The sequence below is a fragment of the Leptodactylus fuscus genome, chromosome 1 (assembly GCF_031893055.1).
Source record: "Leptodactylus fuscus isolate aLepFus1 chromosome 1, aLepFus1.hap2, whole genome shotgun sequence".
Taxonomy (NCBI): Eukaryota; Metazoa; Chordata; class Amphibia; order Anura; family Leptodactylidae; genus Leptodactylus; species Leptodactylus fuscus.
Window position 1 is genome coordinate 152,146,739 of NC_134265.1, and position 144,179 is coordinate 152,290,917.

Here is a 144,179-nt window from a genome sequence, read left to right on the forward strand (position 1 = left end):
TTCAAAGCATTCTTATTTTGCAATATTTTTTCTACAACTGTCTAAAACTTTTCACAATACTTTATATGCTAGGAAAGTTTGTGAGTTTGGATGTTTGTGTGTTTGGATGTTTGGATGTTTGTTCCTCAATCACGCAAAACCCGCTCCACCAATTTGGCTGAAATTTTCCACAAACATAGTTACTACACTGGATTGCGCAATAGGCTACTTTTCATCACAATAGCGCACATACGTTTTTCCCAGGACCCCCACAAAACCCAAACTCACATCACTATCTCTGCAATCTCACACTTTGGACCATAGCAAGCCACAAAATTCATATTACCCTCTACAGCAGAGGTCAGCAACCCCTGGCACACGTGCCAAGAGTGGCACTCCTGCCATATTTCACTGGCATGCCAGCAGCACAGGACCTGCAAGAGTTAAATGAAGTCCAAGTCTCTTCAGTGCTCTGCTAGAGCTGAGGCATAAGGACACTCCCCTTTGAGAGAGGTGCAGGAAACCCAGGGGGTGGAGCTTAATCGCTCAGGTCTGTGCCTGCTATAGTGGTCTGCATCCTGCAAAGATTCCCCGAGGAGGAAAGGAAGCTGCTAGCAAAGTGAAAGTAACAAGCACACAGGTACATAGGATTACTATTATCATTAATGTAAGGCATTTGGGGTTATTAGTTTAGTGTTAGTAACTCCATGTGCCTCACATTAATAGGAATAAACCCCATCATGTCCCTCATATTAAACCCTGTGTGCCTCACATTAATAGGAATAAACCCCATCATGTCCCTCATATTAACCCCTGTGTGCCTCATATAAAGGTTACTAATATGTGAGACATATGGAGCTACTAATAAAAGACCTCAATAATGAAGATACTTAATTATTACCTCCAAGTCTCTCACATATCAGTAACTCTTACACAAGGGTTAATGTGAGGGACATGATGGGGTTAATTGCTATTAATAAGAGGCACATGGAGTTACTAAACTGTCATGCACAGGGCCAGACTTTATGTTGCTTGCTCAAGAGTATCCTGTGCCCAAAACTTACATGTACTGGCGGAAAATATCAAATCATACCATGTCGTATATCGAAGTATATTCACTTGAAATACATCTGTCCCAAAGACACTATGTACAGTTTCTCAGGACACCGTATAGCAGCTGAAATACAAATTAACTTCAACACAAAAGTCTCATGTATTCTCAGAATTACAGCAAAAATAAGATACAAAGTTACATTTCATATCCCATACCTCATACACAGTACGAAAACCTTAACAGCTAGTTTATTCATAAAAAACAGAATAATAACTAGAGCAATTTAGTCATATTGACTATACAGATGACTAAATTAATTATTTAGCCTGCAAGAATGACAGTTATAAGCTGGGATCACACAAGCGCTCTATTCAATGTTTCTGTCCCCGAAACCGCTTAAAAAATGCTGAAAAAATGCTTTTCTCTTTCATTTTTTGCCCTATCCGGGCAGAAACCCAGTGAATTCCATTATAGTCTATGGTGTCCGTGGGTTCCACAGGTAACCGCTTTTTTTAAACGGATTGTGTTTTGTTTTGGGGGTCCCCAAGCCAACTTCCAGAACAGAAACCCAAAACCAGTTTTTAAAGAGGACCTTTCAACTCCTGGGGCACATGCAGTTTTACATAATGCTAGAAAGCCAACACTATGCTGAATTCGTCTACTGCGCTGTACTGTGAGTGCCTCCCTTCCCTCTCCTCACAGTGCTCGTCCATAGATGAGTACTGGGGGGGGGGGGGAGGCGTTCCTCACCGCTCAGCGTCATTGCTGGGCGGTAAGGAACGCCCCCTCTCACAGTACAGAGCAATAGTCAGAAACGCCCTTCTTACAGCGAGCCGGGCCCCGCTGTTAGGAGTATTTAGGTTCTTTAATTTCTAATTTTCTTACCTGGGGAGATTTTGGCTGCGCAGTGTCTGGGGTGGCATCCTGGTGCTGCGGGGTTGTCCTGTCGTGAGTATTGGTGCACACCTTCTGACTTGCACGTGCGCACTGATGGTAGGCAGCTTTATCTCCTGGTTGATTAGTCTGTCCTCCCATTTGCACCTGGGAGGAGTGGTCTCTACTCTGTATTTAAACCCATGCCTCCCATGGTTCTGTGCTGAGTGTCGCTTTTACAGAGCTAGGCCTTAGCAGGAGGAGTAGGTGGTGTTCTGGGATAGAGGAAGTTCCATGGTTGATTTTTGGGAGGTTTGGGTGAACGAGTTGGTTTGTGTGTTTTCCCTTCTGTGTTCACCAATCCTCCCTCTGTGTATAATTGACTGTGTGAGTGAATTGCCTTATCCTTTGATTTCTACTCAGTTTCCCTGTGTTTGTTTCCTAGTGTACGGTTCCTTCCCATATTGGTTTGGGGGAATCCTTTCCCACATTTTTCCTGTGTGCTGCTTGTGTTGTTAGTCAGTGCACACCCTTGTCAGTCCCTGTCAGTAGCAGCTTCACTTGTTCGTTAGGGGTGACCCCCTTTAGTCTCCAGTCCCTAGAGGTCTTATAGGGCATTCCTTCTCCCACTTCCCTCTAGGCCTACGGAATCAGTGAGAGAGGAGCTGTCGGGGTCAGGCTTAGCCTGAGTACAGCCGACCCACACCCGTGAGGCAGGGACCGGGATAGCTAGTGGGAGTAGTGCAGGGCGAGATTCCCTACTGCTATCCCTTAGCCCCGTTGCAGCTACCTGGACTGACATAACAGTACACTCAGCCGGTAAAAAAAAAAAAAAAAAAAAAAAAGGTTCGTTTGCATTATGACGGACCTGAAACAGTTGTACCAGGCGGTGCAGCAGATCTCCACTGAGATGGAGGGGATCAAGCTACGAATGGATGCCATCCAAGCTTCTGGCGTATCTCAAGTACAGCAGTTGGCTCAACACACAGCCTCTCAGGTGGAGGGCATACAGAGGCAGGTGAGTAGCGCCCCTGTGGGTCGGCCTCTGGAGCCAAAAGTCAGCTTACCTGAACCCTTCCGAGGTAAGAGGTCAGATTTTTTCCGATTTCAAAAGGACTGTCTTTTGTATTTCCGGCTACGGCCGTTTTCCTCCGGTTCTGAGGTACAGAGAGTTGGGATTATTATTACTTTATTGAGAGATGATCCCCTCATCTGGGCACATTCGTTACCAGCCGACTCAGCTTGCTTACTAACTGTAGAGGCGTTTTTCTCCACAATGGGGTTACTGTATGACGACCCAGACAGGGTACGCACGGCTGAGTATAACCTACGACGTGTGGTGCAAGGAGATCACGCTATAGAGAAATATTGCACAGAGTTTCGTAGGTGGGCAGCAGAAGTACATTGGAATGACCCCGCTCTACTTAGTCAGTTTGAGACAGGGCTCTCGGACCAGGTTAAAGACCATCTAGTTTCTCACCCTGTTCTGGGAGATCTAGATGAGGCCATGCAGCTGGCAATTAGAGTTGGACGGCGCCTCCGGGAGCGTGGAGACAAGAGTCCTGGGGGGCTTAGCCCTCCTCAATTCTCTGTTATTAGAGAGGACCCGGGGGACCAACCCATGCAGATTGGGGCCACTGTGCGAAGTGCAAGACCCAAGAGTGAAGGGTCCCGCACAGTACGCTGTTTTGTGTGTGGAGGGATGGGACATGTAGCAAGGGTATGCCCCTCCAGAGAATGGTTCGCCAAGGAGAGTAATAACCCCAGGTCTATTGAGGGTAAAGGGAGAAAACCTACTAAGGAGGGAGGTGTGCATATTTCCTGTACTCAGACTGCCGGGTTGACCCTTGAAGGATGGGTAAATGGGCAGAAGTGCCGGATTTTGGTTGATTGTGGTTCGGCAGTCAACCTTATTGACTCAGAGTTTTGTGAGCAATTAAGGGTGAGTCCTTTGGTCTTGGAGTCTCAGATACCGGTGTGGGCTATTGATAAGACCCCTCTACAGCAAGCTGTCATCTCCAAACAGGTGGAGGGTTTGGAGTTTATTGTGGGTGGCCACAGGGAAGAGATTGACTTGTTCTTGTTGTCTAAGTTACCAGCACAAGTAGTTTTGGGGTGGCCCTGGCTGAAGCAGCATAACCCTATTTTCAACTGGGAGACCGAGTCAGTAGTTTCTTGGGGGCAGGGGTGTAATGGTCGATGTCTGCCCATATCCGTTATGTCTTTGTCTATAGACAATTTGCCTCAAGAAATATGTGAGTTCAGGGAGGTCTTTGAGTAAAGGGCAGCCAAGACATTACCACCACATCGCACCTATGATTGCTCGATTAAATTTATACCTAATGCAGTGTTACCCAAGACAAGGTTGTACAATCTCACTATTCCGGAGAGGGAGGCGCTCAAAGAGTATATTGAGGGGAGTCTAGAGGTGGGGCATATTCGCCCATCTAAGTCCCCAGTAGCAGTGGGGTTTTTTTTTGTAAAGAAGAAAGATGGAGGGTTGCGCCCTTGTTTGGATTTTAGGGAGATTAACAAAATCACGGTGCGGAATCCCTATCCCATTCCGTTGATCTCGGATCTATTCAGCCAGATTACGGGAGCCCGCTGGTTTAGTAAAATAGATTTACGTGGGGCGTATAACTTGCTGAGAATCAAGAAGGGGGATGAGTGGAAAACAGCGTTTAACACACCCCTAGGACACTTTGAGAATCTTGTGATGCCTTTCGGTCTAACCAATGCGCCTGCGTTTTTTCAGAATTTTATTAATGATGTACTAAGTGCCGTCATAGGGAGGGGGGTTGTGGTCTATCTGGACGATATACTCATTTACACCCCGGATTTGGAGGCTCATTGGGAGTGAGAGAGAGAGGTTTTAGATCTCCTGAGGGTTAACCAATTAAGTGCTAAGCTGGAGAAATGTGTGTTCGCGGTCAATAAATTATGTTTCCTTGGCTATATCCTATCGGACAAGGGGTTCGAGATGGACCCTGAGAAGGTCAGGGCAGTCTTGGAGTGGCCGCGACCCGAGAACCTAAAGGCGGTCCAACGGTTCTTGGGGTTCTCCAACTATTATCGCCAGTTTATCAAGGGATTTTCTGAGGTTGTGAAACCTATCTCGGACTTGACTAAGAAGGGGGCTGACTGTGCTAAGTGGTCGCCAGAGGCGCTAGCTGCGTTTGAAGAACTGAAAAAGCGATTCTCGTCCGCTCCCATTTTGAGACAGCCGGATGAGAGGTTGGCCTTCCAAGTGGAGGTGGATGCCTCCTCGGTGGGGGTGGGAGCAGTACTTTCTCAGGAGTTCGAGGAGGGTACGCATCCCTGTGCCTTCTTTTCTAAGAAATTCTCTGCCTCTGAACGGAATTATGACATCGGAGATAGGGAACTACTAGCAATAAAACTAGCGTTCGAACATTGGCGTCATTTCCTGGAGGGGGCCAGAAGGCCAGTCCAGGTATTTACTGACCACAAGAATTTGATTTATCTTGGGTCGGCGAAGAGATTAAATGCACGGCAGGCCAGATGGGCTCTATTTTTTGCGCGGTTCCATTTTAACGTGACTTATGTGCCGGGTTCAAAGAATGTTAAGGCTGATGCTTTATCCCGGTATATGTCGACTGAGGAGGAACGAGAGGCGCCTGCCACTATTCTTGGGGATGGAGTGGTGGTAGCAGTATTGGGCGCGAAATTGGAGAAGGCCTTGATCGAAGCGCAACACGCTGCACCTTCCAAGATACCTAGAAACAAGCTTTTTGTCCCAACTACTCTCCGACAAAGTCTCCTGAGGGAGTGTCATGAGTCGGTTCTTGCTGGTCACCCGGGGGTTTCAGAGACCATGAGATTGGTGTCTAGGAATTTTTGGTGGCCAGGGTGGAGTAAGGAGGTCTTGCAGTTTGTTCAAAATTGTTCGGTCTGTGCAAGAGCCAAGGCGTCGCATACCCGTCCCCACGGTCTTCTACATCCATTGGAACCTCCTAAGGCACCTTGGACTCATCTGTCTATGGATTTCATCACGGGCCTTCCGGTGTCTAAGGGTTTCACGGTCATTTGGGTAGTCGTTGACCGCTTCACGAAAATGTGCCATTTGATCCCGTTTTCCAGGCTGCCATGTGCCAAGACACTATCTGAGGCGTTTATTAAAGAGATTGTAAGGTTGCATGGTCTTCCTGAGGAGATCGTTTCGGACAGGGGACCGCAATTTGTGGCTAAATTCTGGCGGGCTTTTTGCAGCAGGTTGGGAGTTACACTGTCGTTTTCCTCCGGGTTTCACCCAGAGTCTAACGGACAAACAGAGAGGAAGAATCAGGATGTGGAACAGTTTTTGAGGTGTTTTGTTCGAGAGAACCAGAATAATTGGGCTGCCTTTCTCCCCCTGGCAGAATTTTCCCTAAACAACCACGATTCCAACGCCACAGGTACCACACCTTTTTTTTGCTCCGGTGGTAGACATCCTGTTTTCGGAGTATTTTCTTCCATTTCTTCCCCAGTTCCGGAGGAGGAGCTATTTTCTAAAAAGCTGCAAGGGGTATGGTCCTGTATCCGAGAGAATCTGGTGCGGGCGTCGCACCAGGCTAAGGTCCAGGCGGATAGGAAGAGAGGAGAGTTGCAGTTCTTCCCTGGTGAGATGGTTTGGTTGTCCACCAAGAATATCAGGTTGAAGGTTCCTAGCAAGAAGCTGGGTCCCAGATTTGTGGGTCCTTTTAAGATCATCAAGATGGTAAATGAAGTGGCGGCGCAGCTGCAACTACCTAAAAGGTGGAAGATAAACCGGGTCTTCCATGTCTCCTTGTTAAAGAAGGCCAAGAAGGGAACGTCTCCAGTTAAGGTTCCACCAGTTTCTGAGTCCGGGGAGTATGAGATATCCCGAGTTCTGGATAGCAAATATGTTCGGGGGAAGCTATGGTATCTGGTGGCATGGAAGGGATACGGTCCTGAGGATAATTCTTGGGTACTGGAGTCGGATGTGTCAGCTCCCAGACTCGTGGAGAAATTCCACAAGGAGTTCCCGAAGAAGGATGCTCCTAGAGAATCCGGAGTCTTCTCCTTGAGGGGAGGATCCTGTTAGGAGTATTTAGGTTCTTTAATTTCTATTTTTCTTACCTGGGGAGTTTTTGGCTGCGCAGTGTCTGGGGTGGCATCCTGGCGCTGCGGGGTTGTCCTGTCGTGAGTATTGGTGCACACCTTCTGACTTGCACGTGCGCACTGATGGTAGGCAGCTTTATCTCCTGGTTGATTAGTCTGTCCTCCCATTTGCACCTGGGAGGAGTGGTCTCTACTCTGTATTTAAACCCATGCCTCCCATGGTTCTGTGCTGAGTGTCGCTTTTACAGAGCTAGGCCTTAGCAGGAGGAGTAGGTGGTGTTCTGGGATAGAGGAAGTTCCGTGGTTGATTTTTGGGAGGTTTGGGTGAACGAGTTGGTTTGTGTGTTTTCCCTTCTGTGTTCACCAATCCTCCCTCTGTGTATAATTGACTGTGTGAGTGAATTGCCTTATCCTTTGATTTCTACTCAGTTTCCCTGTGTTTGTTTCCTAGTGTATGGTTCCTTCCCATATTGGTTTGGGGGAATCCTTTCCCACATTTTTCCTGTGTGCTGCTTGTGTTGTTAGTCAGTGCACACCCTTGTCAGTCCCTGTCAGTAGCAGCTTCACTTGTTCGTTAGGGGTGACCCCCTTTAGTCTCCAGTCCCTAGAGGTCTTATAGGGCATTCCTTCTCCCACTTCCCTCTAGGCCTACGGAATCAGTGAGAGAGGAGCTGTCGGGGTCAGGCTTAGCCTGAGTACAGCCGACCCACACCCGTGAGGCAGGGACCGGGATAGCTAGTGGGAGTAGTGCAGGGCGAGATTCCCTACTGCTATCCCTTAGCCCCGTTGCAGCTACCTGGACTGACATAACACCCGCGGCCCGGCCCTAACAAAATGGTCCCGGTCAGCCTCGGCATAGACAGAGCCTCTGGGGGCCCCCCGGCACTTGCCTGTCACGATTCCAGCTCATCGGCGTCCGTCCGCCGATGAGCTGGAATACATACGGGATTAAAGCAGGAGCTGTGAGCTCAGCTCCTGCTTTAAAGCTCCGGCCCGGCTTGCGTGTGTAGGCGCGATGACGTCATCACATCACGCTTACACACGCAAGCCGGGCCGCAGCTAAGCAGGAGATGAGGTCACAGCTCCTGCATCGCATATGTGACTGGAGAGAGGAGCGTCGGGGGAACGATGGAAGGTGAGCGATGGAAGGTGAGTGTAAGTGTTTGTTTGTATTAAATATTAAGGTGGAACATAATGAAGGGGGCCCATGAAACTGGGGGGCAAATGAAGGGGAGGGGGGGAACGGCATGACACTGGGGAAGATGAAGGGGGTGGGGAGAGAATGGCATGAAACTGGGGACAAAGATGGAGGGGGCCCAAAGAAACTGGGGGGCAAATGAAGGGGAGGGGGGAACAGCATGACACTGGGACAGATGGAGGGGGGGAGAACAGCATGACACTGGGGCAGATGGAGGGGGGGAGAACAGCATGACACTGGGGCAGATGGAGGGGGGGAGAACAGCATGACACTGGGGCAGATGGAGGGGGGGAGAACAGCATGACACTGGGGCAGATGAAGGGGGGGAGAACGGCATGACACTGGGGCAGATGGAGGGGGGAGAACGGCATGACACTGGGGAAGATGAAGGGGGTGGGGAGAGAATGGCATGAAACTGGGGACAAAGATGGAGGGGGCCCAAAGAAACTGGGGGGCAAATGAAGGGGAGGGGGGAACAGCATGACACTGGGACAGATGGAGAGGGGGAGAACAGCATGACACTGGGGCAGATGGAGGGGGGGAGAACAGCATGACACTGGGGCAGATGGAGGGGGGGAGAACAGCATGACACTGGGGCAGATGGAGGGGGGGAGAACAGCATGACACTGGGGCAGATGGAGGGGGGGAGAACAGCATGACACTGGGGCAGATGGAGGGGGGGAGAACAGCATGACACTGGGGCAGATGAAGGGGGGGAGAACGGCATGACACTGGGGCAGATGGAGGGGGGGAGAACGGCATGACACTGGGGAAGATGAAGGGGGTGGGGAGAGAATGGCATGAAACTGGGGACAAAGATGGAGGGGGCCCAAAGAAACTGGGGGGCAAATGAAGGGGAGGGGGGAACAGCATGACACTGGGACAGATGGAGGGGGGGAGAACAGCATGACACTGGGGCAGATGGAGGGGGGAGAACAGCATGACACTGGGGCAGATGGAGGGGGGGAGAACAGCATGACACTGGGGCAGATGGAGGGGGGGAGAACGGCATGACACTGGGGCAGATGAAGGGGGGGAGAACGGCATGACACTGGGGCAGATGGAGGGGGAGAACGGCATGACACTGGGGCAGATGGAGGGGGGAGAACGGCATGACACTGGGGCACATGGAGGGGGGAGAACGGCATGACACTGGGGCACATGGAGGGGGGAGAACGGCATGACACTGGGGCAGATGGAGGGGGGAGAACGTCATGACACTGGGGCAGATGGGTGGGGGAGAACGGCATGACACTGGGGCAGATGAAGGAGGGAGAACGGCATGACACTGGGGCAGATGGAGGGGGAGAACAGCATGACAGTGGGGCAGATGAAGGGGGGAGAATAGCATGACACTGGGGTGGATGGAGGGGGGAGAACAGCATGACACTGGGGCAGATGAAGGGGCAAGAATGGCATGACACTGAGGCAGATGAAGGGGGGGATGGCATGACACTGGGGCAGAGACGGGTGGGACATGAAACTGTGGGCAGAATAAGGGGGAGAATGGCATGAAACTGAGGACAGAGATAGAGGGGGGGACATGAAACTAGGGGTAGATGAAGGGTGTATATGAAAATGGGGAGAGATGGAGGGGGGACATATAATTTAACTGTAGGAGGATTATACTGTGTGGAATCACATGAAAAATTAATGAGAATGGGCGGAGTCAACATAAAAGTGGGCGGGGCCTAATTTGCTGCGACGCGCTGCGCGTAGGGCCCCGCCAAAGTCAATTGCCCAGGGCCCCGCAAACCCTGGATCCGCCACTGGTGAAGAACTATGGTACCGGCACCTATAGCTCTTCACCGGGGGCATAGAACGAGTGTGTATAGTGCACTGAATTCAGCACCTGTCGGCTTTCTAGTGGTTCATTACTCCGCATGTGCCCAGGAGGTGAAAGGTCCGCTTTAAAAAAAAAAAGCCCTGTGGTCCTAGGACCACATGTAGAGAATTATTTATGAAATGAGTGGAAATTCTGACCAGTCAGATTTCAGCTGTGTTACAAACAGAAGCATGTTGCAGGTACTAATTTAGGGTTAAGATGATTGGGGCTAACAGGATGTATAGGCAACATACTGTGGCTAGCATCTAGCAGAAAGAAAACTGAGGAGAGATGCTCAGAATTGCAAGGACACCAAACAAATCTGGTCATATGACTCAGGTAGTTGATCTCTTGGGAGCTGCTTCACATTTTATATTCAATAATTTGCATACATGGCAGTCTAGACTTGTTTACTCATAGTAGTCTCATAGTAAGCTACAAAGTGCACTCACCTCTAAAAAAAAATAACCCTAGCAATGAAGTATTGGTTACACTAGCATATGCTTTGTCCATGTGGTCTTTTTCTACGAATTACACAGCATTAATGTCAGTTTTTCTGATATGTCAGGAGATGTTAAGAATACGTTGGTTTGATATTTTCCATGAAATTCTTTGCAACTTGTAAAGCAAATAGCTATCAAATGTAGGCTGAAGCAAAAGGGGATGAAAGTCTCATATTCTTCACCTTCTCCAATATATGTTATGCTTGCTTTAAGATGCAGATGTTTCAAACATGCACCCATTAGAATACATAGAGATTCTGCAATTTAATGGGGTGATCCAAGACTTCTGACTTTTCCCTAATCTAAGTCAAATCATCAATATCAGGCAAAAGTGAGAATTTCTTTTTTAAGGGTTGTGGCCTTTAAAGGGGCACTATCAGCAAAATCATGCTGATAGAGCCCCACATATGCGTGCATAGCCTTTAAAAAGGCTATTCAGGCACTGTAAAAGTTATATTAAACTACCCCCCCATTTTAAAATAATAACCTAAAAAAGAATGTGCTCTACTTACGGATCGTGCACGCTGGGCGGGCATTCAGGGTGTGTCTTCATCTTCTTCCCCGCCTCTTCTTCCTCTGAAGTCCTCCGGTCCCGTCCTCCTCCGGCGCTCGCTCGCGGACACTGATATTAAAAAACGGCCTGGGCACATGTGCAGTAGCATGCGGCTTCTACTACAGCTACTGCGCATGCGCCCAGGCTATCACTGTCCGTTCGCGAGCGCTGGAGGAAGACGGGACCGGAGGATATCGGAGGAAGAAGAGGCGGGGAAGAAGATGAAGACACACCCTGAATGCCCGCCCAGCGTGCACGTTCGGTAAGTAGAGCACATTCTTTTTTAGGTTATTATTTTAAAACTGGGGGGTAGTTTAATATAACTTTACCGGTGCCTGAATAGCCTTTTTAAAGGCTGTGCACGCATATGTGGGGCTCTAGCAGCATGATTTTGCTGATAGAGCCCCTTTAAAAAAAAAAAAAAAGGGCACAGTTCCATTTATCCAGATCCCATATAATATTAATCTTTTTAATAATTTAATAAGAAAAAATTGCTAAAGCTTTATCTTAATATGTTTTTTTTTTCCATTAGGTATGGTTTTTGTCACATACAAAGGTCCCTCCACACAGTACAATGTCCCATAGCAGTCCCTCCACACATTATAATTTCATACCCTCCACACAGTATAATGATTCACAGTGGCCCCACCACACAGTGTAATGTCCCATAGTGGCCCCTCCACACAGTATTATATCATATAGTATCCCTTCCACAAAGTATAATGTCCCCTAGTGGCCCTTCCACAGTATAATGTCATATAAAAGGACTCCACATAGTATAATGTCACACAGTGGCACCTCAATATAGTATAGTGTACTATAATGTAATGCCCATACTGGCACATGCACAGGGTACAATGTCCCACAGCGGACAGTATAATGTCCCATAGCGGCCACTGCACACAGTATAACGTCGTATAGTGGCACCTGCACACAGTATAATGTTCAATAGTGGCCCCTGAACACAGTATAATGTCCCATAGAAGCCCTTCCGTAAAGTATAATGTGCCATAGCCAGGGCCGCCATCAGGAATTTTGGGGCCCCATACAGCCTAAGCGAGCGTTGTTAGCAGGCAGAGAGCAGATAGGGAGAAGACCTGCTCTCTGCTAAACGTGAGGGGCGGCCGCTGGAGCAGCGCTGCGTCCACAGGGCCACCCCAATCCACCGCTCGCTTCCCGTGCTGGGCTGCCGAGAGGGTGACGCTAAGACAGTCCAGGACAGCTTGCCCTGGACTGGCTTAGGTCAGCAAAAATGCCGCCCTCCCCCGGGGCCCCGTCATAGCACCGCCCGAAGCGGTCGCTTCAGGTCGTCTCATGGGAGGTGCGGCGCTGCCTAAGGTCCGCTATTTACGCCACTGGAACTGTACAATACTATTGCAGCTTGGTAGAAGAATAAACCTCCTACTGATACTAATAGAGGCTATAGCTCAATCAGTAGGGTAACAGATTTGTATGCTCTGTTCAAATTGCAGTAGATATCTAATGAAAAGAAATGAATATAGTTAAACTTTATCCCCTTCCTGTTGTAATCATTTTTCAATTGTCGTTTTTGACTCCCTGCCTTCCAAATCCCATAACTTTTTTTATTTTTCCATTTACAGGACCCATATGAGGGCTTAATGTTTGTGTGACAAATTGTAATTTGTAACAGTACAATTTAATATTCCATATGATGTACTGCAAGCATTGCATGGCAACTGGCAAGCAAATCCTTTTGCTTGTGCAGGTACCTGTGGCAGGAACACACTAAAAGTTCTGAGGATCTTTTAGATTCCAATTAGCTTTTCACTCATCAGATTATAGATCAGAAGCTGTGCATTTAGAACAGAGAATCTGTTGCTGTAGGGGAGCCCTGACCCAATATCTGCCTCTGCTTGGCAGACACTGTGCATTAGGAACTGAAAATGGTGGGTGATTGATTTGGGCATCACTAACCCCCCCAGTATCATGTACCAATTCCAAAGCAGTTGTTCTCAGCCATGGCACATATCCCCCGAGACTGCTTGGCGTACTTCCTGGGGTACATGTACCACAGGTTGAGAACCACTGGCATAGACCATTTTTCTTGGTGGCAGGTTATTCTTGCAGGTTTTCTTATTCAAGTTACTACATGCTCACCCTATGGGTAATTGGCATAGAGGTAATATTAGCTGTGCTCTATAAAGTTGTTCTGGTTGATGATTTATAAAGATATAGTTACTAAAACTTCACCCCATCAGTCTCTGTAAAGCCAGAGGATTAAGGGAAGCAGGCTTTTTTAAAGGAACTGTAGCAGAGGAAAACAAGGAATCAAGATAACAAGCAATATATACAGAAGATTCTCTACATTATTCAATACTCAGTACTTTGCAGGAGAACATCTTTAGGGCCCCTTTACACGGAGTTACACTCCGTGTATTCTTTACATTTAAGGGCCCCTTCAAACGGAATTACGCTCCGTGTATTCTGTACATTTTACACATGTAAAAATACACGTGTAAAATGTAGTTAGCCATTGAGTTCAATGGCATGTTCAATGGCATATAACACGCGAAAAAAGACACGCGTTATACGAACATGCCATTGAACTCAATGGATAACTACATTTTACACGTGTATTTTTACACGTGTAAGGGTAAGTTCACACGATGTAACATGCCGCGTGATGTGGCACGTATACGGCGTGTGAGACTTTGCGCGCCGTAAAAGCTCCCATACGATCCAGGCTCCCACTGAAATCAATGGGAGCTTTTACGGCGCGCAAAGTCTCACACGCTGTATATGTGCCACATCACACAGCACGTTACTCCATGTGAATGGACCCTTAAAATGTACAGAATACACGGAGCGTAACTCCGTGTGAAGGGGCCCTCAAAGGATTTGCTTTTCCATTCCTGTCCATGACTTGTATCTGATATTGTGATTCAGGCCTATTCACTTGAATAGGGATTAGAGATGAGCGAGTACTATTCAAAACGGCCATTTCGAATACCACGCACACATAGGAATGAATGGAAGCGGACGGCACGCAGACTTTGCCGGCGGCTGGCCGCTTAACCCCCTGCGTGCCGGCTGCATTCATTCATTCCTATGGGTGCCAGCTATTCGAAACGGGAGTTTCAAATAGTACTCGCTCATCTCTGATAGGGATGATCTGCAATGCCAAATGCAGTCCGAGGATCCAAGTGGATCCATTATTGGAATGGCAGCCTCATAGTACACAACTCAAAAATTTCAACTTCCAGCATAAATGGGTTAAGAAAAAACAAAAACAGAGCCTTTGAAACCCCTTAGTGACCAGTCTGTTTTGGATCTTAATAACCAAACCTTTTCTTGAGTTTTTCCATTTTCACAAAAACTACAACTTCTTTATTTTTCTATCAGTGTGCTTGTATGAGAGCTTACTTTATGCAGGACAAGCTGTAGTGTTCAATGGCACCACATGGGCTTACATATATCTCATTCATCTGAGCCTGAAGAATGAGCACCTCGCTTCTTTTTTCCAGGAGCCGGAAGAAATGGCTCCCAGAAAAAAACTCCTGAGCGGCTCCCATTGATTTCAATGGTCAGGATTTTGATTGGTCAGGATTCAATGGTCAGGATTCACAGCCATACACGCGAGCGCAGCGGACGGCTCACGAACACTTCCCATTCGCTTCAATGGGAGCGCTCGTAACGCCGTCCGCTGCGCTCGCGTGTACGGCTGTGAATGAGTATTTTTACAAGCCTGGCGTAACTCCATGTGCATGCAGCCTAAGGCTAAAACCCAAGAAACTGCAGATGTTGTTGTTACAGATTTTGCTGCCATTTTTCGAGGCAAAACCAGGAAACAGGGAATGTATTGCCTACATTATGGAAAGTGTATAAGAAGATTAACATTTGCTTGCTCCCCTTCCCAAATCATTGAACTGTTAGGGTGCTACCACAAGGTGCTCTGGGCTGCGTGCATTTACTGCAAAATACATAAAAATTTTTGCATAAAATTCTGATTCAAAGTAGACCAGCTAAAAGGTGATATAAACTTAGGCTAAACAGACTAACACCAAATGTATCATCCAGCAATGGCCACTGTAATAAATCTAGAACATTTTCAGACTGCTTGTCTAAGTTTAGACTAGTTATTACTAAATCTGGGGCACTGTGGTTGTAAAGGCTGTTGGGAGATCTGAAGGCTTTAATTGTGAAAGAAGCTATGGATCTATGTATTTGTACCATATTAGTAAACCAATGTTTTCACAAATGCAATGCACACAGTCCTACGGCTTGGAAAAATAGGCCTAAGACGGTGGCCAGTCTCTCAGGCCATTCCCCATTTCTAGTCCCAGCTCTGCTCTGGTCACAGTTTCCCCTGGTCATGGTGGCACTCCCTAGTGTCTGACCCCTGTCTGATCATCGGGATGCTCTTGACCTGCTGTCTTCAGCCCTCAGCAATGATGTCACAGATATGGGTTTCGTCGGCTTCTTTATACATCGTGATGCTGCCCTGACCCACGTGACATCTGTGACATCATTAAAGAGGCCCAAAAGACAGCAGGAAGTCACACTGGAGGTCATGAGAGGTGAGTAACACTGTTTTTTTATGTATCATCATTTCCCTCAGGCCGCCGATTGTTATACTCCAGGATCTAAAGAGACCCCAGTATATAATAATAGCAATTTCAATTCAGACGTATTTGGTCCTAATGGAACCACCAGGTGAGCCTTGTGAGATCCATCTTGCAAGGTTCCCCTGGTGGATTTGTTCTCCTTCTGCCCTCTAGGGGGCATCGTGCATTCCATATCATGTCACTGACAGTAAGTAGTGCCTGTTACCTGCTGGGGTTACTCCAGCAGGTAACGGCCTATTTAAAAAAAAAAAAAAAGCAGCAGGGCCCACAGAGCCCCCTCAGGTTCTAGGCCCATCTGTTGCAGTGGTTGTTACACCACTGGCCTGTGCTACTCTTAGTCCCAAAAATAGTAGTCTGGATACTGCTTTATAGAGATTGCTGTCATCACTGAGCAGTGGCCATGTTTTCCAAAAAATATATTCCCTCCTTCCTTTCTTAGGGTTTTTCTCTTCTGCAAGCTCCCACAAGAGGGGCAGCCTGCTGTAGGGATTAACTGCAATGACCTTGTCAGAACTCCAGCTTTATGGTTCTTTCAATTCCAACAAACTCTGCCCAGACTTTGGCCACCACAAGTTTTACCCTTGTTCTCTTTCCTTTTGAAAAGAATGTAGTCAGGTGGATTAGCAGAACTTTACAGTGAATTGAGGACTATGAACCACAGTCACCTTTAGCACTGTTTGCTCTGCAAGCTGAGCACTTTTTTTGTGCATTTTCACATAACTGAGGTAATAAACGAACGGTCATATGCTTGTCTTGTTATCAAGAAAGAAACATCTGCTTAAGATGACTGCTGTCTATTAACTTTTGACTTCAGAGGTTTTTGTTTTTATTGAAGATCTGTGTATAACAGATAGATAGGTCAAAGTATGGTTTACTAAAGCCTGCAGTCAGTAGTAGAGTTACATCCCTGGAGCACAGTAGGGCATGCCTGATTTGTCAAGAGACCCCAGCCTTTTGAGAAATCGGGCACTTGCCTGAGCGCCAGAATAGAGATCAATACAGGCGTATATTTCCTGTGTGACTTGAGTTATAATAAAGATGTTGGGCCGAGGCATCTCCACCTTGGCCCACCCTGCTTTGCCCACATGTAATGAAAGAGGCGAGCAAGGTGCAGAATGGGGAATGCCAGATAAGAGACGAGTATGAAGGCACCGCGCTGACTCCTGAGTTTCGATAATATATGTAGCTTTATTGTAATCAGTAAAAACACACGACGCTATAACAGCATTTCGGGGTTTTTCTCCTTTTTCAAGTGGGATACAAACAAACCAAAGGTCCCTATGTGATAAAAACAAAATAATAACAAAACCAGATTTGTCAATCTGGTGTTACATAAATAAATGATTAAAAGAAAAAGAAAAATACATAACAATGTTTGGCTCCATCAATTACCAGGTATTGCAATACAAAAAAATGACATAGATCATGCGCTATGTTATTGATAATGAGTGAATCGCACACAGCAATAAGATAGTGATACATAACATATATTTGCTAATTTGTTGCAAGAAAGGGGCTTGTGCCAAATGTGCCCCATATTATCACAATGTATGCCTGTAAACCATTGCAGCTATAATGATAATTTAACCCTAATGTCCGGCATCTTTGACTTCACCCATTTAGTGAACAACACACAGTTACATACCTCCCAACTTTCAAAGTACAGAAAGAGGGACAAAATATGCGGCGCCCATAGCGCACCATGGCAAATTTAGCTCCTGCAGCTTCTAAATTGACTCCTCCCATTTCAATCCATTTCTCTTTATGCTCCCCACAAAATAACCCTAATATTATATGCCCCCACATTATAATGTTCTCCTAAAATTGACCCCACAGTATAAAGTCTCTCTCCTGATGCACCCACAGTTTAATGTTCCCATCCAGCTGCCCCCACTATTTAATGTCTCTCTTCAGCTGCCCCAGGTTAAACTGGGGACAACTAGAGGGGGACATTAACCTGTAGAGTTAGCTGGTAAGGGACATTAAATTGGGGCAAACAATGGGGGACAATAAAATGTGAGGGCAGCTGGAGGGGGACATTAAAGTGTGGGGTTAGTTGGTGGGGTACATTAATTTAGGGGCAACCAGAGGTGGACATTAAGCTGGGGGCAACTAGAGGGGGACATTAATGTCCTCTTTCAACTGCCCCAGTTTAATGTCCTCCTCCAGTTACCATTAGTTTAATGTACCCCTCTAGTTACCCCCAGTTTAATGTCCCCTTCCAGCTGCCCCACGGTTTAATGCCCCCTCCAGTTGCCCCAATTTAATGTCCCCCACCAGCTAACTCTACAGTTTAATATCCTCCTCCAGTTACCCCCATTTTAATGTTCTCCCCTAGCTACCCCCTGGCTTTAATGTCCCCCTCTAGTCTCCCCCAGTTTAAGGACCCCTGCCCTCCATCAGATGCCAGTAGAACCCAAAAGCTCCTGTCTCTCGTTACCCATGGCACCCCAGGGACTCCTATCCCACCCTCCCCCAGCCTCCTCCAACATACAGTCCCATGTAGATCCATCACTTCCCCCAGCCTCTCCGGATGCAGATGACTTGAATCCGGGAGGTACCTCCTGCCGACTGGGACTGCGGGGCATGACCCTGAATCCGGGAATGTTCCACAGAATCCGAGACGGTTAGGAAGTATGCAGTTACGTATGATTTAAAAATGTCAGTATTTTCTTAAAAATCAATCAAATTAATGACTTTCACTTTTCAAATTTATCTCTAGTTGATAGCCTTCTTCAGTGCTTCTTATCATTATTATAACTTATTATTATAACTTATTAACAAGGCAGCTGATCTTTCATCATGTGACTGATGGCCCATATTACTCACTAAACAGCACATCCTATCATGTGCATCCTGCTACAGCACATGCTATGATCACCGGACTGCTTTTTAAATAAAATAAAAAAATTATATTCTATTTTTTAAACTTTGAAAGATTTATTTATTGCTTATATATCCCTTGCAATATCCAACAGCCTGTTTCTACTTCTACCTTCCAACGTCTGTACAGGTTCAATTTACAAAACTACATAATGCACTAGAAGATGCTCCATAATTATTATTTAATGGACAATACCAGTATTTACTATGACAGACATGTCAGGTGAGTTGACTGATTCCCTAATACTTATGTATTCTCTGTGTTACGCTGGGTTCACACCTGCGTTTGGGGTCTCCGTTCTATGGTTTCCATCTTCTGCATGCCACTTAGGTACTTAGGTTTCCGTTTCCTGCCTAAAACACAGGCAGGATACGGAAACCTGCAGGAGACTTTCTCACCCATTCATTTGAATGGGTGAGAAAGCTGTCCGGCCGTGCGCGGCGGTGAGCGTTTTGCGCTCTCCGCCGCGAAACCGGATTTTTTTATCCGGACACAGAGTACTGCATGTCCGACTCTGTGTCCGGATTATAAAACCCGGTTTCGCGGCGGAGAGCGCAAAACGCTCACCGCCGTGCACGGCCGGACAGCTTTCTCACCCATTCAAATGAATGGGTGAGAAAGTCTCCTGCAGGTTTCCGTATCCTGCCTGTGTTTTAGGCAGGAAACGGAAACCTAAGTACGGAGACCGGGTCGCAGATGTGAACGAGCCCTGAGTCTGATCAGTGCTATAGTCACCTGTATATTCTGCAGTTTGATGATGAAACTAATACTATGTGGTCACTATGTGACGGTACTTTTGCAACTTACATAGTGATAGTATACACCTATCTTTAAGATCAAGCAAAGTAAAACTTTCCTCAGTGTGCACTGGAGATTGAGGAGGCAATATTGTATGTGAGCTGGTAAGGTTGGTGTGCCATTGCTGCTTTTTATTCTTATTCCAGAGCTAGTTGTCATCCTCTAGGGATAACTTACTTTCATGGGAAAAAAATCTCTTCTACTTACATGCCTAATATATACTCTGGAGACATTATAACCATGGTCAGGATTATACTCATGCACGTACAGTACACGTAATAGTTTCATAGAAAATATTATTATGAATGTGACATTGCTGAATTATCCTGAACATTATAGTGTTACTATAGTAAAACAATTTGATCAGATATAGCTATAGGAGACATAGGTGTTGCAATCTCTACCTGGCCCTGGAGTCTGAAAGTTATAACATACAAGCAAACCAGCAAGAACACACAAATTTTGCCTAGGAATCCAAGAGCTTTGAGTTCCAAATCTAAATACAGTTAGTGAAACTATAGTATTTGATTTGCTGTACATAGTAATAAAAATCTAGTGACTATTCACTTCAGCACAGAGCAGAATGTTCCAACTAGGGTTGCTTTAGCCTTAGGTCAAATACATAGCTCCCAACCGTCCCGCATCCTGCGGGACAGTCCTGATTTTAGACTGCTGTCCCGTGGTCCCACATGGCTTACCGCATGTCCCGCTTTGTCCCTGAAGTGTTTTACTTATTGACAGACTTTCCCCGGATCACCATCCACTCTTATAAAAGGTAAAAGGTTGTAACTGGGATAAGAGCAGGTAGTGATAGGGGGGAAAGTTTGACTCCTGTATTCAGAAGGACCTCTCAGACATCAGATGGTCACATGACTAGGTAGGCGTGTCTTTGTATCCTGTGCAGTCCAGGAAGAGATGGAGAGATGTGTGGTCTAAGGTACTGGTGGAAGGGGGGGGGGATGCGTGATGCAGGGTGGACTTTGTGTGTGGGTAGATGTGGGGTGCAAGGTTGACTGTGGGTGTGGGGAGAGATGTGGGGTGCATGGGTGTACTGTGGGGGGATGTGGGGTGGATGGGTGTACTGTGTGGGGGAGATGTAGGGTGCATGAGTGTACTGTGGAGGGATGTGAGGTGCAAGGATGACTGTGTGTGGGGGAGAGATGTGGGATGCAGGGTGTACTGTAGGGTGCAGGGTGTACTGTGGGGGGATGTGGGGTGCAAGGTTGACTGTGGGTGTGGGGGAGATGTGGGGTGCAGGGTGTACCCAATGAGAAATGGATGTGAATGGGCGGAGTCAAAGTAGAAGTGGGTGGAGCTAAATTTGCTACAGCCTGCCCTCATTTTGTCCCTCTTTTTGTCCTTTAAAAGTTGGGAGGTATGAAAATAGTGCATCTGCACAAGGTCCTGTAATAATGGAGTCCCTCAATTTACCAGTATCAAGCAAGACAGTTCTGCATTTTGGCTGCTGTCCCGCTGTGTTGGGCAGCAAGTACTAATTTCATCTCTGTGTCCTTAGGACACAGATAAAGTTGAATATCAGTCAGGCTTCAGGTGGATGATGTCTGTGGCAGGGACACGCTATGAGAGCTGAGTCGGGGACATCATACAGCCAGAGTCTGCAGGCATCTCTGTCGGAGCAGAGGAGAATAACTTTTTTTTTTATATGTATGCAATTTAGTGCATGGTCACTAAGGGGGCATTATGTGGCTATTTGAAGGTACATTAAATTCTGAGTGGGGTGTCCACTTCCAAAACCTTTGAACATGGCCTACTAATGTACTGAAAAGGCCAGGATTACAACATAAGCACTAGGCTTCAAAACCAAGTGATACATTCATGATCACTACATAAACATAAAACCATTAAAAAAACAATAAACAGCAACAAGGTGAATTACTCCTTTTTACATTCCTCACTTTTACTTTTTGAAAAGTACACTTTGCACGTGAGCCACATTTAATCTTGAACGGGAGTCTATCACCTCACCCAAGTATATTCAACTACCACCACCGTATTAAAGAGCACACTGCAGTCATAAACATCATACCTTTGTTATCTATGTTACTTTTGTCAATATGGAGAAAATCTATTTTGAAGCCTTAATGAGGACCTTTCACCATTTGGGGCACATTTGTTTTTATACACCGCTAGAAAGCCAACAGTGTGCTGAATTTGGCGTACTATCGGCTTTTACATTCTGTGCCACCGGTGAAGAGCTATCAGACCCCTACTACCACCCTGTGCAGTAAGAGTTGATCCTCCCACTGCTGCACCTACTTGAGCAGTAAATGCAGTGTTCCCAGGGAGTTGAAGGGTTACCCCCAGTGCACCATTGGCCTTAACTCCATAGGGGAAGCAGTGCAATACACTGCTGACAAATAGAAACTGTATCGGAAAAAATTTACATGTTCTATCTTTGTCGATTTTTGATGACAGAAAAATAGACATGAGAATAGACCCATAGACGCTCAAGAGTTTTATAGCAGCCATTATTCAGTCATGTAAATAAGCCCCTTAAACAGACCCATACATCTTTTGCCTTAAACAGGTTTTCCAGAACCATGAAATGTAAGACCTATCCTTACAATAGTGTACAGCCCTTTTATACGTCTTAAAACATACATCAAAGTGCTATGACTAAGGAACATGTAGTTGTGAAGCAGGTTATCAAACCAGCTCAAAGCTCAGTGTAAGCTGTTATCAGAATCTTATAAGGCTATAAATGTTTTGTGCTTTCACAATTTTTACCAATATTTTTTAGATTATATGTGATATAATCTAAATAAATAGTCAAGTTACTGTGTGTATATTAGCATATTACCTTGTGTTAATAACACACTTTATATCACACTGCCACCTAGTGTGCAACATGCAAAAATGCAACTAACATTACATTACTGGCATTATGTTCCCTACAATGTACTGTGAATGGTTATATATTGATTTCCTGGTAACAGAATCTCTTTCATAAACACATAATGAAAAATGTTGCAGTTTCATAATATACTTTACATACTTTATACTTTGTATATTTTATAGTAGTTTACCCTACCTTGTTGACACCTGTAATGACAAGTAGTTATATATTATATACCAATGGTACTTGGTGCAATACTCAAGACAGGATTTATGAATTAAACAGAAAGCTGTGTTTATGAGCAATCCTACTGGCTAGTAAATGCTCCATTCTTTAGAAAAAAAAATGTTACTATAAGTCTGCAAATGAGTCTCAAGTACAAAGGGACATGCCAGGTCCTAATCTGAATACAGGCTCCTTGGAGGCTCTAACATGCCCTCATTGTACTTGACCCTCATTCGCATATTTTTTAAAAATTCTAAAGCTGAATGGCTGCAGCAGGCACTGTTTGCGGGTATTAACCCTCCATGATGCCATTTTTGAACGCCATCCCCCGGAACAAGATCCAGGACTGGGAATCCATTCACCTGACAGCCAGGATCCTATTTAAAGGGATTCTACCATTAAACTTCCTTTTTTCTAATGAACACGTCGGAATAGCCTTAAGAAAGGCTATTCGTCTCCTACCTTTAGACGTGGTCTCCGTCGCGCCGTTCCGTAGACATACCGGTTTTAACCGGTACACAAAAGAGCTCTCTGCAGCAATGAGGGCGGGCCCCAGCGCTGAAAGGCCGATGAGCGCATCCCCATTGCTGCCCGAGAGCTCTTTCCTGCGCTGCCTCCTTCTTCTGCAGCAACTCCGCCTCTTCTGGCTTCTCTTGCTCTAGTAGTTCGTTACAGGAGCATAGAGAGGCCACCCCAAAATGGCCGCTGGCCAGCTCCTGTATTGAACTGCAAGAGCGGCCACCCCAAAATGGCCGGCGGCCGGCTCCTGTATTGAACTGTAAGAGTGGCTACCCAAAAATGGCCGCCGGCTGGCGCCCATTTTTGGGTAGCCGCTCTTGCAGTTCAATACAGGAGTCGGACGGCGGCCATTTTGGGGTGGCCTCTCTATGCTCCTGTATAGAACTACAAGAGCAAGAGAAGCCAGAAGAGGCGGAGTTGCTGCAGAAGAAGGAGGTCGGCGCAGGAAAGAGCTCTCGGGCAGCAATGGGGATGCGCTCATCGGCCTTTCAGCGCTGGGGCCCGCCCTCATGGCTGCAGAGAGCTCATTTGCATACCGGTTACAACCGATATTTCTATGGAATGGCGCGGCGGAGACCACGTCTAAAGGTAGGAGACGAATAGCCTTTCTTAAGGCTATTCCGACGTGGTAATTAGAAAAAAAAAGTAGTTTAATGGTAGAATCCCTTTAAAGCTCCCAGGCTTGTCTGGCACTAGCTTCTATTACAGGCTGCATGAAGCTGATAGAAGTGCAATATTTTGCAAAAATGTAAATACATTGTGATGCATAAGCATTGCAATGTATTGTATTAGTTATTAGACCCCATGGGGTCAAGACCCCTATGGGGGTCTAATAATTACACTAAAGTTTAAAAAAAATCTTAAAAAAAAAAAATCAAATCACTCCCCTTTCCCTAAAACAACTAAGATAAACCTGTCTCCGAAAATGCCAGTCTATCAACTTACAATAATATTTTTCCCATACAGTGAACACTGTGCTGTGGCAGGAAAAAAAAAAGTCAAAAGAGAATAAAATTTGGATAAAAAGTGATCACAGTTACAGTCTTTCCCCAAATTAGTATACAGTACATAAAGAGTGCATCTAACCCCACAAAAAAAAAAAAAAAAAAAAAAAAGATACCTTATGTATCACTATGGGTATGTTCACATGGAGTTTATTGCAGGCAGATTTTGACGCGGCCTACCATTCATTTCAATGGGAGACCCTTGCTTTTGTTCCCGCTAGCAATTTTTTTCAGCTAGGGGGAAAAAGAAGTGACATACCCTACCTTTCCGCTGAGTCAGCCGTGTCGTCCGTGGCTTGAGACACATTCCTGATTAGGCCCATTCATTCGGGCTTAATCAAGAGCGAGATGCTGCAACGGAATACCGATGGACTACTTGCGTTTTCGCAACATGGGGTCTAAGCCTAAGGAAGTCTCATACTAAGGAAGTCTTTGACCAGAACCCAGCATATAAATTTAGCCCCACAGCCAGATTGTTAGGTTAATGTCACCAGGTTCAGTGTTTTCTCCTTGTGAATCCGTTCTTCTATTGCTGAGATATTGCCATTTATGCCCATATGCAAATGAGATCTTTGGAGTAATGACATTGCGCTTATTGCTCCAAAGAACTTAAATGTAAAAGGATAAGAGACACAATGAGTATGCACTGTTTAATTAAAGTGACCTAACCTATCTATCTGAGCAGCGGGGTTGATATTCTGGGATCTGGTGATAGACAGACAGGCCTCACTCCATTTACTGTCCATGTCATCTTATAACAAGGCAGTAAGACTCCAAAAGGAGTGAGCCTCTGCAGCCCTAAACATTAAGTACACTTCACATTACTAGCAACAGACTAGTGAGCCAAAGCATACTGCTCGGATAACATGGGTCTATATGGTTTAACAGCAGGATCAACATTGGCTGGAGGTGTTCCTGGGCCCCTTGTCTACTCTACCTATGATTGACAAGAATAAAGTATGTTTACCCAGATCACTATGACATCTGGCTGTGTCAACTTACATTAACAAAAATATCATACACAGCCGTGTGACAGACGTTTTTTTAGCAGCTGTTAAAAAACATAGGGGCACATTACTTTCAATGTCTGTGAATGGGGGCTAGTCACATGACTGATATTTTTATGGTTGGTGACCAGGGGCGCATCTTTCATGAGGCGACCTGAGGCAATGGCAGCATTTCAACTCTGAAGAACTATGTTCAGCGTCTTGGCATTCTTTGACTTCAACTACAGTGCACCCTGGAGGTGACCACAGAGCCGACCTGGTCAGTAGTGCGGATGGATAAGTAGAAATTATCAGCTGCTACCTATTGCAATAATACAATAAGTAGTGGCCGATTAAAAAAAGAAATGCTGTTCCCACAATCATATATGTATCTAGTGTGGCACCATGAAAACCAGGTTCATATACTTTGGGGGAGCCAATAAAAAATATACTGTGGGGGAAGGGGCAAAAAGAGGTGCCATATAATGTGGGGTGAGAAAAAAAGGGGGTCATATTTTGTGTAACATTAATGTGGGAGTCATATACTGTCGGGTGAGCAAAAAGGGGGGGCCATATACTGTGAAAGGCTAAAAAAGGTGATAATTTATTGTGTAGGGCAAAAAAGTGGGGTCATATACTGCAGAACAGACAAAAAAGTGGGTCATATACTGAGTGGGGACCAAAAAAAAAGGTGGCTGTGTACCATGTGAGGGAAAAATTTTAGGACCTTTTGATCTGAAAATGGAGGGCCTACAATTTTAATTAGGGGGCACACAACCAAAAATAGCTGGGTATAGCATCTTTTTTGGGGAGGTAAGGGGTGACTTTCTATAGTTTGTCTCAAGTAGCAGAGAGGCTAGGTTCACTCCTGTCAGTGACAGCAAAATACAGGTCATGCTCTATTTTTGTCTGTTTTCACACATTCCGCCATACAATGTAATGTAAGATCTGTGAAAACCGCCGTTCCTCAGGTACAATTTTTCATGGCCATTTTGCACCATGGTCATGTGAATGTAGGCTAAGTCTACTTGTAAATAAAGGGGTATTCAGTGCTGTGACCACTTTACTGTTTTTTCCTTAGCCAACTTCATTCATGAAACGCTCTCATCCCTTGGCATCTGAGACACGACCCTTTCCTGGATCTCCTCATACCTTACCAACTGCATATTTAGCGTCTCCCACTCACATACCACCTCCTCGCCACGCACTCTTTCTGTAGGTGTTCCCCAAGGCTCTGTCCTAGGACCCCTTCTGTTTTCCATCTACACCCTCGGCCTTGGCCAACTCATAGAATCTCATGGTTTTCACTCAAATTTATCTCTCTGGACCAGACATTACCTCTCTGTTATCCAGAGTTACAAAATGTCTAACGGCCATAGCCTCCTTTCTCTCCTCCCACTTTCTCAAACTCAACATGGAGAAAACAGAGTTCACTATCTTCATCCCACCTTGTACGGCTCCTCTACCTGACCCATCTATCATAGTTAATAAAACCACGCTTACCCCTGTCCCACGGGTCCATTGCCTTGGGATAACCTTGGACACCTATCCTTCTAGTCCCACATCCAAACCCTCAACACCTCGTGTCGCCTCCGCTCCTTCCTCATACCCGAAACTACAAAGATGCTAGTCCATGCCCTCAATCTGCCATTTAGATTATTGTAATGCCCTTCTCCCTGGTCTTCCAGCTAATACTCTTGCCCCCCTCCAGTCCATCTTAAACTGTGCTGCTCGTTTAATACTCCTCCCTCAGCTCTTCATTGGCTGCTCCCCTCTGCCAATCCCTTCACTGGTTACCCATTGCCCAGCAAATAGAGTTAAACTTACTAACACGAACATACAAAGCCATCCACAACCTGTCCCCTCCATATATTTCTGACCTAATCTCCCGCTACCTGCCCACACGTAACCTCCGACCCTCCAAAGACCTCCTACTGTGCCCTGCTCTTATCTGCTCTTCACACAACCGTCTCCAAGATTTCTCCCGTGCATCCCCCATACTCTGAAGTTATTACCAAGACACATAAGACTGATCCCCACAATCACAGGCTTCAAGAAGGCCCTGAAGACTCACCTATTCAGGAAGGCCTACAACCTCCAATATCACTATCACCACACCACCATCTGTACAGTCTCCCCCCTCTCCCTCTGTCTCTATGCCCCCTTCCCTCATAGACTGTAAGCCCTTGCGGGCAGGGCCCTCTATCCCACTGTCCAGTCGGTCATTGTTAGTATTATATTTGTTTGTATACTTTGTGTACTGTATGTAAACCCTCAAATGTAAAGCACCATGGAATTAATGGTGCTATATAAATAAACAATAATAATAATAATACTGTTCATATCCATATCCATATAATACTGTTATCCACTCCCCTCACGGATTGTAGGTGTGTGAGTGATTGATTTATCAGGATTCTGCATATATTACATGGGCCTGCCTGCACCAAACCATGGCTCCACCTGGCCTTTTTTCAGTGATATGTTGTTACTGTATTTAGCAGCATAATCTACAGTAAAATAAAGGTATACTAATTAGAGATGAGCGAGTACTGTTCGGATCAGCCGATCCAAACAGCACGCTCCATAGAAATGAATGGATGCACCTGGTACTTCCGCTTTGACGGCGGCCGGCCGCTTAACCCCCGCGTGCCGGCTACGTCCATTCATTTCTATGCGAGCGTGCTGTTCGGATCGGCTGATCCGAACAGTACTTGCTCATCTCTAATACTAATATCACCTAATGTTCCAGATGTATTCTTTCCTTGTGTAAGACTCTCTACAGTCCTCTCTCCACTATCTAATTGACAATAACTGTGCATTATAAAACGGTTCCTATTTATGTTATTTTTCCATTTTCAATTATTCAGCATCTTTATCACGCAGAGCACAATTTTTTTTTTACTCTTTTCAAGCACATACTCCAAACACAAAGAGCAATTCAGGATATGATTAATAGAAACCCTACTCTCTGGCCAGTCTAGACAGAAAAGCACTCTTAATTTGTTCTTGCACTGAGAATCTTTTGTACGTCAAAATACATACAAGACTTCTAATTATACCGCCAGCTTTCAGCCGTGACGGGAACATGCCAAAATTAGAGCATTTCAAGGATTTAGGGGATTAATTGGTCTCTAATTAACTGCCATTGATTTGAAAGGAATATACATATGCTGCGTGGAAACGTGGAAGACTAATGCAACAGTAAAATGGAAAATGGACCAGCTGTCTTCCTGTTCAGAGAACTACTGTATACAGGTAGATGTGCAGTTCACATGAGGACAATATACCAGCACTGTTCTGCAACTTAAGTCATTTTTGCCTGACGTTACTAGCTGCTATATACATCCTGAAAGCTCATTGTGTGCATTTCCAGGTCTTAGATGACTTTTAAGTTCTTCCTGTAAAAATGGAATATAAGCATATATATTGGAAAGGAAGTATTACAATTCGTCCATTTACATCATCTTTGTGTGACATATTTTCTTGGCGTGGCCCAGTGATTTACTGATAATGAGTGATATGAATCATATGAATACTAGTCACATAATAAAATCCATTTATATTTCTTATATACATTAGCCACACTATGACTAGAATACTGTCAGTACACAAATTAAGGCTCCTCACACTCAGTGCTTTTATTACTTAAAGGGGTTGTCTGGGCAGACATTTTATTATTTAAATAGTCCGGAGGAGGTGAAAAGAAAAATCATACTCACCTGTCCCGGATGCCTCCCAACGCGGTCTGGTCCTGTTGGTCTCCTGTTGTCTCCTGGTGGAAGTCCCTGCCGCATGTTACAACTGAGGTCAATCAGCAGTTACAGCAGAAGGGACCCAGGACTGGTTAGGAATTTCACTTCAAGAGGAGCGGACTATGCTGGGAGGACACCGGAGTATGATTTTTTTCAATTTTTTTTTCACCTCTCCCAGCCTGTTTAAAAAATATTTTTTTTTTCCTCGACAACCACTTTAAGGCAACATTCACATCTGTGTTGGAGTCTCAATAGGAGACTCTGCCACAGATTCAGTCGAAAATCGGCATAGAGAAAAGTCCTGCATGGTTTCAGTACAAAAAGAGCAGAAACCCAACGGACTCCATTATAGTCTAGCCTAGTATAGGTTCATATTTGCGCCGGGATCTCTGTTGTTACATTCACCAACCCACTAGTTAAGATGATATTCTCACATTTCACATTGCAAAAAAAACAATCCAAAGAAATATTATATAATCATATATCAGTAAACATCACCTTAAAGTAACTTCCTAAAAATTATCCCAGTGCACTGATCTCTGGCATCCTCATCCTTCTAATGCCTCATGAGGGTCAATATACATACACAAGGACTTTGTCTTAGGCTAGGTTCACATCTACATACTGTGATTCAGTCCCCCATTTTGCTTGAAAAATACGGAGAGAAAAATCCTTGCAGCATTCCTCGAACGGAAACATGGCAGACCCCATTATAGTGTCCGCTTTTTAAGCGGATTGGATTTCCATTTTTCGGGTCCCCAAGCGGCGCTGAACAGCAGAAACCCCACTGCAGGTGTGAAACTAGCGTCAAGTGAGACTACATCAACTGCAATTTATGATTTAACGTTTCCAAGGTGTGCAATGTCCAAACCTTAATCCATATGTTTGTTAGAACACCAAAAAATTCTCAGACCTATAAGGTGGTGGGCATAGCTATTGGGCTGCAGAAAAATGAACTCCAGAATAGCCAACCAGTTCTGAAGGACCTCTACGTCACCATTGGGAGTGTGCCAGCTGCCATCACAAAGGTATCGGCCTCATTGTTGTGCTGATTGGTGAAAGGGAGCATGCCCGCTATACGAATCTAATAGCTATATGGTTTCTATGGACACTCTTATTTTGTTTACAGGCACAGTAGATGTGTATGCCCACTAGAGCAGTGGCCCCAACCTTTTTTGTACAACTATCTTGTAAGCTAATTTTCCTGCAGCCCAGGAGGACGGAGGCATAGTTTGGGAGGTGTGTGGGGTTGGGGAAGGTGAAAAAAAAACAACCCATACTCACAAAACGGTTTCTCACAGAGTGGTCCGGTCATGTTGCTTCAGTGTGTTTTCTTCCAGTGGAAATACCCTCTGCACTATGACATTCCATGTCTTCTCCTTGGAGTCAGCGGTCACATGCAGTGGGGACTTCCACTAGAAAAAAAAACACCGGAGCAGCAGGACTGAATCACGTTGGGAGACACCAGATCGTGAATATGTTTGTTTGGTTTTTTTCCACCTTCCCCGGCCTCATATTAATAAAGTGGTTAGCCTGGATAACCCCTTTAATAAAATATAGGTAGGGCAGCAGGGGCCATTACTTAGTTAGAGGCCATAACTGCACTTTATTAAGGGAGCTCTCTTCATATCCAATGGATGTGAAAAGAGCTCCCTTTCTGTGTCTGTCTATACATAATGATGTGGGAGGGGGACCCACCTCATACTCTGCATGGGGTCTGTCCTCAGCCCACCCATAACATATTCCCTTCACTGGCTATTTTTATTAAATGTTATTAAAAAAAAAAAAAAAAATTACCTCTCAGCTAAAAATTACTTATACGTGGCCTGTCTGGGTGTCACCATCATGCTTTCCTGCACAGGCCTGGCACACCAGTGTTCACGTTAGTCAAAATCTTTGAGGGGCAGAAACAGAGCAAGAATCATTGCACTGATTGGCTGAGGCTCAGCCAATCAGTGCTCAGTTTTATTCCACCACTTACGCAGGGGAGCAGAGAAGAAATGATATGTACTATGAGTTGCACTAAACTGAAAGACAGGTCCTGGAGCAGTGCGGCAATACACACAGCATGCCAGCATTGGCCCACAGTTGCTAAGTGTTCGCAGAAGCGCAGAACCCATATGCTGGTATAGGTAGGTCACACTGTACTGATCCTCTGTCCTATGCAGCTTGTATGATACCGGGGTTTGTTGGTACAACTCCCAGCATGCCCTTAGGGCCTAAGCCTTAGTCAGAATTGTAGCAGTCAGCCGTTTGCCATTAGTCCCACTTAGGTTTACCTGCAGTACTATGTGTGATGTTGTTCTAAGTATGTTCTGTATGTTATTTGCGGCTTACTTATTTTGTTTTGTCTGCCTAGCAACAGTGAGGTAGTAATGGAGGAGGAGTTGAGCTTAGGGGGAGGAGTTACTATACAAAGAGCCAGGGTGGAAGCATGGAATAAAGTGTTCTGATCTATAAAAGTAACTATAGCATAGTGGACTTATTCCAGAAGATCTGCATCCTCACTACAACACTACACTATGTACAGTGTTGGCCAAAAGTATTGGCACCCCTGCAATTCTGTCAGATAATACTCATTTTCTTCCAGAAAATGATTGCAATCACAAATTCTTTGGTATTATTATCTTCATTTGATTTGTCTTCAATGGAAAACCACAAAAATAATTGTCAAAAAGCCAAATTGGATATAATTCCACACCAAACATAAAAAATGGGGTGGACAAAAGTATTGGCACTGTTTGAAAAATCATGTGATGTTTCTCTTATTTGTGTAATTAACAGCACCTGTTACTTACCTGAGGCACCTAACAGGTGGTGGCAATAACTAAATCACACTTGCAGCCAGTTGAAATGGATTAAAGTTGACTCAACCTCTGTCCTGTGTCCTTGTGTGTACCACATTGAGCATGGAGAAAAGAAAGAAGACCAAAGAACTGTCTGAGGACTTGAGAAGCAAAATTGTGAGGAAGCATGAGCAATCTGAAGACTACAAGTCCATCTCCAAAAACCTGAATGTTCCTGTGTCTACCGTGCGCAGTGTCATCAAGAAGTTTAAAGCCCATGGCACTGTGGCTAACCTCCCTAGATGTGGACGGAAAAGAAAAATTGACAAGAGATTGTGCGGATGGTGGATAAAGAACCTTGACTAACATCCAAACAAGTTCCAGCTGCCCTGCAGTCCGAGGGTACAACAGTGTCACCCCGTACTATCCGTCGGCATCTGAATGAAAAGGGACTGTATGGTAGGATACCCAGGAAGACCCCACTTCTTACCCAGAGACATAAAAAAGCAAGGCTGGAGTTTGCCAAAACTTACCTGAGAAAGCCAAAAACGTTTTGGAAGAATGTTCTCTGGTCAGATGAGATAAAAGTAGAGCTTTTTGGGAAAAGGCATCAACATAGAGTTTAAAGGAAAAAAAGAGGCCTTCAAAGAAAAGAACACGGTCCCTACAGTCACACATGGCAGAGGTTCCCTGATGTTTTGGGGTTGCTTTGCTGCCTCTGGCACTGGACTGCTTGACCGTGTGCATGGCATTATGAAGTCTGAAGACTACCAACACATTGTGCAGCATAATGTAGGGCCCAGTGTGAAAAAGCTGGGTCTCCCTCAGAGGTCATGGGTCTTCCAGCAGGACAATGTCCCTTAAACACACTTCAAAAAGCACTAGAAAATGGTTTGAGAGAAAGCACTGGAGACTTCTAAAGTGGCCAGCAATGAGTCCAGACTAGAGATGAGCGAGTACTGTTCGGATCAGCCGATCCGAACAGCACGCTCCATAGAAATGAATGGATGCACCTGGTACTTCCGCTTTGACGTCGGCCAGCCGCTTAACTCCCCGCGTGCCAGCTACGTCCATTCACTTCTATGCGAGCGTGCTGTTCAGATCGGCTGATCCGAACAGTACTCGCTCATCTCTAGTCCAGACCTGAATCCCATAGAACACCTGTGGAGAGATCTCAAAATGGCAGTTTGGAGAAGGCACCCTTCACATCTCAGGGACCTGGAGCAGTTTGCCAAAGAAGAATGGTCTAAAATTCCAGCAGAGCATTGTAAGAAACTCATTGATAGTTACCAAAATGATTAGGGGAATGGGTGGACTGGAGTACAACGATAGATTAACAAACTTGGGGTTATTCAGTTTAGAGAAAAGACGTCTACGGGGAGATCTAATAACAATGTACAAATACATGAAGGGACAATACAAAGAACTTTCTATTTTTACTCCTAGGCCAGTGACAGTGACAAGAGGACATCCTCTACGTCTGGAGGAGAGAAGGTTTCACCAGAAACATAGAAGGGGATTCTTCACAGTAAGAACAACGAGGCTCTGGAACTCTCTGCCCCGGGAAGTGGTGATGGCGGATTCACTGAACAAGTTCAAAGTGGGCCTGGATGCCTTTCTTGAAGAGAAAAATATAATGGGTTATGGTCTCTAGATTTTAAGGACACGTTGATCCAGGGTTTTATACTGACTGCCAGATTTGGAGTCGGGAAGGAATTTTTCCCCCTGAAATAGGGCAATTGGCACGAGCCTCATGGGTTTTTTTGCCTTCCCCTGGATCAACACTGTAGGGGATTGTAGGGTTATAGGTTGGACTTGATGGACTCATGTCTTTATCCAACCTCATCTACTATGTAACTATGTACCGGAAGCGGTTGTTCGCAGTTATTTTGTCTAAAGGTTTTGCTAAGGCTGAGGGTGTCAATACTTTTGTCCAGCCCATTTTTGGAGTTTTGTGTAAAATGATCAATGATTTGACTTTTTTTTTCATTCTCTTTTGTGTTTTTTCATTGCAAGCAAAATAAATGAAGATATTAATACCAAAGAGTTTGTGCTTGCAATCATATTCTGGAAGAAAATGAGTATTATCTGACAGAATTGCAGGGGTGCCAATACTTTTGGCCAACACTGTATAGGTAAACCTGCACTGGATGAGTGCTGGGAAAAAAATGAGCACTGACTGGCTGAGACTCAGCAGCTCTGGCGATTAATGCCATGATTGTTCTTGCATTGTGCTGCATTGACTCTGCGATCACAGGTAAACCTAAGGCTGAGTTCACAGAGTTTTTTGGTCAGGAAATTGGTCAGGAATCCACCTCAAACTCAGCCTTCAAAAAAAGCCTCCCAATAGAGATCTATTGGGAGGCCTTTTTTTGAGGCGGACTCCTGTCCAAATTCCTGAACAAAAAACTCTGTGTGAAGGAGGACTTCTGGCAAAGCTAGCTGATCCATGCCGCCTGCCCTTACATCCCCAATGACCGGACTGGTGGCTCAGTATCAAGTGGCCTGGTACTGGGCTGTGTCTTGGCCATTGGGGAGCTCTGTACTAGAGCATAGCAGATAACCGGACAATTTGGAGTTAATTGTCATGTAGCCCAGCTCTGCTCAGCCTGAGAGACTGTGAACTGGAGCCTGGGGAATTGCTAGAGTATTAAAAGATACAGGGCTTGGGCATCAATGCATATGTACAGCATTATCTATGCCTTGTCCTAAACCCCTGCACCAAGGCAACTGTACAAAGGAAAAACACTTACCTCTTCCAGTGACGTCTCCTCTGATTTACTTACTTCCCCAGTCAGGCAAGACCACTGTTAACAGCTCTTCCAGCCATGACTACTCTTTGCAGAGTTTGCCCTCAGATACTATAGGTTCCTCACTCTTACATCATCCCCTCCGTCCAGGTGCTCGAAGATGCTAGCATCGAACAAACAGTTCCCCTTACCATAATTAGCATTGCATATAATGGCATCATTTGTTGTGTCCAACAAATAGTGCCCCTGTCAGTAACAATGGTCCCAGCAGTGTGGCCAGGCAGCAGGGAAAGCATGTTAGATACTTGACTGTATGGAGCACTAGTAAGACCACATCCAAAATACTTCATCTTCATCTCCTTTGCAAATAATAATAATACAACGGTATGCACTCCTCTAGGTTACAGTAACTACAGTGTAGCATGCATTACTTACTCTACTCATGACAAGATTGTCATTGATAAAGTCCCCATAGTGGACCGAAACATTCAATTAACTGTGCCATCTGTATTACTAACCTGTTAATCTCTTTCATATTGCTACAATCATTATTTGTTCATGATTTTCTAATAAGTTATCATTGAAGAAGGAGTGAGGAGTGCTGTGGATTTTGCATTGTTCAGATCTCCTGTGTTACTGGAGGATGTGACTCATTTATGATGAAACATACTGTCCCTCAAGGACTGTGCTCCAGCAGTGACATCTACACCAACTCATAGCTGGCATAGATTTCAGGCAACATCTCAGTTTCCTGGAGTAAATGATAACAAAAAACATAGCCAGCGGTCTGCCCATCACACATCCCCTTTCAGAAAAAAAGCGGCACAAAAGAGAAAAAAATGGTTTTTTTTGTGCTAAACCCTGATTTGTGCAAAGAATGGGGCTCTCTCATGCCCTGTAGACCGAAAACTAATGCACCCCCTGCTAGTCATAATGCTAAAAATTATGCTCCCCCAACACCTGTCCCAAAGAGTAATAATACATCTCCAGCCTGCATTCATTCTTAATAATGCCCCAATAGGTATGATGGTGTCATACTGTATTCCCATTAGTAATAATGTCGCCAACAGAAATAATGAGGGAGACAGAGACAGAAATACAGAGAGAGAGAAATACCTCACTCCCATTCTGTACTGCCATCTTAATGAGGTGAAGGCCAAAGATTTGTTCCAGGGTTTGGTCTGAGCTGTTGCTGGCCAGCTCAGGCAGCACAATAATATAGTTGCACAGCTGATCTGATCCCTCAAAAGGCTACAGGTCTAAATTGACTGTGGCACATGGAGTAAAAAATGGTGCAGAGATAAAAAAGTAAATAAAAGTTCTAAATCACCTCCTGTTCCTAGAATACATATAAAAGTAGAAAATTACTATGAAACACATACACATTAGGTATCCCTGTGTCTGAAAGTGCCCGGTCTACTGAATATAGGATCTGCAGAGCTCCTGGTCCGTCGAGAAGGGGTTAATAGGAGCACTGCAGATACCCTATATTCAGCCAGGCTGAATTCCAAGTGGGGGAAAAAAAAACCCAGTCCTCAAGCTCAGGGAAGGGGCAGACAGACAACCAAAACACCCCCTCCCCTTCCCCAGCACCCAGCATCTACTGCACCCAAAAACTCCAACCATTTTAATTTTTGAAATTTTCCAGTAGCTGCTGCATTTTCCCCCCTCGGCTTATACTCGAGTCAATAAGTTTTCCCAGTTTTTTGTGGTAAACTTAGGGGCCTCGGCTTATATTTGGGTCGGCTTATACTCGAGTATATACGGTAATCCTTAAAGCTTGCCTCCATGCATCAGGTCGTTACACAGGTTGGTGAAGTGCGGCATCAGTGTGTCCCTAAATTTCCTATAGTAAGACAGTGGCAATCCATCCGAGCCTGGACTTTTGCCCAACGGAAAGGTTTGTAACGTCTTCTGGATTTCAGCTAGCGGGATAGGGCCTGTCAAGTAGCTGGCATCTTTTGGGGAGATCTGTGGTAAGTTGAGGGAGTTCAGGAAAGTCTTGATCTTTTCACGCCGGGCCTGTCTCTCAGGCTCTGTTGAGGTCTCTGTCAAATTATAAAGTCCTGAATAAAAGTCCCGGAAAGCTTCTGCTATGTCCGGTGTTGAGTTGAGAAGTCTGCCAGAGGCATTTTTGATTGCCGGAATATGGGACTTCGCTTTTGCCTTTTTAATCAGATGCTATATCAGTCTCGAACCCTTGTCCCCATGTGCAAACAGTTTAAATTTGTAGAACAATTGATGTTTAGTCGCTTGTCCGTGAAGTATGCGCTTCAGTTTCTCTCTCAACGCAGTCAGCTCGTCTTGTTTGGCAGAAGAAGCTTGTCTTTTGTGCAGCCACTCAATACTAGATATTTGGGCTAACAGAGAGCTTTCTTGGCTGCAGAATCTTTTGCTATCAATAGACCTCGAACATAGGATTTATGTGCTTCACAGACTGTGCTGAGAGTAACCTCAGGCGTTAGATTAAGGAGAAAAAATTCCTTCAACTTTCTTTCTACGTCCTTCAACGACTTCCGGATCCTCTAGTAGGTGTTCATTCATTATCCATTACCATTGCCTTGGAGTGATTTCCTGAAAAGTTATAATAGCAGATACCGGGGCATGATCCGAGATACTAATACACGCAATGTCGGCGCTCACCACCCAGGGTGCAAGTTGAGAACAGCAAAAAACATAATCTAGCCTCTGGTACGATGAGTGTTTTGGAGAGAAGTGAGAGAAGTCTTTGGTCGAGGGGTGTAGGAGTCGCCAAGTGTCGAGAAGGTGTAAATCCTGTAAGGCATCATGAAGTCTACTAAGGGCTTTTTGAGAGATGGCCGACTTGCTGGAGGAAGAGTCCAAAATGGGGTTCAGGGTAGTGTTCAAGTCGTCACCTAAGATAATATCACCCACTGCGAAGAGGCGAAGATTTTTAAGGGCTGCCTTCAGCTAGGAGATTTGGGAATGGTTCGGGGCATATAAATTTGCAATAGTAACCTTCCTGGAAGCCAAGGTACCTTTTATGAAGAGGAGGCGACCGTCCGCGTCAGAATGCTGCTGTTCACAAACAAAAGGGACTGAGCCCCAAATTGCTATCGCCACTCCTTTGGAAGTCAAGGCGGGATGCGAGTTGAAGAACCACTGCGAGAATTGGGATTTAGGCATGATTGGTTGCTGTGACACCTTAAAGTGGGTCTCCTGAAGCATTAATATCTCCAATTTTAAGCCCTTAACTATGCGGACATTAAAGGAGGTGAATTTAATTGTGGCCATGTCTCCGTGGGGTAGAGCTGATCCAGGGACAAAAGTTGGGACTCCCACTGCCTGCTGTGCGCAATTGAGAGTTATTAAGAGAAATCAAAAGCACTTCAGAGCTGAGCAGGAAGCAAGAATAGTGATTAAGAACAACAAAATGGTAGGCGAACAATCAAATCAATAACTCTTATGGGTACAGTAAAGAAGGACTGTCAGGAGGTGTCGTGGCAGAATAGAATAGGTCACCACGAAACCCCAGCGGTGATATAACTCTTTCAGATTAAAAAAAATGGTGGGGGGATAACAATTTGGTAGTATGGAAGAGTGAGGAGAGAAGTCCAAGACATGTAAAACAAACTGTCACAGGCTTGACCCCACACCCCTCCCTCACCACAAAAGAAAACAAAGAAATACTCACATACTATGAAGAGCATCGTATAGAACTACTTGCTGACTGTATGGGCAACAAATTGAGCAAGTCTTGTAAGGGATGAGGTGTAACCAGAGTTACAGCCAAAAAGGGGGGTAGATCGGGCAGACCACATCACCAGACCCAGGGAAGTCACAGGGCTATTTAAACTATGAAGAATTATGGCAAAGTAGGTCATTATAGATAAACAATACCAACTTAGAGTAGAATAACAGCTAGATACATATATCACAACTAAAAAGCAAAAAACAGGGATAATGCGGATCTAAATCAATATAAGTGTTAGCCAAGTGAAACTTTGAGCAAACGAACAAAGTCCATTTGTCAGCATAAAGGCACAGCAACTCACTGTTAATGGTGTAGACCAGGGGTGGGCAATTAATTTTCCCATGGGGCCACATAAGAAATTGAAACTATGCTAGATGGCCGTGCCATGGCAAATTTAGCTCCACCCACTTCTACGTTGACCCCGCCCATTCCCAATCATCTTTCCATGTGCCCCCACACAGTATAATCCTCCTACAGTCACCCGTACATTATATGTCCCCACATTATAATGTTCCCTTCCAACTGCCCCACAGTATTAGCTCCCTCTCCTGGTGCCCTAGTATAAACTGGTGGAAACTAGAGGGGACAAAAAACTGGAGCAGCTGGAGGGGAACATTAACAGTGGGGGTAGTTGGAGGGGGGCAATAAATTGACAGCTGGAGCGGGACATGAAACTGGGGGCAACTAGAGGGGGACATTAAAGTCGGGAAGCAGACATTAAACCGTAGGGGTAGCTGGAGGGTGACATTAAACTGGGGGCAACTAGAGGCAGACAGGTCCCCCTACAGCTTCCTCCACGGTTTAATGTCCCCCCAGTCTGTGCCCTCTTCATCTACCCCCAGTTTCATGTCCCCCCCCCCTCCATTTCTCCCTCAGTTTCATATCCCCCTTTATTTTCCCCATTTCATGTCCCCCCTCCATCTCTCCCCCAGTTTCATGTCCCCCCTCCATCTGCCATCTCTGCCCTAGTATAACATTCCCCTTCCATTTTTTCCCCCTAGGTTGCTGAGACACACACACACACATACACATATAGACAGACACATATAGACAGACACACACACATATATATAGACAGACAGACATAGACAGACAGACATAGACAGACACACATATAGACAGACACACATATATAGACACACATATAGACACACACACATATAGACAGACACACATATAGACACACACACATATAGACAGACACACACACACACACATATAGACAGACACACATATAGACAGACACACACACACACACATATATATATATATAGACAGACACATAGACAGACACACACACATATAGATACACACACTCACTCACTCCCCCCTGCAGCTCACCTTACATCTCTCAGTACTTTATGACACGCTCCACATCTCCATCTTCGGCCGGCACTAAGACACGCCCCCTAGACACGCCTCCCTAGTCAAAGCTGTGTGGGCCGGACTGAATCAGTCAGAGGGCCGGATGTGGCCCGGGGGCCGGACTTTGCCCAGGTCTGGTGTAGACAATGGTCTTAAATCAGTCTTGTTGTAGTTGGCGGAGTTGCAATTTCTTTCCTTTTGGCGACTTATGTCTCAAAGAAGGTGGTTTCAAGCACAGATCAGGTAGTTCCGGAAAATCTGGGAGATCTGGAGTAGAGGACCAGGATGGAATGTCCATTGGTTCGATGCGCAAAAATCTCCACAGCGCTGGAAGGTCATGAGGTGTATGGACAGCCAATCTTCTGCCATTGTAGTTAACAGCAAGACCAAATGGATAAAGCCACGTGTATTGGATACTTTTCGACCTCAGAAATTCCAGAAGGGGGCGCAACGTGCGTTGTTTGGCCAAGATCGATGGAGCCAAGTCCTGATATATGGAGACCTCCTCCTCCCCCAACTGAATAGATGGGCGATTTCTAGCTGCCGCAGAGATAGCCGCTGCATCAGTGTATGCCAAAAGTCCACAGATCCAATCTCTAGGTGGTTCACCTTGCTGGGGTTTGGGCCTTAGAGCTCTATGAATGCGTTCAATACGGATGGATGCGGCTCGGTCTGGGCCAATTAGTTCTGTAAAGAGATCAGCAGCCATTTTCGGTAGTGCCTCAGAGGTACAAGACTCAGAGAGTCCTTTAATCCTGAAGTTCTTGCGGCGACTGCGGTTCTCCTGGTCCTCAATAAGGGTAAGAGAGCGATCAATATAGCCCTTGTGCAGGGCCAACTGGGCGCAGTGAGGTCAGTATGAGATTTAATTGAGGGGTAGGCACTTTTTAGGGTAGAAACTCGGCTATCCATATGCTGAAGTTCCGCTCCAATATCTGCAAGCTGCTGGAGGACCGGGTCTAAAGCCGCTGACAGGGCCTGTTGAAGAAATGTCCTTGAGAAAGTGCTATCCTCCAGTCGGTCTTGGTCGACATTGCTTTCTGCATTCAAGTCATCGCCAGTATCAGGTTCCCTGTTATGACCGAGTGCCATTTTCAGCGATCTCGCGGGAGATTGTGTGCTTTTCTTTCTGAGATATTTTTGCAAATCACCTTGGTGTTTAGCTGGTTTAGGGGTACCAGCGAGGTCTGTGCCTTTGTCTTTATTCGGTTTAACCATCTTAACAGATGCAATATAAGTGAGGGAGAGGAACAGGGCCAAGACTATGGCATCTAGCAAACGAGGAACATCAGTCCAAACATTCATATAACAAAAACGTTGGTGAGTAAGCAACCAGGTACAGGAGAAGGAGAAAGCCTCAAAGGCAGTGTTCAGATGTGACAGTCTTAGTGACCAGGTTAATCAGTTGCCCTCTGTTAGGTAGAGTTCCAGGGATAATTGTGCTGTGGGTTCCTTAGTACAGCAGAGGGGGGACAGTACTTCAGTAGAAAATGCAGGTCTTCCAATCCCTGCTATATCTAACAATAGGTATCTTCTAGAACATTAGCCTCCTTCTACAATAGATGGTAGGGGTCTAATATATCTCTTCCAGGAGGAGTAACAGAGGGTTCAATGAGAACAGTCCAGTTAAGCACTTCTTTCTGCCCTGCAGATTGATGAAACAGTCACTTCTTAGCAGAGTGAGGATGAGTGGGGAGGAAAACGTCAAAGGGTTAACTTCAAAGGGTTAACTGGGGAGGAATGGTGAAGTCCAAAAACCTGGTGTGTACTGCTGTAGCTGCCTGCTGTTAATCTGATATCTCCAAGGTGCAGATAAGATAAGTAATCCTACCTCTTTCCAAGCTACCACCAGGGAGACGCTGTTGCAGGGAGGTGGTCCCAAACCCTTATTTTTCCTACATGTTACACAGCCCTGTACTCCATACACAGTAACATTCAGTGAGAGGCAGAAACAGCTCTCAATACAGAAGCAAGAAAAAGAGTGAAAAAAAAGCAGGATTTCACAGAAAGGATCCAAAATATGTTAATAAAGCATATTACAAAATTTACTTATGGCAATCATACTGCCACAAAAGTTGTCTGAAAGTTTAGTTACACTTTAAGGAAATGGGAGATGATGTAAAACTGAAATTAGGCTTATCTCTAAAAAAAAAAGCTAAAAAGATAGTCATAAACTTTACAATTCCTTGAATAGAAATGTGTTCATTTCCATCCACAAAGAGTATAATAAAACCAATAAAACATCACTGAATGAACTATGGAAAAAAGAAATTGTGGATGGTAACTTCCCAAATGATGAAAGACATATCGTAATAATGAAATAAGGACTATTCATAAACAGACCCGGTTTCCTGTTTGCTACATTGGTTAACGTCATGTACGTACATTGTGCAGTCCTGTTAGACATCACATGTTGATAATGGTACTTTATGTCACTAAATCATCATTTCTCAATCTTTCAGCAAAACAGCCTGCACACCGGCTATCAGGGAACCCTGCAGCCGCAGACAGCTCCATGATGTCATCTCCTTCCTTTTAATATTTTGATTTGCTGTACAATTTCCTTTTCTCCTTGAGGTACAAGACCTAATCAGCAACATTGTATATCAAGACCTTCTGTTAGACGTAGTTTTACAGATACTGTTCTCATGGCAGAAGCCAAGTGCTATCTCTCTCCACCCTATGCACAAGGAAACAGTGGCTGGCTCTTGACATTTCATTTCCCAGCTACTGGCCTGCATGCATGTGCAGTTACAAGTCAATCAACTCAATACAATCCGTTCCATAGAGACTACCATTTCTGGGTTTTTCCATTTAATATTTCATTTGTTACGAGCTATTGATCCTCTTTGTTCTGCATATAGAGTGGAAAACATAAGGGTACCAAAAGCAAGGAAATGGTTTACATCACAACGCCATGTCATAAATGGTAACAAAGTATTGTAGGATCAAGAAGATTTGTGTGGAATGTTTCGATCAGAACTATGAACGTCCTCAGGCTTGATCCACTGGTGATGCAGTGGAGTATGTAGAGGGCTGCTACATGGAATTTTAAGCATGCTGGTTTTTAAGTCAGATCTTTCTGTAAGAAATCCAGATTACAGAGGCATTTTGAGAGCTAGATAAAATCCACTTGTTTTTTTGAAAAGGCTAAAAAGAATCTCCACACTAAGAAATATTTTGGTTTGACTTAACAGCAATATACAAACCAGCGTATCAACAAGCTCCTGTTAAAGGGATGCTATCATTAAAATTGTATTTTTTCTGCCTACCATGTCAGAATAGCCTTAAGAAATACTGTTCTTCTCCTACCTTTAGATGTCTTCTCTGGGCTGCCGTTCGGTAGAAATCCTTGTTTTCGTCAGTATGCAAATTAGCAACTCTCAAACAGCACTGGGGGCACCCCCAATGCTGTGAGAAAACTCTCCAGCACCGCCTCCATCTTTGTCTGGAACGGCCTCTGTTCACGTCTTCTTCCTACGCTGGGTTCAAACTGTGCATGCCCGCCGGCCACAAGAAAATGGCTGCTTACACTTACTGTGTAAGCGGCCGTTTTCTTGTGGCCGGCAGGCATGCGCAGTTGGCTTTGCCCGAGGCCTAGAAGTTTGAAACCAGCTCCGGAAGAGGAAGCAAAGAGAGGCCGTTTCAGACGAAGATTAAGGTGGCACTGGAGATTTGTCTCGCAGCATTGGGCCCGCCCCCAGTGCTGTGAGAGAACTCATTTGCATGCTGACGAAAACTGGGATTTCTACCGAACGGCGGCCCAGAGAAGACATCTAAAGGTAGGAGAATAACCTTTTTTAAGGCTATTCCTACGTGGTAGGCAGAAAAAAATACAATTTTAATGATAGAATCCCTTTAAGCAAAAGTCAATGCTCAATTTTCACGCCACTAGTTGAAGGGTCTAAAACTTGTCCCTGGGACAACTGGTTCAGAGGTAAAGGCATAGACCAATAACTTCTCCTGGACAGCTGAAGAAGTCTCAGAAGAAAGCTGTTTGGGCCATAATAAAGCAGTAAGAATTACTTTGGCTTTTTTCTCTCCTTTTGACAAAGATCTGCAGATCAGAAGAGAGAAAACATATACAGAAGATCTTTTCTCCAGATCTGGCCCAGGGCATCCATTCCCCATGGGGTTCTACTTTTTGGAAAGGGAAAAGAACTGTGGTAGCTGATGATTCTTTTCGCTGGTAAATAGATCCAGGCAGAAGATTCCCATATCCGTGGGAGAGATGAAAATATTCCTGGGATAAACATCCATTCACCCTTGTCGAGAGCAAAGACGTACAAAGCCTGATGTGGTCAGAAAATAGAAAGTAAGATGTAACTTTTATTTATAAGCTAATAAAAGTAGACTCCAAAAAGTAATAAAGAACAAATCAGGCCCTGATAAATTATATGTCACTCAGTTTAAAGCCAAGGAGTGACGCAAGATATTTAATTATTCTCTTACGCTAGGTTCAAACCTGCGTTCTTCTTTCCGTTCTGTGCTTTCCGTCTTCTGCATGCCAGAAGATGGAAAGCACAGACCGGGTCCGGCCGTGAGCGTTTTATGCTCTCCGCCGCGAAACCGGATTTTTTTATCCGGACACAGAGTACTGCATGTCCGACTCTGTGTCCGGATTATAAAACCCGGTTTCGCGGCGGAGAGCGCAAAACGCTCACGGCCGGACATCTCTCTCACCCATTCAAATGAATGGGTGAGAGAGACTCCTGACGGTTTCCGTCTCCTGCCTCTGTTTTAGGCAGGAAACGGAAATCTGCAGTACGGAGAGGGCGACGCAGATGTGAACGAGCCCTTATATCCCCTTAAAGTTCAGGAAAGATAGAAAGTGTTATCGCTAACTCCTGAAAGTACCAAATCCCTCAACACATTTCACCTTTAATAAAGTACATCACGAGGGTGAATATAATGTAGCATAGGGTAGGGTAGGTGGATATAGAAGTTTCCACAAAACTTGTGCATCAATAAGCTCCCACACAAGTAACCTGCTCTGCCCTAATAAAAGCCATAGGAGTTTGTTCAGATAGAGAACAAAAACCCCATATAACAGAGTGGAGAAATAATGCAGTAAAAAATACAGTTCCCAGTTACTCCGACAGAATGAGCGGACACCAAGTGCTGTGGCTGGATTTATATTTTATACCCCAAGGCTACATCCCAGAACAAATATATATATATATATATATATATATATATATATATATATATATATATATATATCCATCCCCAAGGCTACATCCCAGAACAATAGTCAATAGAGATAGAGAGCAGCAGAGGTACCAGACTCCCTATCCCAGACCTTATCAGCCAAGTTCAATTAAATCGACTGATAAGTGGAAGAGCAGGAGATAAGAGCTCAGAAATACCAGAGCTCTCACCTCCCCTATCTGAGGAGCTTGTTACTTGTCTGTGGCAGAGATATACACAGGTCAGAGCTGCTCCCAGCACTCAGCGCCCTCCCGCCCCCCAGCAGATAAGCTCAGCACCAGGCCCGTGGTCATAGAAACGCAGTGTAAACAATGAAATGAATAAATTAAGATAGCGGCCAAACAAAGCAGTTTTGATAAAGCAATGTATTTAGGAAAAGTCTTAAATCCATATAAATTAGCGGCATAGACAGGATCCTTGTGATGGGATAACCCCTTTAAAGAATACTTAACATTCAGAGGGACATGGACCTTCCTATCAAGCAGGACTATTTCTTTCCCCAAACAGAGATTAGAAAGCTCTGAAGAGTTCTTAAGTTAGTCTGGGCCCATAGAACAGCAGAAATGGTTGATGTCTTAGACCCTAACTACTTTATTATTGCTCAAATCAAGACCAGGTTCGAACAGCAGAATTTTAAAGCTTTGGCAACTAGAAATCTGCAGTTTTCCTGGAAAGAAGGATGTAATGTGATGAGTCTAAAGAGTGTCTTCTGACTGAATAATGCCAGGCTAGAAATGGTCTGGTGGATGATCTGGAGATAGGACAATAATAGGTGCTCTGTCTGAACTGCCACTAGAAAGTGGTCCACATACGGTGTTATCCGAATTTCCTTCAGAAAAACAAAAGCTCTCACCTTTGTCTTCTGAGATAAGATATCATGCTGCAGCAATTTAACCAATTGCAGAAGTTTGGGTGAACTGTGCTACATCTGTATGCTGTATCCTTAAAAGGAAAAATTTAAGGACCTACCAAACTCTACCACAAGGGGTCACTGTACACTTATGACAAACTATAATGCCAACAAAGGACATCTACGTTAATAAGAAATACAACTGGTGTAGTTACAAAACTGATTTAAGGCCCCACATTTAAAGGGCTGCCGCAAAAAAAAGGACTGCCGGAAATACCGCAGGAACTATGCATCACAGTTTTTCCCTCAGCACTTTTCACAGAAAGTCCACAGAAGTTTCTTCTGAAGACTTTCTGCTTCAATTATACCGATAGGGAAACCACTGGTGTTTTCGTAGGTATAATTGACATGCTGTGATTTCCAAAACTGCAGTGGTTTTGGAAGTCATAGCGTGTCCATTGCTCATACTTCCCTGCAATGTATGTTTGGGATTTGCTAGAACTGTAGGATTGTAAAACACATCTTCGTTTTTTTCAATGGAGTTTACGCCACAGGCAAACTGCAGCATTTACGCCAAGTAGGGTTCTGGTCTTAATCAAATTTTTTGTCAATCACACGTAGGAATAGCCTTAAGAAAGGCTATTCTTTGTCTAGCTTTAGATGTCTTCTTCGCGCCGCCGTTCGGTAGAAGTCCCAGTTTTCATCAGTATACAAATGAGTTCTCTGGCAGGATTGGGGACACCCCCAGTGCTGTTTGAGTTCTGGGGCCTGCCCCCAGTGCTGTGAGAGAAATCCATAGCATATCGACAAAAAACGGGATTTCTAAAGGTAGGAGAAGAATAACCTTTCTTAAGGCTATTCCTACGTGTGATCGACAAAAAAAAAATTGATTTTAATGCTAGAATCCCTTTAAGTTGCTCTTTAAAAACAAAAAAATGGTCAAAGGCATTAACCTGCATGTACAAACTTTTCAAGTGTACTTCAACATGCTTCAAATTCTAAGTGGAAATAGATATCTTGAAAGGCCTTTCTAAAAGAAGCCCCCATAAATCACCCCATTCTCAAAACTGCATTCAATTCACAGAATATTAGCTATTGGGATTTTGGAGGGGAGATTTTGCTAGAACCTGTTTCAGGCACCATGTTGCATTTGCAACACCCAAGAAGTGCCAGAATGGTGGAAATCCCCCTAAAATGACCCCATTTTGAAAACTAGACCCCTTAAGGAGTATAGTGAGCACTCAGACCCTACAGGCCTTATACTTAATTTTTTTTACCATTGAGATGTGGAAATGAAAAATTACTTATACAATATAATACACTGGCAAAGTAAAATAAACACAGTACTGCACAAAATCTAGTGTAGTATAGCAAGGACCAATAAAGTGACCAAAGATGGATGAGTAGATGTAAGCTCACCTTTTTATACAATATAATGTCACTTTAGCCTCAAATTTTTCATCTTCACAAGGGGTTAACGGACAAATTGGACACCACATTTTGCTACCGAATTAGCGCTAATTACCTTTGGGAGGGCAGACTTTGCTGGAATTTTAAGACACCATATCCCATTTGCAAAGCTCCCAAGGTGCCAAAGCAGTGGAAACTCCCAAAATAAGACCTCATTTAGTAAACTAGACCCTTGAAGAACTTCTCAAGTGGTATAGTGAGTAGTTGAACCTTTCATGTGTTAAGCCGAACTGGGCTGTGCAAATGGAAAGTGACAATTTTTTCTATAAAATGTTCCTTTAACCACGATTTTTGTGGATGTAAACTGATGTATGGGCACACAAGTGACAGAACAGTTTTTGGAAAGCAGAATTTGTTGCAATAGTTTTCGTAAACCATGACTCATATGCAGAGCCCCCAAGGTGTCAGAACAATGAAAACTCCCAACATATGACCCCTATACTCCTCAAGAAGTTTACCAAGGGCTATAATGAGCATTTGGACCCCACAGGTGATTCACAGAATTGAGGAGTAAATTTGGAACTTAACATATATTCCAATAAAATGTTGCTTTAAAACTATTTTTTTCATTTCCACAAGGGTTAGGTCAGAATTCCCATAAATAGTTTTCAGGCACCATGTCCCATTTGCAGGGCTCCTAAAGAACCAGAACAGTGAAAACACCAAATAAAGACCTCAGTTTGAAAACTAGACGCTATAACATTTTTTATTAAGGAATACAGTGAACATTTGGACCCCATATGTATTAAATTCATTAATTTTCCAGAAATTAATGCACAACAAGCAATCCTTCATGTACAGGCCAGGTTTTTCGGGGCAGGGGTCACACTGATACATGGCCGCTTTCCTTATTCACTTTTGTAACAGACTTTTCTTGGGGTCTTTCCTTTGTTTCCAGTTTGTGGGACTTCACTGGGAAAGTGTTGCCCTGATACAATTTGGGCATCTCCAGTTCCAGAAGTACTGGGGCCTGACCCTTTCTGGTACCTAAATATCAAGGTCTTGATAAATTCCTCCTGAAACTGAAGGAAAGTTGCTTTTACTGCCTGCACATTGTGGCATTACAAAAGCGTTATACATTGCCACCAGCACAATGTGCATGGCCAGCTTTTTGTACCAAACTTTTTTTTTTTTTTCTTCATGGCAAAAAGCAGCAATAGGACTTGGTCAGATAGATCAACCCCATCCATGTCCTAGGGAGGCCTCTCTGATTTCTGCACACTGTCCCACAAGCTAGTTACTCTGGAACTGAGGCACCTAAAGAGTGGGACGCTGGTGTAGATTTTATCCACATACAGGTGATAACCCTGGTGCAGCAAAATCCACACTATTCTTCCAGTAACTCCTAGTCAAAGCTTAATACTTTTGCCCCTTCGAAATGGGGCATTTTCCTCCTCTTGCTCACTGGCGATATCAGTGTGAGAGGCCAATAAGGCATACACCTCTTCTGCTGAATATATTCTTTAGGAAAGTGTGTGCATGTTTGTTGAGTTTATGTACTGAATCTTTATCTATTGAATCGTTATTGAAAATGTGGGGTGTATAATATGCTTCTACATGTGTATATTTGTACAAAAAAATAAATAAAATATACCGTATATACTCGAGTATAAAGAGTACAAAAACTGTGCTGAAAAATTCGGCTTATACTCGAGTATAGAGAGAGAACTATGATAGATTTACTTATATATAAGCCCCTATCCTAGAAGCTACCCAAAATTTTCCTATAGAACTTTTTTATAATTATATATTTAATATTATATTTATTTTCTAATTAAGGCTGGGTTCACGCTACCATCGTATGCTATGGAGCCTGGTCGTAGCTAGTTACGTCCTTGCTACCATCACACTTTAGAATGGGTGGAGCAGGAGAGCAGCCACCTTGGGGTCCATTCACACAGACTGAAAATGGTGAGGAATTTGGTGTGGAATTTCAACGCTGAAAAAAAAAAGTCCAAAACTAGAAAAATAGCTACAGCCCTCATCCAAAGTGACATACAATTATATAAAAATAGGTAAAAGACCATGTGCACTCACTCTGTCCGTTTGCTGGTTGCCGTGAATCGTGGAACCTCTAGACCGGTGCCAGGAAATCTCTCTTGACTGAGATGAGGTCAAATGGAAGAAAATTTGAAGAAAATCCAGCACTGCAGTCAGGTATCCGTATAAAATAAAACTTTTATTGACTCGTAGTTACTACATTAAAAAAATCTGTGTATGCCATGAGTAAGGGTCTATCCCAAAACGCGTAGGCTTCTGCTACTCCTGTTGCTGCACACAGATTTTTTAATGTAGTAACTACGAGTCAATAAAAGTTAAGTTTTATTTTATACGGATACCTGACTGCAGTGCTGGATTTTCTTCAAATTTGCTGAAAAAAAAGCCTCCCATTGACTTCAATGGGTTCCTTTTTTTTTGTTCAGTGCTGAAATTCTACACCAAATTCCTCACCATTTTCCTCCGTGTGAATGGACCCTTATAACCCACCATGAACAGAATGAATATGTTTTGCTCATTAGAAAGGACTTTTTGGATTATTTAAAAAAATATTTTTTTTTTGCTTTCCTTTTTACATGGAAAATATTTTTTATTTTATTTTTTTTTTCAATTTTCCATGATTATTATTTACATTTTTTCATTTAATTCTAAAAATCTTGCAATTCCCACTCTTGCCACAAAGCCTAAAATCGTTTATGACTTTCTGTCTCCTTCAGATGGACTATGGGCCATAGACACAATGGAGCAGAGCATATTACCTTTTATGGTAAAGTTCTCCAGGCATGTTCTGCACAGAGAGGGTAATAGATAAGCTATTGCAACTGGTGGATTCTTGTGTCCTATCTACATATACATGACAGCTGTGATAATCTGTGTGAGATAATAAGTGAGATGGCTGCTGCAAGGAATTCTCTGACAAAAGACAGGAATTAAGAAAATAGGTCATTTCCTAGCAGCACTTTCCCTTTAAGCATTCTAAGAGACTGGGATACTGTAACACATGCTACACTTTAACCTCTTAAGGATATCGGTTTTTTTTTTTTTTTTTTCCTTTTTTTGGGGGGGGGGGGTTTAACTTGGAAAGAAAAAAAAAAAAAACATGCGCCAACACCAGATTTCAACGACTGCTGCTATACCCAATTTGTATAATTTTATGTAATAATAAAACAGATCATTCTGGAGTAAACATAAGTTTTAAATTGCTTCCACTTATTTCACTTTGAGGCGAGAAAATACATTTTTAAAGCATTATTTACATGTAATAATAAATATAAATGCTTTATACCTGTAGTAGAGGTAATTACAGATGCATCAAAACATAGTTTGTAAAGTTTTTATGTTTGGCCATGTTAATACAATAAAACACTTTAGAAAAAAAAAAATTTGATTTACATTTATATAATATATATTCCCCCCCCCGAATTAGTTTAAATGGACACAGCAATACATACCAAATGATATGTAAATATTTTTGCTTTTTGATATGAGAGAGTTGGAGTACACAGGGAAAATAAGTGTTGGGAATCCTTTAGCTACTGAGGTAACTATTGAATGTGCCATCTATGGGGTTAATCTGCTGTTCGTTGAATGGTATGGACTTGGCACCTGCTACCTGACTTCCCATGCAGTAAAATAGAACAGTACAGTACAACTAAAACTGTACACATTCCACATAGGCAATAATGTTTCATGGTCCTCATAGGGGTTTTCTGTAATGTCAGCTGCCAGTCTTTGCAACTTTTTGACATGGTTTGCGGTTTATGACCTTATCAAGTTCCTCATCGTCTTCACTAGACTCTAAATCTACATGGAAATCCAAGTCGTCTTCTAAATCACAAGCACCGTCACCATTTTCAGAATGTCCAGGTGTGTCCATCTGTTCTTTTGCAATTCTGCAATGAAGACAGACAAAAAAAAAAAAAAAAAAAAAAAAAAACATGTTCAGTTAATATGTTGCATTCCTCCATCCTGTCTTATCAGATACAGGCCAGATACCAATGAAACAATGTGTAAACAATGGGAGAAATAACTAACAAAACAGACAAATGAAGCAATGTATTTAGGAAAACTCTTGAATTTACATAAGCTAATAGTATAGATGGGATGCTTGCAATGGGAATACCCCTTTAAGCAAATTTTTGTTTTTGAAATGTAGGCTATAAATTCGTCAAGAGTTATTAATCACCTTATAAAGTGATGACATATTGTTAGAAAAAGCATCTGATCTCTGGGACCTCCACCATTCATGGAAGTGAAGAGGATGCTGTATTGGCTTTTAAGTTTTTTCAGTACAGTGGTGCTACTGGTCACCCAGCTGCCCAGAGAAGTGCGGCTGGCCTTAGTGCCACCTGTGCAGGGGACAACACATATACAGGGACACAGCGAAAGGTGTGGGGGGGGGGGAAGAATCACATATAGTGCTATAGCCTTCATGAGACAACCCTTACATCATGCACTAAATAGTAAAGCAAATAATGTATATTCAGGACACTCAGATTTGATTGTCTTTCCAACAGGGGGCACTAATGATATGGCAAAGAATATCAAAGCGCATAATATGAAATAAAGGTGAACAAATGGAGATTATGTAACGCTAGTAGACTTTGGCTCCGATTAAGTCTCACTTTTCTAAAGATGTTCAGTTATGTTTTAGTCAGTACAATGTTAGCCTTGTTTGCATTATTTTTGTTTGCTCAACAAAACATGTGAAAAAGAAGCTGCTATGCATGAACTGCTATTATTTGGCAAACAGCAATACCACACAGTGGACATCTCAATAGAGCCTCACCTACTATACAAGAATTCTGCTGTGGTTACATTTCTCAATGCTCCTAAAAGGAATCTGTCACCAGAACAGTCCCTATAGAACTCGAAGCATAGTCAGAAAGCTAGGGTTCACAGGAATAAAACACTTTTTCTGCTTTCTGATATATTAGCTTTTTTCTGATATGTGAATGAGTTGTTTGCTGCAATGAGGACATCAGTATATTGCAGTCATTGCACAAAATAGTTATAAGAGCTACATCCCTCCCTGCCCTACTATGGATGAAATGTACACTGCCTGGCCCTGTCACCTATAGCAGGTAGGTAGCTCTTCGGTGAGATGACAACAATGGTGGCACACTTGTTGCATCAAATCATTAGCATATCAGGAAAAAAAGTGAATATCACAATGCTGGAGGCACTGACCACGAGGTACAATACAAGGCGTTTTATTCTGCTATCAAACTGTACTTCTAGTTCAATAGGGACTGTTCTGGTTACAACATCTAGTCACTTTTTTCTTTAAAGAAGTTTTTGATGTGTTATTACCCAGGAAAGTCATATTCAGCATGTATTGTATACATTGAATATGGATGATATTAAATGAAGAAGCTTCTGAGCCGTTCTCCATACAATTTATATATAAGTGTGTGGCTCTTTACAGTATAGAAGCGCTTGTGGTTCTGTAGTTCTGCTACTGCCAGTGCTCATGGCCCTGTTACCTTATACCTTCCTGGAACATCTCAGCCAGTTACTTAGAGAGCTCACCAGAAAGGTAACAGTGCGGCTATCAGTGATGCAGCGCTGGTGTAACACTTACTCTTTGTTCATTTCTAGCCACTACTTACGGCAGAACAAGGTCTTCTTTTTTTCCACACTTGGCACAAAGTTCCAGCTGAAGCGCACACGGCTTGCATATGATATGATAAGCCTCCTTCACCGTCTTCTGCAGACATTTCACACTGAACACAAAACAGGGACACAGTAATGTAAAGAGTACAATACCTAAATTACTCACAAAATACTGGCACATAGCAAGCTAAAAAGCAAACCTTAAATTGTTGAGGGAAAAGGAACTAGTCGTAGAAAAGGGCCATAAAATATACTCATGCAACCAGAACACCATATATCAACTCATATACTTTCTCTGAGCCCAAGTGACTATTACAGGGGCTCTGCTGCTGATGCTCCGATCTGTACAAACAGCAGCAGTGGAGCAGAGCCACTCAAGTGACCAAGAGTACAGCATTGGTAGAGATGTCAGAAGAGGCTGAACACAGCGATTTCTGATACTGCGAACAAAGAACTGGGCGCTGGAGGACCTGTATGTGTGTGTGTATATACACACACTTATGATAACTTATTATAAGCAATTTATTTATTTTATTTTATTTTTTTTAAAAAAGGTCTGTTAGTGCTTTTAATGGGTTAATAAGTGCACCCAAATACTTTTAGCATTGTTTTCAGTGATTTCTGTGTTTCTCTGGGAGCTCCTGGCTCTCATTTGCATATCTTTACATGTTGTAGCTTCCTGTGCTTCTAGCCTACAATTACTATAATGCTTTGCTCCCTCCCTCCCTCTCCCTAGCTAGCCTGCCCACTACTACCCTGTTTCCCCGAAAATAAGACAGTTTCTTATATTAAATTATCTAACGAAATATATTCTTATTTTCGGGGGATGTCTTATGCAGCGGCTGGAGCGGGGAACAATCGGCAGTCATGCTGATGCTTCCTTAGCGGAGCGCATGACTGCCGGTTGTATGTGATCCAGAAGGTGAAGGGGGGGAGGGGTCTTATTTTTGGGGAAACAGGGTAACCATTCCCAAATAGATGACGCAGCCCCTCCCCACCATCATACTTACCTGTCTTCATGTCTTCTCCTCTTCTTGATGTCTGCCTAGACCAGAGGAGATGCTGGCTCTGCACTGCAGGCTTCCCATGCTGTCTGGAGCCGGGCCAGAAGCTATGGCTCAGCTCCGGACCAGAAGCAAGAGAAGCTGGTTAAGTATGGTGAGCAGGCTTCCAGGGCACTATTGTGCATGTGTGGGGAGCCAGCACACAAAGAAAGAAGAGGAGGCGGACTTTCTTGGATGATGCAGCAGCTCAGGTCCAGAGGAAATGGTAAGTCTAATGAGGCTAGGGAGGGGGAGCGCGAGGCCTTTACACTAACATAACGGGTCAAGATGTGGCTTATACCGGTGACCCGTTACAGCGGAAAGGTAAAAAATGTAATATATTAGTGAAAAACTACAGAAGACAGTAAAAAAAAGATACATTAGAAAGTTGGCGGGGGGATTCACGGAGGACTTTGTTATAAATTGTTTATCCTGGATAGCCCCTTTAAGTTCTATATCATCAAGTTACTTGACAGAGGAAATATTTAAAAATAGGTGTAAAAAGGGGAGTATGTGCTGAGAGTGTCCCCCATGTACTCAGATAAGGTTGCATTGATCTTCTAAAGTGGTTCTATAGCAGCAGTAACTGTTTTTAGCTTAGCATACCGCCATGTTCATTTGCATAAACTGCATTCACATAGCTCCATCATAATAATCACATTAAAGAGTATGAAGAAGGATGAGCCAGTGCTAGCAATATCTATATTAGGTTCATCAGATAAATTATAGAAACAATTGTCCTCGTCTCCCACTGTTAAATTCATAGAAGACAAGACTAAAGTAAAAATAGGAGCGTTAGAAATAATTGCTTAATATTAAAGATTTAAAAGGCCAATACTTTGATTCATAATCTCACAGTGCCAGATGACAGTCTTATTACAGAACACACTGAATAATAGGAAAATCTCTGAATGTGTGAACATAATTTTGTGATTCCTCGGTCATTGTCTATACTGTAAACTATCCTGATTTGTGACAGTTCTCACTCTGACCACTAACCTTTATGTAGAGATCACTTTTCAGCAGTCATTTCATTATCACAGAATTACAATGAAATGTAACTTATAGATCTGGCATTTGCAATAGGTGATGGTTACAGTTTTCCCCTCCCCAATCCTGCAAAATCACCTCTACAAAGGACAGAGAGTATGCATAGAAGACTAAAGCACAGAAGTCAATGAACATCTCCAGTCTAGAGGTTTTCATTGTCCACGTGGTTGCTCTAAAACACATCTCTTAATGGTGGTAACAAGAGTCTGTCACCAGATCAGTCATTATTGAACAGTGGGAAGACTCCAATGTCCACTCATGCAATATGGTTGTTACCCATAATCATGTACAGAAAAAAAAATAAAAAATTAGAGAGAGAGCGAGAGAGAGAGAGAGAGAGATATGTATAGATATAGATAGATATATAGAGACACATCATCATTATTATTATTATTATTATTATATAATAACACAATGTCAAAAAAAAAAAATCTAAATCACAGAGGGTGTGTAGCCATTCTCCTATTCAAATATGGTTCACAGATTGGAATGGTCAAACTAAAAAAAAACAACAAAAAAAAAAACAACTTAGTGTTTATTAATACTCATACTAATTAATACTCAGCCACCCCAATGATAGGATTTATTGACCTGCATACTCTGTTATTGGTCAATCCCCCAGTATCGAACCTTCCACACCAAGAGGAAAACCATGAAGCACTATTTGTCAGTGTCAGATCCTTTCCATGGGGGCTAGTGCATATCTCACATTGGTTCAGTGATTATTCTTTGCCTCACACTCACGTGTGTGACATTGGACTGTGACGAGATGGTTCAGTGTCAGTGACTTTCCCAGTCAGTGACTATCTTACGTAATCCCACATTCCTACCCCTAGGAAGCCTCAATAATCTGTGAGATAAAAGAAACCGTTCAATGACATAGCCACTACTATGTCCAAATACTTGGACCCCAATTCTAGCTTTATATTCTAAATACAAGACGAGACATAGATACCACTGTGTAGGAGTCTACCCCACACCCTCTCAAAACAAATACTTTAGATGGTAGTTTAGAGAGGACACTGGAAGCCTCTATATATGATCAGCTGCAATCGCCACTAAGCTAGTCTCAGCTGTAAGATGTATAAACCGCTGAGAATAAACTATAGTAAACCTGATTAAGCAGCCCCATATGTGAAACCCACTGACATGTACAGGTAGCACCGAGTTAGTAGTCTAAGCCTTAAAAGAACAGACCCTACGCGTTTCTATAGTTAATAGTCACCAGGGGTCTGACGTAAATCAGCAATACACATTCGGAGTATGTACTATAGTATGTCCACATTGAAGGCAGCGGCACACTGCTCGGAGATGGATCGCCGGCTCTAATGACGTGCTGCGCTGCCAAACTCCTCAGTCTGTTCAGCAGCCAATTGTGGGTGAGAATCCAGATGCTCACTCGTTACCGTGATAACATGGGACGCTACAGCCGTGCATCCCATATATACAAAAAGCTGTGTTTAATCCCCACATCAGAGGACTATAGTAAAGGCAGTGAGAATTTCATATATACAAAATGTCTATACAGCACAGAATTAGGAATTTCTGGATATGCAGGTATAAATATATACATAAACAGATAAAGCAGGTCTCATCCCAGACTGGTTAATATCAGGTACTAATGCAATAATGCAGGTTATCCTCACCTCCCCCCATTTCAATTATTTTACAAGGAGGGGTAATATAATTCCATTACTGATCTATAATATGAAATGGCAAGCAATGGATCAATCCCCAATGCACAGGGATAGATCCATAAATTGATAGAGCCAAATGTTAGCCAATATCCCCAGGTACTGTATAGACAAACAAACAAAAAAAAAGACACATGATGTTGATTCATACCAGCATATGAAATGATAAAGCCACCCAAGGGTTCTAGTCAGTCGGTACTAGAATCACCTATTAAAGGAAAAATAAAACCACGTAATGTATAATAATGCGGGGCATATAATCTTATATGAAGATACACCAAATATTCATAACAGCAACCTCTATCCTATCAATAGCCTATACAACCAGTATCTCATGAATCTACATACCCACAAAGTCCAAACATTCATAAAACGTCTCCAGTAATTTGTACTAGGGGATGATAGAGATAAATACCAAGGCGTATTTCATTGTGAACACAACTACAACCACCAAGCATAAAAAAAAAAAAATACTGCATAAGGGTGCATTCACACGGAGTAAAATGGAGTTTATTTTGGAGTGTAGTTCTACACGTGTAAAAAAAAATTTACGCGCGTATTTTGGAGCTTTTTTTTACACGTGGAGTTTCCGGAGCGTTTTTTTGGAGCGTTTACGCGTGTAGAAAAACACGCTTCCGTAAACGCTCCAAAAAACGCTCCGTAAACGCCACGTGTAAAAAAACGCTCCAAAATACACACGTAAATTTTTTACACGTGTAAAATTACACTCCAAAATACACTCCATTTTACTCCGTGTGAATGCACCCTAAATGTGATATATTCATTTCTCCAGATTGGGTGGGAGGAATTAAATGAAGGACATAAAATACGGTATATGCCATCATTTAAGCCGTTCGAATGGGCAGAGCTCGTTCGGAATATCCACTGGGCTGCTTTCTTTAATATTAGATGGTCCCAATCTCCTTTAAAATATAATATTTTTGCCTACACAACCCCTTTAAGTACTGTAGATGACAGGCTTTCTGTGTCATAATCTATAAAACATGTAAAGGAAGTCTACCTCATCAGTATTATAAAACCCAAACGATAAGGTTCGTTTCTTCTCGAAAGTTATTTTTTCTTCTTTCTTAATGGAACTGATATGGCAGTGGCAGGCTTACTCACCTGAAATGGAATGAAGACATTCCTAGATATGTTTGTAAAGTCACAATGAGTCATTGTGCTAACAGTGTCTAAGAGACTACACCCAATCTACTCACAATTTAGAGTTTCTCTACCAGACCAGAAGAACCCCTTAGCCTTCACAAACATTGTTGCACATTTTCAGCATTCCCATTTCTTTTCCAAGTATAACTGACCACAAAGCAAGCAACACTTGCCATTTGCGGGGCGCCATTTTTTCATTTGGAAACACTGTATGGTAAATATAATCAATGTTCCCAGAGAAAAGGTGTGCAAATCACGACTTTCAAGGTAGCTCTCTCTAGATGGCATTAGAGACAACCTATTGTATGTATATCCATTTGTCATGTTCACAAAAATGCATATCTCTGCCAATCAATTGTGAATGGGCACTTTAGACTCAGCGGACTTTCTATTCCTACTATATCTATACGAAAACCCCCAGCATTTCCATAGGTATAATTGACATGCTGCAATTTACAAATATGCAAGCTCCCCCCCACCCCCCCTTGTAATCTGTGCATGGTATTAACTAGAGATGAGCGAACACTAAAATGTTCGAGGTTCGAAATTCGATTCGAACAGCCGCTCACTGTTCGAGTGTTCGAATGGGTTTCGAACCCCATTATAGTCTATGGGGAACATAAACTCGTTAAGGGGGAAACCCAAATTCGTGTCTGGAGGGTCACCAAGTCCACTATGACACCCCAGGAAATGATACCAACACCCTGGAATGACACTGGGACAGCAGGGGAAGCATGTCTGGGGGCATAAAAGTCACTTTATTTCATGGAAATCCCTGTCAGTTTGCGATTTTCGCAAGCTAACTTTTCCCCATAGAAATGCATTGGCCAGTGCTGATTGGCCAGAGTACGGAACTCGACCAATCAGCGCTGGCCAATGCATTCTATTAGCCCGATGAAGTAGAGCTGAATGTGTGTGCTAAGCACACACATTCAGCACTGCTTCATCAAGCCAATACAATGCATTAGCCAGTGCTGATTGGCCAGAGTACGGAATTCGGCCAATCAGCGCTGGCCAATGCATTCTATTAGCCCGATGAAGTAGAGCTGAATGTGTGTGCTAAGCACACACATTCAGCACTGCTTCATCAAGCCAATACAATGCATTAGCCAGTGCTGATTGGCCAGAGTACGGAATTCGGCCAATCAGCGCTGGCTCTGCTGGAGGAGGCGGAGTCTAAGATCGCTCCACACCAGTCTCCATTCAGGTCCGACCTTAGACTCCGCCTCCTCCGGCAGAGCCAGCGCTGATTGGCCGAAGGCTGGCCAATGCATTCCTATGCGAATGCAGACTTAGCAGTGCTGAGTCAGTTTTGCTCAACTACACATCTGATGCACACTCGGCACTGCTACATCAGATGTAGCAATCTGATGTAGCAGAGCCGAGGGTGCACTAGAACCCCTGTGCAAACTCAGTTCACGCTAATAGAATGCATTGGCCAGCGCTGATTGGCCAATGCATTCTATTAGCCCGATGAAGTAGAGCTGAATGTGTGTGCTAAGCACACACATTCAGCACTGCTTCATCAAGCCAATACAATGCATTAGCCAGTGCTGATTGGCCAGAGTACGGAATTCGGCCAATCAGCGCTGGCCAATGCATTCTATTAGCCCGATGAAGTAGAGCTGAATGTGTGTGCTAAGCACACACATTCAGCACTGCTTCATCAAGCCAATACAATGCATTAGCCAGTGCTGATTGGCCAGAGTACGGAATTCGGCCAATCAGCGCTGGCTCTGCTGGAGGAGGCGGAGTCTAAGATCGCTCCACACCAGTCTCCATTCAGGTCCGACCTTAGACTCCGCCTCCTCCGGCAGAGCCAGCGCTGATTGGCCGAAGGCTGGCCAATGCATTCCTATGCGAATGCAGACTTAGCAGTGCTGAGTCAGTTTTGCTCAACTACACATCTGATGCACACTCGGCACTGCTACATCAGATGTAGCAATCTGATGTAGCAGAGCCGAGGGTGCACTAGAACCCCTGTGCAAACTCAGTTCACGCTAATAGAATGCATTGGCCAGCGCTGATTGGCCAATGCATTCTATTAGCCCGATGAAGTAGAGCTGAATGTGTGTGCTAAGCACACACATTCAGCACTGCTTCATCACGCCAATACAATGCATTAGCCAGTGCTGATTGGCCAGAGTACGGAATTCGGCCAATCAGCGCTGGCTCTGCTGGAGGAGGCGGAGTCTAAGATCGCTCCACACCAGTCTCCATTCAGGTCCGACCTTAGACTCCGCCTCCTCCAGCAGAGCCAGCGCTGATTGGCCGAATTCCGTACTCTGGCCAATCAGCGCTGGCTCTGCTGGAGGAGGCGGAGTCTAAGGTCGGACCTGAATGGAGACTGGTGTGGAGCGATCTTAGACTCCGCCTCCTCCAGCAGAGCCAGCGCTGATTGGCCGAATTCCGTACTCTGGCCAATCAGCACTGGCTAATGCATTGTATTGGCGTGATGAAGCAGTGCTGAATGTGTGTGCTTAGCACACACATTCAGCTCTACTTCATCGGGCTAATAGAATGCATTGGCCAATCAGCGCTGGCCAATGCATTCTATTAGCGTGAACTGAGTTTGCACAGGGGTTCTAGTGCACCCTCGGCTCTGCTACATCAGATTGCTACATCTGATGTAGCAGTGCCGAGTGTGCATCAGATGTGTAGTTGAGCAAAACTGACTCAGCACTGCTAAGTCTCTGCATTCGCATAGGAATGCATTGGCCAGCCTTCGGCCAATCAGCGCTGGCTCTGCCGGAGGAGGCGGAGTCTAAGGTCGGACCTGAATGGAGACTGGTGTGGAGCGATCTTAGACTCCGCCTCCTCCAGCAGAGCCAGCGCTGATTGGTCGAGTTCCGTACTCTGGCCAATCAGCGCTGGCCAATGCATTCTATTAGCCCGATGAAGTAGAGCTGAATGTGTGTGCTTAGCACACACATTCAGCTCTACTTCATCAGGCTAATAGAATACATTGGCCAATCAGCGCTGGCCAATGCATTCTATTAGCTTGATGAAGCAGAGTGTGCACAAGGGTTCAAGCGCACCCTCGGCTCTGATGTAGCAGAGCTGAGGGTGCACAAGGGTTCAAGTGCACCCTCGGCTCTCCTACATCAGAGCCGAGGGTGCGCTTGAACCCTTGTGCAGCCTCGGCTCTGCTACATCAGAGCCGAGGGTGCGCTTGAACCCTTGTGCACACTCTGCTTCATCAAGCTAATAGAATGCATTGGCCAGCACTGATTGGCCAGAGTACGGAATTTGGCCAATCAGCGCTGGCCAATGCATCCCTATGGGAAAAAGTTTATCTCACAAAAATCACAATTACACACCCGATAGAGCCCCAAAAAGTTATTTTTAATAACATTCCCCCCTAAATAAAGGTTATCCCTAGCTATCCCTGCCTGTACAGCTATCCCTGTCTCATAGTCACAAAGTTCACATTCTCATATGACCCGGATTTGAAATCCACTATTCGTCTAAAATGGAGGTCACCTGATTTCGGCAGCCAATGACTTTTTCCAATTTTTTTCAATGCCCCCAGTGTCGTAGTTCCTGTCCCACCTCCCCTGCGCTGTTATTGGTGCAAAAAAGGCGCCAGGGAAGGTGGGAGGGGAATCGAATTTTGGCGCACTTTACCACGTGGTGTTCGATTCGATTCGAACATGGCGAACACCCTGATATCCGATCGAACATGTGTTCGATAGAACACTGTTCGCTCATCTCTAGTATTAACCAGAATCCCATCAACTTCACAGGTACTGTAATGCACTAATTTTTGCCACAGCATTTCTGCCGTGGCCAAATTGCGTCATTTATGCTACTACATTTGGTTGTGATAGAAAGCTTCTAGAAATTTTGATCACATTAGTAGGTTTCAATGCATATTCTGCAGGGTTCTGTTCGTTTTCGCCCACCAGAATTTTAGATTTTCGTTTTTGACTCCGCCTTCCAAACCCCATTACATTTTTATTTTTCCGTTTTCGAGTCATGTGAGGGCCTAATGTTTTTGGCGGGACAAATTGTTCTTCATAATGGAACCATTTATTATTGTAAAATTTACTGGGAAGCTGGAAAAAAAATAAAATTCAGAATGGGGTAGAATCTGAGAAATTGCATTTGTGCAACTTTCTTACGGGCTTCGTTTATATGGCATTCAATCTGCAGCCAAAATAACATGTCAACTGTATTCTAAGTTTCAGTGCAATTTTGGGGATACCAAGTATATATAGGTTGTTTACATTTTAACAACAAAAAAAATTGCAAAAAAATGTTATTTCAAAAAGTTGCCATATTCTGACACTTATAACTTTTATATTTTTCTGTATGGGAGTGCATAGGGCGCCTTGTTTTGCAGGCCCAAATGTACTTTTTAGGTATACCGTTTTTGTTGAATATCTATTGCTTTGATGACTTATTCAAATTTTTATCAGAGGCGAAACTGCGAAAAAAATCCCCCCCCCCCCCCCCAAAAAAAAAAGGTTGTTCTGCACTTTTGGAGTTTTTTTTTCCTGCTATGGTGTTTACAATACTAGAAAAATACCCTAGTGGTCTTGAATCCTAGGGGTTCCGATCACTAATGCAATACATTACAGTGCTAAAGCATTGCAAAATACTGACAGTGCCGACGATCCCTGGATCTCGTTCTGTATGCCGAACAATCCCAATATGGCCGGGCACTGACCGCAAGCATTAGCACTGGGTCTCTCTACTGTATAATACAGAAGAGACCCAGTCGCTATGGCAGCCACTATATTTAAACACCCAACATCTGCTGTACTATTACGCCAAATGTCCAGAAGGGGTTAAAATGAGTTATAAGGCTCATATTTTTACTAATTTTTTTTAATATGTACTATTGATGGCTTTGTTATTTTTATGAGCCCCTTGGCAGCACTAATACATAACCCCTATAAAGGTGTCTCCAGGATATAATAGAGATGACCTATACTAAATCATCAATATCAGTTCAGTGAGAGTCCAAAACCAGCACCCCATGAAACAGCAGTTTTTAGCAGTTGATACAAAGAATGGAGCAGAACCAGAATGGAGCAAGGTCAGAGTACTACTGATCAGTCCCTGCCACACACGACCAGCAGCCCCAGGAAAGCACATGGGATGTCACAGGTGACATTTGTGAGTGATGTCCCTATTCCTTTATTAGGCCGCTGACTGGCCTCAGTGGTCACCTGCAGCAGAGAATTGCACCAAAACAAGACTGGAGCAACAAGCCTGCAACGCGGTGGGAGAAACTGGAGGTCCAGGGACAGGAGAGCAAGGTTTTCTTCACCTTGCTCAGCTTCATATCACAAAAACAGGTTATCCTGGAAAACGGAAGATTCTGTGGACAAGCACTATATTTGCCAAGTCACCCCTGGACCAGAACATATGGAGCTAGTGCATATGAAGGAGTAAGAACATTCAAGATAAAGAATGTCTGTATGTAAAGTGGCAACAGATGTAATCCTTCTTTGTAGAATATAACTAACAAAGCGCCTTTATGGTGATCATCATTTGGTCTAGTGCTCAGACTGCTGGTGTCCTCACTTAAAGTGAAACATTGACTGGTTATGTATTATTTCCCATTTCTAACCAAACGATTGTACTATAACTGTCCGACCAGCAATGAGAAACAGCCCATAATAATAAGGGAGAGCAACATCAGCCCTAGAACGGAGTATGACTACGCTGGGTTCAGAACTTTACGCTCTAGTAGCCTTAAGGAAGTGGTCATGAACATTTATTAGACCATCAAGTATAATGTAAAACCATTGTGGAACAACCAAACATTGGAATATTTTATCATTCTCGCCTCATATTTATGACCAGCTTGACTATAACTATTTATACAGGGAACTTAAAACACAAACTTGGGATCAAGGACAAAAGCTTGTTGTCTCCAGAAATCAATATCCTGTAATGAAACTACTTCTGGACTGATCATTCAAAGAAGATGATCATATTGCATAACAAATGTTATTAAAATAACCTTGAGGTGGACTTGCATGATTAACAGTGGATTATGTGTTACATAGAGGCATGGGCACTCATCTTCCAGTTATTTAATACTCAAACTCAACAGTAATATAACAAGAAGGTGAACTAATCCTGCATATGCAAGTGCTTACTGTCCTCCATTGACTTCAATAAAGGAGGGGGGGGGGGGGGGTTCTGTTCTGATGACAACGAGCAGGATAGGTCCTGCACAATAGACACCTGAACAGATCGTCGGGCCTCTCCATTGACAGCATGCACACTCGGTCATGTGCATGAAGCTATAGGGCTAGTTCACACGGGGGGTGGTGGGGCGGATTTTGGCACAGAGAGTGACACGGCGAGCCGCATTACTCTCGGGTCAAACTCCGCCTGCCACGACTGTCGCCGTCGTGGCTTCCCCCTCCAGAATCGGCTCAAATGAATGGGCCGACCCCTGAGGTTGCTGCCACGGAATCTGCTTGAAGAAAGGGCATCTCGCTTCTTTTTTCCGCTTACGGCAACATGCCGCTAGCGGAAAAAGGAACGCTAGCGGTCTCCATAGACCACCATTGTGAAGGGGCGGATTATGACGTGGATTACGCGCCATAATCCGCCCCCCTCTGTGCCCCTGTGAACGGGCCCTTAGCCTGCATTCAGGCGACAAAGGTACAAAACGTCCACTGTTCACAGTTATGGCCAGGTTCACATCCGCGCCCCGGTCTCCGTTATGCAGGCTTCAGTTTCCTGCCCAAAACTAGGCAAGAGACGGAAACCTGCAGTCATTTGAATGGGTTTGGAAAGTGTCCACCCGTGAGCGCCCGTTTTATGCTCTCCGTGGCGAAACCGTTTTTTGTTTTTTAACCAGACTGGCATTGAAAATAATGCTGCCATCTAATGTCCATTGGGTAAAGTGGGTTATGGGTGGAGAAAGTCTAATTTTTACTTTTTTTTTTCTGTAAAAACCACTTAGGTGCTGTAGCATTGACCGCACCATATAAGGGATTAAATATGCTCTCTTCTTGATAATGGGACGGTCAACTCATGAATAAAAGTCCATGGTACCCCCTCCTCCACATATGTAGTTGGGATGCAGATATGATCTTGGTCTTGTTTTAAAGCCAAGATACTTAGCTCTAGCCCTCTAGCCCCTAGTTAGAGCCGTTTAAGTGACTATCTCTGCAGTCTTCCTGGACTCATCCTGCTGGGGATGAATTGTAATGTGCTCAAACCCTAAGCAAGACACATTCAGAACTATGGGAAGGAGAACGGGTGTTGTCCCATAAATACTACCATAATAAATTTTGTAGAAATCTTAGTGATGACAGTCTTACCATAAACATTTCCTTATTGTGGGCTGATTATTTTCTTGTTCAGGGACATAACCCAGACACATTAACTCAAGCCTGGGTTTCTGATAAGTACCTGATCATAAACATATATAATTCGGTTTTTAGTGTAGCCCTCCATGACAGCACCACAGGAGGTTGTATCTAACCCCTATTAGGAACAGAGAAAAAGCACAAGAGGTTAAATAGCCTTTCCCTACCTGACTCTTCAATGTATTCCAGAGGACCACTATTAGTATATCCCAAACTAAATATAATCTAGATAAAGAGGAGGGAAATCAGGGTCTGTCACAGAGGGCTACACCAGTAAGTACTAATTCTATTTTCTCAAATGCCCTCCATGACAGCACCACAAGAGGATTGCCACAACTATTTTGAGGGAGGGATTACTGTATTGCAGTCTATGGCAATCGTTCCTATGTAAGCAGGCAGGCTTCAGTAGTTACAATACTATGGCAGGGCTGGGAGCCTTCAGAAGGCTGCCATGGTAATGGGACGCTTCCTGCGACCGCGCCGCCTCGTTGCTGAAGATTAAATATTAAAAAAGTGAACGTAACTACTCATATATGGTTCAATACCCATGATAAGAGCCATTTCTGATCACGAGCAATGCTGCCAGGTCCCTGCTGAATGAAACAGCACAGACCCGGCAGCTAGTGCGGCGGCTCTGTTTCAGAGCGGCCAGCATATTTAGTCACATGCAAAAGGATGTAATTGTACATCCAGGTGCGCATAAGAGTTAGTGGTTTTAAGTTTATATTTATCATGTATGCCCATCTTGGGTTTTTTTTTACCATAAAAAGACAGGGTAGAGTCAGAAGCTGCTCAGAAGCCAACAACAGAAGAACCAGGGGGCATCATAAACAGAAGAGAGGCGGAGTTGAGGGGAAGACGAAGTTGTGCTCTGAGCACAGGGGGAACACCATTTGTCGTCTCTGAGCATTATTTGCATACATTTATAAAACTACACCATTCAAAAACAACAGGGAAGAGAAAACAAATAAAGGTAGGAGTAGAACAGCTTTTATAAAGGCTATTCCAACGTGGGGTCAGTAAAAAATCCGTTACTGCAATGATAGACTCCCTTTAATTATCTGTACTCACCAAAAATGCCTTTTAATTGTCTACAAATTTAAATAACCTTAGAGTCCTGAGAAACCCTTAAACCGAGTCATGTTGAATTAGTTAAGACAATGCGCCTATGAATATAACATAAATGGTACTCTTACTCAAAGGTAAAACAAACTGGCCTTGCAGGTGTATTTCCCTTTTTAGGATATGTTTCATGTTACATCACAGCCTCTTTGAATGATGGATCTCTTTCAAGAATGATTTTCTATGCTATGCAAATGTTCCAGGCACGCGCTTTATGCAAGAAGTTTCAGATTTCAGATAAAAGCTTTATTGTTTTCCAGCTCATTCAGGTTTTCCCTAAAGGCATTAGCAGGAAGCTTGCAGAGGCTGTGTAAATTCCCTTGCTGTGGAATGGCAGCAGCAAGGAAGCACATTACTGTCACTTACCACTTTTTAGGCTGAGACAGTGGCTTGTACTTGTTGAATTTCACTCGCCATTCCAGCACATCTTTACAGTGTTGACATACTCCATCATGTTGTTTGGAGTTTATCTTCTAAAAGGCAAAAGTGAGAACGTAAATACAGTATACTTAACAATTGTCTAAAAATATTGTTCCTTTTAGCTGTAATCATATATAGTCCAATGGTCACCATTTACTAAACTGGACAAGCAAACATTGGACACTCCACTGCACACAAAGTAACAAATAATGCAAAGGAAATAGATGACCTGCCAATCTCCTGTATCCATCTCTAGGTCAGGAATACAAACAGCTGATGAGGTATTGCCTTCTAGATTCAATAAAATTAAGCATTTTCAGTTTGAAGAGATGAACGAGTACTATTCGAAACAGTAGATAGGAATGAATGGGAGTGGCGGGTGCACAGGGGGTTAAGCAGCAGGACGCCGGCCCCGGCTGCGTCCATTCATTCCTTTGGGAGCGTGCTATTCGAAACTACTCGCTCATCTCTATAATCATAAGCAGTAGAACAATGTGCTGCTAAAAAATTGTTGCATGTTAAGAAAAATCTGTATTCCCAACCCAGAAACGAAATAGTAAAGCCTAGAGCAGTGGCCAAACTGCAACCCAAAACCCATTAATTTTTTGCAAAGTGTCCACACGGCAATTTAACCTTAATACTTTGCGGATCCACAACTGGGTACAGTGATGGAGCCACAATATACCCCCTATCCCCCAAACGGAATTCCAAACGCAAGTGCAAAGCGCTGTTCTGTAAAAACACACGGACCCATAGACTATAACGGGGTCCGTGGGCTTACCGCCAGATCTCCTCAGGGATCATGCAGACAGGAAAGTAGTTCCCAATCTACTTTCCTGTCCGCATGATTCGTGCGGGTAGCGCGCGGCAAGCACACGGATCCCATTATAGTCTATGGGGTCTGTGTGCTTTTACAGCCCAGCACTTGTAATTGCGTTTGTATTCCGTTCGGGGCGTCTCCATGCAGACTCTTCCTGGACGGAATACAAAAGCAGATGTGAACCGACCCTAAGACACTGACAGTGTTCAGGTGTATGTACATTTTTACTGGTTCTAATATATTTACCATTTTTGAGTAGAAAACCCCCCAAAACACCACCACGTGTAAGTAAATGCGCAAGTAAAACATGCTTATTTAATAGAACTCTAAGTCTTTCACTGCACCATTCTCTCATAAAAAGTACAGTATTTGATAAGAACAAAACCAATGTACATCTTGTTATAAGATACAAACGTCAGAGAGGAAGCGATAAGTACATGGTTATAGATCAGCAGCCTCATAGAGGGAGGAAGATCAATTCAGTTAATTATCCAAACCTATTATGCAAGCAACATCCCTATTGTCATAGTCACTGATATCATTATGCAAGGAGTGGACAGCTGGGTAAGTCATGTAAGAAGAGGGTGGGCGGTGGATGAATCAAGACACATCAAAAGGTCACATACAGAGTATTCCAATACTATGCAGTTAAAATGCAAACGCTTAAGGCGTAGTCACTCGTGACTTTTTTTTTTTTTTTTTACTGTGATTTCTGTAAAAAAAAACAGCCATGATTCTGAAAATACAAAAAATAAATAAAGTACCGGTAAGTATAGCCTTAGAAAAATGGAAAAGAAATGGTTTCTATAAAGTTCCACAGTTCTTACAGCAAGAAATCATTCCTAAAGTGTGAGACTGGTTATACAAAATGCCTTGTTAAAAGGAGTTAACCCTAAGGACAATCCCTTGTGAGGCAAGTTCCCCAACAACTAGGATCACTAGAAATTCAGCAGGTGAACCCTCAGCAATGAGCTATACACAGTGTTTTGCAGGCAGATTTTGATGCGGAATCCGCCTGAAAAAACACTTCCCATTCATTTCAATGGAAGTCACTAGCAGTTTTTTTCCTCTAGTGCTTGGCCTATCTTCAGGCGAATTCCACCTGGAAAAACCCATTGAAGTCAATGGGAGGTGGACAAAACGCAATGCGTTTTTTGGTGCGGTTTTGGAAAAAAAAAATGCATCAAAAACTGCTAGCACTTTTTTTTAAAGAGAAGTTTCCAGATCCATACAGTGTGCTGATTAAAAAAAAAAAAAAAAGTGCCGAAAACCACATCATGTAAAAACTGCATCAAAAAAAGTTTCCTAATTCCTGAATCAGATTTTTGGAGCTTGCAAAAAACTCCATTTGAACATACTCTAATATGTATAGGAACAAGCAGAAAGTGTACAATATTTCTGTTGTGCCTCATAGGCATTATGCACAAAGTTATGACTAGGCTTTCCTACACCCAAGGGGGCAATCCTGCAAGATTTCTCTGCAAAAGACTTAGTTAAAGAATATTTTTCTACACTACGCACCACCTTTCAAAGAACTGTCTGTCCCAGAGAACTACTTTTTGTAAGAACTACATCAGAGAATTTAGACAATAAGGGGGAGTCTGATGATCAGAAAACACTTCAAAACAGAAGACTGTGGAGGGTCTGTCCAATCCTTTGAAATTAATGGAAACCATAGGAGCTGTTGGGGACATTCACATCACAATTCATCTGTTTTAGGTCCTATAATTTTCACACCTACCATCATCTATTAACAAATTGTGAGATGGCACATTATGCTGATTTCCATAAATATTCTAAAAACATGACAGACCCTCCACAGGTCTGAGCTTTGACCCAAGAAGTGTTTTGATAATCAGATTCCCATCTGCTGTCTAAATTGTGTGCTGTGTTCTAATATCCCCATCTCATACCAGGTCCTGGCAAACATCAGGGTATGAAGAGCCCTAACTATGGGGAATTTACTATTCCAAGATTGGTCCTTGAAATAAATGCATAAACATAAATGTCATCATCCAAAAGTGCTCCATCACAAATCCCCAACTCATAAATCCACTTGAGTTCTGGTTAAGAATGTAAGGGTCCCCTCTCCTGCATAAAGGGGGTACATTATTAATTATTCTGAAACATAGCTGACACGATGCTTACAAGCAATAACATCTTTGGTAATGGAAAATCTGTCTTACCCTTTCTGCTAGTTTTATGGTCAGTGAGTCTGATACAACATTTATTAATAATTTCCCCATGGGTCTAGCTAAGTTTTCCTTGGACTATTGCAACCTGGCAATCTGTACAGCACACGCTTAGGGTGAGTTCACACTGAGTATACGCCAGCTTATTCTGAGCGTAAAACACATTCAGAATCAGCGGCGTATAAAGCAGCTCCCATTCATTTCTATGGGAGCCGGCATACGAGCGCTCCCCATAGAAATGAATGGGCTGCTTTATTCACTACGAGCACTCCCATTGAAGTGAATGGAAAACGCCCACATGTACAACTCATGTACACGCGGGCACTTTCCATTCACTTCAATGGGAGTGCTCGTAGTGAATAAAGCAGCCCATTCATTTCTATGGGGAGCGCTTGTATGCCGGCTCCCATTGAAATGAATGGGAACTGCTTTATACGCCGCCGATTCTGAATGTGTTTTACGCTCAGAATAAGCTGGCGTATACTCAGTGTGAACTCACCCTTACTCTGTGAATACTATCTGAGGTGACTACGAAGCAGTAGCTTGGCCTTTCGTACTATCTGCTTGGAAAAAATGGTGGTCCAGCACTGAAAGGCATCATACGGAGCTAGTGCATCTTGTACATTTACCATGGATGGTCATCATATCCTTTCTACTAGAGACAGTTTTTTGCACAAGTAAAGATTTTTACAAAAAAAATTGTGACTTTTTGAGTTTTGCACACACAGTTTAGGGGTGAAAACTTTTTTTTATTTTTTTTGCATGGACACAAAATGCTGCATGTCCAACTTTGTGTCTGTGCAAAAAAAACAAAACAAACCAATTTCACGGCAGAGAGGCTGCGTACGGACACCAACGGTTTGCTTTAGCAGTTTGCGCACTCAAAAAGATCCGCCGCAAAATTATGCGCTGTATACGATCGTAACTCCCATTGATTTCAATGGGATCTTTTTGAGCGCGCAAACTGCTGACATGCATATACGTGCCAGATTGCGCGCCACTTTACACCGTGTGAACTCCCCCTTAAAAACCCATTGAAATGAATGCTTTTTAAACGGATTACCAGCAAGCTCCCCCTATGCAGTTTCTCTGGGGATTAGGACGGAAACCCAGAGGGTGGACAGGGCCGCAAGTGTGAACTGGGCCCTAAAGCAAAATCTAGAACTAGGCTCCCACTTCTCAAGCACTATCTGTAATAGCGATGTCTTCTTATGCTGTTCAGGACATTTGGGCCTCCAGAGCCCAGTAGTGAATTACCTCTGCAACCCCTTACACCCCTGGTGGGAACTTCACAGCCTGTTTTCTATTTAAAGGAAGTTAGATAGGTTAAATAGATTACAGCCTGTTCATCGGCATAAAAACAAAACACAAGACTGTAAATAGCGTTCAAAAGAGGTAAGTTACATCACTACATGCAACATGTATGAGGAAATGCCTTCAGACCTGGAGCTATAGAATACATAGTGGTGATCATAGAGCAGACATTTTACTACAGTTCCTATCTCTAACCCCATAGACCTCCATTAAGGACTCCCCTGCCGAGCTCACCTTGGTTTTTGCGCTGCTGTCATACTTGTCGTTCTTATATACGGTCACATTGCGGTGTTTCTGAGGCCTCGAGCGTTGCACGTTTCCCCTCTGAGAACTCATGTTGGAGAAATTGACCCACTGAGGCACCCGTGCTCACTGTTCTCATAATAGACTCAGCTACAGGTCTGTTGCTTATGCGAGAACGCCCTGCTATTGGACTAAATCCCTGCCAATCAAGCTGACGACAGAGCCCGCCTCTCGATACTCAAACCTTCTCTAGAGAAGCGTCACATGCCAGGCGTTATGTGATTGGACAGCACGGCAGGCCGCCTCTTACCTCATTGGCAGGACTTTCATCATCCCGCCTTTGAATTAATGTTCTGACGTCGGCTTTTTTCTCACGTTCTAATTGGCTATGGTAGGCGCTAGTGCCCCGCCCACTAATAATAGCAGAGGCAGCAGCAGCGCCTGGGGACTCCTCCCCGCACTCCCCCCCGGGTCACTCGGTGGTGAGTCTTGGTGCTAGCAGTGCTGAGTCCCGTCTAGTACACTGCGGCAGCGCCTGTACGGGAGAACAGCGGGGGTCACTGTCCTGAACCGGGAAGGTGAAGACGTCTCACACTAGCTGTCACCTTTACGGACGTCACCGCACAGCTAGTGCCTTGTGGACCTGTGCTGCTGGCGGGACGCTTGTACTGCTGCATGTCCGCGACAGAGCGCCAGCTATCCGGGGTATGACGCATAGCGACGGGCTAGGAGGGAGACAGCACTGACGTCATTGTGTGTGAGTGGAGTGACGTCACGCAGAGACCCCCGCAGTGTACTGTAGGCCAAGGAGCCGTGATCGTATCAGCTGCTGTCACCGCAATTCCAGGTCAGTACTGTGGTGCAGTGGTCTGGACACCTAGTGGTAGTCTTAGCTATGCCTCCCTCCCACGGGGTATTGTGGGGCCCCCTCCCCAGCACCTAAGGATCGGCCACCAAGCCTGCTGTAAATCCCCCCTTCCATATAAGTAGTATATGGCGATGGCAGGAAATCTAGGGGAATCCTAATCGGGCTAGTCTTCCTGTGACAGCCCCTTTCTGCTCTCAATGGAGTCATGTGCTGCCATGTTTTGTAATGCTGTCATGTGAAACTTGTCTGTAAACTTTGTACAAGGATTTTATTACTTTGTAGGGTCATGAACCCAGAAGTCTATGAATGCAATTGCTCCCTGTTATCAGCCTGCCTGCACTGAGCCATACTAAGATCAGATGAGGGAAAATGTCTGCCCCATCTGATTGAGTATCCTGCTATATTCTCCTACATTTCTGGCTACTCTTCCTTTATGCTATGGATCATGAATAGTACCACGTTAGTTATTTCTCTGTTACAATTGCACCTTTCCACAGTGGTCTACATAATATAACAGAGCATGGGTTACCTATCAATCACCTGGGACCTGTACTTGCTGCAGCAGAGGGCTGTCAGTGCCTCACAGCCTTGTGGTCTGAGCCAAGTCTGATGGTGGAATATATTGGGTTATTCGAGGTAGAGGGTATATGGCACCTATAAATTGAGCTGGTCCTGCCAGGCACAATAGGATGTATTGTGACCCCCGGGCAGCTGTAATGCAGAAAGGTCAGTTTCCCTTCTGCAGCAATACAGCAAGAAGAGTGTATTTGTTTCCAGCCATCAGCCTGTGCCTTGATACCAGTATCCCTGATTTACTCCTTTGTATTTCCCCTCCCCCCACGTTCCCCTCCATGGCTAACCCTGGGAATGATTTGTAGAGAGAAGTCTCACCAGAGTGGCCTTTGTCATGTAAAGTATGAGTTCTTTTCCCTGGGACGGGCAGCATTCTGGTTCGGATACAGCACTGTTACTCCAGGATTTGTGAATGTCAAGTGCAGAAGAATATAGTAGGGCTTTACAGAAATTGGGTTACCTTCATGTGACCAATGGCACCTTGCCAGTCAAGCTCTGCACTTGTCTTTGAGGTTGTTTTAGGTCATGCCAATTTCTACTCGACAAACTGTCGTCTTAACCCCTTCATACCTCAATAGGGCCTTTCTTCATTCCAGCACAGGGTTAGTGTGAGATTACAGGAAACAATGTATGGATTAGCTCAGATTAAAATCCCTTGTTTTCTTCCCAGCATCTTGCAAACAGCTCTGAAATATCACAGCACCCACCCCTCCCCCCATGGTGCTGCTGCTGTGTCTGGTATTAGTATCCATGGATTGGGAGGAGGGGGCGGATGTGGTGTAGGTGGTAGGCACAGGCTGATCCACCCTCCCATGTCTGGAGCACATCTTGTAGGACATGCACTACAATTATAGGACAGCGGCTGGAATTCTTGAGGTCACATGACTGTATACAGCTGAACATGTGAAGCAATTTACATGGGCCAAGCTTTTCATGTTACTCACGGCTTTGTAGTATGTCTAGAAATCTCATTAATGGTTTATATGATGGCATCCTTGACCAGCAATGCATAGGATTGGGTAGTCTGAAGACATATTGTACTTCTGAAGGTGTTCTATGGCGTCCTATAAAAAGGAATCCTTGGGTCAGTGGCTGTGTAGATGACACATCACTGAAGATGCTGGAATCCTCCTTTAACACTGGCATATAGGTGTACCTGGCATAGGTCACTGTCACTTTACCACACACACACATTTTAGAAGGAATTTACAAGATGTAATTTATTGGCTTCTATCCCTATACCTGATATTGGCTAATAACTGAAGTATCAGCCTGGCGCCATTCCTTTCAATACAATCATGGCAGCAAACATTAACCTTACCTTTCATATAAGCTAGATCCCTGACGTAAGTGATCCTCGGTAATGGGACACTGTCTGATAGTGGTATTTCCCCTGGGGAAAACAGGTGCAGCCTTTAATACGTACAGCGAGACTCTATTTACCTGAGTCATATGTGAGCTGTAAAGCAATGTGAATACACAGCAATGATTCAACCACTTTCTTCCTGTTCTACTTTCTCTTGGACTGTATTCACATGTGGTGCACTATGGGTGGATTCACACTGCTGCCAGGAGCCAGGAACTTTCCTATGTCAAACTCATCCATAGGCCCCTTTTACCTAAGGCCAGAAGTGCTCTCTGTCTTTTTGGGCTGGTACGCATACATTTATGGAAGTCTCCTTTATACTCCATACAGGGGTAATCCTTTTTTTTTTTTTTTTCCCCTTCCCTCCCCCCTTCCCTTTACGGATGTCTAGAAATGTTTTTATAGTGCCACTTAGAAAAGTTTGTTGTCTAACTGGCTCCTCCAGTGTGTGGTATTCTGTCCTTCTGCTTAATGCACATATTACTTGCAGTGTTCCTTCCACATTCTTGAATTCCTACAATAGACCTGCTGCAGTGTTGTATTTAGGCTTTAGTTTCACACAGATAAGGATCTGTCACGCAGTGCACCCACCGATCAGCTGGAAGAGAGTATGACCTTCAGGCAAGCAGTGCTGCTTCACCTCTACTTGGTATTGCAGCTCAGTCTCATTCGAGTGGGACTGAGCTGCAGCATGGCCTTGTGACCAGTGGATGTAATGTAACTGACCTGAGAAAAGAAATTGGTGATTGAGCTCCATGGCCTCTCTGAACAGTTGCTTTTTAGGGATGCAAGGAGTCGGATACTCAACCCATGTTACGGAATCAAAGTTTTTTTTGTTGCGGATTTTGCTAGTTTTTGGGGGGGTTTTTAGCAGAATGGAGGAGTATAAGAACTTCCTATATATTTCCAATTCCTTTTGTAGCCATTCTTGGCTTTGGCTCAAAAAACCACAGCCAAATCTGCAACCAAAAAAAATCTATTTTTCTGCAACGTGGGACCTCAGACTCAAAATGGGATTATCCAATGTAAGATTGTTGCCATTAATTCCAGGGTGAACTACATATAAAATTTTACGTGTTGAGTGTCAGTCTCCGTGTGGCTAACTGGCAGATGTCCCTGCCCATAAGGACGGAGTCAGTTTGCTAGCCTTGTTTTTCTATGGTTCCATACACATGACCATGTCTTTTCACGGTGCAATGTTTGGGGCAGTGAACAAAACTCAGGACCGGTCTCTTTTGCAGTGTGTGCGCTCACTGGCCTCAATGAATGGGACTGCAGAAGCACAGTTGTTGCACATGGATGACACCATTGTCTCCTGTGCTGTTCACTGACGACCCGACGACAAGGATGCGTTCTACATGTTGCTAAAGGCTTATTCGCATGTTGGTGTTTTGGTTTGTAGAGATGAGTGAATATGCTCTATCGAATACCTCTGAGGCATAGCTCCCGGCGCCAGGGAGGTGGGAGGGGCAGTAAAAATTTGCTGCCCCGGGAGCTAATGCGTCGGAGGTATTCGATCGAGCATATTCGCTCATCTCTATTGGTTAATAATTGTGTGCAAAAAACAGTGAAGATAACTCCTACATAAGGTATAATGGAAAGGTTTGCACTGGTTTAACTTCCACACTGATGCAATTCAGTGATGAAACACTGTCCTTGTGAATAAGGACTAAAAAGACAACTGTAGGTGAGAGTAAAAACTGCTGAAATAGTATTGTGGTGGCAACAATGTTATAGATTTTAGCAGAGGACGCATAATTCCTGTACAGGTGTCAAATCTTTCCATGCATAAAAGTCTCAGCCCTTCAACATGTAAACTGTTCACATACAGTGGAGACCCAGTGCAAATGTCTGAGAAGACATCTAAAGGTAGGAGAAGAATAGCCTTTAAGGCTGTTACTACGTGTTAGGGAGGAAAAAATGGGATTCCAATGACTGGGTCCCTTTTAAAGTATTAAAACATGACAACGAAGTGAATTTGGCATTGCTATGACCATATGGACTCAAAGAATGTTATGGTGAACACCTTAAAAATTAAATCCTAAATTTGCTAGTTATACATGGAAGACATTTATAGTAATGGTTTCACTGCTTAAATAGGACCTTTCACCAATTCAGATTCTTAGCATTTATGAATAGGCGCCTCCCCACTGATTTCAGCACACTTAGAATTTTTCCTCTAGGCCCCACCATTCCAAACAATAGGTTCAGTCAAATTTGGTCCAGAAATAGAGAACTGCATGCTGAGCTTGGAAAAGTGCCTCCTCCCGTATGTATTTTAATATGGATTCTTGAAATAAAGTTTGGATTTTTTACAATATACTTCTAATGGGGAGTGCCCAGTTTTCTGTTTCTGGACTGCACTTGGAATTTTTTTTTGCTTACTGTGAGCACCATCAGGGAACTGTATGAAGTTTACCCCTTATCCTCTACAATATTGCCTGCATATATTCAGTAGTGCCACCCCACTCTTTGCATTAATCAGTCAGATTTGGTGCCTGTTTTAAGCTCTGTAGTGTCAGAAGGGAAATGTCAGGCAGGGGATGTATTTCAGAGACCGTATCAGAGTTCAGAATCGCACCCTTTGCCTGCTCTTGCTGACACCATTCTCCTGACTGTAGAACCTTAATAGAGTGTGATGCACCAATTCCAACAAAACTTATTGTATGTTGTTGGGGACTACAGGAAAAAACTCCAAATGTGCAGGAATTGGTGGAACGGCGCCTTTTAAATGATGCAGAGTTGACTTATTACACATATGGCTGAATTAATTTGTCTGTAAATGCTATTCACATAAGATAAATAATCCTTTAATAGTCCCACAGTGGGGAAATTTCAGAATGTTACAGCAGCAGAGTAATACAGATACAGGATAATACACAGTTATATATTACAGACAGACACACATATGCTGAGAAGAGAAGATATACTAGGAGTCCATAGCAGCTAAGGAACAGAAGAAGAAAGAAGGAAGACGTCATAATCATTAGTTTTCTGTGCGGAGAGATCTTCGCTTGGGCTGATGTAAATTATACAGCCTGCTCGCAGTTGGAAGGAAGGACTGATATTTTGACAGTCCGTTGCAGGTCCTTCACTTTATTTTCTCAGATCTCTGTGTGTGGGGTCTGGGAAAACTGCCGCCCCATAGATGCATGACATCAGTGAAAAACGTACGTTTTGTACTCTGGTCATGTGAATGCAGGCTTACTATCTAGGATGCACCTAAATAGTAAGCCACATCTTGTCTCAGCTCCTATGCCTATTTTAGACAGTGGTTTTCAGAGAGGTAGAAATCTACACCTGCGATAGGGATGCCCCAGTCTAACTCATGCCAGAAAACTAGTGCGGGTTATCTTATATTTTATCTGACAGTTCCTGACTGGTATAGATCTGCATACAGGTGCCTTGGCCTCTTGGTAATTCTGGTGCATCTTGCACCTGCCACTGGAATAGACTGACTGGTGAAATAATTCAGTCTTGATAAGTTTTATCCTCCCCTTTGTTGTCAGATGTTTGAGTTTTTTTGCAGGTTTTTTTTTCCCTTGAAGTCTGAATGGCTTTCATTGTCAATGGAAATAATTGCATGTCACTCTAAGAATGTGCCCACCACATATCTAAACTCTGGACCCTGGCATCTTGACTGAAGACTTTTTTTTTTTTTTTTTTTTGGGGGGGGGGGGGACATATCGCTGAGCTTGGCTGCCATGTAACTGATCGGGGTTTTCTGTTTAATTTGCACTTCATCCATTGTTTATATAGTACCATTATTTCCATGGTGATTTAGGGTATGTTCACACAGTTTTTTGACATGGAATCCGCCTTAAAATTCACCTGCAAAAATACCTCCCCTTCATTTCAATGGAAGCTGCTCGCAGTTTTTTTTCCGCTAGTTTTTTTTTTTTGTTTTTTTTCCCATCAGCTAGTGGGAAAAAATGTGACATGCTCATCTTCAGGCAGATTCCATGGCTGAGTCAGCTGCAAGGTCTGCATCTCGAGACTCCCTCTTGTTTGGGCCCATTCATCTGGGATGCTGCGACCGGATGCCAATGCAGTGCATCAACATCCCATAGCGGCTAGCTGCGCGAAAAAGCCACATGGTGGAAAAGGTTTTGGCAGTGTGAACTAACTCTTACATTTCAGGGTTTACATACGGTACATAAAATATACATACAAATATGCTATCAGTGACCAACTGGCACAGTGGTGTAGAGGGCTCTGCCTGCAAGGGCTTAATCCATCAGTATGGTGTGTAATTCTGAGATTGTCTCCCACTTGCCTGTAAGGGATACTCCGATAATGCTGCACCATAAAATGCAGGGTGTTGTGACTGCCATTCACATTACTAAGGTTTACTTGCCTCATCCCAGTAAGGCACTAAATGTCTGCAGAAGTGTTACTGAGCCCTGTCTAAGCATTTATTTGGAGAGCCTGGTACAATGCAGAGTTGGCATTCATTGATCTGCTGCTTGGTAAAGTACATTGTGCTACAGATACATCCAGCTTTGGGTGTTGGGTACGTTCTTTGCACGGGGCATTGTTTGGTGCCGTTTTGTGACTCGGGTGCACACCTACCTGCTAGAGTTTTATTCGCCTGTATCTTTGATCTGTCTTGGATGAATGTCCTTTGAAGTTTGTTAGGCAATTTCCTGCCCTCACATGCAAAGTAGTGACAAGGGCAAAAAACTGCTGAGCCAGTTCCCTGCTATAGACATAGCAAGCAGCAGCTTTTATAGTTGTTGTAGTCATTGTATGAAGGATTTTGAAACTTTCTGATATGACTTTCAGACCACTTGAGAATCTGACAATTGATGCATGTGAGCACCTAAATGTGTATTAAAGGGGCTCTATCAGAAAAATCATGCTGATAGAGCCCCACATGTGTGAATAGCCTTTAAAAAGGCTATTCAGGCACCGTAAATGTTATATTAAACTACCCCCCCCCCCCCAGTTTTAAAATACCCTAAAAAAAGAATGTTATCTACTTGCGCATCGTGCACGCTGGGCGGGCATTCAGGGTGTGCCATCTTCTTCATCCACGCCTCTTCTTCCTGCGATGTCCTCGGGTCCAGTCTTCCTCTGGTGCTCGCGAACGGACATTGATTTTAAAAATTGGCCTGGGCACATGCAAAGTAGCATGCGGCTTCTACTACGGCTACTGCGCATGCGCTCAGGCCATTTTTTTAATCAATGTCAGTTCGCGAGCGCCGGAGGAGGACTGGACCCGAGGACATCACCAGCCAATGTTGTGTAGATCCAAAGTGCCTGGTAAAGAGAGCACGTCCTGTGGCAGTAAAGGGGGAATGTGCAGAGAGGGTTGGCTTGGGGAGCAAGCTAACTGCAGCCATATTTAGATTAGAAAATGTGATCAGCCTGCCTGAAGAGCTGTCTTTAGGATGCACTTGAATATGTAGAAGTTGGGAGTTAAAGGGGTTGTCCCATCACAAGGATCCTATCTATACTGCTTGTTATTGTGAATGTAAGACTTAAATACATTACTGGCTTCATGCAGGGCAGGAGCATAGCGATGTTGCAGGCATCTGTGCCGGCGTCTAACCGTCCCCGGCATCCGTCTCTCTATTACAGCGGATGCCGGGTCTGTATTCACATATGCAAAGCCAGCGGCGAGATGCCGCTGGCCCTGCGTGCACGCTCATAGAGAGTGAGACCAGTCTAGCCTTCACTATGCGAATACAGACCCGGCATTCGCTGTAATAGAGACAGGTGGATGCCGGGTCTGTATTCGCATTGTGAAGGCTAGACTGGTCTATGAGCGCGCACGCAGGGCCAGTGGCATCTCGCCGCTGGCTTTGCATATGTTACCCCGCCCACCAATGACGCAACAAAGCAGGAAGACAGAAGATTTTACAGCAACGAAGACTGGTGAGTATGCGATGTGGGAATACCCCTTAAGCCCTTGCAGATGACCGTGTGAAATGTCAGTGCTATTTGGGTTTTTCTCAATGGCGCACTGACCCATTCATTTCTATGGGCCCATACACGACTGTGAATTAGACTCTCGTGTGTGGGCAGACAGTTTAGGCCACAAAATGTAACAGGTCCTTTTTCTGCCTGATTTTGTGGCCCTCTTTCCGCGGCTGCTATTTATTGAATTAATGGGGCCATGGAAGCACAGGTGTTAGATGGATGCTGCTTGTGCCCCAACCTTGCCTTTCGTTCACAGCCGGTGGTAAGCACACGGTCGTAAGCAACCGCCTTTCAACTTATTGTCTGGGGTAAAGCATTCCAGAGAAGTGGTGCAATGTGGGAGAAGACATGGAGGTAGTGATAGAGGAAAGTGTGAGTTGAGTGGTACAGAGATGAAGTTGAAAATGTATGGAGTTGCAGCACCATGGAGAGCCCTGTAGATAAAGGTGATTTACGCTGTATTCTTTAGGGAATAGGCAACCAGTGCAGTGTTTAGACCAATAGATGAGCCTGGCCACTGCATTCAGAATAGTTTGTAGAGGGATGAGGTTAGTGAGTGGTAGACAGATTATAAGGAGTTACACTAGTCAAGTCTAGAGTGGATCAGGGAGACAAGAGTATTTGAGTTTTTAATGAAAAGAAAAGGGCAGATTTTGATGATTGTGGTGCAGATAATACAAGAGTGCGAGTGATTGCGTATAGGGGGTAAAAGAGGTCTGAGTCAAATATAACCCCTAGACAGTGGGCATGTTCATTTGGTGATATCGTGAACAATGGAAATGTCAGGGATAGGTTGTTTTATAGATGGTGGAAACTCCATTAGTTCAGTCTTTTGAAAGATGTTTTAGATGCAAGATTCTAGAGACAGCAGAGCAAGTGTCACTGGTATTCTGTGGTAATGCAGGGTTATGTGATGGGAGAACAAATCTGGTGATGGTTGATCCAATGAGGGTAGTATAGAGTGAGAAGGATGAACCCAGCACTAAGCCCTGAGGAGCCTCAACAGGAAGGGCAAGAGACTACAGCCAGCAAATGATAGTGTTCTGAGAAGTAGAGGAATCCAAATCTAGGTATTTAGTGCATCAGATTTTTCATGAGATGTATGGCAGGATGTGCTACTCCATACTAAAATTAAAGAAATATGTGTGTGTGTATATATATATATATATATATATATATATATATATATATATATATATATATATATATATATATAAAACTGCATCTAGTTCTTCAGCAAAAAAAGCACTGTGTAAACTCCGCCTTAGCCTGGAATCAGGTGACTGAGTTTCAGCCATGAAACTTGGTCAGTGTAAGTTCTGGATTTTCTTCTCTGAAAAATGAGGCCAGGAAAGGGTCTCCTAGCAATAGTTATCTATGATGCTAGGAGTCCCTGCCTCCAAACAGGCTTTCCCATAGTGGTTACAGTATTGGACAGTATATTGCTGGGAGGCAGGAAGCAATACTAGTATAGATGAATATATACTAGGAGTCGTTTTCATTGAACACTGTGCAGGCATGGAAATCCAGCAAACATATGGGCATAGTTTATGGGGTAAGCCTGGTTGTGTAAATCTAGGCTAACTGAAATGCATGTTTGTTTGTTTTTTTCCTTTATCTGCAGGAATAAGAACATGCATTACGATGTTACCTGTTTAGTAACCTATAGCTTTTCTATTTAATGACCATTATCATATGTGGTTCGGGGGATATTGTCACTCCTTAGGGAGAGACCACCATATAGGTGTGTGGAGACTTGTTAAGCCTTTAGCACTCCACTTTGCAAGGAACTATGGGAAGAATATGCAAATCTGCCTTCCATGATGTAATTAGGAAGACAGTTGCTGCCTCATTGTTGCAAACCAATAGAGGGCGCTCACTGGAATGTGCAAGCCTGTCTTAAGACAGGATTCCAGTGAAATAACCCAATAATGGCTGCTCCCTTTAGCCTCATGCCCGACCTTCCAAGAGGCCTTTGTTTAGCAATGACGCTGGGATTATTACCAGGTTATAGTCTCTCAATCGAGGACAGCTGTTTCGATCTGGTTGGATCTCATCAGCCCGATGTAGAGAGGACTATAACCTGGTAGAGGTGAGAGGCTTAGACAGGGTTCGGGGGATATTGTCACTCCTTAGGGAGAGACCACCATATAGGTGTGTGGAGACTTGTTAAGCCTTTAGCACTCCACTTTGCAAGGAACTATGGGAAGAATATGCAAATCCGCCTTCCATGATGTAATTAGGAAGACAGTTGCTGCCTCATTGTTGCAAACCAATAGAGGGCGCATACATGTGAAATGCAGAGTAAGCAGTATGAAGTGTTGCTGCCTTTGAAAACTGCAACGTGTGCGTTTATGTATATATATGCATGTGTATGTATGTGCGTATATATATGTGTGTGTGTGTGTATATATATATATATATATATATATATATATAATTTTATAGTAAACCCAGCATTGCACCACTTTTAATCTATTCCCTGCTAACAGAGGTAAAACTCTGAGCTCATGCCTCTGAAAGGGAGTCTGTCACCAGGAGCCATCTAGCTGCAGTGTATAGGGACCTCCTTATGATGAGCGCAATCATGCCTTTGGCTAGTTCAGTAGATGTAATGTTACAAAAAGCTGTTTCTATAAATTTGCAAATGAGTCTGAACTGCATTGGCGGTGTGCAAAGCCATTGGAGACAAAGATTTTATTAGGCTATGTAAAAGTATGATGGTGCTCAGCATCGCAGATATCTATCCAGTCCCTCTATGCCAGTTTTCTGATGTAGATGGATGTAGTGCCTGTTTGGCTCTTTCTTGTGCCACACATGTGCCAGAAACCCCTTTTGTGTGATTTGGTCGCCATATTGTGCGAATGTGGGCATGCTACCGTGTTTCCCCGAAAATAAAACAGTGTCTATTAAATTTTGGTCCTAAAGATATGTCTTATTTTCAGGGGATGTCTTATTTTATTTTTGTGTGCTGCTGCCACGACTGCACTACACTGAGATGTGCTTGCTCTGCAAAGACTGTATGAAGAAAACCATTGTAGCCAGCTGAATGCTGTGTGCGGTGCTCCGTGTGTACATGAAAGCCGCTGCTGCCTTTGCTGAGATACCGTACGTTGTATCCACTGTTCCTGCTGCTGTGGGATGAGCTTACAGCAGCAGGAACAGTGTATACAACGTATCGCAGCGGCGTCAATGTTTTTCTTCATACAATCTTTGCACAGAAGGATTGATTATTGGGGGGATGTCTTTCGGGGGGTGCCTTATATTAGACAATTCAACAAAATCTGTCTTGCTTTTGGCTGATGACTTATTTTCGGGGAAACAGGGTAGTTCGGGGAAGTCTTGGCTTAACATGGCATAACTCCTGCCACTTTTCTGGTGCGAGTTAAATGGAAATGTATGCCTGATATCTCCATTCTGATGTATGAGCATTCCACTGATTTAGGAAGAGGACATAACCTCTTCCTAAATCAGCAGTGTCCTGTGCCTGTGGGGGCCTTTATTAAGACTGGTGTGCAAGAAACCAGTTTGATATTTAATTTCCTGCTGACCAACTCCCTTCAATAAGTTTTCAGCTTCTCAGATGGTCAGATTGGCAGAACTAACATTTTATGGCAGCAGGGGTGTAGAAATCGGCCACTATTTGCACACATTATGTGCAACAACCAATATGAAACTTGTCGACCTGAAGTTTTGCCACAACCCAACCCCTTTCCCATTTATCGTGCATAGAGCAAAATTTGCAGTGTTTGCTGTACAGTGAGGACGTACTGTCTGTGTGCATACTTTACTTTTCTGATCAACACAGTCCACTACTTTAGTCTACCATCCTGTGATAAACCCATACAATATAGTGTGCATTATTATTCAAAACTGAGACTATGCAGATTAAGGCATGCTACTGGAAGTCTGCCATGCCGCTGTACAGGTTTGATCATAGTGTGAACAGAGCCATAGACTGGGAGAAGTTTCTGCCAACAAATATACTGTAGAAGTAGCTACTCTTGTCAGTTTGCCAGTTTAATGTAATACCCATCAATAAAATGGGCAGTCACAATGCCAGTAAATCCACCTTGTTTGAATGTAAAACCAGACATTAACTACTGCAAACATGACACACCTAAAATGTCGTCTTACAAGTCGTATGATTTCTTGGTGGTGCTAAGGTGATGACTTTCACGCCACAATTCATAGCATCAGTATCACACCATCTACTTTCACTATGGAACCGGCTTTGTCAGAGTTAAAAATAACATGGTTTTACCACGCATTTTATCTGTTCTTGAGTATCATCGACAATCTCTGGCTGAATGCTCGGTTTAAGTTCCTCAGTCAAATTTGCTTCATATTGTGACACTTATCATGCAGGGGCTCTATAGAGTCCATCTTATGGCAGTCTTTGTACATTATGGCAGGGTTTGCTCAATATGGTGAATACTTGAAGGCTGGTTTCACACTAAGTCGGACACTTCCCCTCTGAGACACCCAGGGCTGTGGAGTAGGTATTGTGTAATTCATTAGATGTATAGCTTATTGCAAACGTCTGTCAGAATTCATTCACTAACCAGTTTCCTGAATTAGAGGCAGGGTTGTAGAGGTGTCATTTGGAAAAAATAAATGATTATATGGTTATTTTATACAATTTTAATAGAGTAAAATGAGACATTTAGTTCTGACTGGCCATGGCTGTCGGCCATTTTTGAAGCAGTCTGATTTGGGCAGTGGAAAGCCTTTGGTTTTGCCACCTGAGTCCACAGCCTTACAGTAGTGTAGTTACTTCAGTCTGGCTCGCACAGCCATGTTCAGAGTTGGTTTGGCCTACCGACTCTTCAGCCCTGCTTACTACAGCAGGGAGACTGCAATGTTTAAAAGACTCTTGCTAAATCTGGTGTACATTAGCTTGGCCGGCGGCTACTCATGTCTACTTGTAAAATGTTGCAAAGTAATTGCAGGAACCTTGATGCCACAGGGCTTTATATAGTCCAATACCTTGTGGATAAGAAGCTGCCAGGTACTTCTAGTACAGTTATCCCAGTAGTGGGGAATTGGGCAGGGATCCAGTCATGTAACAGTCAGCTGTAGTGTTTGTATAGCTATGGCCATTATCATTCTTCTCATGTATAACATATGGGAAGTGTCCAGCGCCAGCTTGGCAAGGCTTGCCCGACTCTTACATTTTGCTGCTGACTTGATTAGACTTCAGATCTGTTGCTTTTACCAAGGTTTCCCCAGTGTGCGGAGAAGAATGCTGTCTTTAAGACGTGTTTGTTATCCAACCAAGGTATTTTCTATTTTTACGTCTGTATCCTGTGGTATTTGTCTGTGCAATGTATCAAATACAAATAATAAAAACTGAATCCTTTGTGGTCATGGTAACAGGTTGTCTGCTGAGTCAGGCCCACCCCTCATATTAACTATGGCAGAGAACAAAGCTAGATTCATAGATTTCTGCCTTGTTAATTCCCCATAGCTCCGAGGTAACACGTTGCTGCCATTCTAAGGAGAATATCCTCTAAATGCTGTAACCTTCACTTGTCTGGCTGTTTTTTTTTATCCCAGAATAATTTTATATCTAAGCGGCAACATGCTCGGAAAACAGAATTCTTAGAGGTTGTCCCATTATGGATACTTATCCACAGGATTGAGGATAAGTCTCACCCTCATAGGGGGTCTGACTGCTAGGTCCCCCAGTGATGAGGCAGCCCCATAGCAGTACAGAAACACTGGGTCGTGCAAGCGCATTGGTGCCTCAGATTATGGAGAAATCCTATGTTCTCATTAAGGGTAAGGACACGTGGGACTAAAACGCTGTGGAAAATCTGCAGCGTTACCGTGTATAGTACAGGATAGTGATGCCACAAAGAGGTGGGTAATCCTTGTATTGTAAATCATTATGAAGTAAGGAGTTTGGGTTTTCAGGAACATATTTGTTCATGTACACGTGGACGTGAGGTATTATCAGTTCTGGCAGACTTGTTGACTGTTCACATGTATGGAATGAGTCTTCATCACAGAAATATGTTCCATTTGCACATAATCTGTAACTCTGACTCAATATAATGTATACATCTATGCAACTACTACTCCAGTATGGGGGTGTTTTTTGGGGTTTTTTTTTTTTTTGTAACTGGTTTTCCGGTGGCCTCCTGGCCAAGTGCAAGATTTCCAACTTTACAAGGAAGAGCTCTCTAAGGGCTAGTTCACACATAAAAACTGCCTGGCTTATTTTGATCCAGAGAAAAAAACTTCCTAATTAGGAAGTGGTTTTTTGACCTTGATGCGTTTTTTGGAGTTTTCTGGAGCAGTGTTTGGTAAAAACTGCTTCAGAAAATGTCAGGCAGTTTTCCCCTCCGCTAAAGTGAATGGACCATAAAAAAAATAAATTGCATTTTCGGTTGCGTTTTTTGCATACCGCCTGAAGAAAGCTCATGTCGCTGCTTTTTTTCTGCTAGCAGCAAAAAACTGCTAGCAGAAAAATGAAAGCTAGCAGTCTCCATAGACCACCATTGTATGGAGGCAGATTTTGAGGTAAAATCTGCCTCATTTCCCCCATGTGAACTAGCCCTAAAAGATCACCACTCTAAGACCACCCCTTTACTCTGACCAGATCTTCAGTTCCACCTTATGTTATGCATATGTTGGCTAACTTCATTGATATGTGGCCTTCTGTCAAGACCTTCTCGAAGTTTTTGGGGTCTCCTTAGGGTTTACTGTCTAACTTACAGAAATGTAATTCTATATTTAATATGAATGTATTTTACAAGGTTTGAGTTTGATTTTCTAACAGTAATGGTGTGTTTAAGAGACTTTGGAATCTACTTTAACAAATTTTGGATCTTTTCTGTGAAGTCTTGCATCTCCTTATCCCTTCTGTATTAAGCTGTTCTCTGCCTCTCACTGGTTATCTGTGTATGGCTATATCTGGAAATACACCTCTGATGTTTGTAGTGACCACACACACACACACACACCTTCTCTACGTTTTACACAGTCCTAAACTCCATACATAGTCAAGTCAGAAATGGCTCTTAATACAGAAACAAGGTTAAGAATAGAGATGCAGGATTTCAAACAAAGGTGAGAAAGATCTGTTACAGAATATTACATTATATTTGACGTGCATACTAGCAGAAGATCAAAAGTTGTCTGAAAGTTTAGTACACCTCATCATTTTGTATTGTTTGACACTTTGTAACTGCTCTTGTTCTCTTCATTGGCTAATGTTCAGTTCAGGTCTGTTCCACGCTATGCTTGAAAAATGTGGACAGAAGTGCAAGCTGTAATTTACTCTATTTTTTGCGCAGAAACCACACGGACCCCATTATAGTCTATGGAGTCTGTGGGTTTCCTAAGGTAAGCCCTTTTTATGTGGATTAGGTTTCCATTCGGGGGGGTCCCCAAGCGGGCCCTCCGAACGGAAACTCGAACACAGATGTGAACCAGGCCTCAAACATGATCTTGGATGAGAGAATCCCCTCTATTGTACCATTTCAGAATTCTCTAATAGTCTATAACTGGGTTTCTATATTAAACCTCTGCTTTACATGAGTCATTCAGTCTAGCTGTGCTGTCAATTAATTTTAATTAAAGAAATGTGATGTAGAAAGCTTGGTAACGTGATCTATTGCCCCAGAGCGGACATGCCAGGTCTATAATGTACAGTGTGTACTCGGATGTAAATGTTTAGTATAGGCTGCTTGGCATTGTGAAACACTTGGCTAAATCATTAACTTGAACATCTTTTTTTTGTTTTCTACAGATTCCAAGATGAATAATCTCTCCTTTAGTGAGCTGTGCTGCCTCTTCTGCTGTCCCCCTTGTCCAGGGAAGATTGCCTCCAAGCTTGCCTTTTTACCCCCTGATCCAACATACACCCTCATATGTGACGAGAGTGGCAGTCGCTGGACTCTTCATCTATCAGAACGAGCTGACTGGCAATATTCTGCACGGGAAAAGGATGCTATAGAGTGCTTCATGACTAGAACCAGCCGGGGGAACCGCATTGCCTGCATGTTTGTACGGTGCTCTCCCAGTGCTAAGTACACACTACTGTTTTCTCATGGAAATGCTGTAGATCTTGGTCAGATGAGCAGCTTTTACATAGGACTGGGCTCTCGGATTAATTGTAATATATTTTCTTATGATTATTCTGGGTATGGGTCAAGTTCTGGGAAACCAACAGAAAAAAATTTATATGCTGACATTGATGCTGCTTGGATTGCTCTTAGAACGAGGTAAGTGATATCTACAGATGCTTATGATACTATTCTATTACGAATGTCTTATCTAATCACTGCTTGACTGTTTTTACACTCTATTAACCCCTTCCCGCCGATGGCACTTTTTGACTTCCTGACCAAGCTCGATTTTTCAAAACTGACGTGTCACTTTATGTGGCAATAACTTTGGAACGCTTTAACTTACCAAAGTGATTTTAAGATTGTTTTTTCGTAACACATTGTACTTCATGTTAGTGGTAAATTTTGGTTGATATGTTTTGTGTTTAATTATAAAAAAAATTGGAAATTTGGTGGAAATTTTGAAAAATATGCATTTTATAAAGTTTGAAATGATGTACATTACATACAGATAGTCAGACCGCCAACATTATATCATAAATCTCATGTTCCAGATCTCTGCTTTATGTCGGCATCAAACTTTAGTCACCCTTTTAATTTTTACGGACATTATAAGATTTACAAGTGAAACAACAATATTCAAAATTTTCAAGAAATTTCCAAAACCCATTTTTTAAAGGGCCTAATCCAGTTATGAAGGGGTTTTGAAAGACCCTTGTATTAAAGCCCCCCATAAATCACCCCATTTTCAAAACTGCACCCCTTAAATAAGCCAAAACAACATATACCTAGTAATTTAACCCTATAAGTGCTTAACAGGAATTAATACAAAATGGAGGTGAAATTTTCAAATTTGAATTTATTTTACTAATATTTTCGTTTAGCCCTAGAATTTGCACATTCACAAGGGGTTAAAGGAGAAAACGCATCCCACAATTTGTTAGGCAAGTTCTCCCGACTACCATAGTACCCCACTTGTGGGTGTAAACTAATATATGGACGCACAGCGAGACGCAGGAGGGAAGGCGCGCCAAAGAGCTTTTAGAGGGCAGATCTGGCTGGGATCAGTTTCAGGAACCATGTCTCATTTACAAAGCCCTTGAGGAGTCAAAACAGTGGAAACCTCTAGAAAGTGACCCCATTTTGAAAACCGCACCCCTCAAAGTATTTATCAAGTGATGTAGTGAGCATTAGTAACCCCGAAGTGAATGTGTAAGCTGTGCGGAGTAAATTGGGTACACCAAATCCCATTCTATTTTCCCACCAGCTCCTATGACGCGGACGGGGAAGAGGGGCATTCTGGGGGGTCAGCGCTGGTGTATGCTCTCTCATAAGCTCTAAATATGGGGTGTGCCCTGAAAACGCTCGCACCGCTTACACATTTCCTTCTAGTCGCAGCCACTTATGTCCTAATGATTTGGCGACTTTTGGGGTTTTTGTCTTCACATTGTACAAGGTAGATTTTTATTTTTATTTTCTGGCAATGTGGCCATATGAGGGCTTGGTGTTTGCGGTATTAGATGTACTTTTCAATGCCACCATTTTGGGGCGTGTAACTTATTGACTACATTTTATTAACTCTTTCTGGGTGGGATGTAAAAGGAAACATCAATTCTGGCATTGCTTTTTAGCATTTTTTTTTTCCCGTGCAGCGTACAGCATAAGTAACGTGTTACCTTTATTCTGCGGGTCGGTACGGTTATGGCGATACCTCATTTATATGATTTTTTTAATGCGTTGCTATTTGTGCAGAATAGAATTCAATTCAGGGAAAAAAATCTATTGTTTTTGCATCGCCATCTTCTGAAAGGCATAACGTTTTTATTTTTCGCTAGACAGAGCTGGTTGAGGGCTCATTTTTTGCGGGAAGACCTCTTTTTATTGGTACCATTTTGGTTTTCATCTGACCATTTGATTACTTTTTATTGAACATTTTGTAAGGGAAAGGTGGTGAATAATCATTATTTTGTGCGGTTTTCTACGTTTTTTTTTAATGACATTCGCCGTTCGGGTTAAATAATGTTTTAATTTTATTGTTCAGGTTATTACGGACGCGGCGATACCAAATATGTAATGTTTTTTCTATTTTTCTTTATTTTACATAATAAAACATTTTATATGGGGGGAAAAAGGGATTTTTGGGGCTTTATTTATTTATAATTTATTTTAAACTTATTTAAACTTTTTTATTGACTTTTTTTTTCCACTTTTTTTTTTCTGTCCCCATGGGGGATTGAAGCAGTGATCGGCTGATCACTGCTTCAATAGATATACGCTGCAATACACGTGTTACACGTGTATTGCAGAGTATAGGAAGCTGTCAGCCTGTGTAGACGCACAGGCTGACAGCTTCATTTACGGCAGGATCTGCCAGGAGCGAGGACGGGGTAAGTGATGGGGCAGACCCGGGGTCACTGATCAGACCCCGGGCTGCCCCCTACGAACACCGGCACCCCCCGAAACCGGTGCGGGGGGTGCCGATCGGCACCATATGATGTTGTAACCCCGGAGGTGCCGGTGGTCATGTTGATCACCGGCATCTCAGGGGTTAACACCCGCGATCGGACCCGGTTCCGACCGCGGGTGTTACGGGGCATTGTCAGCCGTGTATTACGGCTGTCACCTGCTGTGCATGGTGCGCACACAGTTTCTGTGTGCGCACCATGCATCCGCAGTAATAGTACGGCGGTTTGCGGGAAGCCCTTCCCTGCAGCGCCGTACTATTACGGCGAATGTCGGGAAGGGGTTAATGATCAATGAACTGGTCGTTGGTGGATTTTTTTTTTCCCCATTTGACATTAACTTCCACGTTGACTGCACAAGTATTGACCAACCAGAGTTGTCATGAAGTACTGTAATGTGTTGGGCTAGCGCTGGGTGACTAGTGGAATTAACATTGAACACTTCAAAATTCAGTCTATTTAACTGCTGGCAGAAGTGCTGCTGCAAACGGGGCCATAACCCTAGCTCCTCCCAAATGTATGCACACTACTACTACTATTAATATATTTTATTTATATAGCGCCAGCATATTCTGCAGCACTGTACAATTTATTTATTTTTTTTTTTTTTTAGGGTTCAAATAAAAAAGATCCATTGCAAAGAGTCAATTCACACAATGGGAATGAGGGCCCTGCTCACAAGAGCTTACAATTTATGAGGTGTAGAGGGGGTGACACAGGAGGTAGCATTGCTTATAGAGGGGGGCAGACAATTTTGCAATAGAGGTTACTTTCATTACACAAACAAAACTGTATGAGCTGTCACCAGTCGTGTCCTTCAACGTGCAGATGGTGCCTGTACATATAAGGTTAACCTGAAACAGCATAATATCTTGTGGGGTAATGTGGGAGCATGAACAGAGGAGTGTTTGTTTTTAGGGATGCCAATTATGGAACGGAAGGGTTTACATTAGGAATTGTGATAGGCCTGTCTGAAAAGATGTATCTTTAGTTTGCGCTACTAGCCCCAGCCCCACACCATGCTGGCACTGAATGAGATATCATACTTAAAGGGATTCCGTCATTAGAATCCAGTTTTTAACTAAACCCAAGTCGGAATAGCCTTGAGAGGCTATTCTTCCCCTACCTTTAGAATTCTTCTCCATGCCACCGTTCGGTAGATATCCTGATTTTTGTCATTTTGATAGTCCCCATTGGGGCTCTCCTTCCCTGGTGCTCAAACAGCACTGGTGGTGTCCTGTGCTGCTTGCTAACTCACCAGCGCCGCCCTCAATCTTCTCCTGCGTCACCACACGTCTTCATCCAAATGTGCCAACTGTGCATGTTTGTCGGCCATTTTCTTGTGGCCTCTCCTGTTCGGCCTCAAGAAAATGAGTAGTTTGCGGTTTTGGATGAAGACGTGCAGTGAAGATAGGCAGCTCTGGTGAGTTTTCAAGCAGCACAGGGGACGCTGTGCGTCCCCTGTGGAATCCATGAAAACGGATTGTACTCTGTATACTGGGCACTGAGTAAGCTCTTGGCTACAGTGCTTAGGTACAGTTTGAAGTCTGAGACCACCCCTACCTTATTTTTTCATTGAGGAACACTGCTACTGTTTTTCTCCCTGCAGTTCTGGCTTTTTAGATTTCTGTTAGTCTCACCCAAAGGTTTGTTTGGACAGTCCACTTCCAGTGCAGCAAAGGCAAATAATTTGTAAAGCATTCTACTAAGGACTTTGTACAGTGGCCTGTAACTGTTACAAGCTTTCATGGAACACTTGTTTGGGCAGTTCTTGGTTTGTGTAAATGACTCGCAGTCAGCCAGTAAAAAAGCATATACTTGTTTTTCAGCGTATTTAATCTATGCCAGTCTTAAAAAAACATAACGCAACAGGCTTCCAAGACTGGTTATCAGCAATAATAAAAACTCTTAATGGGGCAAACCAGCGCATTCCGCCATACACAGCATTCACTCACCTCTGGCATCTTATTGCCCTGAAAACAAAGGGTCCAACTGCCTAATCCTTCTTCCCTCAATATATGGGGAGAGTTCAGTCCAGCCTACCAAGATTGTCAGGCTGTCTACTTGCATCTAATGTCTAGTCGCCTTTACCTGAAAGATTTGGGTCTTTATAGACAACTGTTCATAAATGATTAGTACAAGTTAATGATATCTTAACTTTTTCTTTGCTTTTCAAGCAGTTACTTTCTCAAAGTTTGTCTATGAAGAGAGGGTAGAAGAAACTAAAATTGTTGTTGCTCTATGCTAAACTAGTTGAACACTGCCGGGTTGTAGAGAGGCCTGTAAGTGAACAGAATGAGGCAATAAATCCATTTAACCAGCTGGCAGTTTCCCACTACTCTCCGACCCCCACCCTCCATAGAACTGTGTGAGGCTCAATATGGAGACAGATATATAGTAAACACATTGAAGATAAGGAGCAAAACTGCTTAGAAAGTGGAGAAAGAAACGTAAGCTATACTACCAAGCTTCTTAGAAGTCAAATTCACTGTTCATTTATGAAAAGTTTAAGTCAAAAACAATTGGGTACTTTAAATTTATTTTTTTTTGTGCTCTACAGTAGTCTCCATTGCTAAACATTAGCCAGCACAAAAATACGTATGAGACTATTTACAAGGTCTTGGATTTCTCAATTCATTAGTCTACATTACTCATATCCATTATGCATATAAGATGACTTCTTGCTACATGAGCAGAATTTGTCTCCTTTCTGGCTACGCTTTGTGTGTCAGGTTATACATGTCTTAGCTTGGCTGTATGACATTAAAGTAACAATAGCTAGGTGAGGCATTTCCGCTGTGGTGGCAATCCAAGCAGGCGAGTCATGTAGTGTATGGAATGGTAATGGTCGTAAATAACAAGAATGGCTTTGTAATGCCACGCTCTCATTGTCTTCTGTGACAAAGGAATTCTTCTATTGTTTTTGTCTTCATAATATTTTTAAGATGGGTTTAGACAGATGTTGGCACATATTTATCATTGGAGCAAGTGCTGGCTGGCCACTGACTATTGTTTGGTGTAAGGAATAACCATGTAGTGAGTGATCTGAGGCAATTTTCTATATATATCTATTGTAGATATAGCAATCATTTCAAATTTGCGGACTTGCTGCTGTTCACGGTAGGTCTCCTCTTGTCACGGAGTCTGCCTGTATGATTGGGGTTTTTCTCTGTAGCCATTTTTGGCTTTGGCTCAAAAAAAACTGCAGCAAAATCTGCAACAAAAGAGGCGGTTTCCGCAATATGGAGCCTTGGCCTTAAAATGCCATTGCAAAGGCTACAGCTACTCTTTACTTTTCCTAGTCTATAAAAAAAGAAACTCAAAGTAAAAAATTTATGTAGCCCTATGTATTACCAAAAATACGCAAAAATTATTTCAAACAAACAAAATTGTAATTTCAATACCACATGTACTAAACATGAAAAGGAGTCTTGAACCAGGGAAATTAGCCCAGTCTTGAACTAGTTAACATCACATCTAATAAATCCCAACTAGCAAGTACATTTTAAAAAGGGAGAAAAAACCCTCTGCTCACGGCAATGCTCCTAAAACAAATTAAACTCTGATAATTGTCTTTGGCACTACAAGTAGGTCATAGTAAGATGCACTGATACCGGTGAGATGGGAGCGGGAAGTCCTTGCGTGCTCGGTGCTTTAATTAGATTGCATCTGTCACACCTCGTGTATTACAAGTGTCTAAATGTAGGCAGGGTTATAGCAGTTCTGGCATGTGTGGATAGGACTACGTAACATCCTTGAATGGATTCTGAACTTAAGTGTTGAAACCAAACCAGAGCTGTGATACTGCAGGTGAATAAAAGATCGTGACCACAAGGGAAGTGCAACTGTGCACGTGGTACAATGTGGGAGACTGCCGGCGATGAGTTAATGAAGACAGGCATTATCACTATCAAAGGGTGTACTTACTATGAGGCGTTGCACCCTATGCCAGACCATGCTTCTAGACAAAAATGTGGTATAAATGATAAATTTGACTGGTCTTGTGGCCTTGCCCCCTTTTTAGGAAAAGTGGTAATTACTGGCTAAACATTGCAATATTTTTATTTTTTTACCAAAAACCTTTTGCGGAGAAAACTTGCTCCTTTTCATGCCTTTGTATCTAGAAAACTGGCATACAAGACATTCATAAATCTGCCCTATTGTATGTAAAAGCTGTGGACACCTTTTGTGCAAGACAAATCTCGCCCACATGCCAAGCCTAAAACTCACAAAACAGTGGGTGTGGCCCCCAACAGTGTCAGATTTGCAGATTTTGCTCTCGGGTATTTAACAGTAGTTATGTGTTCAAAGAGCCTTTTCACTCATATATTTGTTGAATTATTGCAAGTTTTATACAAAGTATATGGGTAAAACCCCAAAATGCCGGTATATAACTGAATTTTTAATACATGTAACAACTGCAGTGTGCTTGAGAAATTTAATTTACCTTGCCAGGCCTGGAAAACTCTCCAAACTTTCCACTGTGGAAAAACCTACCAATGGCTGGATTTTTGTGGACAAAGTGGTAGTGTAGTGTCTTGTTTAAACCCTCAAACCCCAGTAGACTTCAGACTACTCTGCCTCCAATAAATGTGTACTAAAGCTGACCTACATTACACTTCAGAAAGTAGTTTCTGAACAGTGCCTTATCGGCAAGTTTCCAGATCACTTAATGATCATGTGGCATAGGCGGGTAACCATGAGTTGGTATACATGTCATTGTGCAGACAGACCACTCTACACTCTAAATACATGTTTGGCATAGCCACAGGTAATGTCTGCTAATTGTCAGAGGCAGCACGTGCAACATGCATAACATAAATGTAACCTGAACTGCAGCAGATTATGGAAATGGTGTCCTGGTACTCTGCCATTTCCTACAACATGCATGTATAGTCTGTAGGTTATGGTACTGTTCAGTGTGCCTGCTCTGAATGCTTATGCAGGGCATGCAGATGAATATTTTATTGCTGGTCAGCATACTTAAAGGTAGTGTATAAGCAGGAAAATAAGTATTGGACTAATGACAGAAGCTGAGCTGCTTCCACACTTACTAAAGAGGTTGTGTGTATGTTATGCAACTCCATATTCATGAAAATCTGCATTTTATTAGGAAAATTATCTGTAAAGGGGCTTTATTCTGCTCTAGATAACGGCCCCTAAGTGACTCTAAGCTCACCAGGTGCTAACAGAGGTAGTGGGGTTGCTCGAGGGGTGTGTGTGGGGGTAATCTATGATTCTTGGTCAGCTATATACAGTGTAACTGGGAAGGGGGTGGATATAGTTCAATAAGCAGTTTTATAAAGTCCTAGCAGCTACATTTTAAGTAATCTGCTGTATCATTAATGTATCAATTTACTTGACTATGTACTTTTATTTCATTCTAAGGTATGGCATTCGTCCAGAACATGTGATTATATATGGCCAGAGCATAGGAACTGTCCCGTCTGTGGATCTTGCTGCTCGGTATGAAAGTGCTGCTGTGATTCTTCACTCTCCTCTGACCTCTGGAATGAGGGTAGCCTTCCCAGACACAAAGAAAACCTATTGTTTTGATGCATTCCCCAAGTAAGCCATTTTGTTCTGTTTATTGCTTAATGTTAATTATGCTTTACATTTACCTTGTTTGCAATTGGTCTGCAAGTGACCACTTACCCGAATGGATGGTTTCTGTGAAGGTGCTGCTGCCATTAGACAGTTACCAGCAATGTTTGGAACAAATGGCTCCCCAGGTTGCCAAGACTATATACACTTGACTCTATATTCAGTGAAAATACTATTAAACTTTATAACTAATAGAATAGGTCCGCTTGTCTATAGATGTAATTTTTGCTATGTAGAATAATATTTAGATCAATGGATCTCAGTAGGCAGACAAGCATTATATTCTGCAGTTTATGCTCAATCTCCTGAGATTTCCAGCAATCTCACTCCATATCATATCTCTTTAATGAAGGAGGGGGTTTTGTGTGTTGGTAAATGTCCACTTATTCATAGCTGTCTGGTTTTAAACAGACTGGACCCCCACTGATCAGATACAGGGGTCTTGTGCCCCCACCCTCCTTCTTGAATAAAGTAGTAGCTGTCCATGCATACTTGTTTACCACCTAAAATCTATGGGGCTAGCAAAGATGACCAAATACAGAGTGAGGCTAAGGCCCCATGGGACGTCACGCAACAAAGCGTTGAGGGGAAAAAATGCGTCTGGAACGCATCGTGTTTTTTCCCGCAGCACTTTAAACAGAAAGTTTGCGGAGTTTTCATCTGCAGATTGTAATAAGAAAAAAAATCAGTGGCACTACTGACGTGATTGCACCAAATCAATCAAGGATTATTTCAACAGCATCTATAGGGGGACATTCACACCGGAATAGTGGAGCAGGGATTAATTGAGCCTTATGTAAGGAGGTGCTCCACTCCCAGAAAAAACATATAAAAGTTGTGCTGTACATAGAAAAGGGGTAGGGAGGGCACTCACCAAGGCCAGGTATCCTTAAATCATGGTTTCTTTATTCATAACGACATAAAACATCAGGAGAGAGAAATTGCAGCTGGACAACAGCTGTTTTGCGCATTTCGCGCTCTCAAGCCATCTGCGGATCCGCAGATGGCTTGAGTGCGAAACTTCTGTTGCCCACTCTTGCTGTCCAGCTGCAATTTCTCTCTTCTGATGTTTTATCTAGTTATGAATAAAGAAACCACGTTTTAAGGATACCTGGCCTTGGAGAGTTCTCTTCCCAATTTTTATTTTTTTCCTCTGCAGACTTTTTCTATGGGGGAAACCGCTGGTGTTTCTGTAGATATAATTGACATGCTGCGATTTCCAAAACACTGGTTTTAGCAATCGTGGAGTGTCCACGCAGTGGTTACTACTGCAATGTTGGCATGGGATTTGCTTGATTTTCATCCACTTTGCCTGTACTGTAAAACACCGCAATTTTTCCCATGGTGTTTCTGCTGCAGGCAAATCACTGTGTGTGAGGCCCTGGCCTAAAGATCTAATGGAGCAGCAGTGGACATGGATGATTGGCGTGCCTTTTGAACTCTGTTCAGGCCTTGAGCAAAGTGCATTACAGCTTAACCTGAGCAGGATACTTTCAGGAAGAGTTCAGAGTGAGAAGTCACTGTAAAGATCATGTCTGTAGCCATCCCTGATGCTGAGGAATCACTGGTTAAAGTGAAGCTGTGAGTGTATGCTTCTTCACTTTAACCAGTGTGGAATGAGGAGATAAACTGGGAGGAGATGCCATGGACTTTTCTTCAGGATATCATACATCCTCCATTATCAATAAGAAAGCATACATGACATTTAAACAGTTATATTCCATGGCCAATAGTGACCAGAGCACCATAGTATTTCTATAGAAAACTTTTCACCCCTTAATGAAAGAAAATTAAAGAAAAACAAAACTGGAATTACCACATCAATAAAATTCCCTAAAATGTTAATGGTACATGAGTGCCATAAGCCTTTAAAATTCATCTCTCCTCTCTATACAATACAAATATTAATAAAAACAGTCTTATGTACTCTGATAATACAAGGCCTTGTAAAGCTTCAACGAAATAAGATTTAGTTCTGAAAGCTGGAACACTAAGAGGGATAAGTTGTTACTGGTTTAAGGCTAAAATGCATTAGATAACAATAATTAAAATGTGCACAAGGCACCAGTTATGTGCCAGCTATGTGTTTGTTTTAGCCACAGATTCAGAATCTGCAATAAGTGACAATTTATTAAATTTTAATGTGACTAATTGGTTAGAGGACTTTTTTTTTTTTATGTAGGTTTTTTCTTCTCCCCCCTTCTAGCTAGTTTGCGCAGACAGTGAAGTTTGGCATCTGATATGCTAGTTGTATTGTCAGATGGGCAGTGTCAGGCAGGAAAGGGGATGACTTGAAGCTGCTGCCACTGTCATCTCGGAATCGCACCCCTTGACTGTTCCTGCCTGACTCCATCCACCAGACAGTACAAAGTTTTAATAAAAAAAAAAGTGCCAAAAACAATGGAGCAGCGCCTATTAAATGATGCAGAGAGCGGGACTTGGCAGAGGTGGTGAAAGGTCCTCTTTAAAGGGCCACCTTGTTGATCACTTGTAAGGACTCTCCAGTGTTAAGGAAAGTTGTATGATGTTTGACAAATATGTGAATTATTGGATTCACATCCATTTTTTTTTCTTTCTTTAATGCATTTCTGTTCATGAGGCATTATGTTCATTCTGTATTCCTAAAGAAATACATTTTCTTTCTTGCAGCATTGACAAAATTTCCAAAATCACGTCCCCAGTACTGATAATCCACGGCACAGAAGATGAAGTCATTGACTTTTCACATGGCCTAGCCCTGTTTGAGCGTTGCCAGAGGCCGGTGGAACCACTCTGGGTGGAAGGAGCTGGACACAATGATGTGGAACTCTATGGACAATACCTTGAGCGATTAAAACAGTTTGTCACGCAAGAGCTTGTAAATTTGTAGAGTACTACTTTGTAAAGAGAATTTCCCCCCTATGGCAATGGAAGGTTTGCATCAAGTTTCATGCAATGCTTTGCAGCTGTCCCAGGCCACCAAAGGGTTTAACAGACATGTTTCTAGTTTCATTTGCTGGACTGTGAGCCATAGTTTCTTGTTTTGAACCTGATGGTCTGTTTGCAAAATATATTGGTTGCCTTAACAGATGTACAGGTAATGTGATGTACGGGATGCCCATTGAGGATGCTTTCTGCAATATTCTAATTACTTATAACCTCAGATCAAGTGACCACATTGAATAGAAATTTTCTCTATTCTAGGGCTGTTGGAAACTTTTATAAAACACTGGGCCCATTGGCTATAATGGATACAAAATGAGCCAGCGGGCAGTAGTCCACCATTGCCATGATCATTGCAGTAAATGGCCCTGACTGGGCATCCCCTGTATTGCCAGTAATGAAGGTTTTTATACCAGTATTAGAATGTGGAATGTGCAGTCAGGCTTCTGTACTTTACTAGGCCATTTTATATATACAACTTTAGATTGCTGTCTCTTCCACATCACTAAGAGTCCTTGAAGTTTCAGCTCATGTTAACAAAATGGACTGATCGTCCTTGAATATCCCTCAATCATGTTCACAGGATCAGTGCTTGGCCATATAAACCTAGTCTTCGAAATGCCTGTTTGTAAAATACTGCACATATCACTCAAGTAGAATTATTGTTGCCCCTTCCAGATGGAATGAGCACTGCAACCCTGTATCCGCTGGTCTGTTCTGCACTGATCTGACCTGTATGGTTATCGATTTCAACCACTTCATGCATGGAGTTCATGACCACTAATACAATGCCTGACTTTACTTGAGGAGACAAGACTGTTGTATAGGGAACATCCATTTACAATAGCCTGATTGCACTTTTTAATGTCATGTGCAGACTATGAAGTAACCCAGACCATGTACTCTTCATTACATTGACAATACTGCTGGTGAAGTCTTCATTATTTTTCTACATGTCTTAATCAAGTGTGATATTGGTGGTCTTGGCCGAGATGGTTTGATCCCTTTAATGGCAGAATACTGGTGGAGATAATGGCAGAACGGAGTCTCTCGCCTGTTGCTGCGCAACCGGTCCTTGAAATGTAGACTTGGCTTACTTAGCCGAGATCTCTAAATGAAGTTAGTGAGGGTTTCAGAAATTCTTTGGACATACTGGGCTGGAATCCATAAACTCCAAAGTGGGCCCCTTTCGTTAATTGAATTAGATCTGCCAATTTTTTTTTCTTAACAGTAGCACGCATGAAACTTTAAAAAATAATAAAATGTGTGCGCTAGTTGTCTAAACCCCTATACTCGGAAACCTTCCAAACACAAATGTGAATTCTACCACAGTTGGTTTTCTTGCAGTAGTTTACAAAGTATGGCTCAGACCTCTCTGCACTGACAACCAATTCTGGATTTATAGTAAATGCGGATAAATGGCATGGCACTTGTCACAAACTCTTCTGATACCACTGACCATTAACCAGTTAATGCACTTGCTGGAATACGTTCAGATCATGAAAGCGGAAGGCTGATTTTGTAGACTTTACTGACAACTCTAACCACACTTTGTAATAGATTTTGCAAAGAAATTGCATTGTTCAATAAATTATACAAGCGGTGTTTATATTTTTTTTTCTTTCATATCAATTTACAAAGCAATGTTTGACTTTTTATATTGACAGATTAATGTTTTTTCTCATTAAATTGCCTGTCCTTAATTTTGAGTTTGCTTAAAGTGTCAACAATGAATGCAACTACAGTACAATGTAATGATATCTAGTACAGTTTGTGAATGGATAATACACTGTGGATACATATAAAGGCCTTATTTAGTGTAGTAATTCTTGTGGCTGTCTGGGATTGTATACAGTTTAATCATGTATTATACAGAAATGCATTGGTTTAGATGTTACCCAGTAAAATCTATAATGACTCTGTTTCAGTTGTGTTTCTAAGAATCGCTGTATGCGGACTACTAATGAGACATTTGGTATGAAGTGTAAATTGTTCTAAGTTTGCCTATATCCTACAGATCTTAATGGCGGGTTGTTGCCCAGGTATACTTGTATAGGTGTAGTAACATGGCAATGAAGATTCAATAAAGGGAGGATGAGAGAAAAGGTGTGGGTTTACCTATTGCAGTGCAAATGTAGAACTCTTGCAGATTTTTAGAATAGTTCAAAGAAATGTTATATTTCTACAACTGAAAATCTGTTCCATACATCTGAATAGGTTATTGCATCCCCCTTCAAATTAGTCTGTAAGCAAAATGTACTGGTAAAGCTCTAACCTTGGGATAGGTCATATTGGAAAAGCTGTGTGGTCTGGGTCTGACACTCAGGTCTCCTGTGGATAAGATCCTAATGTTAGTCGCAGGGCTTGACCGCAGCTCATTCTTCAAGTGAATGGGCTAAGATGTGACCCCCCCCCCCCCCCCCAAGCACAGATTATGCACAAATGTCCGCTGCTTTGCTTGAGAAGTTCATCTGATTGGCAAGGGGACCGAATGTCTAACCCCTGCCAAACTTTAATTGACGACCCAAGTCCTGGAAAACCCCTTTTTAAGGGTATACTTAGTGGTTGTTTTTTTTGTTTTGTTTTTTTTCCCTCTTCAGATGTCACATGGCAGCATTCATTTCACTGCCACTGAATGGGGGCCATTCTCATGATCATTATTTTGAGGGTCCACGAACTGTCAATGTCTTATTTTTGGCAGTTGTCATGGATCACTCCAATCACTGAAATATATGGTGGATTTGTGAAAATGGATGCTCCTCGATTGCAAGAAGGCTGTGAAAAAAGTTTTTTGTGGCCTGTCTGCATCAAGCCTAACCCTATGCATTACTGGCACAAAAATTGAAAGCTAAGCACAGTGCTGTACATTGCACTCTAATTTTGATGTTGCCATTTGATGACTGCATGTGAAGCATATGGTTTTAAAGGGGCACGTGTCAGCTTGACAGGTTGCTTTAAGACGAGGTAAGGATCTTTCCCAGATAACACCCTGACCCACCCATTTCTATCAGCCCATGCACATGAATCTATTCCTGTCTGGTTTTGCGACCATGCTCGCTGGTGTCAATGAAGTAGGCTACAGAAGCATGGCCAGTGCATGGGCCTTAACTGGCTATCGAGGTGAAACAGAAGTTGCTTGTTTCAAAATTGATGAAGGAAAACAATAACCTGATGCACAACTTTTCTGTTGATCTTCATACAGTTATTGGTGGAACATCTTTGTGTAATGGGATTACTTTAACCAAATAATGCAAGGTGGCTATAGTCAAATGTACACTGGTATCCATAACCCTGGGGAAAAATATTAGCAGGTGTGCACTACAAAAAGAATATATGAAGGACAAATGCTACAATGTGTTGGCACCAGTTTTTGGTTTTAAAATCCACGTTGAAATACCTGACATGGATTAGAGATTGAGTTACTATCGGTGTACTTGGACCAAAGGTGAGGGTTTTTTTTTTTTGAGCAAGAAATATTCCTTCTGTAATGCTTCACTTTTTGCAACACGTACTGTGAAGTGATTTTTCACCAATGCTGAACTGCCAATTACAACTACTGTAGATGCAAAGTTGCTCCAGTCTGGAAGAGAAGGTGTGGATATTTGCATAGAGATCCCTGCTCTGATATGCATTTTCCTGTATGCGACAAAACTGGAAGACATTAATGGTTATAACTTTGTATCCATATACTAGAATCCCAACTTACACATATTGCACTGTTCTTATGATGAGCTTTTATTGGGTAGCACCAGGTATAATAGCCTAGGGACACTTCATAGTAATTTGAGTTTGGGTGTGCTGGTCATAGAAATACTGAGATATTGCTTTATACATTCAAAAATCTGCCTCAGGGCTCGTTCACATCTGCGCCCGGTTTCCGGTTCCTGCACAAAACAGGGCAGGAGGTGGAAACCTGCAGGACTTTCATACCCATTCATTTGAATGGGTTTGAAAGCTGTCCGGCCGTGAGTGGTGGTGAGTGTCTTATGCTCTCCGTCACGAAACCATTTCTTAATCGGACACAGTCGGACATGCAGTACTGTGTCCAATTTAAAAAAAAAAATAAACTTTCGCGGCGGAGAGCATAAAACGCTCACAACCGGACCCGTTCTGAAAGGTTTCTGTCTTCTGCATGCAGAAGATGGAAACCACAGAATGGAGATCGAACGCTAGTGTGAACCTAACGTCAGTATTTCTGTCAATTCATTATTTTTACTCTTCTGTCTGTAGACAGGTCAGCTTAATATCCAGGGCATACAGATCACTGATAAAAGTACAGTGGAACCTCGACATACGAGCTGCTCCCCATACGAGTAATCCAAGTAACGGGCCTCGATGCGAGCAAAATTTCTGTTCGACACGAGCTCAAATTCGGGATACGAGCCAGTGTGTCCGCTGCTAATGTCCGTGCAAAATCTTGTGCGGACATTAGTATCGGACTCTAGCTGTCGGACACAGACTCTAGTGTGAACGCTCCCTTTGTCCTGTGCAGACAACTCGTCCTTCCTCCCCCTCGCTCATACTTCCTCCCCCTCGCTCCGTTAGCCACACTTGTCTTTTGCCAATGTAAGATTACAGTACTGTACTGTGTACATTTAATTAAAAATGTGTTTGTTTTTTTTTCAGCATTTTGGCTAATTTTTGGACTTTTTAGAGGGCCGGAACCAATTAGATTTATTTACATTATTTTCTATGGGAAAACTCAGTTCGCTATACGAGTAGCTCGACTTACGAGCTCGGGTCTGGAATGGATTAAACTCGTATGTCGAGGTACCACTGTATAATGTCTTGTGCCAGTGAACGTGGCCTAAAAGATGCGCTTTAATGACAGCTGAGCTGGCTAACCATTTAAAGGAGAGTTCACATCTACAATCTATTTTCTGGTCTGTAATGCTAGGTTCACACCTATGTTCAGGTTTATTTGGAAGCCTAATCCGCTTTAAAGAAGAAAAAAAAAAATTAAAGGAAGCCATAGACTATTTGGGCGGCAATCCAGCGGACCTCATTGAAGGGTGAAAAATGCAGAGAAAGGTGCTGCTTTTAGGACTTTACTCTGAATTTTTAAAGTGGAATGTGGAACGGAATCCCCCATTGTAGAGCAGGCACAGGTGTGGGCCTAGCCTTATAGGAGCAGTAACAGGAAGCACAAATGCCAAAGGGCCCTGGGTGCTCATTTTTGTACCGGTCTTTTATCTGGATGTAAAGGTTCTACATATTCATCCGCAATAGAAATTTCTAATGAAACCACTAAAGGAGTAGCTGTTGGGTGACGGATATCTAAATGTACATTGAGATCCCTATATGGGGCTCACAATCTACATAAAAAATATATATATATATATATATACCGTTTAAGCCGAGGCCCCTAATTTTACCACAAAAAACTGGGAAAACTTATTGACTCGAGTATTGAGTATTGAGCCGAGGGGCGGAAATGCAGCTGCTGCTGGAAAATTTCAAAAATGAAAATGGAGTTTTTGGGTCCTGGTTGATGGGGAAGGGGAGGGGGTGTTTTGGTTGTCTGTCTGCCCCTTCCCTGAGCTTGAGGACTGAGTTTTGTTTTTTTTCCCCCACTTGGAATTCAGCCTGGCTGAATATAGGGTATCTGCAGTGCTGCTATTAACCCCTTCCCGACGGAAGAGGAGCACTGCAGATACCCTATATTCAGTAGACTGGGCACTGTCAGACACAGGGATACCTAATGTGTTTGTGTTTCACTGTCATTTTCTACTTTTATATGTATTCTAGGGAAAGGAGTGATTTAGAACCTTTACTTACTTTTTTTTTTTTTTTTTTTTTTAATAAAGCTTTTTATTCACTTTTTATGGGAGATTCAATACATTACTATTGCGGCTGGTCATATATATATTTTTTTTTCTTGAGTCGAGTATAAGCTGAGGGGCTTTTTCAGCACAAAAACTGGGCTGAAAAATTTGGCTTATACTCGAGTATAATGTAAGCTACTTTCATCCCCAATTGCATGTTCATGAGGCCTGACAGTTCTGCTCTCCTTTCAAATCTTTCATGATTTGCTAATTTGCTCAAAACTCCCTGATCTTTCCCCAAGTTTTGCAGCAGCCCTGCATTTCATGGCTTCCAGTTGATATATACTTGCATTCTCTTTAGGTAGTGTTGTGTAGTTTCTACAGATACAAATGTTAATAGTACAGGATATGGATGACTACAGAACTCTGCACAGATGGTCATGACTGTCAACTGAATTCTGCTATAGCAACTGCAGTGTTTCAGTTATTCTCAAACTTCGTTGCGTAACAAACTGCTTCCTGATTTCATGATGGTTTCACAAATTCCTTTTTAGCTGGCTTTGAATGCATAAATCAGCCGAGCCAATATTTTAGATCTACTGCAACTTTGCGCAACAGCAATATGTCTATTAAATTAATAACAGTTTTCATGATTAAAGGAAAAAAACTAAAGGCAGGAACTGTGCTAAATAAATTTAATTTCATAATCTATATTTGCTTATTAAATACTCTGGTCTCTGTTTTATAGCCTTATAGTGTTGATATGCCGTACAATTTCATGTGATCAATGCAGCTAGTCCCTGGCTGCAGCGTTCATGTGCATTGCAGTAAAGTATGTCATCACTGCAGTACAAATAAGCAAAGGCCAATGGAGACTTCCTAAAGAATAGGATATATTTTTCTCATTTAGAATTGGAGAAAAATATATTTAAGCTTATAGTCTGGGTATTTTAGGGCACAAAGATACCTAATGTGTATCACCGTAAATTTTCTGCTTTCATGGGTGTTCTTGGGGAAAGGGGATTATTTCAATTTTTAATTTATATATATTATCTATTAGCCCATATAGGAGTCTTTCTACAATGCTAATGCATTGTGAAATACCAAGTTAATGCCAGACAAGCCTAGTTGTCATGACAATGGATTGCGGTCCTCAATTCTACTTCTGGTTGTCGGCGATCTTCCCCCAAAATGGTACCTCGGTATGCTTTGACTAAGGTGTGGGGTCTTTGTTGTATAATACAGCCATATTTGAATACCTAACATCCTCCATACTATTAAAGCTGATGTCTGGAAGGGGTTAATAGATGTTGGTTTTATGAATGCTGGAATTTTTTTTCCCTAGCCCCCACTGTTACTGAGATCAATGCTGTGAGTTTTGGTGCCTGATATGCTATTTAGACTGTGTACTGTCAGGAGGGTGGAGTCAGGCAGGAGCAGATAAGGGGTGTGATTCTGAGCTCTGACAATGGCTGCCTCCTGATTGGAGCTCTGAATCACACCCCTGTCTGACACTGCCCTACTGACATTACAGAGCTTAAATAACACATCAGGCATCAAAAGTCCAACTGTTCTGGAATCAGTGGAGCATCGGCTATAGACTGATAGTGGTAAAAGGCTCTATTTAAAGGGGCTCTATCAACAAAAATATGCTGATAGAGCCCCACATATGTGTGCGTAGCCTTTAAAGAGGCTATTCAGGCACCGTAAAAGTTATATTAAACTACCCCCCCCCCCCCGATTTAAAATAATAACCTAAAAAAAGAATGTGATCTACTTACCGAACGTGCACGCTGGGCGGGCATTCAGGGTCTCTCTTCATCTTCATCCATGCCTCTTCTTCCTCCGATGTCCTCAGGTCCCGTCTTCCAACGGTGCTCGCGAACAGACGTTGATTAAAAAAAAAATAGCCTGGGCGCATGCGCAGTAGCCATAGTAGAAGCCGCATGCTACTGCGCATGCGCCCAGGCCATTTTTTTTTTTTTTTTATATCTGTGTCTGTTTGCGAGTGCCGGAGGAGGACGGGGAGAACGCCGGAGGAAGAAGAGGCGTGGACGAAGATGAAGACACACCCTGGGTGCCCGCCCAGCGTGCACGATCCGAAAGTAGAGCACATTTTTTTTTAGGTTATTTTAAAACGGCGGGGGGTGGGGGTAGTTTAATATAACTTTACTGATAGAGCCCCTTTAAAGACTTAAAAATCACTATCTCTTACGTTAGAGACCACCTGCAAACCTTATATTTTTGAACCTTGATACTGGTTGATTAGTTCTCGATTTGCTATCACAATGATGATAAATAGTGTTCTGAATATTTTATACCGAGTAATAAACCTGAGCAAATAGAAATGATAAAAAGTTCCATTAGACACATCAAGACTGATTTACTAATCAAACTGAGTCAGATGCTGGCAGGCGCACGAGAGCCACCTTATTAAAGGGGTGTGACATGTCAACCAAGACGTGGCATATAAAGATCTCAAATTTATAAGCCACTGAAGATTTATTGTATCTAGCCTAATAAACTGAATTTAATACACTATTAATAAACTGTCCAACTGAGGCATGTTTTAAACAGAATAATCTGCCTTCTAGTCACTAAAAGCATACAGGACCTAGATACAAGGTAGTGATACAACAGCAGCATTCCTTTCTGTGTGACTTGCCACACAACCACAAACATGGATAACATATTGATTAAGACTAACCGGGAGTGCTGATGAAAATTTAATGAGGCCAATTACATTTCCTGTATGAAAATTGCATTCCAGATCCGTATCATACAGGTACTGACACATAGAAACGTCAACTATGAATTACAAGAATTACTACTACACAAATTATCATTTCTACTGTCTAGAAATTTGAAATAAAATTTTAAATTAGTACCTAACAAAGCACAGTCCCTCCCTGTAAATGTGTATTTGGTGCACTGCTGCCAGCTTTCCGGTACCGCTCCTGCAGATTCACAGGAGAGGGCAGAGAGACTATGACATGATTTAACCCACTTCTCCAGTGTCACAGAGAAACTAAAGGAGAGATACAGTATTTGCATGATGCAGCAAGATCTTGCTTTTTTTTTTTTTTTTTTTTTTTCTTCTTCTTTTTCTTCTTTCTTGATTTTGTTTGTTCTTTCTTCAAAAGATGTAAAACAAGGACAGTCAGTACTAGAAAGCAGTACATTAGGCAACCTTTATCTAGAGCAGTGGGGGGGATGTACATTGTGAGCTCTATGTGGGGCTCACAATCTACATTTTAGAAAAAAACAAAAAAAAACAAAAAAAAAACACTTTTCACAAGTTATATAGTTGGGTGTGCTGCCCTGCACATCCTTCCCCTTTAACATCTGGCCCCTGAATGTCACTCAGGTTGATCCCCTGGGTACTTTTCTGTTAGTTAAAGGAAAGTTGTTCTTGCAGACATTGACCTTTGCCAATTTAGATTTTCCAAATACATGGAATTCTTATCAAATCAGGTTCTAGACTGAAGTGGGAGCTGATGGAGGGAGCAATGCATTTGCTTACCCAGATTAGAGAGATTGAGGAGAGCTGTAAAGTGAATCTAACTCCTTATTTAAAACTGAACAATCTCTTTACATGATCAGCTAAGATCCCTATTTCTAAGCAAAGCCAAAGATACTCTGGCCAAGTGTCGCAAGGACTTCTAAGAATTCAGTAATAAACCAAGGAAGATATTAGCAAATGCTCCCAGACTTTAGCGATCCACCACATATGTCCCACACATAACCTCGAAACAGGGACCCAACATTACCTTCCTTACAGGAATCGCACATGTGATTCAAGACTACTGTACCACCCTCTATGAACTAGACCCGCAGCAACCTCCATCAATGTCAGACATTTTATCTCTATATATCTTCATCAAGTTGTTTGCAAAAATACTACCCAATCTCTTCTCCCCCTCATGTTGAAAGTTATATACCTTGACTAAGCAGGATTTATTCTAACAAGAGAAGCTGGGGACAACAGTACCAAGGCCCTTAATCTGATCCATTGGGCCAACCAGTACTCTTTGTTCTACTATAGTTGTCCTATATACAAACACGGAGAAGGACTTTGATAGAGTGGGTTGGTCGTTCCTCTTTGGCACACTGGAATATCTTGGTCTTGGACCCAGCATGCTACACTGGATCTGAGCTCTATACTCCACGCCAAAGGACTCAGAGTCAACAGCACATATCTGTGCCTGTCTCACATTCTGTCCTGTCTTCTCTGAGTTTGTCCTCACTTTGGAGCCACTCATGCCTAGGATCAGGAATATTGTGGACATTACAGGACTTACAATTGGGGCTTCTCAGTTAAGATTGCAGCATATGTTGATAACCTGCTATTTTTTTTCTCACCTCTACACATATTCCTATTCCTAGCCTTGTTGAGCAATTTGCAACATACCATACCCATATGCTGTATCCTTGCATGTTAGTGATCTTACGTGCCCTTATTATTCCAATGACTGCCACAAGTCAGTGAAATCCACTTTATGGAAAATCTGATTTATGCTAACTCAACCCAGTTTCAGAAGACATTCTTTGGATCACTTTCTCCACGTTCCCTTGCTACATTGATTTTGTCAGCTAGTCCCTGGAGTCAAGGCAGAAAAGACTGGGATGGGGTGCTCACCAGGACACACTTTTTTTCTTTGTTCTCTTTCTTCTTCTTTCTCTGCCTCTTCCACCCCTCTTCTCTTTACTCTCTTTCCACCTCTTCTACTCCTTTTCCTTTGTTCTCTACTTGATCCTCTTCTCTTCTTTACCCCATCCTTTTCCAGCATCCTTCCTCACCTTGGACCTTGTGTACATAGGTTACATTTCCCCCAAGGTTCATGCCCCCTAAGGTTTGATACTGGACCTCCAATATGTGTTCCCACTATCCACGACAGCATGTTCAGTTGGAAGATGATGCTGTCGCTGAAGAGTACTGGTTGAATTAATGGACTTTCTGGGAGCTCTGGCAGATGTCTGTTATACTTATTTGTCCTCCTATCTGTTATTTCCCCCCCCTTCCCTTTGTCTTGTTAATTGATACCCTCCTTTATCTCTTTTTTTTTTTTTTTTGTCTTCCCAAGTGCTTGTAATGCAAAATTGGTATGTTAGTATGTTCAAACTGCTTTACACCTCACCTATCTAGCATTGTCAGCAGTTCTGGATTCCTTTTACGTAAAATTGTTAGGTGTCTCCCTAAATACCAGAGCTTCTAGTTACAGAGTATCTGTACATAGGTGTGTGCTATAACAGGCAGAATTCTGTAAATTTTCTCCATTCTTGTTAGTTATGAATATACTTAGAATTAACACTTCAATTCCTGTTTTTGTTTCAGAAAATAAAAGCCATCCTGTCTCCAATCTCCATATGGTAAAGCTCTTCCTGACAGCTGCATCATACACTGTATAATACTGTATAATCTGCTTTCTTATATTATGAGATACATTTTACTCTGCTCTGAACACTCTTCTGTGTATTGAGCAAACTAATGAAGTACGGTTATTAGCCATATTATTTTGAGTGTTTATTAAGTGCTTGTTCACACTACAGCTCATCTATCTAATAAAATTGGAATAAATCCTAGCTGAGTAAATAAGGAAACCTTTTACAACATTAAGTGTCTCTTTCGTATAAAGATGATGAAATAGGGCTTTCCTATTACTATACCTCTGCATGCCTCTGATTCCATTTGGGGTTTGTTCCATTGAATGCAGTATGTATGAAAGTATTATACCCTACAACAATTGATTCCGGGAGAACATAACTCCTTATATTCTGCATCCCATAGAGCAGGGGTGGGCAATTAACTTTCCCATGGGGCGACATGAGAGATTGAAACGGTTCTAGAGGGCTATGTGCGACGTGGCAAATTTAGCTCCACCCACTTCTATGTTGACTCCGCCCATTCTCAATCATTTTTCCATGTGTCCCCACAAAGAATAATCCTCCTACAGTCACCCTAACATTATATACCCCCACATTATAATATTCCCTTCCAAATGTCCCACAGTATTAAGTTCCTCTCCTGGTGCCCCAGTATAAAATAGCAGAAACTAGAGGGGACATTAAACTGGGGCAGCTGGAAGGGAACATTAAACTGAGGGCAACTAGAGGCAAATATGTCCCCCTCCAGTTAACCCTCACGGTTTAATATGCTCCTCCAGCTGCCGTAGCTTAAAGTCCCCCCCTCCATCTGCCCCCTAGTTTAATGTCCTCCCTCCACCTACCTTCAGTTTAACTGCTCCCAGTTCCCTCCTCTTACTCACACATACTGTCTCTTCTCTCCTCCTCATCTTCCATCAGTCTCCATTCCAGGCAGCAGCTCTTTCTGTGTAACAGCAACCACACTGTCCCATGTGGCTCCGCTCACTAACGAGTCTTAGCCTTATCCTAGTGAACTAAAGGACCTGTGATGATGTCATTACAGGTCCTTTAGCCAACTTCCCATTCAGCATTTACTTTTATCCCACAAGCTATGCAGGCTGGACAGAACCAGTCAGAGGGCCGTATGTGGCCTGCAGGCCGTACATTGCCCAGGTCTTCCATAGAGCATGTATGGCAGCAGAGATTGTGTGGCTTAGTACTAAGATGGCCTTATTCTCTGAGTATCAGCTTCTAAGTACAGCTGATTGTTGGCGGTGGTTTGTCAGACCCCTGCCAATCTCATATGGATGAAATATCCTCAGTATTTCTAGTCTAAGCACTTCCCTACAGACCACTGCTAATGGCAGATCTGGTGGTAGAGTCCTAACCAATGTACAAGAGAAAAAAGTGACACACATCTCCAGTTAAAAAAAAAACAAAACAAGTTACTTATTGGCCTTGATTATGCAGAATATATCAGGCAACTTATGTAATTTAGGATAGGAAATTTAGAAGATTGATCTTCACATGGTGGCATGACCCAATTTTATATGAAGAAAATCAATAGTGACCACCAGCTTTTCAATGTGAGAATCCTGACAAACATATCATATCCCCATATCTCAGTTATCTAGTGCATCTGTGAGCGTGACAAACAAGAAACTACATTAGCTTTTAATAATCTGCCCAATGGCAGTTGCGGCTTGAAATGTCACTCAACTCCTTCTTCGTTCTAGTAAAATCCAGAGCGTGCGTGATATATTTGACTAGGCAAATGCTTAAGAGCTAGAACAGCAGAGCTACAGCTAGAGGCCCTGGTTACAATATTTACTATGCTTAATATATGTACTGTAGAGTTACATTCAGGAAGTGGAACATTTTTTGTTTTTAGCACTATTGCCTATTGTATTATTTAACAATGAAAAATCTATCAGAACTCTGTTTAGCCTGTGGTATGGAAAGTGGTTGGTGTTGTAATTCTATGAAGAGACAGGCTCTCATTGTTATGTTTGGCTTTGACAACTATCCAGGTAGCACCTGTTCTACGAACGTCAGTAGTGAGTATTGGTGTGTATTGAACAATGTATCAAACTGAAATGAAGATGGAATAAATAATAAAAATAACTGTGACAGATAGATAGATGATATCTATCTATTATAATTAAAATATAATCAGTGAAAAAGTACAAATATTAAAGGGGCTCTATCATTGGGAAAAGTCATTTTTAGGTAAGCACATCCTTGTATAGCCTTTAGAAAGTCTATTGTACACCTACCTTTTGTATGTAAATTGCCTCAGTGGTTTTTGAATGAGGCCGTTTTTATTCATATGCTAATTAGCCTCTCAGTGCACCCCGGAAGTCTCATTGTGCACCCTCTGTGCTATTCTCTCCTATGTATGTGTACAGCACAAGCTGCTGCTGATGATGACTTCCTGCTTCCTGTTTGCACACACAGATAGGAGAGAATAGTAAAGACAGTGCTGCTGGGAACTTCCTGTGCTGGCTGGAAGCTAATTAGCATATGAATAAAAACGGGCTCATTCAAAAACCACTGAGGTGATTTACATACAAAAGGTAGGTGTGGAATAGACTTTCTAAAGGCTATGCAAGGATGTGCTTAGTTAAAAATTACTTTTCCCAATGATAGAGCCCCTTTAAGTGTGGCTAATGTATGATCACAATAATGCGGTGTCAATATAGTCTAAGATGCATGTAGTGACAATAAACATGCAATAAAGTGTATATAAATACAATAAATAAATACATTAATATAAGTGCAAGTGAACCTAATAAAAATGTTGCTGCCGTTGAGTGACCTACATGGTGGGTGTGGGGTGGACCACTCCGCACATACCATGTTGTCTGGTTGATCATGTAATATTTATGGGGATTGGGTGCTATATCTGTAGTCCAAATCTAATTGGACACATAATAGCGTCTTTTTAGTGCTATTTGAATTATGCTGCATATTCTCTGCGGATCCCAGCGATATTTCAGTTATCTAGCGGCTTTATGCCGATATTCTACATCTATGCGGTCTTTCTATGCTTCTGCGCATGTCAGACAAACGCATTAAGCAGTTTGGGCCCTTGCCAGTCCCTCTCATGTATATTCTGGTTTCATATTGATACTGCACATGGCAGACATGTGCAATGGATTTTCACTGTTTCCAATTGATACTAGCACTCTAGACATGTGCAGTAGCGTTGTATACACGCTGGAAGCGCTGACATGTATTGCCTTGCTGTACCCTTCCATATATAATAAGTGGGATGTCTCCAATATTGTTTATTAGGTCACCTGCTCTTATATTAATATATTTATATCATGATATGTATTTTACTGATTATTATCCACTTTATTTCATGTTTCTTGTCACTACGTGCATCTTAGACTATAGTGACACAGCATTATTGTGATCATACACTATCTGCACTTTTAAGATTTGTACTTTTACACTGTATTTTTATTATGATCCATTACTTTGTCTGTTGTGCACCCTATAAAATGTACCCTAAGTCACTAAGAGTTTGCTTGAGAAGGTTCCAGTCTGTGAACCGAAACATTGCCTCTATCTATCTATCTATCTATCTATCTATCTATCTATCTATCTATCTATCTATCTACAGTGGGGCAAAAAAGTATTTAGTCAGTCACCAATAGTGCAAGTTCCACCACTTAAAAAGATGAGAGGCGTCTGTAATTTACATCATAGGTAGACCTCAACTATGAGAGACAAAATGAGAAAACAAATCCAGAAAATCACATTGTCTGATTTTGTAAGAATTTATTTTCAAATTATGGTGGAAAATAAGTATTTGGTCAGTAACAAAATTTCATCTCAATACTTTGTTATATATCCTTTGTTGGCAATGACAGAGGTCAAACGTTTTCTGTAAGTCTTCACAAGGTTGGCACACACTGTTGTTGGTATGTTGGCCCATTCCTCCATGCAGATCTCCTCTAGAGCAGTGATGTTTTGGGGCTGTCGCTTGGCAACACGGACTTTCAACTCCCTCCAAAGGTTTTCTATAGGGTTGAGATCTGGAGACTGGCTAGGCCACTCCAGGACCTTGAAATGCTTCTTACAAAGCCACTCCTTCGTTGCCCTGGCGGTGTGCTTTGGATCATTGTCATGTTGAAAGACCCAGCCACGTTTCATCTTCAATGCCCTTGCTGATGGAAGGAGGTTTGCACTCAAAATCTCACGATACATGGCCCCATTCATTCTTTCATGTACCCGGATCAGTCGTCCTGGCCCCTTTGCAGAGAAACAGCCCCAAAGCATGATGTTTCCACCCCCATGCTTTACAGTACGTATGGTGTTTGATGGATGCAACTTAGTATTCTTTTTCCTCCAAACACGAAAAGTTGTGTTTCTACCAAACAGTTCCAGTTTGGTTTCATCAGACCATAGGACATTCTTCCAATACTCTTCTGGATCATCCAAATGCTCTCTAGCAAACTTCAGACGGGCCCGGACATGTACTGGCTTAAGCAGTGGGACACGTCTGGCACTGCAGGATCTGAGTCCCTGGCGGCGTAGTGTGTTACTGATGGTAGGCTTTGTTACATTGGTCCCAGCTCTCTGCAGTTCATTCACTAGGTCCCCCCGCGTGGTTCTGGGATTTTTAATCACCGTTCTTGTGATCATTTTGACCCCACGGGGTGAGATTTTGCGTGGAGCCCCAGAGCGAGGGAGATTATCAGTGGTCTTGTATGTCTTCCATTTTCTAATTATTGCTCCCACAGTTGATTTATTCAATCCAAGCTGGTTGCCTATTGCAGATTCAGTCTTCCCAGCCTGGTGCAGGGCTACAATTTTGTTTCTGGTGTCCTTTGACAGCTCTTTGGTCTTCACCATAGTGGAGTTTGGAGTCTAACTGTCTGAGGGTGTGCACAGGTGTCTTTTTATACTGATAACAAGTTTAAACAGGTGCCATTACTACAGGTAATGAGTGGAGGAAAGAGGAGACTCTTAAAGAAGAAGTTACAGGTCTGTGAGAGCCAGAAATCTTGATTGTTTGTAGGTGACCAAATACTTATTTTCCACCATAATTTGAAAATAAATTCTTACAAAATCAGACAATGTGATTTTCTGGATTTGTTTTCTCATTTTGTCTCTCATAGTTGAGGTCTACCTATGATGTAAATTACAGACGCCTCTCATCTTTTTAAGTGGTGGAACTTGCACTATTGGTGACTGACTAAATACTTTTTTGCCCCACTGTATCTATCTATCTATCTATCTATCTATCTATCTATCTATCTATCTATCTATCTATCTATCTATCTATCTATCTATCTATCTCTTTTAGTAGTTACCTACACCTACAGTATACAAGAGTCACTTACTGTATGTTAAGACATAGGTATCATGCAAGATGCCTGAAATAGAAGACTCGTATCCATTTATTTACTTGGATGATATTAGGGCACACATTGCCTCTAGCAAAACGGGGCTTAAGATGGTTGAATAAGCAAAGCTGCTCACACTACTAGGATGATGTATTTTGATAGCCAATTCTCTTGCATGCCATAATTCATTAGAGCTGTAGAAATGTTAAGCGAAATTGAGCAGTGCATGTTTATTAAGTCATGTTATAATCTAGGACTGCTGATTATATAGTAATGCCATCCATTCTTTATGTTAGCAGGACTATTTCATGGAGGTTTCACCAGGGTATTCATAACTGCAAGGCAAAAGGCTTGTTCCGCATGAACATTCATAAGAGACCTGTTTCATTCCAGCATTGCTCTAAACTAGATTGCTGTGCCAAATATGGAAAGGTTATTGTATTATTTTTATAATGTAGGTAGGATTTGGGAACAAAGGTAATAATAACTAGAGAACTTCAGAAAACATAGCTTGTTGTATGTGAATAAGAGTTTTCTGGTAAATTTCCTAGTGTATATCTGGCAATAGAAATATAACAAAACTCCATAGCAGACATGTAACAATCAATATAATAATATTATAAATTTGCATATGGTCACAGTTGTAGATCGTTTTGCCTGAAAAAAAGGTAAGAAAAATAGACTTTTTTTTTTTTTTTTTTTTTAAATAGAGATCATACACAGATGCCATTGGATGCAGCTGTATAACTTTTTTTTAACATTAATCTGATGGATCTTTTAAAACAAAAGTATAACATGGCTACACAGTTGCTACCCTTTTTATCTTAAATTGTTGTTTCCATTTTTTTCCACTTTATGAATCTGTAATAGAGATGAGCGAACAGTGTTCTATCGAACTCATGTTCGATCGGATATTAGGCTGTTCGGCATGTTCGAATCGAATCGAACACCGCGTGGTAAAGTGCGCCATTACTCGATTCCCCTCCCACCTTCCCTGGCGCCTTTTTTGCTCCAATAACAGCGCAGGGTAGGTGGGACAGGAACTACGACACCGGTGACGTTGAAAAAAGTAGGCAAAACCCATTGGCTGCCGAAAACATGTGACCTCTAATTTAAAAGAACAGCGCCGCCCAGCTTCGCGTCATTCTGAGCTTGCAATTCACCGGGGACGGAGGTTTCCGTCCAGTTAGCTAGGGCTTAGATTCTGGGTAGGCAGGGACAGGCTAGGATAGGAAGGAGAAGACAACCAACAGCTCTTATAAGAGCTAAATTCCAGGGAGAAGCTTGTCAGTGTAACGTGGCACTGACGGGCTCAATCGCCGCAACCCAGCTTTCCGCGGATCCTGAATGGAATACACTGTCAGTGTATTCCCGTGTACCCGATATATACCCCCGATACCCGTTCCAACGGTGTGCCCCCCACCTTCACCCCAGAAATACCCTGCAAGTCCCCTAGCAATAGAATTGGGGCTATATACACCCACTATTTTTGCTACTGCCATATAGTGCCATTGTCTCACTGGGAATTCAAAGAATATATTGGGCTTACATATAACTTCAATTCCAGGGAGAAGCTTGTCAGTGTAACGTGGCACTGACGGGCTCAATCGCCGCAACCCAGCTTTCCCAGGATCCTGAATGGAACACACTGACAGTGTATTCCCGTATACCCCATATATACACCCCAAATCCCCGTTCCAACGGTGTGCCCCCCCACCTTCACCCCAGAAATACCCTGCAAGTCCCCTAGCAATAGAATTGGGGCTATATACACCCACTATTTTTGCTACTGCCATATAGTGCCATTGTCTCACTGGGAATTCAAAGAATATATTGGGCTTACATATAACTTCAATTCCAGGGAGAAGCTTGTCAGTGTAACGTGGCACTGACGGGCTCAATCGCCGCAACCCAGCTTTCCCAGGATCCTGAATGGAACACACTGACAGTGTATTCCCGTATACCCCATATATACACCCCAAATCCCCGTTCCAACGGTGTGCCCCCCCACCTTCACCTCAGAAATACCCTGCAAGTCCCCTAGCAATAGAATTGGGGCTATATACACCCACTATTTTTGCTACTGGTATATAGTGCCATTGTCTGACTGGGAATTCAAAGAATATATTGGGGTTACGTGCACCCACAATTTTTGCTACTGCTATACAGTGCCATTGTCTCACTGGGAATTCAAAGAATATATTGGGGTTATGTGCACCCACAATTTTTACTACTGGTATACAGTGCCATTGTCTGACTGGGAATTCAAAGAATATATGGGGGTTGCGTGCACCCACAATTTTTGCTACTGCTATACAGTGCCATTGTCTCACTGGGAATTCAAAGAATATATTGGGGTTATGTGCACCCACAATTTTTACTACTGGTATATAGTGCCATTGTCTGACTGGGAATTCAAAGAATATATGGGGGTTACGTGCACCCACAATTTTTGCTACTGCTATACAGTGCCATTGTCTCACTGGGAATTCAAAGAATATATTGGGGTTATGTGCACCCACAATTTTTGCTACTGCTATATAGTGCCAGTTTCTGACTGGTAATTCAAAGAATATATTGGGGTTATGTGCATCCACAATTTTTACTACTGGTATACAGTGCCATTGTCTGACTGGGAATTCAAAGAATATATGGGGGTTACGTGCACCCACAATTTTTGCTACTGCTATACAGTGCCATTGTCTCACTGGGAATTCAAAGAATATATTGGGGTTATGTGCACCCACAATTTTTACTACTGGTATATAGTGCCATTGTCTGACTGGGAATTCAAAGAATATATGGGGGTTACGTGCACCCACAATTTTTGCTACTGCTATACAGTGCCATTGTCTCACTGGGAATTCAAAGAATATATTGGGGTTATGTGCACCCACAATTTTTACTACTGGTATATAGTGCCATTGTCTGACTGGGAATTCAAAGAATATATTGGGGTTATGTGCACCCACAATTTTTACTACTGGTATATAGTGCCATTGTCTGACTGGGAATTCAAAGAATATATGGGGGTTACGTGCACCCACAATTTTTGCTACTGCTATACAGTGCCATTGTCTCACTGGGAATTCAAAGAATATATTGGGGTTATGTGCACCCACAATTTTTACTACTGGTATATAGTGCCATTGTCTGACTGGGAATTCAAAGAATATATTGGGGTTATGTGCACCCACAATTTTTACTACTGGTATATAGTACCATTGTCTGACTGGGAATTCAAAGAATATATGGGGGTTACGTGCACCCACAATTTTTGCTACTGCTATACAGTGCCATTGTCTCACTGGGAATTCAAAGAATATATTGGGGTTATGTGCACCCACAATTTTTACTACTGGTATATAGTGCCATTGTCTGACTGGGAATTCAAAGAATATATGGGGGTTACGTGCACCCACAATTTTTGCTACTGCTATACAGTGCCATTGTCTCACTGGGAATTCAAAGATTATATTGGGGTTATGTGCACCCACAATTTTTGCTACTGCTATATAGTGCCAGTTTCTGACTGGTAATTCAAAGAATATATTGGGGTTATGTGCACCCACAATTTTTACTACTGGTATACAGTGCCATTGTCTGACTGGGAATTCAAAGAATATATTGGGGTTATGTGCACCCACAATTTTTACTACTGGTATACAGTGCCATTGTCTGACTGGGAATTCAAAGAATATATGGGGGTTACGTGCACCCACAATTTTTGCTACTGGTAGATAGTGCCATTGTCTCACTGGGAATTCCACAAATAATTTGGGGATTCATTCACCCTACATCTCAGGCTCTTGCCATATTCACCCAGGTTGTCAGTGCTGCACCAGCTCGTTCCCAGACAGCTCGGCCCGAAAAACACGTTACCTATATAGAGGATTTGGACAATGAAGACAACATGTTCTAAATCTAATGTCTGCACCTTCTCCAGAATTAAAATAAAGGCAGCGTTTAACTTTCAAATAGCACTGCACAAAGGAAGAGCTTATCAGCTTGTCTCATGACATGCTACTGAAAAGTGTCATTTGTGTATCTTAATGTAAATATAGTTGTATAAGCTTTTTGGGTTTTAGGCACTGCCAAGTTATTTATTACCACCCGCTCCCTTATAATGATGATGACGCCAAAGTCACTGTGGGTGTTCAGAGCTCACAGCTTTGGTTGACATTTGTCTTGCTCTCTGTCGGTACCAGCTGTCTTTTTGGATACCGTAAAGTTATGTTGACTTTATTAACAGCTATAGAAGCTTTAGCCAGGTTGTGACAGTGTGTAACCCTAACAACACTAAGTGGGATAAACATTAATAGTCAGTCTATGTACGCTAAAAGTATCACTGAAGTAATTTTTTTTCCCTCTCCCCTAATATAAGAAAGGAACAGACATTAGACCTAGACCGGGGTTCGAGGCTTGTAAAAATCCAGTATTATTTGTTCTTCATGATGTGAAATATGTGTTGAAAAGCAACCCAAGATGAAGTCAGCCATGTGTGCCAGTGTGTTACTTGGCATGCCTTTGCTGGTCCCAACTGTAAGGGTCACTCTCCATTTCCTCCATTTTCCACTCCCCTTCACACCATTTGTGGTGAAGCAATGGGATGCACTGAAGTGCACCCTCTAGCCTCGTGTGGGACAGGGACATCAGATGCCACTCCAACCCCCTCGTCTTCCTCCGCCAGCCAACGGTGCGAAGATGAGAGGAGTGTTCTCTGAATGTTTTCTGCCTAGCAGAGGCTAGTTCTCACTTACGAAAATGGCCCCACTTTGACCTGTATATCAGGCACAATGGTGTAGGTTTCAAAGAAACATGGCACCAACAAGTTGGAAAACGTGGGCCATGCGTGGACCGTGTTTGAGTCTGGCAAGCTCCAGATCTGCTACCAGGTTCCAGCCATTATCACAGGCGCAAAAATGCCAGGCCCCAGGTGTAGCAGGGAAAAAAAAATGCCATCTCAGCCAGGATGGCATCCCTGACCTCGGAGGCACAGTTGTGCTGTCTGTCCCCCAAGCTGATGAGCTTCAGCACCGCCTGCTGACGTCTCCCCACACCAGTGTTTTAGCGTTTGCCGCTAGTAGCTGGGGTGGAGGTTGCAGCGTCGTAGGGTTTCAGTCTACTCCTGCCATGAATTTTGGCCTGGGAGAGGAGATAGGCCACCCCAGTTTGCACCCAGGGAACAGACTCCACCACATTCACCCTGCCTGTCATTAAAGATAAGCACTGCAGCATCCCTGACCACAGGCGCTTGTCCAAGTGTCGGTGGTCAAGTGGACCTTGCAGCAAAGCGCGGAACTAAGGGCCCACCTGATGTTGAGTGACACGTGCTGGTGCAAGGCGGGGACGCCACACCGGGAGAAGTTGAGACGGCTAGGGACGGCATAGTGAGGTGCCACAGTTGCCATCAGGTCCAGGAAGGCGGGAGTTTCAACAAGCCGGAATGCCAACCTCTCCTGGGCCAGCAGTTTAGCGATGTTGGCGTTCTAGGCTTGCGTGGGTGGGTGGTTAGCGGTGTATTTCTGCCGGCGCTCCAATGTCTGAGAGATGGTGGGTTGTTGTAAAGAAGCGCCTGATGGTGCCTTTGATGGTGCAGGAGAAGGAGATAAGACAGAAACAGGGGAGGATGAGGGAGAAGTCAACAAAGTGGCGGAGGCAGATGAAGTGATGTCCTGGCTCGTCCTCTGGAGTGCATCGCCAGCACTGTGAGCAGAGGCAGTGGCATGAACGGCGGGCGACGTTTGTCCTGCCGTTGCTGCCTGCCACTGATTCCATTGCTTGGATTCCAAATGACGGTGCATTGAAGTGGTGGACAGGTTGCTCTTCTCAGGGCCCCTACTCGATTTCGAGAGGCAAATTGTGTAGACGACACTATATCTGTCCTCGGCGCATTCCTTGAAAAAACTCTACACCTTCAAGAAACGTGCCCTCGATGGGGGAGTTTTTCTGGGCTGGGTACAAAAGGGAACATCTTCGGACATTCCGGGTCTGTCCTGGCTTCGGCAAAGCAGCTGACCTCTGCCTCTGGACATGTCTCTGCCTCTAGCTACCCTTTTTGGTGCTGCACCTGCCTCAACATCCACACTACTTTCCCAGCTTGACATCCGCCTTGTCCAGGTGGGGTCGGTGTCCTCGTCGTCCACCACCTCCTCTTCCAACTCCTGTCTCGCCTCCTCCTCCTGCACAATGCGCATGTCAACTGGCTGCCCTGACAGCAACTGCGTCTCATCGTCGTCGATGAGGGTGGGTTGCTGGTCATCCGCCACCAAATCGACCGGAGATGGAATGGAGGAGACTCTAGTGTTTGAGCATCTGGACACAGATACTCGTCTGTTAGGTCCGTGGAATCGCGAAATGGAGGGGCAGGTTGCGGTACAGTCAAAGGAAGGGAGAACAGCTCTGGGGAGCAGGGACAGTTGGGGTTATTGTTCTGGGAAGATTGGGAATTTTGGGTGGAAGGAGGACAAGACTGTTGGGTAAGAGGAGGTAGAGGCTGACTGGCTGGTGGACAATGTGCTTTAAGCGTTATCCGACAGCCATTGCAAGACCTGTTCCTGGTTCTCGGGCCTACTAATCTTTGTACCATTCAGCCTAGTTAATGTGGAACTTTTGTGCAAAGCGCAGAACTTAGGGCCCGCCTGATGTTAAGGGACACACGCTGGTACAAGGCTCAACTCACCCTAAGTGCCAAAAACACTGCTGGTGCAAGGCTCTACTCATGCCAAGGGCCTCAATCTCTGCTGGTAGCTCAGCTTAAGGTCCTGTAACTTTGTTTGGAAGGGCTCATGTTAAGGGCTAGAAAAGTGAATTTTGGAAGGTCTTACCACATCACACACACACACACACACACACTCAAAATGACAGTTAAGGGTGAGGGCTTTTGGAATTCCCATTGCCTATTCCATTTGTGGTTGTCATGGGGAACGTGATTTAAAGGGGTGGTTGTTACTGTTTGTTGAGCTTAAATTGGGGTTTGTGTCCATCCATTTGGGGAGTAAAGAAGGTTTCCAGGTATTTTCCCACTTTGATAAAGGTTTTTTTGAATGTGGAAAGTGTGTAGTTGTTAGGCAGTGATGTTGGGGTAATAGAGGGTCTTTGGTGTGTTAGATGCCCCCAGACATGCTTCCCCTGCTGTCCCAGTGTCATTCCAGAGGTGTTGGCATCATTTCCTGGGGTGTCATAGTGGACTTGGTGACCCTCCAGACACGGATTTGGGTTTCCCCTTAACGAGTATATGTTCCCCATAGACTATAATGGGGTTCGAAACCCGTTCGAACACACGAACATTGAGCGGCTGTTCGAATCGAATTTCGAACCTCGAACATTTTAGTGTTCGCTCATCTCTAATCTGTAACACTAGTGAGTATAAAAATTTTTGTACAGTATTTTGCGGACTATAGGATGCACCAGACCACAACCCAGATGCACCTAAGTTTTAGAGGAGGAAAATACGAAAAACAAATTATTGGGAGGAATCTGCTACTGGAGGGCCACAGTTTGTGCAACATTCTTGTATGCGGACAGAAGTGTTGTACAACCTGTGTGTCTCTGCAGCTGTTGCCAAACTACGGCTCCCATCATCCCAACCTGTCCAAGTGTGATAGAAGTTGTAGTTTTGCAACAAGTGCTGGGCCACTTTGAAAGGTGACCCTGCAGTAAAATTTGCCTATATTGATGTGGGACAGGCGCATCACGTAATTGAGGCACATATGGTGGCGTGTGCTTTCTTCTCCTAACATACCTGCACCAGCTGGCCCCAACACAGTACAATATGCTACCCACAGTGGCCCCCACACAATACAATATGTTTCCTATAGTGGCCCCCACACAGTACAATATGCTTCCCACAGTGGTCCCCACACAATACAATTTGTTTCCTATAGTGGCCCCCACACAGTACAATATGCTTCCCACAGTGGCCCCCACACACTATAATATGCTCCATGTGCTACTATTATACACTGGGATATTCTCAGACCCCTGTGTACAATCAGAAGACCAGGAGAAATGATTAAAAATAACAAACACTTATACTGACCTTTCCAGGACATCTTAGCTCCATCCGGTACTCTTCTGCATCTTCTTTGGGCCTCTTCTGCCTGTGACACATCCTAGACGTTACTGCTGGGGCCTGTTATTGGGCCTCCGCGGTCACGTGGGGTGCGATGATGTCATTACATGGGGCCCCAGCAGTGACATCTGGGTTATGTGACCTCAGTCACAGGCCTGGAAGAGCCCCAAAAAGGATCCAAGGGATCGTTGAAAGCCCAGGAGAGGTAAGTACTCAACTCCCCTAGGCAGACTATATGTATAGCAGTTGGGGAACCAGACTTTCCTCGATAGCTATCATGATGCTGCAGGGCACTGGCCTTCTCCAGCTGGCCGCGGGCCCCTTACCACTTCGGGTGGCTCTGCTCCGCTGTGCTGCTCCCCACTCACTACATTTGGACTATAAGATGCACCAGCATTTTCCTTTCAAAATTGGTGGAAAACAAGTGTGTCTTATATTCCGAAAAATATGGTAATTTATCTTACTGCTGAAACATTCAGAGCGCAAAATAATCCATATATAGCAGAAGTTGTTAACATCCCATATCTCATATTATATCCACCAATACAATATGCAATAATCTTCAGAGTCATTGTATCTTCTTTTTAATAGCTTGTTTCATTACAAGGCAACTAACACATGGTAGACTTCCATAGATAGAAAAATGTATGCTAAATTCGAGGAGACATCAAGTTTATATGGTAAGATGAATGTACCATACAGCAGAGGCTTCACAGTCCATTAAATTAAAGACAGGTAAACAGAGATCAATAATACCTTATTCTGACATTTAGCAGAAATCACAAGACATGGCTTTGTGTCACAGCGACCACAGGAGAATAAGGTTCATTAAGTCAATAGACAGCAATTTAGGTAAGTGTAATCATATCTAATAAAATAGGCCATCAGTAAAGAAGTCAAATCTCAGGTTAAAAATAAAACAAAACTAAACCCACCCTAATTACATATGTCCCTAAGATTACATACCTTACATAAATGTCAGCTGAACCAGGTATTGCCCTGTGTGTTGAGAGGGACCAGGATATAGAGACTGGTGGCAAACCCAGGAAGACTGGGTCTGTCGCAATGTCCATCTGAAAATCAGTGGAGGAAAAAGTCCTGCACGGAGTCTATTGGACTCCGTGTGTTGCTGCTATTTTAGTGTTCTGCTTATCCATTGGTCTGGTTCTTCGATAGACCAGAACAATGAAGTGACGATGCTAGTGTGAACCAAGCATCAGTCCTGTTAGAAATGAATTTGAATCAGCTTTTTCAGTCATGTTATGAATGTATCAAATGCAGTTGATTCATCCTACTAATATTATAAAGGTGAAAGTATGTGTTTGGATGCTTGTGAGTTTGCATGTTTGTTCCTCAATCACAGCCAAACGGCTGAATGGATTTTGGGGAAAACACACACACACACACACACACACACACACAAACACACACACACACCTCAGGAAGGAAGGATAGGCTACTATAAATGTGGGTCACTCACCCCAAATCGCCACCGTGACCCTCCAAAGAACCCTCCGGCATGGCTGTAGCAGCTCGCATTCTGCCAGTGCTGGTCTCCTCCTATTGGTGCATGGCAGGCTGTGGGCGGGCTCTGGAGCCAGGGCTGCGGCACCATAGGTTGGGGGCTGAAGGTGGGCGTGTCGATTCAGAAGGGACATAGTGAGCAAGATGGCGGCAGCCTTCATGGTTTCGACGCCACAGCTATCCCAGACCACCTACACATTTCATGGATGGCTAAGGAAGAGGCTGCTGCACCCAATACACCACATAACAAGTCAGTGCAGTGAGTACAGGGGGTTGGGGAGGGAGGGGGGGGTCCCTAGGTCGGTGTCCCTAGGTCGGTGTCCCCAGGGATCAACCACATTCCCCAGCTTCATGTCCCCCCCCCTAAATCGGCCCCAGTGTAGTTGGACTCACCTTGCCACGCTCCCCCGCCACTTTCTCCGCTCGCTCACTGCACGTAGGTGTCGGGCGGCTGGCTGCGTATGGCAGGTAGACTGCAATAGAAGTGCCGGTATTCTGCAATGCACTGCAGAATACCGGCGCCTCTATTGCAGTCTACCTGCCTAGGCTGCAATAGAAGCGAAAGGCTGACAGGCCAGGGAGGCAGCGCAAGGCTTCCGGCTGTCATAGCAACCTGACGCCAGCCCCCGCTCTGCCTCATATATGCCACACGCAGCCAGCCGCCCGACAACTATGTGCAGTGAGCGAGCGGAGAGAGCAGTGGGGGAGCGTGGCAAGGTGAGTCCAACTACACTGGGGCTGATGTAGGGGGGGGGGACATGAAGCTGGGAGCAGAGATGGGGGGTCAAGAAACTGGGGGCAGAGATGGGCAGACAAGAAACTGGGGGCAGAGATGGGGGGACAAGAAACTGGGGACAGAGATGGGGGGGAAAGAAACTGGGGGCAGATGAAGGGGGGACAAGAAACTGGGGGCAGAGATGGGGGGACAAGAAACTTGGGGCAGATGAAGGGGGGACAAGAAACGGGGCAGAGATGGGGGGACAAGAAACTGGGGGCTGATGAAGGGGGGACATGAAACTGGGGCAGAGATGGGGGACAAGAAACTTCGGCAGATGCAGGGGGGACATGAAACTGGGGCAGAGATGGAGGGACAAGAAACTGGGGGCAGAGATGGGGGGGGACAAGAAACTGGAGGCAGAGATGGGGGGGACAAGAAACTGGAGGCAGAGATGCGGGGACAAGAAATATAAGCGGTTCAGCGCCGCCGCCAACCCGCAGACGAAGTCGCGGGTAACTGCTAGTCACTTTATAATCTGTGGGGGTCTGACTTCTGAGACCCCTACCAATCCTGAGAGTAGAGGAGATTTCATGAATGATTGAGCACTGAGGTCCCTTCATAATCACTCCCTGCCCAGGGCCATGTCCTGATCAAGGACATGGAGCCAGCTATGGCTCCCATCACTGCAGCGTGGCCAAGAGCATCACTGTGCAGAGAAACACAGTGAAGGACTGCGCTTACTCAGCACTCTGGCTCATTCATTTTCTTCATTTGTGCCTTCTCTTTACGAAACTGTAAAATCCCTCTGAGAGGTTGTAAATATAATTTTCTTTAAGTATCCAGAGGTAAAGTTATCTGGATAATGGCGACCACCACTGAATTATGACTGGTATGTAAAATCAAAATAATATTGAGACCCCCACATCTGCATTGCATCTGGAGTGACATTAATCTGTTTCTGATGGACGTATTGGGTGGCACAGAAACAGATGGTATTTTTATACCAGTCATTTAACCATAGGAGGAAACAACTGGATCACTAAGATTTGATATATATATGTGTACAGGGATTGAATGTGAGAACTTATACTAAGCATAAAAATGAGAGTAATACAGTCTTCAATGTTGGTTCTAAGAATATTTACATTGTACGAGGACCCTTTGGTACAGTACGCTTGTCTGCCTGTGGGCTTGAATGAGTCATCCATGGCAATGCTGCAATTACATCATCAGCTGAGATACAGCTTTCCCCGAGCTGTCTGTTTTCAAGCAAGACGTCTGCTCCAATTGACATTTCAGCTGTCGGGATTCCCAGAAAGTTATTGATTCATGCATGAGTAATAGCTCATCAATGTGCTGACAAGATATATTAACTCTTTCAGAGCTGAAACAGAAAAATTACGTTACCTTTTGTCTTAATAAGCTTAGCATAAATGCTTACAATATACAGGGAACCTCTTTTTATTGTCAGTCCCTCAGAGAAAATCTGATTGCTGGGGCCTTATGCTGGGACCTTAAACATCAATTGCTAGCACTGGAGTAGTATTTACTTCTCCTGTAGGGGGTCACATATACTTCCAACATATTTCAGCAATAATGGAGCTGTCTGCCTTGAAAGCTCAATTTTGATCCTTTGGTGATCAAAGCGTGCCCCATTGTTGAGAAGCCCTGTGATGAACTGTAATCCACAGAGAAATGTGGCAGAATGTTTCAATATCACTTGTGTAATACAGACACACATTTAAAGAGGACCTTTAATGGTCTGGGGCACAGGCAGTTCTATATACTGCTGGAAAGCCGACAGTGCGCTGAATTCAGCGCACTGTCGGCTTTCCCGATGTGTGCCCCGAGTAAAGCAGTATTGGCCCCAGTACCGTAGCTCTTTACAGTCAGAAGGGCATTCCTGACAGTAAGTCAAGTACGTCCTTCTTCAAAGCAGTGCCTATCGTGCTGTACAGTGTGAGCAGGGAGGAATAACCCCTTATACTAATTAAATACCTACAATTCCGCCAAAAACAACCTACTTGCGATCCTTTGATGAATGGTCCGCTGCCTCCTTCCTGTCCAAACGCAGAACGTCTGCGTCTCAGTGTAGGAGGAGCGATGTTGTGACGTCTTCGCATCCACCTATGCAAAGAAGCAGACGTCTGTCTGTGTTCTGGTTGTCTTGTAAACCGCAGGCCACGGGTGCAGACACCGATCTAATTAAAAGTGAAAGATGTATTAATGGTGGCGTGGGCCCTTCAGAGTCAAAACTGGTCCAAAAATTATCCTCTTTTGGTAGCAATTTTGGGTTTATTATATTTGTAGAGTAGGATTCCCATCACCAGCAGTAAGCAGTACAGTTTAGAACATGCTAAATAAGTCAGAAAATGTGCAGCTGTGTAGAGTTAGTAGCAGTGACATCATGGGTAGAACAAGGTGCAGCACATAGCAGGCAAACAAAGCAGCATTTCAAAAGAAAGTTAGGAAACCTCTTGAATTTACATAAGCTAAAAGTTTAGATGGGATTCTTGGGATGGGAATATCCCTTTAACAAAACGTTTGAAAAGTAAGTGGTACTAATGAAAACAGCTACAGAAATGTCTTAGGGCTATGTATAAAAACAGCATGTTAGAGAGGCAAAGTCTCTCAAAAGCAAAGTTCATCAGAGGTTTACCAGTGAAAAACTGCATCTAAAAATTTGGGAACAATTTCAGAAAAGTTTTCCTCAATATAAAATTGCAAAGACTTTAACCCCTTAAGGACCAGGCCATTTTTTGGTTTCGCATTTTCGTTTTTCCCTCCTCACATTTCAAGAGCCATAACTTTTTCATTTTTCAGTTCACAGAGTCACATGATAGCTTATTGTTTGCGGGACAAATTGTACTTTGTAATGGCACCATTCAATATGCTGTGCAATGTACTGGGAAGCTGGAAAAAAATTCAGAATGAGGCGCAATTGGAGAAAAAATGCATTTGCGCCATTTTCTTATGGGTTTAATTTTTACAGCATTCACTGTTTGGTACAAATGACATGTTACCTGTGTTCTACGTGTCAGTACAAACGCGGTGATACCAAATTTATATAGTATTTGAAATTTTTTGATACTTTTAAAAAAATGATAAACTTTGCAAAATAGAAAAAAAAAATTGTGTCATCATGTTCTAACACCTGTAACTTTTTCATATTTCCATGTATGGAGCTGGTTGTGGTGTCTTTTTATGCGGGACAAGATGACGTTTCTATTGATACCATTTGGGGAAAGATCCGATGGTTTGATCACTTTTTATTCAATTTTTTATAGGAGGCAAAGTGTTGAAAAAAACGCTTTTTTGCTGTTTTTATTTTTTTTGCCGCTACGCCGTTCGCAGTACGGGATAAATGTTTTAATATTATAATAGTTCGGACATTTTGGAGCGCAGGGATACCTAATATGTTTATGTTTAATGTTCTTTAATTACTTTTATAGCTAATCTAGGGAAAGGGGGGTGATTTGAACTTTTATATTTTTTTAATTTTTTTAATACTTTTAAAAACTTTTTTTTTTCTTCTGTTACATTTATGATCAGACCCCTTAGGTACCTTGAAACCTAGGGAGTCTGATCGCTCATACTATTCACTGCAATACTACAGTATTGCAGTGAATAGGAAAATCGCAGCACTTCTATTAGACGATGCCTCTGGCATCGTCTAATAGATCTAGTGCAGAGACAAGCCTGGAAGCCTTCAATAGGCTTCCGGCTGTCATAGCAACCGATCACCGCCCTCTTGTGACGTTCAGGAGGGCGGCGATCGGCGAAACATGGCGGCGCCCATGCCGCCGGCGCCGTTTACACACTGCGGTCACGTTTGACCGCAGTGTGTAAAGGGTTAACAGCAGCGATCGGCTCGGGCACCGACCGCTGCTGTTAGTGGCAGGTCCTGGCTGTATTATACAGCCGGCATCTGCCGTGTATGGAGCGAGCTCAGCGTGTGAGCTCGCTCCATACATCCCCATGCGACCCATGACGTACAGTTACGTCAAGGGTCGCTAAGGGGTTAAATATTCCACCATCTACAGTACATAATATCATCAAAAGATTCAGACAATCTGGAGAAATCCATTTGTGCATGGGACAAGGATGTGGTCAATACTGGATGCCTGTGATATATGAGCCTTCAGACAGCATTGCGTTAAAGGGTATTCCATTCCTATATCAAATTTTCATACTGATGACCTAAAGTTTGATTTGACGCTGGAAAACCTCTTTAACCCCTTAAGGACCAGGCCATTTTTTGGTTTCGCATTTTCGTTTTTCCCTCCTCACATTTCAAGAGCCATAACTTTTTCATTTTTCAGTTCACAGAGTCACATGATAGCTTATTGTTTGCGGGACAAATTGTACTTTGTAATGGCACCATTCAATATGCTGTGCAATGTACTGGGAAGCTGGAAAAAAATTCAGAATGAGGCGCAATTGGAGAAAAAATGCATTTGCGCCATTTTCTTATGGGTTTAATTTTTACAGCATTCACTGTTTGGTACAAATGACATGTTACCTGTGTTCTACGTGTCAGTACAAACGCGGTGATACCAAATTTATATAGTATTTGAAATTTTTTGATACTTTTAAAAAAATGATAAACTTTGCAAAATAGAAAAAAAAATTTGTGTCATCATGTTCTAACACCTGTAACTTTTTCATATTTCCATGTATGGAGCTGGTTGTGGTGTCTTTTTATGCGGGACAAGATGACGTTTCTATTGATACCATTTGGGGAAAGATCCGATGGTTTGATCACTTTTTATTCAATTTTTTATAGGAGGCAAAGTGTTGAAAAAAACGCTTTTTGGCTGTTTTTATTTTTTTTGCCGCTACGCCGTTCGCAGTACGGGATAAATGTTTTAATATTCTAATAGTTCAGGCATTTTGGAGCGCAGGGATACCTAATATGTTTATGTTTAATGTTCTTTAATTACTTTTATAGCTGATCTAGGGAAAGGGGGGTGATTTGAACTTTTATATTTTTTTTATTTTTTTAATACTTTTAAAAACTTTTTTTTTTTTTCTTCTGTTACATTTATGATCAGACCCCTTAGGTACCTTGAAACCTAGGGAGTCTGATCGCTCATACTATTCACTGCAATACTACAGTATTGCAGTGAATAGGAAAATCGCAGCACTTCTATTAGACGATGCCTCTGGCATCGTCTAATAGATCTAGTGCAGAGACAAGCCTGGAAGCCTTCAATAGGCTTCCGGCTGTCATAGCAACCGAACACCGCCCTCTTGTGACGTTCAGGAGGGCGGCGATCGGCGAAACATGGCGGCGCCCATGCCGCCTGCGCTGTTTACACGCTGCGGTCGCGTTTGATCGCAGTGTGTAAAGGGTTAACAGCAGCGATCGGCTCGGGCACCGACCGCTGCTGTAAGTGGCAGGTCCTGGCTGTATTATACAGCCGGCATCTGCCGTGTATGGAGCGAGCTCAGCATGTGAGCTCGCTCCATACATCCCCATGCGACCCATGACGTACAGTTACGTCAAGGGTCGCTAAGGGCTTAAAACCAGGAATAAATTGGTCATGCAAATCACTACATGGGCTCAGGAATCATTGTTTATGAACACATTTCTCTGTGCAATCCACAAATGCAAGTTGAAACCATACAGTCCTATGAAAAAGTTTGGGCACCCCTATTAATCTTAATCATTTTTTGTTCTAAATATTTTGGTGTTTGCAACAGCCATTTCAGTTTGATATATCTAATAACTGATGGACACAGTAATATTTCAGGATTGAAATGAGGTTTATTGTACTAACAGAAAATGTGCAATATGCATTAAACCAAAATTTGACCGGTGCAAAAGTATGGGCACCCTTATCATTTTATTGATTTGAATTCCCCTAACTACTTTTTACTGACTTACTGAAGCACAAAATTGGTTTTGTAACCTCAGTGAGCTTTGAACTTCATAGCCAGATGTATCCAATCATAAGAAAAGGTATTTAAGGTGGCCAATTGCAAGTTGATCTCCTATTTGAATCTCCTCTGAAGAGTGGCATCATGGGCTACTCAAAACAACTCTCAAATGATCTGAAAACAAAGATTGTTCAACATAGTTGTTCAGGGGAAGGATACAAAAAGTTGTCTCAGAGATTTAACCTGTCAGTTTCCACTGTGAGGAACATAGTAAGGAAATGGAAGACCACAAGAACAGTTCTTGTTAAGCCCAGAAGTGGCAGGCCAAGAAAAATATCAGAAAGGCAGAGAAGAAGAATGGTGAGAACAGTCAAGGACAATCCACAGACCACCTCCAAAGAGCTGCAGCATCATCTTGCTGCAGATGGTGTCACTGTGCATCGGTCAACTATACAGCGCACTTTGCACAAATAGAAGCTGTATGGGAGAGTGATGAGAAAGAAGCCGTTTCTGCACGTGCGCCACAAATAGAGTTGCCTGAGGTATGAAAAAGCACATTTGGACAAGGCAGCTTCATTTTGGAAACAAAAATTGAGTTGTTTGGTTATAAAAAAAAGGCGTTATGCATGGCGTCCAAAAAGAAATAGCATTCCAAGAAAAACACATGCTACCCACTGTAAAATTTGGTGGAGGTTCCATCATGCTTTGGGGCTGTGTGGCCAATGCCGGCATCGGGAATCTTGTTAAAGTTGAGAGTCGCATGGATTCCACTCAGTATCAGCATATTCTTGAGAATAATGTTCAAGAATCAGTGACGAAGTTGAAGTTACACCGGGGATGGATATTTCAGCAAGACAATGATCCAAAACACCGCTCCAAATCCTCAGGCATTCATGCAGAGGAACAATTACAATGTTCTGGAATGGCCATCCCAGTCCCCAGACCTGAATATCATTGAACATCTGTGGGATGATTTGAAGCGGGCTGTCCATGCTCGGCGACCATCAAACTTAACTGAACTTGAATTGTTTGTCCAAAATACCTTTATCCAGGATCCAGGAACTGATTAAAAGCTACAGGAAGCGACTAGAGGCTGTTATCTTTGCAAAAGGAGGATCTACTAAATATTAATGTCACTTTTCTGTTGAGGTGCCCATACTTTTGCACCGGTCAAATTTTGGTTTAATGCATATTGCACATTTTCTGTTAGTACAATAAACCTCATTTCAATCCTGAAATATTACTGTGTCCATCAGTTATTAGATATATCAAACTGAAATGGCTGTTGCAAATACCAAAATATTTAGAACTAAAAATGATTAAGATTAATAGGGGTGCCCAAACTTTTTCATAGGACTGTATAATGCAAAGAAAAAAAAAAGAATATATCAACACAATCCAGAAACACAACTAACTTATCTGTGCCAAAGCTCATTTAAAATGGACTAAGGCAAAAATGGAAAACTGTTTTGTGGTCAGATAAATCAAAATTTTTCAATCCTTTATGGAAACCATGGAAGCCATGTCTTGTATACTCAAGAGGAGAGGGAACATTCAACTTATTATTAGTGCATAGTTCAAAAGCCTGCATCTCTAATGGTATGGGGCTACATTAGTACCATATAGCCTGGGCAGCTTACACATATTGATTGGCACTGCTGAGAGCTGTATATAAGTTAGGGTTTAGAACATATGCTCCCATCCAGACATCTCTTCCAGACAAAGTCTTGCATATTTTAGCAAGACGTGTCAACTTTGCAGTGGTATCAGAGGTGTAGCTATTGAAAGCGCAGAGTGGGCGGCAACCCTGGGCCCATTAACCTTGTAGGATCACTCTGGAGCTGCCACAAACACATAGATATTTCATATGTATCGGCGTCTCCAGCACACCCATATAGTTGAAATTCGAAGTAGAGCAGGAAAAACAGCTTCCTGCTCTACCACCTCTTATCTCTCAGACTGCACTTTCAGTGTATCATTCGCGGGCTCTGTTTCCTCCCCTCTTTCCCTTGCTGTTGGGGTTCCTCAGGGCTCGGTCCTCGGCCCCCTGCTCTTTTCTCTCTACACAGCCCCCATTGGACAAACCATCGCCAGATTTGGCTTCAGGTACCATCTTTATGCTGATGACACCCAATTATACACATCTTCCCGTGACATCACCCCTGCACTCATACAGAACACCAGTGACTGTCTCTCTGCTGTCTCTAATATCATGTCCTCGCTCTATCTGAAACTAAATCTCTCTAAGACTGAACTACTACTTTTTCCACCATCTAACAGATCTGTCCCTGATATATCCATTGTAGTCTCAGGCCTTATTATAACTCCTAGGAAGCATGCCCGATGCCTCGCGGTCATGTTTGACGCAGACCTTTCCTTCACCCCTCATATTGAATCACTCGCACGTTCATGTCACCTCCACCTCAAAAACATCTCCAGAATACGCCCTTTCCTTACCAGAGATACACTAAAGACACTTATTGTCTCTCTGATTCATTCTCGCCTTGACTACTGTAACTCCTTACTAATCGGTCTTCCCCTCACTAAACTCTCTCCTCTACAATCTATTCTGAATGCAGTGGCCAGGCTCATCTATCAGGCTAGACGCTACAGCGATGCCTCTGGTCTGTGCCGGTCGTTACATTGGCTGCCTATTCATTATAGAATAAAATATAAACTTATCACCCTCATCCACAAGGCTCTCCATAATGCCGCACCTCCCTACATTTCTTCCCTCATCTCTGTCTACCGCCCAACCCATGTTCTCCGCTCACTCAATGATCTAACACTTACATCCTCTATTATCAGAACCTCCCACGCTCGTATACAAGACTTCTCCCGAGCTGCACCACTTCTCTGGAATGCTCTACCCCGGACAATAAGATTAACTCCCAACTTCTACAGTTTCAAACGCAAACTAAGGGTGCATTCACACTGAGTAAACGCTAGCTTATTCTGAACGTAAAACACGTTCAGAATAAGCGGCGTCTAAAGCAGCTCCATTCATTTCTATGGGAGCGGGGATATGAGCGCTCCCCATAGAAATGAATGGGCTGCTTCTTTCACTCCGTGCAGTCCCATTGAAGTGAATGGGGAGTGCCGGCGTGTACGCTCCGGCATGAGCAGAGCTTTCCGTATACGCCGGCACTCCCCATTCACTTCAATGGGACTGCACGGAGTGAAAGAAGCAGCCCATTCATTTCTATGGGGAGCGCTCGTATCCCCGCTCCCATAGAAATGAATGGAGCTGCTTTAGACGCCGCTTATTCTGAACGTGTTTTACGTTCAGAATAAGCTAGCGTTTACTCAGTGTGAATTCACCCTAAAGACGCATCTTTTCAGACAAGCCTATCACAATTCCTAATGCACAAAATTGTCTGAACACTGTATAAGCAATGCCACCCCTGCTACCTCTTGTGTCACCCCCTCTACCTCATAGATTGTAAGCTCTTTTGAGCAGGGCCCTCAGTCCCATTGTGTGAAATGACGTTCTTTGTTATGTATGTCTGTATCTGAACCCTGTAAATTGTACAGTGCTGCGGAATATGTTGGCGCTATATAAATAAAATGTATTATTATTATACCACTCTGTAAACCTGGAGGCTGCAGGCCTGTAAGAGCTTGAGGCCTCCAGGTGTCCTCGCAACTGCTAAAGACATCAGCGTCCTGACCCAGGGCTATCAGTTACTGTCTGTTATAAGTCCGTTGCCCATAGACTTCAATGTTAAAAAAATAAAGGACACTTGCTGTCCTTTTTTTCAAATGGACACAAAAGTCCTGCATGTAGGATTTTTTGTCAGCTGGAAAAAAATGGACTTCTGATGGTTCGGTTGTAAACGGACACTAATGGACACAAGATAAAATCCCATTGAAATTAATGGAAATTTAACAGACTTCTGACAGTTCAGATAGTATCCGTTGCTAAAATCTTGTAATGAACAATAGCTACAGACACTGCTAATGGTCACCAACAGTAGTGTGAACGCCCCCTAAGACTCCCAGTTGTCCCGGACTGTGGGAGGGAATTTATGTAAATATGTTTTCATGGGAAAAGAATGGCTTTGGTTTTATATGACCCTACTTTGCTAAAGATTACTTTTGGTAAAAGCATTCAGTTTTGCTTGACTTTTGCAGTCCACCGTTTTAAAATCATGTCAGCAATGATATAAGACAAGTTTTAGAGTATTTTTTAGTTTTACACTCTGATGTCATTCACTCATTAGAAATACATTAGCTGTGGTATGATGAGATCAGAAACCTGGTGTGAACCGGAGAATGTTCATCCTTTGCTGCACATAATAAAACAATACTGAGTTCTGTTATCTTTCCCCTGCCCTTTGTCAGTACTAGGAATCTGCAGACTGACACTTTGTTTGTATTATAAGAAACCCCAGTTTAGACTGCATACTAAGCAAAACCCTAGGTAGGATACTTAATCAATGCTAGACCAAGTTTTCCCAGGCACTTAGAGTGGAGAATACTAAAGATATAAATCAATGGCTTTTGGAATGGAGAATAAAAGAACACAATATGATCTATAAGAAAACATCGTATTGCTGAGTATCTCTTCCTGGTACAATTTTTTTAAGTTCTGTCATGTTTAAGAACCGCTATAATATACACAATGTCCAATTCCTGGCCAGTGATGATCAAAACGATTCCCCAATTCACAATAAGAATTTGGCAATAAAATGGCCATCAGTTTCTCAGACTCCCATTTGCCTACTGTGCTTTGGTAATGTGCGACAACTCTCTGTTCTTGAATTTAATGGCTAAGAGTATGGGGAAGGATGTTTAGACTACTGAAGCACAGTGTGTATAGTGTAGACTGAAACACTCCTACTCTCCTACTCGTGGGCATTGTCTCAGACTACCAAAGCACAGTGGAGCAGATTTACTATGCCTTGTATGTTGGTTTTCTGACTTACAAGGCATAAAAAGTTAAAAAAAAAAAAAAAAAAAGTGCAAATCATCGTTTTGTGCAAAAAAATTGCACCTTTTATTTACTTCTACACTTCTTGAAATAGGGGCATGGTGAGGGCTGAGAGGGGGCAGGGCCCAGCAGATTTATAATCATTTGTGCCTGAAATCTGGCATAATAGATGTGGGAAATCTACGCTAGCTATGATCTCCAAGCACTTGACCCGGCTATAGGTGTGTGCCATTTATGAATAGGCGTATGTTCTTATAAATGAAGTGCACTCTCTGCTAACTCCAGGGTTATGAAGACTGGTGCCAATAGCGTCAATATCAGCCCCAGTGTCTATACAGTAGTGTAAGCAACTGGTGGCCATTTTACAGAAATGAAGAGGAGACTACAAATCAGAGGAACCACACCATCAAAATTAAAATTAGGACACCAGGTATTTTAACCTGGTTAAAAATTATTATGAATCTATTATAAAATTATTATTGTGAACAAGAGGGTTTAAAGGGATTCAACCACTAAAGCAACATTTTTTCTAATTACCACGTTGGAATAGCCTTAAGAAAGGCTATTTGTCTCTTACCTTTAGACGTGGTCTCCGTGGCGCCATCTTTGGGAGGCCGCTCTTGCTCTTGTAGTTCAATACAGAAGCGTACTGCGCAGGCGTCGGAAGTTGGACCGAGACGGAAGACAGAAGAGGCGGAGTTGCAACTGAAGATGGAGGCAGCGCTGGAAAGAGTTCTCGGGCAGCAGTGGGGATGCCCCCATCTCCATTTGAGCGCTGGGGTCTGCCCTCATTGCTGTGGAGAACTCATTTGCATACCGGTTAAAACCGGTATTTCTAAGGAGCGGCGCCGTGGAGACCACATCTAAAGGTAATAGACGAATAGCCTTTCTTACGGCTATTCCAACGTGGTAATTAGAAAAAAATGTTGCTTTAGTGGTAGAATCCCTTTAACACAGTTGTTTCGACTACTGTATAAACACTTTGGTACTCCTCAATGCCCTTTACTGGTCCATCCAAGTGCAGGGGAAGGGTCTCAGACTACTATGCACAACATGCTTCCTCTTAGCGGACCCTTCTATCACGAGCAAGAGCCATTTCATGCTGTATGACAATATATCCACTTTACAGATCTTGCAGGCACTTCCACTGTACCAGAAATCAACAGTAGGAGCCCGACAGATACATCCAGTCTCCTGCCATAGCTGCCTCAGGTGGATAACTCTGATCTCTTTTAGTTTAAAGGGGCTCTATCATTGGGAAAAGTCATTTTTAGATAAGCACATCCTTGCATAGCCTTTAGAAAGGCTATTCAACACCTACCTTTTGTATGTAAATTGCCTCAGCAGATTTAGAATAAGTCCGTTTTTCTCATATATTAATGAGCTTCCCCCGTGCAGTGGAAGTGTCTCTGTGCACTGTCTGCTCTATGTCTATGTACAGCAGAGGCTGCTGTGCTGATGACTCATCTCTGTTGTACATAGACATAGAGCAGACTGTGATCATTGACACTTCTGATGCACGGTGGAAACTAATTAAAAAAAAAACTGACTTATTCAAAATCTACTGAGGCAATTTACATACAAAAGGTAGGTGTGAAATAGCCTGTCTAAAGGCTATGCAAGAATGTGCTTATCTAAAAATGACTTTTCCCAATGATAGAGTCTCTTTAACTCCTTAGACGACATGGTCAGTAGGCATCTGTGACATCTAAGCAGTTAGACAGCATCTTGCCTACTGTTTTGCAAGTGCTCCAGGTTTTCTCTGGAACTGCTACCCTACTCAACCCTACCTCTTTGGATGCATTAGTCTGTAAGGTAAATCAGGCAAATCAGGGCCATCTCCAGTGCACTTGCTGGCTAATTTACATAACCAATAATATCTGCATTGCTTCATCAGATAGTTAAGAGAAAGATATGTTTCTGATCCCATATACTAGACTATTATTGACGTGATAGGTATTTCGGATCTGATAGACCCCCTTTATTATTCTTTCTGGAGATGTACGAATAAAGTCACAACTAGATGTTACCATTTCACTTTTCAAAGAGGAAAGTCCGAATGATCCATAGTTTGCAAATTGTTAAGAGTATCCTATGGACATTTTCATCAGTACAAACATAATTTATGTGCTGCCATTGTTGAAGGTAATTTATATCATGCTCTTACATGCAATGGTAATGTAAGTAATATAAGTGCCGGAAAAGCCACATATACACAGAGAATACATGTAAACAGGCTCTAAGGTTACATTCCCTGGTAATTGCACAAAATTTGCTCTTTGATGTCTCTGCTACTTGAATGCAGAACTATATGTCTATAAAGAGGGTTGAATGTCTGTGCATGAAAACTGCAACAAATACTCATGTGTGAGCCAACCCTGAAGCCTTTGAGATCACCACTGTATAAGGAATTTTGTCATGCAGTGTTGAATAAGATATTTTTATTCATGATGTGATATCCCATTGAAAAGCCGAATACCATGATTAAATCATACAGTAGCAATTTATGGGAAGACAGTCACTGGTCGTAGCAGAATGAAGACACATCTTGTCCTTTCTCCTAATGTACTCCGTAAGAGGTGATCTCATGAGCCGCACAAGACTAAAAAGTCTGTATGTCATAATATACAAACATAAGGCTTAGATAAATGCTGCCTTTGGTGCCAGGTAGACAATGAGGTCACTTCTATGCTAGATGTTAACTTGTCTCCTGGAATTATCAAAGCATAAAAGCTTCATAGATTGATTTACAGTACATTATCAACTAAGGCTTATATGTTTTATCTTTATATACTGTATATTGTACTTTAGACTTTATTTACATTAGTATCATAATTCTTTTTTTTATAGCTTTGACAGTGATGATTGTTTTTGTTTTTTTATTACAGTATTTAAAGCACAGAATAAATACTTTTATTTTGTAATAGTTTGGACATTTTAAGACATGGGACTACTAGTAAAATGGTTAAATGAGGTTTGAAACTGGACAACGTCTTTAGAACGATTGCCCAAGTTTGGCATATTGTTCATGCCATGTCAAGGGGGAACTCTGCCTCACCACACTCCCAGAGGACTCTCCTATGGCTGCATCCACGTCTTTCTCACCTTTATTCTCTGCTAGGGGCAATGCTGTAGATCAGGCATGTCAAACATGCGGCCCGCGGGTCGCATGCGGCCCTTCAGAGACTTTAGAGACAAAGTTTGAGACTTTTGTGCAGGCCGCAGATGTACAAAACTCACGATCAGCACTTCCGGCTCTTCATTCATTGGCCCATATCCCTGCATATGACCTGCTTACGTGATCAGCAGCCGACCAACTAGCTCAGTGTCAATCCATGACGTGTGTACTTTGGTCGGCTGCTGATCACGTAAGCAGGTCATATGCCGCCCCGGGGGGGGCGGCATTTTTTGACCTAAGCCAGTCCAGGACAGGACAGGCTTTTTGATGTCTGTCTGGCCCTTCCTTGGGCTTGAGGACTGTTTTTTTTCCCACCCAACTTGTAATTCTTTCACTTGGGGGTTAATTGGAGCATTACAGTATGTAGTGCTCCTATCCAATTGCAGGCACTCGGAGCAAGATTCAGGGCCTGCGTGCATTTTTTTTTTTTTAAACTCGTTTTATTGAAAAAGATGTAACAATGAAACAATACACTCAGGAGTACACATAATCAAAACATACAATATAAAATACAATGAAAAGGAAAAAAGTCTAAACAAACAAAGATCCACCACACCGCCATCCCGACCCAGGCTAAACCCACCCCGCCTACAAAAGACGGAACAGAGAGTAAAGCAGTCCAGACAAGGGGGAGTACAGCATCATCCGGTGGGTAACCATCTTACTATGTGAAGGCGCCTAGTGCTGAGCGCATCGAGGAGGCAGAGTGTTGGGTATTAGGAGAATCACACCATGCTCCCCACACCTCGGTGAATTTTTGGGGGCAGCCCCTACCTTTATATATAATCTGGTTAAATGGAAGAATAGAATTGACCAGCCTCCGCCATTGAGATACTGATGGGGGGCGCGGGGCCATCCACCGCAGGGCGATGGCCTTCCTGGCATAGAACAGACATTCCCGAAGAAAAATCCGGGTGTGATGCTGCCACAACTCCTCATCCAATACACCAAATAAACAAACTTCAGGGGAAAACGGGACAGGGCGATCGAGGACGTCTATCAGGAGATCAACCACCCCTCTCCAGAAGGTCTGCACAACTGAACAGGTCCACATCATGTGCCAGAAGTCCGCTCGAGGATGCGGACACCGAAGGCAGTTCGGGCCCGGCAATCGACCCATCTTGTAAAGACGGGCAGGGGTCAAGTAGCACTGATGCAAAATGAAAATTTGGATCAGCTTATTGTTAGCTGAGGGCGAAACATACAGGGGAGATTCCAAAATGTCCTGAAACGTCTCATCTGTTAGCTCAGGAATATTGGTGCGCCAGCGGGACAGGGCCGGGGCCTCGGTCAGGGACACTTTCGCGTGAATCAGATGCTCGTAAAGGACCGAAATCAGACCTCCTGGGCCCTGAGAGCGTAGCACACCAATCAGTGGATACACAGAAATAGCACTCGGCTGGGTAGGGAATATAGAGGAAAGGGCATGGCGTATTTGGAGGAATCGGAAGAATTGATGGCGGGGAATCTCATGGGATACCTGCAGAGAATCAAATGTGACGAAGACTCCCTGCACATATAAATCCGACAGAAAGGACACCCCATAACGAGACCAGGATTGAGCATCGGGCAACTTGTAAAGGTCGGGTAAGCTAGGATTATCCCACAGGGGGGTCTCCGCAGGTGTGTCAGAATAGGACGATACTGCCCGGGCCTGTTTCCAGACCCGCGCCGCCAAAGCATGTAAGGGTAAGAGCTTGCCTCTGAACAGCTGAGGGTGGTCCAACACCGGCCATAGGATACGCAATTCCAGGTGATGAGCCAAATGCGCCTCAGGGCCTCGTAGAGGCTCCGGGGAAAGCCAAGATTTGAGAAATCGAAGTTGGCTAGCTAAATAGTAGAGGAACAGGTCGGGAAGAGATGCACCACCAAGCTGTTTCGGTCTCTGGAGAGCAGACAATTTCAATTTGGATCTGGAATGGCCCCACACAAAGGATATCATTAGGGAGTCTAGCTGCTTAAAGAATCGGAGAGGCACAAGTACAGCTGAGTGGCTCAACACGTATAAGCACTTGGGCAAGACAATCATTTTAATTAAATTGATCCGACCCGCCACCGACAGAGGCAGCGCAGCCCATGTGTGAAACTTAATTCTAAAATGGGGAAGGAGTGGGAATACATTCAGATCTAGGAACCGTTTATGGTCTCTAGAGAGCACTATGCCAAGGTATTTGCAAGAGGAGACTACTGGCAGCCCACACATCACTCCCCCCTCCACTGCCGCTGAGGCACGACCAATACGCATATAAGAAGATTTGGCCCAGTTAGTGCGCAAACCTGAGTAATTGCCAAATATCTCTATTAGCTCCATGGCACGGGGCAATGATATAGAGGGTTGATTCAAAAAAAGGAGGAGGTCGTCGGCATAAAGCGCGACTCTTTCCTCTCGGGGACCAATAATTATTCCCTGATAAACAGGATCCCTCCGAAGAAGTATGGCCAGGGGCTCTATAGCTAAGGCAAACAGCAGCGGCGAAAGTGGACAGCCCTGTCGCGTGCCTCTACCCAATGAAAAATACGAGGACAGCGAACCATTAATGGATAGCGCTGCTCTGGGAGAGTGATACAAAAGGGATACCCAAGTAATGAAGCCATCACCAAATCCAAATCTACGCAAGGAACCCAAGAGGAAGGGCCATTCGACCGAGTCAAAGGCTTTGGTTGCGTCTAAGGAAGCAATCGCCCAATCCTCAGGAGAGACCGAACCAATCTGGGTCACCACCTGGACGCGCCGGAGATTATCAGATGTGGATTTTCCCGGCATAAATCCAGTTTGGTCCGGATGGATCAAATCAAGGACTACCGTATTAAGCCTATTGGCCAGCATTTTGGCCAAAAGCTTGTAATCAATATTCAACAGGCTAATAGGTCTATATGAGCCGCAATCCAGCGGGTCCTTGTCTGGTTTAAGCAGCAATATAATGGTAGCATCATAAAAGGACGCCGGGAGACTGCGGCCATCAAAGGCGGACTTAAAACATTCCAACAGCACGGGGAGAAGCATATCCCGATACTGGGAATACACCTCTACAGGAATGCCATCTGGGCCCGGAGATTTCCCCGTTGCCATGCCGGACAGCGCCTCCGTCAACTCCTCCAACGTGAAGGGGGAGTCCAAAAAAGCACGCTGTTCAGCAGATAAGGTGGGAAAGGGGATGGAGTCCAGGTAAACAGACAGCTCTTGATCACTAGCCCCAAGTTTGGAGCAATATAACTCACCATAATACTGGTGAAATCTATCACGGATGCCCTGGCTATTAGAAATAATGTCACCCGTGGCTGAACGCACACGGAGAATGGCAGGGGAGGCCGTATTCTGATGCACCAAATGGGCTAGCAAACTACTCGATTGATTACCCAGTTCAAAGAATCTCTGTTTATTAAAGAACATGGATCTACGTGCTTTGTCATGCAATACATGTAAATACTGTCTACCAGCATTTAGCCACTGGGATCTAGTCTCATCAGTTGGATTGGCAACATAGGCCGCCTCTAAGGAGGTACACTGAGTAGCTAAGCTAGTCTCCAGCTGTGAGGATTCCCTCTTAATGAAAGAAATAGAGGATTTAATACAGCCTCTGAGGTATGCCTTGGTGGTCTCCCAGAGAAGGGGTGGAGGGGCAGCCGGGGAGTTAACCTCCAGGAAAACTTGCAACTGATCGGGTATCCTATCGTTTGGCAAAAACAATTTGAGCCAGAAGGGGTGTATGCGGCTGCTCTGGTGTGTCCTAACAGTGTCCCCATGATTTAACGTAACTAGTAAAGGAGAGTGGTCTGAAACTGCCCTGGGTAAATAAGATGCCGACTGCAGGATAGAACACGTTTTAACATTCCCAAAGGCATAATCAATGCGGGACAGGGCATGTCTATGGGCTGAATGACAGGAGAAGACTCTAGAGTCGGGAGACAGCATCCTCCACAGGTCCCGCCATCCCAACTCCTGGACCAACCTGGCCATGGGAGTGGGACGGGAGGAGGGCGGAGGATCTGAGCCAGTATAAAACCGGTCCAGGGCACCATTCATCACTTTATTAAAGTCACCCAAACAAAGAACCACTGCCCCAGGAAATCTGGACACAAACTGGGCCGCTGTTTGAAGCACAGAAAGATCCGATGCAGGGGGCAAATACACACCCAGTATTACATACAAGGTCGAGTCAATCCATGCTTGAACATACACATATCGCCCCTCAGGATCCCTCTCTACCACACCCGGCTCCCACCTCAGGCTACGGTGCACCAAAACAGACACCCCCCTGGAGAAGGAAGTATGCATGGAGTGAGCCGCCCATTGAACCCATGGTTTCCGCAGCCAACCAGAGTTTTCCGACACCAGGTGGGTCTCCTGGAAACACAAAATATGGGGGTTAATCTGTCGGATTTGAGAAAAGATAGTGGAGCGTTTACGCGGGTTACCCATACCCCTCACATTCCAGGAGAGGATATTAAGGGACGCCATGACAATCTATTACCCAATAAGTACAGGATGGGGACATCAGGACACGAGGACAAGACAGCGTGTGGCAGATCAAAAAGTACATAAGAACATAAACAGAACACAACAGCGCACCCACAGGGGGTGCAACAGATCGAGCAAACAATCTTAGAATACTGGACATACCAGCATTGCGGCTACAAACAACGGGGGAGAAAGTGCACCCAATACCGATGTAGTTCTGGGCACTCTCTCAAGAAAATCAGCGCAGTAAAGCTAGACACAAACATGTAGCAGAGCC

General features: G+C 43.3%; 2 protein-coding genes across 2 annotated transcripts; one reads left to right on the forward strand and one right to left on the reverse strand.

Annotated features, from left to right (window-relative positions):
* Positions 1-50,170: 50,170 nt before the first annotated feature.
* On the reverse strand, positions 50,171-70,963 carry C1H9orf85 (chromosome 1 C9orf85 homolog). Its single transcript, XM_075263551.1, has 4 exons — positions 70,838-70,963; positions 66,224-66,330; positions 52,435-52,548; positions 50,171-50,715 (listed from the first exon to the last, which is right to left on the reverse strand). Exons 1-4 carry the CDS (start codon positions 70,937-70,939, stop codon positions 50,541-50,543), a joined length of 498 nt encoding a protein of 165 aa, XP_075119652.1. The 5' UTR covers positions 70,940-70,963; the 3' UTR covers positions 50,171-50,540.
* A 319-nt stretch (positions 70,964-71,282) lies between these two features.
* Positions 71,283-99,632, forward strand: ABHD17B (abhydrolase domain containing 17B, depalmitoylase). The gene is made up of 4 exons (XM_075279165.1): positions 71,283-71,693; positions 87,338-87,812; positions 95,507-95,686; positions 98,372-99,632. The coding sequence occupies exons 2-4, from the start codon at positions 87,346-87,348 to the stop codon at positions 98,589-98,591; spliced, it is 867 nt and encodes a 288-aa protein (XP_075135266.1). The 5' UTR covers positions 71,283-71,693; positions 87,338-87,345; the 3' UTR covers positions 98,592-99,632.
* The last annotated feature ends 44,547 nt before the right edge of the window (positions 99,633-144,179 follow it).

What these genes read in the sequence shown, in the direction of transcription:
- C1H9orf85 (XM_075263551.1), bottom strand. Translation starts at nt 70,939, where the DNA reads ATGAGTTCTCAGAGGGGAAACGTGCAACGCTCGAGGCCTCAGAAACAC. An exon ending in CTGTCTCAGCCTAAAAAGTG is followed by an intron (nt 52,549 to 66,223) that starts GTAAGTGACAGT and finishes TTTTGTGTTCAG; the next exon opens with TGTGAAATGTCTGCAGAAGA. An exon ending in AAAGAAGACCTTGTTCTGCC is followed by an intron (nt 50,716 to 52,434) that starts GTAAGTAGTGGC and finishes TCTTCATTGCAG; the next exon opens with AATTGCAAAAGAACAGATGG.
- ABHD17B (XM_075279165.1), top strand. Translation starts at nt 87,346, where the DNA reads ATGAATAATCTCTCCTTTAGTGAGCTGTGCTGCCTCTTCTGCTGTCCC. An exon ending in TGGATTGCTCTTAGAACGAG is followed by an intron (nt 87,813 to 95,506) that starts GTAAGTGATATC and finishes TTTCATTCTAAG; the next exon opens with GTATGGCATTCGTCCAGAAC. An exon ending in TGTTTTGATGCATTCCCCAA is followed by an intron (nt 95,687 to 98,371) that starts GTAAGCCATTTT and finishes TCTTTCTTGCAG; the next exon opens with CATTGACAAAATTTCCAAAA.